Source organism: Protopterus annectens, chromosome 5.part1, assembly GCF_019279795.1.
Source record: "Protopterus annectens isolate FY-2018-M chromosome 5.part1, PAN1.0, whole genome shotgun sequence".
Lineage (NCBI taxonomy): Eukaryota > Metazoa > Chordata > Ceratodontiformes > Protopteridae > Protopterus > Protopterus annectens.
In genome coordinates this window covers 535,080,530-535,224,708 of record NC_056736.1, presented here as the reverse complement: position 1 = coordinate 535,224,708, position 144,179 = coordinate 535,080,530, and positions in this window count along the sequence as shown.

The window sequence follows — 144,179 nt, the reverse complement described above, 5'->3', positions numbered from 1 at the left end:
TGTGGGTTGTGGTTTCCACTGGCCCAGGGGCCTTGAAGGATACCACTTCAGTCTTAAGAAGTGTGAAGTTTGCTTTTGAGAAGTTCTTCACTGTGGTCTTTGTGCAGGGGGTGGGGGCGGGATGTGGATTTCCAGTGAGATTAATTTATGGTCTGATCTTACCAAAGAGGGCTATACTTCCGGTGTGGAGCATTTTGTCCCCATGTTTGTGATGATCAGGTCTAGTATATTGTCTCCTCTTGTGGGAATGGTGACTAGTTGTTCCATTGCATTTGAGTTTATGAATTCTAGGAACCTCTGGGCTAGGGTGTTGGGGCTTGAGTAATGTTCCCAGTCTATGTTTGGGTAGTTGAAGTCTCCCAAAATTATGGTATTTGGAGAGACATTCATACTCTCCAGTGTCTTCAGGAAGGCTGTGTGGGGTTCCTGAGTTTGAGAGGGTGGTCTGTAGCATGCTACAAACTGTAAGGCAGTTTTGCCTATGGTTAGTTGCACCTGGATAGTCTCCGATGCTTCGTGCATTGCCACTAACCTGGAGGTGTGGGTATCTTTGATGAAAATGGATACTCCCCTCTTTGTGGTTCGTCCAAGTTTTGGGGCCGGAAAGCATGATATGAGGTAAAACCTGATAGTGCTGGGGTGCTCTCAGGAGCCTTGAACCAGGTTTCAGTCACTGCACAGACATCAATGTTCTCCATACTGAGGAGGGCTTCGAAGGCGTGCATCTTGAGGTTTAGACTTCTGGCATTGAGCAGCATTAACCTTAGTTTTTTTCCACTTGTGTTTTCTAGGGAGGTAGGTTTGTCATTTGAGCCTTGCCTAAAAAAGGCACTATGGGGGTGGCAAGAGCCTTGGCCAACAGTACTTGCAGACTCAGGCCAACTACATATTTCTGTAAGGTTCTAGACCTATGGACAGTGTGAGTATTGTTGTTATATGCATGGAATACCGATAGTTTTACAGGGTTTGTGTGTACATGCTAGTTTTGCATGGAATGCAGTCTGTCTGCATAGCTCTAAACTGTGGGCATACCTACATGATGGCCAGAGGACTGGCTGTCATAGTTTGTCTGTTAAAAAGTGAACCAAGGAACAAGAAGAGCGCTCCAATCAACAAACCACTTTATTCAGGATACTTCTTGAAGTGCGAAACATACACATACACTTTTCGCTGCTACCATCAAGCTAACTTCCTCAGAAGTCAAATTAACACAGAACACACTGGTATTTAAATAGTAACTCTGTACCCTATTGAGTCAATCAATCAATTAATTCAGCTTAATTAGAAGTAAATTTAAACATAAGTTAATAAAACCTAAATTAAAAAATCCATTTTGTCATACTAAAAATTATTATTATTAATTAATTAACAGTTAATTGAAAAAGTTAGGGTTTAAATTGTTAGAATTTAAAAAGTTAGAGTTTTTCAATTAACTGTTAATTAATTAATAATAATAATTTTTAGTATGACAATTTAGTAATTTGCTTACAAGGTTATAATAGGATGAATTGTTGATATAACGACTACTTTAAGAAAAGCTGTTTTCCTTGTGTTGTTGGATTTTTTAATTTAGGTTTTATTAACTTATGTTTAAATTTACTTCTAATTAAGCTGAATTAATTGATTGATTGACTCAATAGGGCACAGAGTTACTATTTAAATACCAGTGTTTTCTGTGTTAATTTGTCTTCTGAGGAAGTTAGCTTGATGGTAGCAACGAAAAGTGTATCTGTATGTTTCGCACTTCAAAAAGTATCCTGAATAAAGTGGTTTGTTGATTGGAGCGCTCTTCTTGTTCCTTGGTTCACTTTTTGCTGGTTTGTGTGCTTTGGAATATTGTTTCGTAAGTTTTTTAATGGAACCAAGTTCAGCGAGCACTTCCACATCAACTACGGATCAGAATGAGGGCGACGGAAACCTTACAGCCCTGATCGAACTGCTTACGCAGAAAGTCGACCGACTTTCTCAACGCATGGATGACGCTAACTGGCTTTCACAACCTGGTACATCAACTGTAAGCCGGCTACATGAAGGTGGGACGGTACTGATACACCCGACAACTAATCCTGTTACTAATGGAACTAGAACACAAGGAGAATTAGTGAATGCCCATGCTGGGGCGGGTTTAGAGAACCAACGGTTCACAGAGCGTGAACCACTTGCTACTTGGGTGCACAAAACTTTTACGTGCACTAGTTTGCAACCAAACAACATTTTGCAAACAGCACCAGAGGTAAGCAATGATATTAATATGAAACTGAATATATTTGATAACAAACTGTTTAAAACACGTAAATTACAGTTGGAAATTGCCTACTTTCGTGAGTGCATCAAACTAAAAATCTTTCCAAAAGGTTTGAGGCACTGGCAATTCCCTATGGGACTAATTGAAGGTTCTCCTTTTCATAGCGCACTTGTAGTGCTATTTGATAGACATGGCTTGGAATTATTAGAGCTTTTTTGTACACATTACGAGGAAATGGTGGATATTTTATTAAATGAGTTAGAATCACTGGACAATTCAATCAAATCTGATATGAACTTTGATAGGTACCAATTTGAATATGACAGATGTTTTTTGAGTATTGATGACCATCTGTCGAAAATGAATGGTACCAAGATTAAGAAAATCAACAGAGATTTAAAGGACTATGGTGAGGGTAAAGCTTACCCCCACCCCCCTCGACTTTCTAATACAACTCCGAATGAACAGGACAATGTGCTTAATGCTGAGACTCATTCTGGTTTGGGAGTGAGTCCTAACATGCAGCAACCTCAGACTGACTTGGCACCCCAACATGAGTCAACACCTAACGCAGATAACAGTGTTAGGAGAAATGAGAGGTTAGCTCAGCAAGGGAACACCAAATGAGCTAACAATTTGAGAGACCCTGTTAACTTGGACAGACCTAACCGATTTGGTAATAACCAAACAAGAATGGGAAATCAAAATTTTCGGAGTCCAGCCTCGAGTTCGAATTTTCAGAACAAGAGGAATTCGAGGAACAGGAGGAAGAAGTGGTAGTAAGGGGTGTCATTCCAATGACATCCACACTTGACCACCCGAAATGTACTGTCGTAACAAATTTAAAAGCTGATTTTAGGATTTTCAATTACACTAGTCTTTCCATATGTAATGAAATGGTGGACTTACTGAGTAGAGGTTATACTTTTGTACCAACCACTACCTTTAATATTGCCCATACTTTAATAGATTTGAAACGATTCACAAGGAAGTTGAATTTATTATTTTTGATGGGAGGGAATTTCAGTGAAAGATCTGATTTTTTTGTGTTGAGTGTGTATAACCTCCCCCTTCATCCTTCACTAACACTATTCGAAAGAATTATGGAAGTAGATCTATGGAACTTGAAGGAAATTAAAAATAGGTATAAATTCAACATGACAAGGGAAGAAAGAGAGTTATTAAAACTATTAAAACAGGCACCCATTCGTGTTATGAAGCCTGATAAAGGCGGAGGGTTGGCTATAATGTTCAACAGTGACTACCAGAATAGAATGACAATGATTTTGGAAAGTAATACTTATTCTAAATCATCCTTGAATGAAATGAATTTAGCATCAAGTAGAATTAAGTCATTATATGAGGAACTGTTTATTGAAAGTAGGATTGATAATGATATGTACAACTATTTACAACAACCACGAGTCAAAACACCTGTATTTTTTGGGATCCCTAAGGTCCATAAAAACCTGGATGACCCACCTATGAGGCCATTGGTGGATGGTAGGGGTAGCATGACTTACACCTGTGCAAAGGTGATAGACAAAATTCTCCAAAAATATATTAAGTTAGAAAAGCAGATTTCAAAAGATTCATGGTCTTTTCTTAAATCCATTAATGAATTACAATTTTCAAGTACAGGATTGTTTGTCACAGTTGATGTCAAAGACCTTTACTCATGCATACCTCATAGTAAGGCAATAGAATGGGTCAGTGATATGTTGAGACTACTAGGGTCACCTACTGGTGAAATCCAACTCGTTGGAGAATTAATTGATACGGTCCTCTCCTATAATTTCATCTTGTTTAATAAGGAAATTTTCCACCAAAAGATCGGGGTTGCCATGGGGTCCCCGTGTGGTGCCAGTATTGCTAATCTGGTAATGGCACGTTGGGAGAGGACTACCATATTGGAAAATGAGAGTATTAAAGACAAAATTGTCTTTTATAAAAGATTCCTTGACGATATTTTTATGATTTATGAGGACCAACCGGATGGTATAGATAACCTTATGTCAATCTTGAATAGCAGTACTGACTTTCTAGAGTTTACATCTAAATTTAGTAAAGACAACATTAACTATTTAGATATTGATTTGAAAAAGGACTATGTCAATGAAAGATTTGTTTCTACTATCTATAGGGAGGAGACTTACTCTAATACGTTCCTTCATTTTTCAAGTAGCCACCCAGTGTATCAGAATAAAACGGACGTTAAAGTCCAATTAGTTAGGGCGGCAAGAATGATAACAAGGGATATTGATTTTATTGAAGAATGTCAACTTCTCGAAAAGTTTTTCCTCCAGAGAGGGTATCCGAGTGAATTTATTGACAATATAACTACTGAAGTTAAAAACAAGAGATGGGAGGGGACGTATACACCAATACTAGGGAGGCCACTATTGGAAAACAATGAGTTAGTACAAACAATAGTTTTAAAGTAAGTAAAGACACCATTTTTTGTAGTTTCATTACTTGTTTTAATTTGAATGCATTTGACATTAAGAACATCTTGAACAAAAATTGGCATTTATTAATGTCGGATAGTAATTGTAGGAGTATACTACCTGATAAACCAAAAATGGTTTATAAGACAGGCCAGAATTTCAAAGAAATTTTACAATTTAAAGACACTAACATTAGGACTAATGCAGGTATGTTCAAATGTAATATGTGCAATTATTGCAAGTTTATCGAAGAGGGCTGCACCTTCACAATAAAGAGCCATACTTACAAAATAAAAGATAAATTTAATTGTAGTAGCCGTCAGGTAGTTTATATGGCTAAGTGTGTGAAGTGTGCAGCCTTCTATATTGGAAAAACTGATAGAAAGTTACAGGAAAGGATTTATGAACATACTAATAGCATTAATAGAGAGAAGTTAGAAAATGCACTTGCTAGACACTGTTACTTGAATGAAGGCCACTCTTTTAAATTTAAAATTATCGATCAGGTTACTGAAGATCCTAGGAGCTCATATGAGCCACTAAAATTAGAAAGGAAAGAACTTATTTGGCAACTGGCGACAAATGCCAACCAGTTTCCTGGTATTAATGAAGTGTCATCTATTAAATGCATTTTAAGACTCAAGAATTTGGAAAGATAATGTTCAACTATTTTTTTGGATATCTTGAACATTTTAATGTCTTAATATAATTAAACATGTAATATTTTAATATTTTAATACATTAGATATTTCAAATACTATATACGCTTATAGTTAGATTAATTTTTGACCTTCACGTTATAGCATTTAGTGTATATGAATTAAAATAAGAATTAAAATAAGTATAATTCTAATTAAATAAATGATAATAACAAATAATAATTTTAATCATTTTTTATCGAATATATTTTTATTGATTATTTATTGATTATTTATTATTTATTATTTATTTATTAATTATAATTCTATATATTGGAGTTATATTGGTGAGTGATAGGAAATTCCACTTCTACCGTAATTTTGGTACATTTCAGACTTTCGATAATTTAGGTACATTTCAGACTTCTGTTTGTTTTTAACTAATGATTGCAAAGTTATATGTATGTGTTTAGGTGTTTCTAGCTAATTTTTTAAACTCTAACTTTTTAAATTCTAAAAATTTAAACCCTAACTTTTTCAATTAACTGTTAATTAATTAATAATAATAATTTTTAGTATGACAATTTAGTAATTTGCTTACAAGGTTATAATAGGATGAATTGTTGATATAACGACTACTTTAAGAAAAGCTGTTTTCCTTGGGTTGTTGGATTTTTTAATTTAGGTTTTATTAACTTATGTTTAAATTTACTTCTAATTAAGCTGAATTAATTGATTGATTGACTCAATAGGGTACAGAGTTACTATTTAAATACCAGTGTGTTCTGTGTTAATTTGTCTTCTGAGGAAGTTAGTTTGATGGTAGCAACGAAAAGTGTATGTGTATGTTTCGCAATTCAAGAAGTATCCTGAATAAAGTGGTTTGTTGATTGGAACGCTCTTCTTGTTCCTTGGTTCACTTTTTGCTGGTTTGTGTGCTTTGGAATATTGTTTCATAGTTTGTCTGTTCACCACACAGGTCTTTTCTCTGCTATATCAGTGGCATTCTCTCTGTTGAGTGCTATCAGTACATGGCTACATCCATTTCTGTTTCTGACTTCATATTCCTGAGTAAGGGTATGTTGCAACCAATCCTGTAACACCAGCAACTTTTACAGTGCATAACAGCCATATTGCAAATATGGCCCTGTGTTCCAGCCTCTGTCCTTCACCTATATACCAGGCTTTGTCCAATGTCATGCAGTAAGAGGTTGTTAAGTAGTGGCCTATCATTATTTAGTGCTGGCATTCCTGCTATCATTCCAGTGATGTTGTGGACTCCCACACAAATTGTGGGGTAGGGTCCATATATCTGAGGGCTACAGCTGGACAAAATGTGTGTGATCTTGTACAGTCCAGAGGTCAGTGTATGTAAAACACTGGTATATGCCCTTTTAAGTCAATCTATGAGGGAGGGGTATGCACCGTTTTTAACCTAGGCTGTTACAACATGTGAGGGATACAGTAATAAGACACATGAAAGTATATGGCTGTACATTTTCATACATTTCACCATGGGAACAGTGGTGGACTAGTGCTTACTGTCTTACAGACGGTTCTGTGTGTCACTGTGATAGTGATGTTTTAAGTTAAGCATTGTTATGTAACAGATACATCTTCATTGTGACAACTTAATTCTTTTCGCCTAGTGGTTGAGTACAGAGTGTAATTGGAGGCTGCTGAACAACATCTGTAATTAATAAGTGTTGATTGATTCTTATCTTCAAGGCAAGTGTCTTTTTTTGCTGTTGTACTACTTGAAGGCCTTAGCCTGGACAGCAACATATGTTATGTTTTCAGATTACTGCATCAAATGCTTTGTTTGAGAGTTGCATTACTCAGTTATTATGTATTTCATACACCTAACTGCTATATGAAATGGCATATAAAACTGAAATAGTACACAAATAAACATTTCTGTGTATGCAGACTTGTGTGTGGTGTCATATCCTTTGACTTGTCCGTGGGTATATGTTTCATGCAATAATTGTCTTTTGTATAAAAGAATCAAACACAGGCCATTTTAAAAGGTGGCAAATGTAGGAATACTGGCTGTTTGATATGCTGTGCACCTTCTAAATATATATATCTTCTTATACATATCTATAAGTAGTAATATATGTATATGTGTATGTATGTATGTATGCATGTATACATATATATATCTACGTATATGTATATGTCTATATATATATATATATATATATATATATGTGTGTGTGTGTGTGTGTGTATGTATCATTGGAATGTTTACTGCTTCCGCATTGTACATTCCCTATGGTCGACAGACTGTTCTGCATGATATGTTATTGATATCATCCTGACATCGTACAGCTGAGATGGATTACTGTTAACTTGTTGTGGCTATGTTGTGTAGGGTCCTAGGTATGAGACTTGCAAGTGTTGGTAATTGTGTTGCAAGGCAGATCTGTTCAGCTGTGGAGGAGGGGATGATATCAATAATTACAAGGAGGTGCTTATTTTGGGCCCCTTCACCCCCATTATCAATTACTTTGATCAGATGTTTTGCCGTGAGAGGTTCAGATTGTACATCCAATGTGCAAACGCAATACACATTTATATATATATATATATATATATATATATATATATATATATATATATATATATATATATATATACACCTATATATATAGACATATCCATCTATCTATATAGATACATATATATATATATATATATATATATATATATATATATATATATATATATATATATATATATATATATATATATATATATATACATCTACATATATAAATATGTTGAATGACTGTGCTGGATGATATGTTTGAGTGTGCAGGGTCCTGGGTTTGAGACTTGCAAGGGCTAATTGCTTTGTTACTGGGCAGAACAGAGGCTGTTGGAGACAGAGTAGTTAAAGCACTTTAAAGCAGAGGTGCACGGATTTGTGTGGAGCTAAGCGATGCTTATGTGAGTGTAGCTTAAACCAGCACTAATTTTAAATAAAGAAAAGAAAAAATGGAGATAGGAAAGTGGTGAAATTGGGGCAAGCAGGGGGATGAAGAAGACGAGAATCAGGTAGGGATGTGCAGGACGAGTGTAGGAAAGGACCATAGCTCTGCATTTCTTTGGCAACAAAAGCTGCTTTTAATGTGGGCAATTTAGAATTTGGAGCCTCACACCCAATAGGGAGGTGTGTGGGCATCATACAATACGGATGATTGGTAGGGTTAGATTGTGTGATGGGTACATGTCTCTAGACGAAGTGCAGAGCTATGTATGGGACGTATTTTTTTTGAGGGACAGATGTCCTTTTTTTAAGGTGAGAGTGGGATGTTAAGGAAGGATTATAGGTAAGTGTGGTGAGGGAGGTTTGGTAGGAGAGGTTGCATTTGCAGACAGACAAGACAGCAGACAGAGGCAGTGTATAACACAAGGGGTGGTAAACATGTTGGTGGGGAGGGTGGTTGGGAATCCAAGGGTCATGAGTCCCCCAGATGGTAGTAGTGGCACTAATGTCCCCACCCAATGGCAATCACCAGTAGTCCTTCACACCCCCACAGGTGGCTGTGCTGGGGGCTGGGCTGTAGGGGTCGCCTACCCCTCTAACTGTGCCAGCCTGCTCTCCACCTGGCACAGACGGTCATCCAGCTCCATCTGGAGGAAACTGCACACCATGCCACAGACCTCGTCCCAGGTGACAACATCCTCACCGCGCCCACTTGTGGGGGGGCGAGCCCCATCCCCTGCAGCGGTTCCACCAAAGGGTGGTGCAGGACCAGCAGATGAGGGAGATCTGTGTTGGGTCCCAGACGTGCTGGGACCCGATGCCTTAGCCAGGTGGGGTGGGAGAGGTGGATCCACTGGGATCTGCCTTCCCATATGTGCTATAGTGTGGAAATTAACAATGAATATTGGTTAGTCATGCACAACACATTACAACATTAGCCAAAATAGCATGCATGGATATTCCCATTTATACAACACAGTACAATTATAACAGTGCCATAGCAAACAGAATCCATGCATATATGGAATGGCATTCAGGGTTGCAACAGCATGTCAGTTAGTGGTATATCAGGGCAGGCAATAAAATGATTATTCAACAGGGAATATTAGTATGCACACAGTTTAAACAATGATAAACCAAATGGAACAACGGTCCCAACAGTAGAGGTTTGTTTAGGAACATACCCATGTTAGTTTCAGTGTGATGGTTGGATCAGTTGAGTGGTGGGGGAAGGGAACAGATTCAATTGACAACTGCTATCAAGTACATTTGTCAGTACACCACTACTCACTACTCTACATTCTGACCACACTTACACTCTACCTGGGACATGGGGCTGCTACAGCACACCAACAGCTGTAGATAACAGAGCAATTGTACCCTTATTTTAGTTATACACATCAGACCTGTTTCTATACCAATTTATTTACCTGTGGGCCCTGTGCAGATGAACTGTGTGCACATTACATTGCTGTTTGCACACATATTTCAGATTCACATATTAGTTACAGGATGTGGAGTGTGTGTTGTGCATTTCACGTACATCTACTGTGACATTCTCTGTGTGCAGGTTTCTTGGAGACTGGGGAAACTATCCATGACAACGTGACACTTGAGGGCTTGTCTTGGCCAGACTGCAGAGTGTGGATGTCTAGCTTGCATCTATTTGTAGGACTGGGGCTGATCAACACAGCAATTATAGGTTCATAGGTTGGTACTGGGCTATCTGCCTGAAGGCATATATTAGCACAGCCACGTTGTGCAGTATTCACCGCCCATTTAGTAGTTCCCTAGACCCTTGTACTAGCAGCTAGTACCCTTGGCCCCTATCTAGTAGTGCTGTTGGTGTGATCCCCAGTGTGAACTTTCTGTTACTCATCCACTCATCAAGGTTCCTCTTGAAGAGTGATAGTGAGGGGCTCTGTCTTATGTAGATTGGGACCCTGTTCCATAGTAAGGGAAGTCTCTGCGAAGGGAATCTATCCCTCCAGCATGTTCTATTCATTGTTGTGTTGAGGTTTATATCCATAGAGCGTGTAGCTCGAGTAGATTTGGTTTTGCTAAGATGGAGCATGTTCAACAATTCTGGGTTGGACATGACTCTGTACGTTAGACAGAGATTGCCTCTGAGAAAGCGGTATGCAACAGAGAACAGTCTTAGCTTTTTCAATTGTGCTGCATAGGGCAACTGTTTGAGGCCAGTAATCCTCTTGGTTAGGTACCTCTGTGGTCTCTCCAGCTGCTGGAGATGTCTAGCCAGGTACATTCCAATTGGGGCATTGTACTCAATAATGGGTCTGATGAGGGAAGACTAGAGGGGCACTATTACATCCTTAGATGTTGATGCGAACCCTTTCATGATCAGATGGGTTACATAGAAGGATTTTCTAACCACTTTGGCAACATGGTTATCAAAGGAAAGCTTATTATCTACTTGGGTCCCTAGATCCCGTATTTCTTCTTCTTCAGATTTCAGGGGATTACCTCCTATGTTGTAGTTTGTGGGTACTCTGTTTTTTCCAAAGGGGATTACTATGCATTTTTTGCATTTAGCTTGAGACCATGGTTTTGACATCATGCATCAGTCTCATTTAGGCCCTTCTGGAGGATCTCCATGTCAATTGGAGACTCTATTATAGCACCCAGTTTGCAGTCGTCCACAAACTTAGTCAGCCACAGCCCTTCCATGCTTGCCTGTACTTCTGAGAATTGTACACCTTTCATAGTTATAAACATCATATTAGTATTTCTATTCAGATTTCTTTACCTGTGTGCCCTGTATGGAAAATGTTATGTGTGGCAGTACATTACTTTTTCTATTCAGATTGCAGTTTACAACTGTAGAACCAGACTGAGATGTTAGCGGCGGTCCCTGGATTTGAACCATGGTGTTCGTGCAAGAATGAACTACAGGCCTAATCTTTATCAGACTGAATTACTGGGGGAGGTGTTGTGTGTTGCTTGTGACATTTCTATCTAGTACATATTTTTGTGCACAGTACTTTTATTATGGCATGTTGCATTATTTGTTTCCCATTTTTGGTACAAATTATGCATACACCACAGACATTGGTGTCACTGTTTGTGAAACATGTGCAGATTAGCTGGATTGTACCTTTGACTGTTTTACAACTACATACTGCTATTTAGATTCCTGAGTACACAGTGTAGGTTTTAAGTCTGCACCTGTTAGCCTTATACATTTTTAAGTACATTCACACCCACATAGAGCTGAAATTGGAAGGTTAACACAAGACACTGCTGGCAGACAAACAAGTAAAACACATTCTGATGGCAATATGTACTGTTGCTTTTTCAGTTATTTGACATGCCCAGTGCTAACTCAGTTCACCTCAGTTAATGCATTCTGCAGAACATACACATTTCTATTTTTCAAGTACAAGTGAGATGACACACACCAGTGTTTGGGATCACCTTTATTAGTTTTGACATACATATCTGTGTACAACTCAGAAATCCACAATTACTTTTCCTGCATGATCTGCACAGGGGAATGCTTTTCATTTCTGTTACAGTAACCCTGGCATGGCACTTTCTTGGCAGGTTCACTCAGACACACTCATGCATATTCTAATATTCCTCTCCTGCATATTGTACCTTGTTTGCTACTGACATCTGTATTACACAGCAGCTTGGAATACTCCATTGTAACACTGGCAGCCTGACAAAGGCATTTGTACCTGACTTTTACAGCACAATTATATATACAGGGGGTACTACCATTATTAGAATTTTGATTTCTTACTGCTAATAGTAGGGGGTATTCTGTACTCACCATACTGCCAATGCAGCTGGGCCAGCCACTGGGTATGAGCCTCAACATTCTGGGACCTCTCTGCAGTAGCTGTATGGAGAGACATCACACATTGATCACACCTGCACAGTCACAAGTTGAACTTTTTCCATAATTAGTTAGAGATACATAAGACTGCATACTTAGAGACAGGTGGGACTTCCTGCACTCAGGCTTCTTGGATCCACTGGTCCAAGAGTGTACCCCTCCTCCTCTTCAGGTCGCTATGTTGGTGACGTACCTGCTCACCAGTCCAGGGGCACTGGTGAGATCACGTGCAAGCTGATCCCAGGCCTCCACTTTGTACTGCAAGGCAGTGGCCCTGCAGCAGCCTGCCATCAGTTTTTTTACTAGGAGCCCAACCATGACCCTGGACTCCTGGATGCCCCAACATTGCACTCAGAAGCAAACACCTTCACCAACACCATACAGTTTGATCCTGCTGTGAGCAGTCTCAAATGGTTATGGCTGTATTCCCACCTGTGTGGTTTAAATAGGGCAGTTTTCCTGCACTTTTTCTTTATTGGCCAGTTTTAATATGCTGAACTATGCTTAGCTCCATGCAATCCCGCATAGCAATCCTTAAACCAGGTAAGCAAAGCTGAAAGCCTTACACTAGCAAAGCATTGCTTAAATCTATTTTTTTTTCATTAAATTTAAAAATTATTTTTTACATATTTCCACCCCTGCTGTGCTATACGTGACCCATATGATTGACATCTATCATTCCAATTCCTTATAAGTTTATTAAATAACTTGGCAGAGGGGGGATTCGAACTGAGCATGTTCTACATGCTATAACATGGCAGTACCACTACACTACAGCAGCTTGATGATGTTTTTATCACAGTAGCACTTGTCTATCATTTTCAGGATTTCAGCCAGGCTAAGCAAAGTGGCACACCACACAAATAAGCCACACACCGCATAAATTTCGGATAGATTTGATGGAAAAAAATACATTTTTTAAAAATGTTTTTGTTTTCATCTTGCCCTACTGCTTCCATGCATGTAGGGCAAGAGTGCATACATTTGGAGGTGTGCACTTGAAGGCTGCTGCCTTCTAGGTGTTTGTGTTTTGTTTTGTTTTTTTTCAGTGTCCACGAACACTGAAATGTTAGCTACTTACATTTCAGTGTCTGTGGACACTTGTTTACTATATAATATTAGATCCAGGCTCTAATATTATATAACTTAACACTCATCTGTGTCACAAAGTGCTGTATGGCACATTCTGAGTGAAGGGGGCGTGTTAAATGTCCAGGCGCTGCTGACACGCCCCCCTGCTCTCACTCCTGGTTCATGTCCATTTAGATTAAATAGCAGCTTGCCTTCATGCATATGCAAGGCGCACTGCTATTCTAAATGGACACGAACGACTCTGTGCGAGAATAGTCTTATTCTTGCATGGAGCTTCGTGAATCCTGGGGATTGTGTAGAATCCTTGCCGAGAACTGAAGATATTTCTATATCTGTGTGAGTTCATAAAATGTAGCTGGAAATGTGAAATGAAATAGAAGAAGCTTGCAAGAAATTTCATATGATTGAAATGTCAAAAGTTGTCCTCCAGTATAAATTACTGCATTTGGATGCCATTTGGCTGTGGGCAGTAAAAAATATACTGCAAGAAATTGTTAATATACAGTGCTGTTTAGATGACACCCTCATGACAGAAATTCACAGATTCGTAGATATTCCAAGGCCACTGAGTCCTATGATTATTCATGACATGCAATTACCCTCTCTCAGGCTGCAACACTTATCTCAAGGAGGGCCATATTAGTCAATTGTGAAGCAAATTTGTGAATACTTATCAAGTCATTTGGCTAATGTTTAAAAGAAGATAGTGAGGAGGTGTGGCACCCAGCAGGATAAAAGTGCTCTTATCAAACTAAACAAGCCAACTTCAAGGTTAATTTAGCCTCCCAGGCCAAGGACAACCACAAGGTACTCATTAACTATGTATATGGTCTCAAAGGCAATATATAGTTGTGTGCAGAGCTCATTGTTAATAGAGCCACCTACACTGAGCCAAAAGATATAGCAAACCTACTAGCAGATAAATGCAGCTCTAGCTTTATCATTCTCTCTCCTCAGCCTCCCCTCAGGAAGCACCATCAAATATAACTCCCTCTACTATCACTAGGGAACAGGTCCTCAATGCTCTCTCTAAGGCTAAGAACACTATATTGATGGGCCCTGACAATATCCCAGGCTGCCTTCTAAATCAGGCCATCTAGAATCACTATTTAACCATAGCCTCCAAACAGGCTTTGTGTCTTATGAATGGAGAACAGCAACCATCATCCCTATTCTAAAAGGCAGGCCATCTACAGACCTGGAAACTACAGACTCATAAGTCTCACTACTCTCATATGCAAAACTATTTGAAAGAATTATCATGGAAATGATCGATAATGACCTAGGAAACCTTAAGACACTGGACACAACTCATTTTATTTTTTGTCAAGGGCATGTCATGCCTACTCAACCTGCTGGACTTCTTTGGGAATGTCACCAAAGCAATGGATGAGAGAAAAATGGTTCACACTGCCTATCTTGACCAGGGCAAGGCATTTGATATAATACCCAACTCAGGCAATGCTGACAAACGCAAAATATTAGGTATAAACCCTTATGTCACTTGATGGATAGCCAGGTGGCTTACAGAAAGGGCTCAGGAAGTCAGAATTGGAGATTCAGCCTCTACAAAGAAGGCAGTCACCAGGACAGTCCCTGAGGGCTCTGTCCTCAGTCCATACACTTCTCTGAAGTCAAGGCCAACATTGAGGGCTGACAAAATTTGCAGGTGATTGCAAATTAGGTGCAATCATAGAATCTTCCATTAACACTTATCTTCTCCAGAAAGGTCTGACACATGCAAACAGTAGTCCAGCCTTGGACCATCAATTGTCTACAGTAGGGAAGAAATCATTCTATGCTGTGCAACTTATAAACAATTGTATGTCATCTAGGTCCAAGGAGGTAATTGTTCCACTGTATAAGGCATTCATCAGACCTATTGAATACAATGCCTCCTTCAATGTGTACCTAACCAGATACATCCAACAACTGGAACGTCCACAGAGGTTCCTCGTTAAAAGAATACAAGGTGAAAGCAACATGTCTTATGCAGACCACCTTCAAAGCCATATCCCTGTTTTCTGTATCCTACAAGCTGCTGAAGGAGTAATCTATGCCTGACATATATGGCACTTCTGGACCCCACCCCGATGGACCTCCTGCATATCAACCAAACAAACAGCACCATACTTATCATTTCCAAAGACTTAAACCTTGCCTGTAATATAAATAGCACCTTCTGGAGAGATAGATATGTATCCCAGAGACTACCCCTCCTCTGCAACAGGCTCCTCATCCATGTGTAGTAGAGTTCCTTCCTAACCAATTCAAGTGTAACTTGGACAATGGTGAACAGGATATTCATCCCTAGTTTGGCACCTATGTCTCTAATGAACACAAGCAGCCTGTAAATGGTACAGCTCCCAGGTTCCTGTTTGTAAATCTTCCATTTCCCAAGTCCCTGCTTGCCCCTACCAAGGCTACCAAAACTTCTCAGAGACTTGGGAGGCATGGCTATGCTTAAAAAGTTCCCAGTGTTGGTTAGTCTAGCACACACCTTTGAGGCTATGATCCTGTGTGAGTCACAGTGTTTAATATATAGTGGAAGTTTATTCCAGAGGTTTTGGAGGTTCTGGGTTATAAAGTTGTCCTCCACCATATTTTATTTATCTGTTAGTAAAAATGTAGGTCACTGATTCTAGTATTGGTTGAGATATTGGATTTGGGGAGAAACAGGGGGTCATGGACAATCTGATCTTTCAAGTTAACAGCAGGCTGCCAGAAAAAAAAAGTCAAAACTTTTAATAACTTAGCTCTTTCATCGCAAACAATTCAGAGACTTCTTCAGAACTGAAACAGTAACTTTTTCCTTATTGTCAATACATATAACCCTCAGTCAAAATCAGCCATTAATTACAAATGCAAAAAAAAAGCTATAAAAAGATTGATGGGGTTAAAAATGCAAAAATAAGTGTAAAAAGACCAATCGGGTTAAAAATACACAACATTTGTAAAAAGGGTTCATATATATATATTATATATATATATATATATATATATATATATATATATATATATATATAAAAAACAGTTAATGGTTGATTTTTACTGGAGTTTCAAATATATTATAACAAGTAGAAAATTACTGTTTCAACTATGAAGAAGTCATTGAATTGTTTGGGACAAAAGTGCTAAGTTGTTAAATGTTTTGACATTTTTCCAGTGGTCTGATGTTAATTTGAGTTCATAGTATCTAATGGCATGGTAAGCATTGACAAGATCTCCTTCAAAACATCTGTAAGACACTGAATAAAGGGATATAGTTTCCACCCTCTATTGGTAGCTCTGGAACTTTAGGCCTGTGATCTATTTTGGTTAGGAAGCCTCAGGATCATTCTAAATGTTTAATATATTTAGTGAGATACATTCCAAAAAGGGTCAGTGTAGTCAGTAATTGGCCTGATCAATGCTGAGTACAAGGGAGTCATTACCTCTTTAGAACTTGATGATATTCTTTTGGCAATTAGCTGGGCATAATTAAAAAAATTTCTTAACAACCACCGTCACATAATGATCAAAAGATGATTGAGAATGTTACTTATACAACTCAAGAAAAATCCTAGACAGACTAAGAGAACATGGCCTTTTAGCAAATGTACAGAATTATGAATTTTTTCAAAGAAGGGATTACATGTTCTGGGCATGTGATTAACTAAATCAGATTGCATACATTGGAAGATATGATGGCAGCTGTACTAGACCCAGACTGTATTTCAAATTAGCTTTTAGTTGGCACCAGTGAACAGGAGCGGCTCATGATACTGGCTGCAAGGCTGCAGCTACCCCAGCAAAAAAGAGAAAAAAATCTACTAACTCAGAAAGTCAACTGTTACTTTAAAATTAAAAATAATAGTTAACTTTCTATTGAGTTCTGATCCTTGGAACTTCAGGCACAAGTGAAGTTACGTTGACATCCCCAAAAAAATTCAGCTTCTTACAGTCACTGAGCTGTTTTGAAAACAGCCAGCATTAGGCTTCCCAATCATTAATCTTTTTTGATTGGCAGCATTTGTCAGTGACAGAAGCATCACTCAATGAGCAACTCACTGGGCTGCTGCATGATGCAGTGAGGAGCCCTTGCTATTGGCTTAGACTTTCTCAGGTGACTGAGGCAGCCTGAACCAAGATGAAGGAGGCAGTTAATATGGAAGAGAAAGCACAAGCATGGGAAAAGTGAATTTTATTTATTTTAAAGTATTTTTTGTAGCAATATGTGTGATACTGCCAAGATGTGGTGAGAAGAAGTTAAGTGCTTAAGGTTTTTTTGGGGGGGGATTGGTGCGTGCACACACTAGCAGTTGTGCTTATATTGAGAAACTACTGAAGGGATCCTTGGGGGAAATGTTTTATTCTGAAGTCAGTGAAGTGTTTTTGGACACATGGACAAACCACTGAAGGGATTGTTTGGGAAATAACTCATTTTGGTGTCATTTCTCTGCTTGTGCATACATGGACAAACTACTGAAGGGGTCAATGGAGAAATTGTGTCATGCTTGTGTATACATGGTTAAACTACTGAAGGGATCAATGCTGAAATGGTGTCATTTACTTCTTGTGTATACACTGTTAAACTATGGAAGGATCAATGTTAACATAATTGATGGTCAGATCTGTGTCTGTGGAGGGTGTAAAATAAATTACTTTGTTCAATTGTTGCTAATTTTATTTTATTACATTCTGATATCTAAGGTATATTCAGTCAATAAAGGTGTCTTTAATTGTTGGATACAGGGGCTGTCTGTGGATAAAAGTGACTGATGATGTCATTTGTTTAAAATAAACATTTATTTTCTGGATATGCAGAAGCAGTGTGCATATTTTTTTCAGTTTCTATAACAGTCAAACATTGTCATTGCACTCACTAAGTAACTGGCTGTGATGGTCTGGACAGAATGTGTGTGATGGCAACTGACCACTGGCAGAGTGTTGCACTGAGTAGTGTTGCCCTATAACAGCACTTGGTTCTCTTTTTGAGTTTTTGGCTGTTCATTCCTTCTATGTGAAGTCCTTTTCTCTGTGCATTTTATCTAAGTGCTTTATTTTTTACTCCCAGACACTCAGTAGTATAATATATGCCTGTGGCAATTTTTGTTTTACTTTTCATCCCACTCTAACACCAGAGTGGTACCCATAAGATAATTGCCTTTTTGGAGAGAGAGGAAGGCAAGCACTATTTGCAGAAAGATCAAATATATTTCTTTACTTATCATTTTTTGTTAAGGTCATCATTATTAAGTCAAACGTTAGTAAAAAACAAAAAGAATTCTAACCCACCTTAGTGCAGCTACAGCTCTACTGCTTCTGGTGTCATAGGAGACACCCATCTTAATTCAGTTACTTTCTCCAAACTTAAATTAAAGTGGAGTCTTAGATAGTTACAGAGTGTTAAAAGCATGGAAGGTGGGGTAGTAAGTTAAATGAAGTATGAAAAAGCAAGAAAGAAGTAATCTGGATGGTGTGGGGCCAGGATGAGGGATAAATAGAGGAGGCACTGGGAGAATACAGGGGAGACAAGTGGGTAACAGAGGCACCCATAGAGTGTTAATTGCAGCTAGACGTCTAAGGTCTATATAGTCATGAAGTGGCTACAATGAGTGGATTTGTACTGAAGCAGTATGTGGATGACAGTGAATGATCACATTTGCTTGATCACAGGTAATGGTTATTGCCCTAGTGTAATACAGCCCTGCCCCACTGTATTTGCCTCCACCCATTCAGTTGCTTCCTGTATCCCCTCTTTGCTTTGAAGTCACTGGCCACCACTGCTATTGCACTACTGGCACAAGTTTCTACATAACTTCTCAGAGGTATTACACTGATCCAATGCATTAGTACATAATGGGGCTGTCTTTTAATAGCTGCATAACTGAAAATGCACCTTCAAGTAGATTAAGAAAATTATCAGTAATGATCCATTTTTTTCCCTGTGTAATAAAATAGTGCCTGGTTACTTATCAAACTCTAATTATTGTAAAAAAAATTAAAATAAAAAAATAAAAAATAAGCCCCTCTAAGAGTGAAGTTGCCATCTTAAGACAGTGCTCTCACATGGTCTCTTGTCTCTGCTGGGCACTGTAACATGGGGTCATGCACCCCAGACATGTGCCCCACTCCCTGCCCCTAAGGTGTGTAATTTCTCTCTGCCGTCTGATAGCAGCAGCATAGATTGAACTCAGCTCACCCGGATTGTAGTAAGAGTTTTATCTTTATTAAATGGCAGTTGGACCAAGTTCATAGGTTCATAGGTATGTACTAGGTTATCGGCCCTAGGGCCTATATAAGCCTAGCCAAACAAGGATCCCTAGCTTTCGCCACCCAAGAAAATTATTTTCCTGTGCCTCTGATAAGCAGCACCACAGCAATGATCCCTGGGGTGAATTTCCTGTTTCCCATCTAGTTATCAAGATTTCTCTTAAACAGGGCTAATGAGGAGCTCTGCTTGACATGAATGGGTAGCCTGTTTCAGAGCATGGGAAGTCTCTGGGACAGGAATCTATCCCTCCAGCATGTTCTGTTTATTGTGGTGACAAGCTTTAGGTCCCTGGAGCATGTGGCTCTGAGAGATTGGGATTTCTTTAAGTGTAGCATGCGCATCAGATCTGGGTTAGACATGGCTTTGTATGTTAATCAGAGGTCACCTCTGAGTAGGCGATATGCGACGGAGTAGAGCTGGAGGTTTTTGAGGCGGTCTGCATATGGCATTTGTTTGAGGTCAGTAATCCTCCTAGAGAGGTATTTCTGTGGCCTTTCTAGTTGTTGCAGATGTCTTGCAAGGTACATGCCAAACAGGGCATTGTACTCTATAATGGATCTGATGAGGGATGAGTAGAGAGGAACGATGACCTCTCTTTTTCTGGAAGAGAACCCCTTTGTGATGAGGTGGGCACATACAAGGATTTCCTGACTACTGTGGCAACATGATTATCAAAGGAGAGACTACTCTCCACCTGTGTCCCAAGTTCTCTTATCACACTTTCAGTGTTTAGTAAGCTACTGCTTATGTGGTAGTTCATGGGTACAGTGTTTTTCCCAAAGGGGATGACAATGCACTTCTTGGCATTGAGCTTTAGGCCATGACTTTGACACCAAGCATCAGTGTCAGTGAGGCCTCTTTGTAAAATGTCCACATCCTTAGGTGAATCTATTATGGCTCCTAGTTTGTAGTCATCTTTGAATTTCATTAGCCAGAGACCAGCTGTATTAGCCTGGACTTCAGAGAAGTAGATACTGAACAGGAGAGGAGCCAGGACCAAACCCTGTGGTATTCCACTTGTCACTGGTCTGAAGTCGGATTTGAAGTCAGCTTCTTTCACTGTGTGGGTTCTGTCAGTGAGCCAGTTGGCCACTCATCTTGTGACATATGGATTTATGCCTAGTCCAGTGAGTTTATCTATAATACCAGAGTGGGGGATGGTGTTGAAAGCCTTGGCAAGGTCAAGATAGGCTGTGTGCAACACCTTACCCACATCTACAGCTCTGGTGACTGCTTGAAGAAGTCAATCAGGTTTAGGTGGCATGATCTACCTTTTACAAACCCAAATTGAATGGGGTTCAGAGTCTGGAGGTTACCTATGTCTTTGTTTATAAGTGCCAGGATGATGCGTTCCATGGCCTTGCAGATGAGGCTCATCAGGCTAATGGGGTGGTAGTTCCTGGGGTCAGTGGTAGCACCCTCTTTGTGGAGTGGGATAACCATTGCTGTGTGCCATTCCATAGGCACAAAGCCTGAAGTGAGGCTATGGATGAACATGGTACTTAGGGGGAGTCCCAGTTAGTTCTGTAGTTCATGCAGAATGCAGCCTGGGATGTTGTCCGGTCCCATGGATGCTATGTTCTTGGCTTTGGAGAGTGCGGTCTTTACCTGTGCATCCGTGATTACAGGGACTTTGCAATCTGCCAGTATGGAGATGGGCCCTTTGGGAGGTGAGGTGGGGTAAAGTTAGCACTGAACCTGTCTGCCAGAATGTTGGCAATATCAGTTGGTTCGGTAAATGTAGTGTCATTGTGCTGTAGTTCCGAGCAGATCTGAGTGTTGCCATTGAGATTTTGACATAGCTGTAGAAAGCTTTGTGGTTGTCTTTAGAATCCATGGCGATTTTATTTTCATAACTAGCTTTGGAGGATTTTATGAGGGATCACAGCTTCTTGCTGAGGCTGATCAGGGAGTTCCTGGGATTTTACTCTTTTTTGCAGCAGTTTCTTCCTTCTGTTGTAGAGTTAGTTTATGGCAGGGGACCACTAGATTAGCTTCCTTTTTTTGGAGGATAGAGTCTTGGTTCTGTTGGAGATGGCACACTCCATGCACTCGTGTATGTGCGTATACAGTGCTTTTGTATATGATTCAGCAGTCATGTCTCTTATTTTCCATCTGTGTGGGTGACGTGAAGTTGGTCACTTCTGACTTAAGAAGCATGAAGTTGGCTTTGGAGAAATTTGTTACGGTGGTTTCCTTAATGGGAGGTGGGGGCGGGATATGTATGTCTAGGGTGATTAGCTTGTGGTACAACCTGACCAGTGAGGAGTTGACCTCTGGTGTGGAGCATCTGTTACCCATATTGGTAATGACCAGGTCCAGGATGTTGCTGCCCTTGGTAGGGGTATGGACAAACTGATCCAGGGCATTGGAATTGATGAATTCCAGAAAACGTTGGGCAGATGTGTTAGTACATAAGTAGTTTTCCCAGTTGATGATGGGGTAGTTGAAATCTCCCAATATTAGGGTACTGGGCTGTACCTTAATATTATCCAGTATATCGAGAAACATGGAGTGGGCATCCTGAGGCATGGCAGGGGATCTATAACAAGCTATAACCTGAACTGCAGTCTTGCCCAGTGTTAATTGTACTTGGATAATTTTGGATGCATTATGTTGAGCAACTAGCCTGGAGGTGTGGATATCCTTTATGATTATGGACATGCCTCCTCCTTTAGATGTTTAAAGGTGGGCTCTAAACACTTTTGGTAGAGGATAGGGTACATGACATGTAGTACATTTAAAACACGATAGTCAGTCAGATGGCTTGACCTCAGTTTCAAGGCAATTATATTTTAAAGAACCATCTGATGGGATTGTGACCATATCATGATGGAGTGGTTTGCATACTTTTGAAACACATAGAACTTGGTTTTCTGCAACTAAGTGCTTCTGGTAAGATCACCCTTGGAAAATTATCTAAGCTGAAAGGCCAGACACAAATAGTCTTCAGAGTATGGTACCCATGATGGTTCTGTCAAAAAATAAGATACACTCACACAGAACAGAGATACCAGGGCCCACCCCTGGAGTCAGGCCTGGAGGTGATGTTTGTCCAGTGGGTGCCTGGTATCCAGGTGATTCATGCAGCCTGATTGACTCATCCTGAAAAAGTTATATGAGATTAATAGGACGTGCTGGAGGGATAGATTCATCACCCAAAGACTCCCTATGCTGTGGAACAAAATCCCGGTATATGTGAGGCAGAGCACCTCGCTGGCCTTGTTCAAGAGAAATCTTGACCAATGGATGGGAGATTGCAGATATACCCCAGGGATTACCTCAGTGTCACTGCTCGACAGAGGCACAGCAAAATAATGGGTATAATTCCCCATACTAAAGGGGTGGCATAAGCCACAAAACTATGGGCTAGGCTTGTAAATGCCCTCGGGCAGATAGCCTAGTATGAACCTATGAACCTATGAGACCACTATTTGGGCTAATTATTACCAATGCTAAGTGTAGAGGTCAGGTGAAATGCTAGCATATTGTCAGGAAGGAGCAGAGTGGATTATTATGGACTAGATTCAGACAATGGAAAATGGTACTTGGGTTGTGAAATGTCATCTTGCAGATGGAGAAGCTGTCAGAGTTTGTGGGGTCTATATTACATAATCAAAGACTAAAAACATCGACTCACCTTTAGTCCACATGGAAATCTTGACGCTGCAGTTCATCAAAAGGCCAAATCATCAATTTCTTTCCAAGGGTCCTTCCCGACTGTAGTGCGATCTTGGAGTTAGAATATTTAGTTAGGGGGTGTGGGGTGCATAGCCCCCCATGTTGATAGGTGTGGGGGTGAAGCCCCCCACTTAAAAGTGTTTATTTTTTTGTGGTGCTCATTGGCCTACTGATTTCTTTCCCTTGGTTATTTGGCTGTTCGATGAATTGGAGGTTTGAAATTTTCATGCCGATCAAAGGTGAGTTTATGTTTTTAGTCTTCGATTATGTAATATAGATGTAAATTTTTGTGGGAGGTTAAATAATACCAGACAAGTATAGCATGTCTTACCTCAATATGCAGCATTGGTTCGTGAACTGGACTTCAAAATCAGGGTTAGCCTCTCTACAGCTGTTCTCAAGGTAGGCCCTAGGAAGTGTGGAGATACTGATCAACCCAGCTGAATGCTGTACAGCTTAAGTTTGTACCAGTAATTAGAGGATTGTCTTAATATGACTGTGAACTACAGAAAGGAAAACTCTGTCAGTCATCTATGAATACACACTTAACAGATATTTGGTGAAAATAGAAACCATTTTCTGTTTAAATCTGTCTTATGAAGAGTAAATCAGTCTTAACATATGGTAGAATCTGATGGGTAATCCCTACTTATGGATTACATCTTGACAATACCTACTGGCCTCTGCATGCCTCAACAACATCATTTATGTGACTATTTTAACTCAGAACCTCCTGCACTCCTTCCTCATCATCACTCTTGATCATGGAGCTGTGTGATCACTGCATTCACTGCCCTTTTACACTGGTAATTTATTTAATAACTTATTCATCACCTTGTTGTCGACTGGAGGAGGGGGACCCAAAATGCTATAATACTGACAAAGGGTATGTTGACAAGGATACTGGGTTTGCTCCCATGTTATTTTACCAGTGGATGTCAGAAGGCTGGACTCTAATGAGAGAAGATGGCAGAGGAGTTATAGAGCCAATGGACACAGAAGAAGATATGGATTTGCAAGTTACTGTTTAAATTTGAAAGTGGTAGATATTCTTACATGTGATACTGGAGCTAGATAAAATGTATGGCTATTTCTAGCTGCTTCAGGCAAAAAGTTATGGAGTGCCTTCCTAGACCATGTTGTAAATGAGTGTGTGGAATGCTCGAATGCCCATGGAATTCCTTCCAGAATGGAAGGGTATTACTCAGGCTGAGCCTAAAATTGGTCAGTATTGATGAATGCACTGCCCCCCTAAACAAATATAAATAAACAATAAACAAATTAATGCTCTGAGCATAGGCTCTTTTAAACTGCTGTGGTGGATGTTGGTGAGTCAACAAGGTAAAGGCGACGTTGTGGTTGGCCCAAGGCAAAGCACTGCTTGCTCAGACAGTGCTGGTGAGTTTCATGAGACCTGAGATTCTCAGATGAGTATGTTTCAGGAAATTAAATAAAGCAGCTTGTTCACTGAAGTAGATGTTAAAAGCAAGAGTTTATTACTGACTGGGCAGTTGAGATCCTTACTGAAGTTTTGGTTATCAAATTGAAGGGGCCCTCTCTTGGGTTGCTATATGCTCTGGGAACAAGTAATGCGAGTGTTTCATATTTTTAATCAGCGGGTACATATGAACAGCCTGAAATGAAGTATGCAAAAAACAGAGTCCTAGACTAATTTCAACTTATATGACCACTATCTGAGTAAAGAAGAATAATACAGATTAATGCACATTTTCATCTTTTATTTCCAATAACAGATATTTGTTAAGGTATGCTGACAAGCCTAAACATTTTTAGTTATGGAAAAACGGGCATTATAAGCAACATTGTTAAATAGCTTTAGTTCAGACTGTACACAACTGAGTCATAATATGGAAAACTGCATCAAAAATTGTATAAGGGATAAATAGAGCAAAGCAGTATGCCTGCACAGAGGTAATCCTGAGGGGGCTAAACATGTGAAGCATCTGAAAGCTAATTATGGATGTAATAAGTGAGGGATACTGTTGGCATGTTGAGATAAAAGCTATGTAACAAAGCAGAGAAGTAATGACAGCATGTGTAACAGCATTATATCAGCATAGCAGAGGATCAGTGGTCCTACATTGCTCATGGACAGCATGCATTACTTTATGACAAAGCTATCTCAGTGGTCCTACAGTGCACATGGGCAGTGTACAATACATTATGACAAAGCTATCTCAGTGGTCCTACAGTGCACACGAGCCGTGTATAATACATTATGACAAAGCTATCTCAGTGGTCCTACAGTGCACACGGGCAGTGTACAATACATTATGACAAAGCTATCTCAGTGGTCCTACAGTGCACACGAGCAGTGTATAATACATTATGACAAAGCTATCTCAGTGGTCCTACAGTGCACACGGGCAGTGTACAATACATTATGACAAAGCTATCTCAGTGGTCCTACAGTGCACACGGGCAGTGTACAATGCATTATGACAAAGCTATCTCAGTGGTCCTACAGTGCACACAGGCAGCATGCATTACATTATGACAAAGCTCTCAGTGGTCCTACAGTGTACTTGGGCAGTATGCATTACATTATGACAAAGCTCTCAGTGGTCCTACAGTGCACATAGGCAGCATGCATTACATTATGACAAAGCTCTCAGTGGTCCTAGAGTGTACATGGGCAGTATGCATTACATTATGACAAAGCTCTCAGTGGTCCTAGAGTGTACATGGGCAGTATGCATTACATTATGACAAAGCTCTCAGTGGTCCTACAGTGCACATAGGCAGCATGCATTACATTATGACAAAGCTCTCAGTGGTCCTAGAGTGTACATGGGCAGTATGCATTACATTATGACAAAGCTCTCAGTGGTCCTAGAGTGTACATGGGCAGTATGCATTACATTATGACAAAGCTCTCAGTGGTCCTAGAGTGTACATGGGCAGTATGCATTACATTATGACAAAGCTCTCAGTGGTCCTACAGTGTACTTGGGCAGTATGCATTACATTATGACAAAGCTCTCAGTGGTCCTACAGTGCACATAGGCAGCATGCATTACATTATGACAAAGCTATCTCACTCTGCAATGCACATGGACAGTGTGCATTACATTATGACAAGGCTACCTCTCTCGTCCCAAAGCAGTATGCGTGACTTTGGCAGAAAGTGACAGCTGGCAGCACTGAGATACAAAGAAAGAGAGAGAGAGAGAGGGGTAGGGGCAAGATAGCAAACACAGTTGCCAGTGGCAATACCTTTGAGGTTGTGCATACTGCTGCACAGTGGCCACTTTGTTCATCATATGAAGGAGATGAAAAATAGAGGAAGTGAAAAAGTAGGACAGAGGAGTAAGCAGATGAAAAAAAAACAGTGGTGACCAATATGAAACAGATGGTGGGAAAAGGAGGGATAGCATTTTTGTAAAAATAAAGCCCAATTTGAATTATTATTTTTTCCTCCCCTATGTCCCTACAGCTGTCCATTAGTTGCCACCAGCTTGTCTCCTTGTACACTGGGTCTAACAGATCTGCCTTAACCTCCGTTGGGCTTAACCCAACCCACAACCTCAACTTGGTCTGTAACATCAATAGGACTTGTTGGCGAGACAGATTTGTGTCCCAGAGACTCCCTTTTTTGTCGAATAGACTCATTCTCCACATAAAGCAGAGTGTCTCATTAGCCCTTTTTAAGTGCAACCTGGATAACTAGATAGGGAACAGAAAATACACCCCTGGGATTCCACCTATGACCCTGCTGAACAGTGGCATAGGTTGCTGATTTGTTGGAACATGGGCTGAATTCTTGGCTAGGCTTGTAAGGGCCTCAGAGCCAATAGCCTAGTAACTTCCCATGATCCTATGATCCTATGATCCAGGGCTAATGGGGAAATTGAAGAAGCTGATACAGCATCATACAGCTGTAAGGCTTTGATTATTAAAAGAGAAGAGTAGATGGGGAAGGTATTGAGACATGGCTTTGGATGAGATAGAGAGAGACGAGCTGGTAGGAGGTATAGTCAGACAAATATGGAACATATACACAGACAGACAGGGATGGTGTACATACAAAAGGTGAGGTGGATATGGCTAGATACAAACAGACAGACTGCAGACAACTGTTGATGGGGAAGGTGGGAAAACAAACAAGGAATAGGAGTGACACAGAAGGAAGGGGCAATGTACGAAAGGGATAGGGAAGGCTGCTGCCATGGGTAACTGCCAGGATGGCCTAGATGGTAACATACCTAGGCATCACACACCTGGGTAGCTATTTGCTCCTCTGGAGAACAAATGTCTGGGGCCCACCAGTCAAATGGTTTCCCAAGTTGTTCTGGAAGGTGCTGTGTGGTCCTGATGTGGGAGTTCACATGCCTGCACCTGAATTTTGTTATTTGCTAGTAATTACAGGCGTGGGGGTAGCCACATTCTTTGATTTCCTGTCCTTGCATATTTAAACTGGTGCATGTGAAATAATTCCTGCTTTAAAACTTCAGCTTGGCCAGCTAAAAACCTGGTTATATTCAACTGGACGTATAAGAGAATTTAAGTACCTTTTTCTGCACTTTTTTTTTAAAAAATACAGTATTTAAATTGATTTAAACTGTGTATGAAGGAGTGTTGAAGGAATTTTTATCTGAAGTTATTCTGCTCTTCAGTAACTTGAACTAAAGCTAGTGTTGGCTGAATTTTGTTATTTGCTAGTAATTACAGGCGTGGGGGTAGCCACATTCTTTGATTTCCTGTCCTTGCATATTTAAACTGGTGCATGTGAAATAATTCCTGCTTTAAAACTTCAGCTTGGCCAGCTAAAAACTTGGTTATATTCAACTGGACGTATAAGAGAATTTAAGTACCTTTTTCTGCACTTTTTTTAAAAAATACAGTATTTAAATTGATTTAAACTGTGTATGAAGGAGTGTTGAAGGAATTTTTATCTGAAGTTATTCTGCTCTTCAGTAACTTGAACTAAAGCTAGTGTTGGCTGGATTTTGTTATTTGCTAGTAATTACAGGCATGGGGGTAGCCACATTCTTTGATTTCCTGTCCTTGCATATTTAAACTGGTGCATGTGAAATAATTCCTGCTTTAAAACTTCAGCTTGGCCAGCTAAAAACTTGGTTATATTCAACTGGATGTATAAGAGAATTTAAGTACCTTTTTCTGCACTTTTTTTTTAAAAATACAGTATTTAAATTGATTTAAACTGTGTATGAAGGAGTGTTGAAGGAATTTTTATCTGAAGTTATTCTGCTCTTCAGTAACTTGAACTAAAGCTAGTGTTGGCTGAATTTTGTTATTTGCTAGTAATTACAGGCGTGGGGTAGCCACATTCTTTGATTTCCTGTCCTTGCATATTTAAACTAGTGCATGTGAAATAATTCCTGCTTTAAAACTTCAGCTTGGCCAGCTAAAAACTTGGTTATATTCAACTGGACGTATAAGAGAATTTAAGTACCTTTTTCTGCACTTTTTTTTTAAAAAAATACAGTATTTAAATTGATTTAAACTGTGTATGAAGGAGTGTTGAAGGAATTTTTATCTGAAGTTATTCTGCTCTTCAGTAACTTGAACTAAAGCTAGTGTTGGCTGAATTTTGTTATTTGCTAGTAATTACAGGCGTGGGGGTAGCCACATTCTTTGATTTCCTGTCCTTGCATATTTAAACTGGTGCATGTGAAATAATTCCTGCTTTAAAACTTCAGCTTGGCCAGCTAAAAACTTGGTTATATTCAACTGGACGTATAAGAGAATTTAAGTACCTTTTTCTGCACTTTTATTTTAAAAAATACAGTATTTAAATTGATTTAAACTGTGTATGAAGGAGTGTTGAAGGAATTTTTATCTGAAGTTATTCTGCTCTTCAGTAACTTGAACTAAAGCTAGTGTTGGCTGAATTTTGTTATTTGCTAGTAATTACAGGCGTGGGGTAGCCACATTCTTTGATTTCCTGTCCTTGCATATTTAAACTGGTGCATGTGAAATAATTCCTGCTTTAAAACTTCAGCTTGGCCAGCTAAAAACTTGGTTATATTCAACTGGACGTATAAGAGAATTTAAGTACCTTTTTCTGCACTTTTTTTTAAAAATACAGTATTTAAATTGATTTAAACTGTGTATGAAGGAGTGTTGAAGGAATTTTTATCTGAAGTTATTCTGCTCTTCAGTAACTTGAACTAAAGCTAGTGTTGGCTGAATTTTGTTATTTGCTAGTAATTACAGGCGTGGGGGTAGCCACATTCTTTGATTTCCTGTCCTTGCATATTTAAACTGGTGCATGTGAAATAATTCCTGCTTTAAAACTTCAGCTTGGCCAGCTAAAAACTTGGTTATATTCAACTGGACGTATAAGAGAATTTAAGTACCTTTTTCTGCACTTTTTTTAAAAATACAGTATTTAAATTGATTTAAACTGTGTATGAAGGAGTGTTGAAGGAATTTTTATCTGAAGTTATTCTGCTCTTCAGTTATTCCCACCCACCGGTTTTGTTTTGGTGTTAATCTTAGTGGCATTGAAACTGCCCGCCCCTCAGCCTGCCTCTGGGCCCATCTCATTTGCTCACTCAACTGAGTGCAGTGAGATCATATTCTGATTTCAGGCACTCCTACTGTGTACAAAGAGAGCATCTGGGAAATAGAAAAAAAAAAAAATTAAGCTTATTTCCTGCCTTTCTTGTTAAGTGGTACAGACTATTTGTAGGCTTCTGAGCCCCCAAGCCCTTCTGTGTTTGAGGGAAGCCTTCTAGCTTGTTTATTTCTTATAACTAGCCAGTTTTCTAGTTTCAGCACTCAAATCTGTTTCTTTGATCTCAGCACTTGTTCAGAAAAAAAAAAAAAAAAATGTCATCTGCTTTTACTGTACTTGTGTTTCTACCTACTTCTTTTACTTTTGCATCATCTTAAAATACTCAATTGTATTTATTACTGCTTGGTGTAACTCATTCTAAGCCTTTTGGTTTAAACACTTGGGCTTCGGACCAGTTAGTTGTTTTGCACTGAGAGGGTTTGTGGTCTGCACTGTTGTGGCAGAACAGGTAGCTTACATCCTTCTAGGTTGAGAACTGCTGATTGAGGGCTCAGTGTCTGTTATTCTAAAAGTGTATTAATTCTGGTTTAAGCACTTGGGCTTTCAAGCCAGTTATTTTACATTAAGAGGGTTCGTGGTCTGCACTCTTGTGGGAGGAGAGGCTGGACTCTGCCCTTCTGAGCTGGGAATTTCTGGTTAAAGGCTTATAGTGCATGCATATCTGAACTGTTCCTTACTGAAGTTGGTGCGCCTTGTTTGCTGTGGCATAGACTGGATTCGGGCCTGCTGGATCTAGCTTTGTTTGTGTAACTTGAGCACTAATCCAGACATTCTCTAAAGTATTCAATGGTATTTATTACTGCTTGGTTGTAACTTGATTAAAGTGTAGCTATCATTCAAGTCTTTTGGATTAAGCACTTGGGCTTCAGAACAGTTGTTTTACATTAGGAAGGTTTGTGGCAAGCACTGTGGTGGCAGGACAGGTAGCTTTCATCCTTCTAAGTTGGGAACTGCTGATTGAGAGCCCAGTGTCCAAGTGTATTAGTTCTGGTTTAGGCACTTGGGCTTCAGGCCAGTTATTTTACATTAAGAAGGTTCGTGGTCTGCACTCTTGTGGGAGAAGAGGCTGGACTCTGCCCTTCTGAGCTGGGAATTTTCTGGTTAAAGGTTTATAGTGCCTGAATATTTGAACTGTATCTTACTGAAATTGGTTCACCTTGTTTGCTCTAGCATAGACTAGATCCAGGCCTACTGAATCTAGCTTTGTTTATATGCTTGTTGTTTGTTTGCTTGTTATTTCCCTGGAAGCTAATTCCACCTAATACGCAACTTCTCAGCACTTCTGTGGATCACTAGTGATATCTGCATTGCTTACTGTACTTATTTCCTTGTTTCACTTGAAAGAAAGTTACTGTTTGTCGTTTTGCATTTAGTTACTTGTAACACATTGCACTCAAGTTACCTGGCACTTGCTCACTAAAGCAATTATATAAGTCAGCACTAAAAATTAAAAGCACTACACCCTCACTCCCCACTGGCCCTTGTTTTCAATTAAGGATTTCCCAATATTATTCTAGCATGTCCAAAGGTCAGTTGTCAATCTCCTCTCGGTCCAGCTGGTGAATCTGGGAATCTTGAGGCAATGTTATAACTGCCTCATGTACACAGACAACCCTCTCCTCCTCCCACATAACACAAATACTTGAGAGATGCAGCTATTTAGCCAAACTGGAGGCTGAGCTCTCTCAACTCAGGACTGGCAAGACCAGACAGGAGGAGAAGGCAACTACACACACCACAAAACCAGCCTCACATAATGCTACCACTCCACTGAATCAAACACATAAACACACAAAGACATACTCGGAGGCTCTGAGTAAAAATTTACCTAAACAGCAGAGGCCTCCAAAGCAGACACCTAAACAACTGCTACCTCAAGACACCCCACAAGCAACACATAAACCACAAAAGCAGTGTGCAAAGCAGTCACAGCCCTTAAGGCCAAATACAACACCAAACATACTTGTCATAGGTGACTCCATAGTCAGACACACTGACGTCCCACTCACCAGGCTGAACAAGGAGAGGGTCACAGTAAGCTGCCTATCGGGCGCTAGAATCCGCCACATAACACAAGCACTCTGGTCACTCCATGGCAAGTACAAATATGACACAGTCATTGTCCATGCTGGTGTGAACGACCTGAGACGTACCTCCCTGGACTACATGAAAAGAGACATAGAGGAGCTCTCTGATTATGTAGCCCAGGCAGGTATGACCCTAACCCTGAGCAGTATCCTTCCTTCACCAAGAATGATGCCGCAATATAGAGACAAGATGATCAGCTTTAACAATTGGCTTAATGTCTGGTGTCATTCAAAGGGGATCCAGTGTCTGTCTGCCTGGGATGACATGCTTGACAAGCCACGCTGCTTCGCAAGGGACGGCTTGCACCTGTCACCCCTGGGATTCCGGATATTGGCTAAGGCTCTTGCCACCCCCATAGTGCCTTTTTTAGGCAAGGCTCAAATTCTAAACCTACCACTTTAGAAAACAAAAATGGGAAGAAACTGAGGGTAATGCTGCTCAATGCCAGAAGTCTAAATCTCAAAATGCACGCACTCGAGGCCCTTCTCAGTATGGAGAACATCGATGTCTGTGCTGTAACTGAAACCTGGTTCAAGGCTCCTGAGAGCACCCCGGCACTATTAGGTTTTACCTCATATCATGCGTTCCAGCCCCAAAACCCGGACCACACCACAAAAGGAGGGGGTGTATCCATATTCATAAAGGATACTCACACCTCCACGTTGCTGGCAACGCATTAAGCTTCGGAAACCATCCAGGTGCAACTAACCATAGGCAAAACTGCTCTACAAATTGTAGCATGCTGCAGGCCACCCTCTCAAACTCAGGAACCCCACACAGCCTTCCTGAAGACACTGGAGGGTATAAATGTATCTCCAAACACCATCATATTGGGTGACTTCAACTACCCGAATATAGACTGGGAACATTACTCAAGCCCTAACTTTCTAGCCCAACGGTTCCTGGAGTTCATAAATTCAAATGCCATGGTACAGCTAGTCACTGTTCCCACGAGAGGAGAAAATATACTAGATCTCATTGTCACAAACATGGGGACAAAATGCTCCACACCGGAAGTATATCCCTCATTGGTGAGATCTGATCATAAACTAATCTCACTGGAAATCCACATCCCGCCCCCACCCCAAGCAAAAAAGACCATAGTGAAGAACTTCTCTAAAGCAAACTTCACACTACTCAAGACTGGTGTGGTATCCTTCAAGGCCCCTGAGCCAGAGGAAACCACAACCCAAGCTGCGGAAGCCCTTACAAATGCCTTCTATGAACACCTCCAGGACTGCATGGATCAGGCAATCCCAAATAAAACCAAGACTCTTTCCACAAAGGGCAAACGTCCAGTCTGGTGGACCCCAGCCATTAACAAACTTTACAATAAGAGGAGAAAGCTATTACATGATAGAACAAAATCCATAAAAGGGAAGTCACCCCTGATCATTATTAGTAAAAAATACGAGCACTCATAAAATCAACTAAGGCCAATTTTGAGAGAAAAATTGCCATGGATTCAAAGGACAATCATAAGGCCTTTTTCAGCTATGTTAGGAACCTGGGTGGAAACTCCCAGATATGCTCAGAATTAGTCCAAAATGATACAAAAATCACTGAACCCACAGACATTGCCAACATACTGGCAGACAGGTTCAGTGCAAACTTCACCCCTCTCCCCTAAAGGAGAGATAACTATCCCAGCCGAGTGTAGCCTCCCGGACATCTCAAATGCGCAGGTGAAAGCTGCTCTCTCTAAAGCTAAAAACACAGCATCAATGGGACCGGATGGTGTCCCCGGCTGTGTGCTACACGAGCTAAATGAGGAATTAAACCCGCACATAAGGCAGCTGTTTAATCTCAGCCTTATCACAGGATACGTGCCCAAGGAGTGGCGTACGGCAACTGTGGTCCCACTCCACAAAGGCGGTGCCTCTACGGACCCTGGTAATTACCGCCCCATAAGCTTAACAAGTCTAGTCTGCAAAGCTATGGAGAGGATCATAATGGAGCTCATAAACAAAGATATAGGGACTTGCAGACATTGGACCCGACCCAGTTTGGCTTTGTCAAGGGAAGATCATGCCTTTTGAACTTGGTTGACTTCTTCAAACAGTCACCAAGGCCATTGATGAGGGAAAGGCAGTCCATACAGCCTACCTTGACCTTGCAAAGGCTTTCGACACAATACCCCACTCGGGTATTGTAGAAAAACTTACCAGCTTAAATGTAAACCCATATGTCACAAGATGGGTTGCAAACTGGCTTAAGGACAGAACCCACAGGGTTAGAGTTGCTGGCGCTGTGTCAGACTCCAAGCCGGTCACAAGTGGTGTCCCACAGGGCTCGGTCCTTGGTCCCCTATTGTTTGGCATCTACTTCTCAGAAGTACAGGCCAACATGGGAGGACTTTGGCTGACAAAGTTTGCAGACGACTGCAAACTGGGCCATAGTGGAAAGTGCATCGGACACGGATATCCTTCAGAAGGGACTCACGGAAACAGATAGCTGGTGCCAGAGCCATGGCCTGAAGTTAAACGCCAAAATGTATAGTCATACCCTTCGGGAAAAACAAGGTAACCCCAAGCTACCATATAGGTGGCAATCCACTAAGCACAGAAGAGGTTATCAGGGACCTGGGGACCCAGGTTGACAGTGGCCTTTCTTTGACACTCACATTGCTAAAGTGGTTAGAAAGACCTTCTACATTGCCCACCTGATCATGAAGGGATTCACATCCAGATCTAGTGAGGTCATTGTTCCCCTGTACTCTTCACTTATCAGACCAATGATCGAGTACAATGCCCCATTCGGGATGTATCTCACCCGACATCTGCAGCAATTGGAGAGACCCCAAAAGTTCCTCACCAAAAGGATAAAGGGACTCCAAAATCTGTCATATGCTGCCAGATTGAAGAAACTCCAGCTCTATTCAGTCGCATACCGTCTGCTCAGAGGTGACATGTGCCTGACATACAAGGCCATGTCCAACCCGGAATTAATGGACATGCTCCACCTCAAAAAATCCAAATCCACCAAAACCACTAGAGCAAGCGACTTAAACCTTAGCACGGATATAAATAGGACGTGCTGGAGGGATAGATTTATCACTCAGAGACTCCCTATGCTGTGGAATAAAATCCCGGTCCATGTGAGGCAGAGCACCTCGCTGACTCTGTTCAAGAGAAATCTAGACCTGTGGATGGGAGATCGTAGGTTTACCCCAGGAATCATCTCTGTGTCACTGCTGGACAGAGGCACAACAAACTAAAGGGCACAGTATTTTTTCATATAAGGGGTGGCGTAAGCCACAATAATTTGGGCTAGGCTTATAAATGCCTTAGGGCAGATAGCCTAGTATAAACCTATGAACCTATGAACCTATTGCACTTGCGTAAAGTGCTGAGTTCTGTAGTTTGTGTACTTAAATAGATAGTCAAGAGAGTGTGTGTGTGTGTGTGTGTGTGTGTGTGTGTGTGTGTGTGTGTGTGTGTGTGTGTGTGTGTGTGTGTGTGTGTGTGTGTGTGTGTGTGTGTGTCTAGCCAGAAGAGCAGAAGTGTGTTTCCTTCAGTTACATTTCCAATATCATGGACTAACAGTATTTTGATACTTACACATGCCTACACATCCTTTTCATACAAGCCTCCCAACATCTTCTCTCCAATATGCCCTGCTCATATGGCATGCACAATAGGTTGACCTGCAGTCTTGTAAAAAGTCAGACTTGTTTTGTGGCATTTGAGTAAAGTACTAAGTTCTGTAGTCTGTGTTCTTAAATAGGGGCACTGTTATTGCCATATTCTTTTCACCAGGCACTGCTGATGTCATCAGCTATATCTGATTTGTAGATGTGGACTATTCCCACTAGGGCAGGGTCAGAAACTGTCTTAGAGGCCAGGCAGAAGTCACCTCATCTTATACAATATGAATTACAGTGATGTGGATTTCAGTCTATCTACATACACTAGAGCATGGTTTGTAGGCACTGTGTTTTCTTGGTGAGTAACCCCTGTGGTCTGTCCAGCTGCTGCATGTGTCTGGCGAAGTACATGCAGAAGAGAATATTATATTTTTTCAATTTCTCTGAGTCAATTTGGTTTCTAATACCACAATGGGAATGGACCCCATTCCTAAGTCAAAGTATGATTAACATTCATGAAATTAGTATTGTTTCAATCCTTGATGTTAGCCAAAAGTGATCTTCACAGCACCTGCAATGTGCCCAGTAATGGTTCCTTTTGTAATATGTATGGAGGTACACGTATTGGAAACATATCTAAATACAATTGTAGATTTTTTTATAAGACCCATTGCTCCTGCTGCTATTGGAACTGTCTGGGTATCTTTCCTCTACACTGCTCTTTCTGCCTACAAATCCTGATATTTTATAACTTTGTGTCTTTGTATGCAAGACACTGAAGTCAATGGGTATAGCGATTTCAATGATCAATGCTACTTTTGTCTTCTTTCCTTGGAGCACTATATCTGTTTTTCTCACATCTGTCTTTTGAACTGTTGGTAATGGGTGATTCCATGTGGTGTAGACGTCAGCATTTTCTATGATACTTTGTGGCTCATGTTTTCAGTGTTTTTCAGCTACTTCAATTTTATAATGTTTGCACGATTCCCAGTGCAACAGTCTTGCCACATTATTATGCCTTTCAGTGCACAGTCCTTCTGCCATTAGTATGTCACAACCAGAAACAAGGTGTACAACTGTTTCCAATTCTGTCTTACAAAACCTACATTTGTCTGTTTCTCCTGTATGTTCACTTAACTTTGTAAACCAATGTGTATGCAGTCTACTATCTTGGGTCCCCAATATTAACCTTTCATCTGTTGGTTTAAATTCACCTCTCCTTAACCATTACTGCATTCAATCCTTATCCAACATGAGGTTGTTACAGGAGTTTTCTATACTTGCAAGTATATGCATGCATTTTCTACTTCCCATCTGATTCTTCACCTTATATTCTTTCTTTTGTTTTTTTTTTTTTTGGTTTTTTTTGGCATATTCAGTTGCTGCCTGATTTTTATCAACTTCTGGCTTGATTTCCATTCCCAATCGATACTGATAGGCTTCTGTAGACTAAGCAGGGAAGTCATTTTACATTTATTTTCCTCATGTTTCAAAACTTACTCTATATTTGGTTCTTGTGATGTCAGCAAATATGTATGCAGTCCTACATTTGCAGATCTATATATTCAATCAGTTTCAAGGAGGCCCATACCTCCTTCAGAATGGGGAATATATAATCTTGGTATGCACTGATTTTTATAAATCAGTTGATGAGCATGAAGAATCCTTCTTGTTTTCCTGTCTAATCTATCCAGCACCTTTTGGGGTCAGTTAATTACACCAAAACTGTAAGTTTGGACAGGAAGAGCAAACTGGTTTATAGCATGAAATTTGTTCCTAGTTGTCAGCGCTGCTTTCAGGGTCAATTTAAGCCTTCTAAGATATTCTTTACTAAGCTTTATTAACATTTGTTCGTATTTTATTGTTGATCCTTCATCAATTCCCAAATATCTATACACTCATTCTTGATCAAGTTCTTTTATATCACATTCTTGCCTCAAATGGATGTTTTCTTGGTGCTACATCTTTCCTGCTTTAAAGATTGTTTTTGCACATTTAGCTCTGTATTAGTGTTCTGATGAGATTTGAGTTCAGTGCTGTCATATAATTTTTACTTATTTAACATTTGTTTACCAGGAAAGTCCAACTGGGACAGAGCTCATTTTCAGCAGAAGCCCAGGGAGAAATGCTCCAGATACATCTTTGGAATGTGGGAAGAAACCAACATGAACACAGGGAGGACATGCAGACTCTGCACAGAAAGCACCCCAGCTGAGAATCAAACTGAAGAATCTCTTGCTGTGAGGCGACAACTCTAACTGCTGCACCACTGTGCCACCCAATAATCCTGAGATCAGAATACAATGGTGTGACTTATGATGTACACAACATAGGCTTTCAATACATGTGTGGACACTTGGTGGCCAAAGTTCAGATTGCTATGTATGCATGTTCCCAGTGCTTGTATCACTGAGTTTCAGCATAGCGGGACTGTTGTCAATGCTGCAATTAGCAGGGAATTCCACTTTACAATAGGACAAAATAAAGACACATTTTTGCATTTATTTGTAGACCATGTGGCTTTGTTACCAATCATTTGTCTGTGTTATCCCCTCCTGTAGTATGTTATCATCATAGGTGGACTCAATGATTGCATCCAGTATGCAAAAGCAGCAAGTCAAAGGCCATATACTTTAGTCTGAACTGTTGAGGACTAGATTCCAAACAGTAAAAGGCCAAGCACAGATCCCTGGGGTATGCCAGTGGTGACAGCTCTACTGGTACAGGTTGATTCACCAACTTTCACAATATGTGCTCTGTCAGTGAGCCAGTTAGTTGCCCATTTCGTGAGGTAAGGTTTAATCCCCAGCTGGGAGAGTTTCTCAATGATACCTACATGAGGGATTGTGTTCAAATACTAGGCCAGCTAAGAATGCCCAGTATGCACTGTCTTACCTTCATCCAAACCTATCACAGAGAATCAATGGGCTGTGACAACATCACAGATCCCCTATCACATGACTCAGCATATACACTTTCCTGACAGAAGGGTGTACATCAACATGTATCTGTCTGAGTTGGGGAGGCAGCACCCAATGCATGCATGTATAAACACATCCTGACTCTCCTCATCTGTGAGGTAGACCAGTATGTCATTATCGACCTTTTCTAAATGGACAATAGTGATGTCCTGGCTGTGTGCAACAGACCTGTGTGAGTTGTTAATGTTACATCATGTCTGTTACATCTATTAGATGGCCTCAAAGAGGTCATTGAGGGCATGCATGACAACAAAACTATCATCCTTTTGAACTTGACAAGCCCACATTATTTGACACAAATCCACATTGAGGTATTCATTCAAAACTACTGTTAGATGTGGCCATATACACCTATATCACCAAGTGGGTTGACCATTGTATAACATACGTGGCATTTAAATATGTTGAAATGTGTGATGTGGCCTATATCTCAGGTCCAGTGATCAGGTCCGTACATCAGGGCTGTCTGCTAGCCCCTTTTCTGTCCATTATTTAAATGACAGACACCACATATGACATGCACATCCTGTGTCCAAACAGCTGTCTAAAGGAATACAGATTGTGAGCAATCATTGACTCCAACTGTGATATTAGTATAGTACAGGCAGTATTATCACACGCCAAGGATTGCTGCCACAGCCATAACAACACCTGCAATGACACGAAAACATGGGAGGATTTCTTACATCAGGAAAAAAAAACACAACCCAAGAATAATGTAGACAGCACACCCTATAATGAGACCAAGAGGTATGGGACCTGTGTCCTGGGATAGATGTAAGTGGAACATCCACCAGCATGTGGTCACAGTGCTGTCTACTCCCTTGTGTGTAACACAACTACTTAGTATGTGAAGGATATCCATATCAGAGGCCATAATATCGCTATAGTTCACAGCCTTCATCACCCCAATAACTAAGTAGAATGCATACTTCTTTATGTAACTCCCTACACATCTTCCAGTGATATGTAACTGAAGTGTATCACCTTTGTCACAGTGAGCTGTCGCACATCTTATTGGCCATACCTCGGTATTCTTTTTGTGGCATAAACATTACTGTCTGGTGGTGCGGAACCTCTATCAAGTTGTTACACCAGATACATGTGCTATCTGTTCCGATGATATATATATATATATATATATATATATATATACATGCCATGCACACCAGTCAACTAGCCTATATTGGTCATAATGTCACATACAGGTATAGCAGTGTCCCTCCTAACACATCCAGCAGGTGTTACGGTACTAGGACAGTGTGCGTGATTACCCTCATGGAGTGTGGACATGTCATAATAGTTGTACAAGTGTGTTTGTGCAGAATCATCTCTAATCACACTAAATCACATATGTTATGTCAGAGATATGGGATTGCTGGTGGTATTATTCTATTTTCCATGATTGTGTTTGCTTCTTTTAATGTTGTCCATGAACCTTTACCTGTATTCCACTTGCTGTAGACCTCTGCTGAGATTACACTCATACTCAGGCAAATCAGTTTGCACAGCTTCACAACATGCACCCTACCCCAATTGTATATAACATCCCTGATAGATGTCCTGTGCATTGTTCATGCAAGAATGCTTATTTCACACAGACATTTTCCCCATTGTTATGTCACCTTGTGTGACAGTCACATAATACACATTTTCACTGTGCAGTCCCTACTGTACCATATTGATATGTAATTGGTGTTGCTGCTATAACTGTCTTCCACTGACATGCCTCATCTGCTGTACATTAGGTTGTTTCACCTGACCTCTTTCCCTGTGTTTATTCCTACAGTTCATCTGGGTGTCCATATTCAATATACACACTTCCCCTGAGTGTTTATTTTACATGACAGTCCATGTACCCTTATAGATCATTTACAAAACTTCAGTACATAATGCCAGGAATGGGATTTCACAATACCCTGCAGTGTATACACTGTCCTGTACTGTATTTGGACTATATCATACCTCTCAACTGTCCAGATTTTCACAGAAATGTCCAGATTTTAGCTTCATATATCTTTTGTTGTGTTCCTTATCACATTTGTGGTTTTCTGCCATATCACTGTTTATATCAGAACTGATGTGATTCAATAATTACATACATTTGAGTTTCAGACTTCAAATCATTCAGAAAATGTATCTTAACACAACCCCTTGTTATTCTAGCACATTTCTAAAGACATGACAAATCTGTCCCTATTTCTGGCTCATTGTCCCCATTATGTTGGGCTTTGTCCAGATGTCTTGCGCTAAGAGACTGAGAGCTAAGACAACTATTACCTGTTAAGCCCTGGATCCATGCAAAACTGTGGACCTTCTTGAACAGGATTGCTATGCATGTTGGCTTACATGGCTTCCTGGCTGGCCACACTGTCACCTACATTGCCACCTAATTATAGCACACTACCTATATCTACTTATCTGTGCATCTCTCCCATCCTATCAGCTCTCTTCTAATCAATGAATTGGCAGATAACATCTCTTTGTATTTTTACAGCAGTCACAAACAGTTATACTTGTTTTCCCGCCTATCTAAGCTAGTATAGTCCAGTTTTCAGGTTACTGCTAAATTCAGGGCTGTGTTATAAGTTTATGTGTTTGCCCATACCTTACTTGGATAGAAGGAAGTTTCTCTGTTCACTGTGAGAGGGGGAGCTTTGAGCAGCCTATCTGTCCCTTGAGGAGTGGTTTCAGCCCAGAAATTAGTAGTTTATTGGCCATTTTGGGCTAATTTCTATCTCTTTCATTTTCCTGCTATAAAGCCCACATTTGTGAGGTTTTTGCGCTAGTATACAACTCAGCAGGTTCCTGCCTGGTGCCCCGCAGAGTTCTATAGCAGCAAAGAGACAAAAGAGAGACTTTGGAGTGATTAAGTATCATTTTTCTGCATTTTCTTGCTGCCTTTAGCTAATTCCGCCTAAAACGCAGATTTTCTAGAGTTTCTGTGATTTAAAAACTTTGTTTCAGCTACATATTGTACTTATTTTACTGCCTGCACTTTAACAACGTTGTTTTTGTAAAAAGAAAACCACAAGTGATGATGGAGCACTATATCACACAAAATGAACTTTAATCCACTGGTTCAGCACTTTCAGCCCAAGAATTAGGCCTTCATCAGAACAAAGTGTTAAAAAACTGTCTCATTTTTATACCATCATCAATACACATCACACCAATCAAATCTCATTTTACTTAAACTTAATGTAAATACTGTTCAAAATGTGTTTAAATAAAAATGCATTTAAATAAAGCATACATTTCTAACAAACATATAAACTATTTACATTTGTTATAATAAGCTTTTCTTTTCAACACAGCTTTATAGTTAACACCATTGTTAAGCCCTGGTGCACTGCATGTATCTAATACAACCTGCCATTTAAACTCTCTAAAATCTAGTTCCCCATCTCTGTCTCCATTAAAGTCCAATGGAACATGATCTATAACTGTAAAAAGAAACTTAACACTGTTATTGCTACTCACACAAAGTGTGCTTGTAAAGACCATTATCTAAATTGCTCTTTTTGATGGCATAATCGTGTTCATACATTCTGTTTTTAAGTTGCATATTAGTTTTCCCAATATAGAATGAAGAGCAAGTGGAGCATTTTGCCATGTATACCACAAATGTAGATTTACAATTAAAAATGCCTGGAACATGCCACATCTTGCTCTGAGTTGCAACATTAAAATCTGCTCCCTCTGAAATATATTTACAAAAATTGCAACTTTTACATTTAAAAGTACCTATGTTGCCTTGAGGCTTTTTTCTTTGTCTACTTTCTAACATTTCTTTTAAATTCCTTCCTCTTGTGTTAATAAACATGGGGGCTTCTCCTACTACCATCTGAAGATCACTATTTGAAACTAATATTCTCCAGTTGTTGGACACTATGTTTTTAATTTCTTTACTGTTTAAGGTAAAGATTAACAACATGGACATTACCCAATCCTTCTTGTTTTGTTTCCACTAAACCCCTCCCTTTCACTTGTACTAATAATGCCTTGGACTATTTTAGAAGGGTACCCTTTGTTTTTAAATCTGGAATGCTATTCCTGCACTAACAAATCTAACTGTACTTCATCACTTGTAAGTCTCTTAAGCCTTACTAACTGCCCCTTTATAATGTTATATTTCACATAAGTGGGATGATTACTAGAGTAACTCAAAAGACCATTGCTTGCCACATTCTTATAACTGATGCAGCACCCCAAAAAATATTTACCTTCATCTTTGATAACTTCTAAATCTAAGAAACATATCTTACAATTGTCCCAGCTACCAGTAAACTGCAAAAAAGAGGTGCTATTGTTCATGTCTTCAGTGAACTGTAAGAGCTCAGTTTGTGTGCCTCTCCAAATAAAAAACAAATCGTCAATAAAGCGATAATAACTCACAATTTTCTGTCTGTTGGTAAACTTGGACATAACGTTGTTTTCCCAGTAAGACAGAACTAAGTTGGCATAATTGGGAGCCATCCTGGCACCCATCGCCATCCCCTTCATTTGCAAAAAATGTTCGTTGTCAAACATGAAGTAATTGTATGAAAGAATATTATCCATACATTCCAACAGGAACCTGCACTCTTCTAATTCATATTCTCCACTGTTGATTAACAAACTCCCAACCCACTGTAACCCCACGTCATGAGGAATGCAGGTGTATAAAGATGCCACATCAACTGTCACCAGCAAATCACCAGCTTCAACCTTAATTTTATTGATTTTACTTAAAAAAATCAAAAGAATCCCTAATAAAGAAGTCTGCCTTCTGCACTATCTCAAGCAAAGTTCTATCTATAAACTTGGAACATGGCTCAAACTTCGATGCTGGTGAACAAACTATGGGCCTAAAAAGGGGACAGTGCCCATCCTTATGTATCTTTGGAATCCCAAAGAGGTGCCCTATCCTGGGTTTGTCTACCACAAAAAACTTGTACATGTTCCTAGAAATTAAACCTTCTGATAAGGCTTCAACAGTCTATTCTTTTATATGCTTTCAGGACATCACCTTTGAAAACCTTTTTATATGCAGTTTCATCTGCTAATAATAATTGCATTCCCTTCACATAATCATCAGAATTTACTATGACCATTGAACCCCTTTGTCTGCACGCATGACCCTGATGGAAATATCATCCTTAATGGAGTTGAAAATCATTTGTTGTTCTACTGTCATACTATAAAATTTTCTCTTGCTTCTTTTGTTTAACAAATCCCTAATTTCTATTTCACACAATTCCTTAAATGCTTTTAATACATGGTGCAAGGGTGGGTTAAAAGTATTAGGTGTAACAAAATCACCCTTTTTATTTTATTTTACCAAAGTTACACAAAGTGTGAGAAAAGTCTGCCGTTTTCTTTGAAAGTCATTTTTGTGCTTAAATTACCTGTTTAACTGTTGTAGGCTACACACTCAAGTGTGATAGCCATTTCTGTGCATTTAAAGTGTTTTTTTATTGTATCTGTTTTATTTTCTGCAAAAAAAAAAAATACTTGTTTTCCCTCCTTTCTAAGCTAGTATAGTCCAGTTTTCAGGTTAGTGCTGAATTCAAGGCTATGTTACAAGTTTCTGTGTTTGCCCATACCTTACTTGGATAGAAGGAAGTTTCTCTGTTCACTGTGAGAGGGGGAGCTTTGAGCAGCCTATCTGTCCCTGGAGGAGTGGTTTCAGCCCAGAAATTAGTAGTTTATTGGCCATTTTGGGCTAATTTCTATCTCTTTCATTTCCCTGCTATAAAACCCACATTTGTGAGGTTTTTGCACAAGTATACAGCTCAGCAAGCTCCTGCCTGGTGCCCTGCAGAGTTCTACAGCAGCAGAGAGACAAAAGAGAGACTTTGGAGTGATTAAGTATCATTTTTCTGCATTTTCTTGCTGCCGTTTGCTAATTCCGCCTAAAACACTGATTTTCTAGAGTTTCTGTGATTTAAAAAGCTTGTTTCAGATACATATTGTACTTATTTTACTGTCTGCACTTAACAAAGTATTTTTTGTGTTTAAATTACTAGTTTAACTGTTGTAGGCTACACACTCAAGTGTGCCCATACCTTACTTGGATAGAAGGAAATTTCTCTGTTCACTGTGAGAGGGGGAGCTTTGAGCAGCCTATCTGTCCCTGCAGGAGTGGTTTCAGCCCAGAAATTAGTAGTTTATTGGCCATTTTGTCTAATTTCTTTCTCTTTCATTTCCCTGCTATAAAACCTGCATTTGCACGGTTTTGTCCACCAGGCAGCACCAGTTAGCTAGGGTATAACTATTCCCAGCTCCACACAGCACCAGTTAGTTAGGGTATAACTATTCCTGGCTCCACAATGTCTACTCTTCAATTTTTCCCTTGGAACTAGACAAACTTTCAACTTAAACACTCAAACCATTCACTTCTCATCCCGGCACTTGCTCAAAACTCATAGCAAGCACTAATAAACCTTAGCAATAGACCCCCCTATACTGTAGAGAAGGGCAAGGCTCTCTATTCGACCTTATCAGCCAATCAGTAAAACAGTTCACTGTACCTTTCCAGGCATGTCCAAAGGGCAGTTGCAGGTGTACTCTCCGGTCCAACTGGTGAATCTGGGCATTTTGAGGCAATGTTACAATTGCCTCATGTACACAGACAATGCTCTCCTCCTTTCACCAAACACTAATACATGCAAGAGATGCAATTATACAGCCAAACTGAAGGCTAAGCTCTCTCAACCCAAGACTGGACCAGGCAGTCAAGAGGAGAAGGGAATTACTTGCATCACACCACCAGTCTCACATAGACCTATGAAACCAGCACCGGCAAAAAACACACATAAATACACAAAAACATACTCGGAGGCTCTAAATACAAATCTGCAAAAGCAACAGAGACCTCCAAAGCAGACATTCAAGCAACCTCCATCCCCCAACATAAACCAGGAAACACATACTTCATAAAACCAGTGTGTCATGCAATCACAGCCCTTAAGGCAAAATAACATACCCAACACACTAGTAATAGGTGACTCTATAGTCAGGCACACTGACATCCCACTCACTAGGCTGAACAAGGAGAAGGTTACTGTTAGCTGCCTGTCATGTGCCAGGATCTGCCACATAACACAAGCACTCAGGTCACTCCAGAACAAGCACAAATATGACTCTGTCAATGTCCATGTTGGTGTGAATGACCTGAGCCGTACCTCCCTGGACTACATGAAGAGACATGGAGGAGCTCTCTGATCATGTAGCCCAGGCCAGTATGACCCTGACCCTGAGTAGCATCCTGCCCTTAGCAAGAATTATACCACAGTATAGAGAAATAATTATCAATTTCAACAATTGGCTGAGCTTTTGGTGTCATGCAAAGGGGATCCAGTGTCTGTCAGCCTGGGATGACATGCTCGACAAGCCACGGCTTGCACCTGTCACCCTTAGGCTTTCAAATACTGGCCAAGGCTCTTGCCACCCCCATAGTGCCTTTTTTAGGCAAGGCTCAAAAGACAAACCCACTGCCATAAATAGCACAAGTAACAAAAAACTGAGAGTAATGCTACTCAATGCCAGAAGTCTAAACCTCAAAATGCACACACTCGAGGCACTCCTCAGTATGGAGAAAAGCGATATATGTGCAGTAACAGAAATCTGGTTTAAGGCTCCAGAGAGCACCCCAGCACTACCAGGCTACAACTCATTCCATACATTTTGGCCACAAAACCCAGACCGAAATACAAAAGGCGGGGGAGTATCCATATTCATCAAGGATATACACACCTCCAGGTTAGTGGCATAGCACGATGCTTCAGAGATCATCCACGTGCAACTAACAACAGGCAAAACTGTTATTCAAATTATAGCTTGCTACAGATTACCCACCATGTCCCAGGACCCCCACTCCGCATTCCTGGAAACACTGGGAAACATAAAGGTCCTACCAAACACCCTGATACTGGGTGATTTCAATTACCCAAACATTAACTGGGAGAACTACTCAAGTACTAACTCCCTTGCCCAGCATTTCCTAGAATTTGTAAACTCAAATGCCCTGGATCAACTGGTCATCACCCCCACCAGAGGTGACAACATATTGGACCTGGTCATCACCAACATGGGTGACTGGTGTTCCACACCAGAGGTCAACCCCTCGCTGGTTAGATCTGACCATAAACTAATCACTCTGGATATCCACATTCCGCCACCAACCCCGGTCAAAGAAACCACCGTGAAGAACTTTTCAAAAGCAAACTTCACATTACTTAAGACTGAGGTGGGAAGTTTCAAAGCCCCCATGCTAAAGGATAATGCTGTCCAAGCTTCAAAATCCTTTACTAATACACTCTATGGGCACCTACAAGAATGCATGGATCGTGCTATCCCAAACAAAACCAAGACTCACTCCTCCAAGAAAAGGAAATCAGTCTGGTGGACCCCTGATATAAATAAGTTATACAACAGAAGGATGAAACTAGTAAGAAAAGAGTAAAATCCCAAGAAGGGAAGACATCCCTGATCAGTATCAGCAAGAAACTACGTTTCCTCATAAAATCATCAAAGGCTAGCTTCGAAAGAAAAATTGCCATGGACTCCAAAGATAACCACAAGGCATTCTTTAGCTATGTCAAGAATCTAAGTGGCAATTCTCAGATCTGCTCAGAGTTAGTGCAGAATGGCAAACAATTCACTGAACCGACCGATATAGCCAACATCCTGGCAGACAGGTTCAGTGCAAACTTCACCCCCCCTCTCACCCCCAAAAGGGCCCATAACTATACCAGAATAATGTAGTTCCCCTGAAATCACAGACACTCAGGTTAAAACAGCCCTCTCCAAACCAAAAACACAGCATCAATGGGACCAGACGGTGTCCCAGGCTGTGTCCTACATGAGCTCAAAGATGAACTAACCCCTCACCTAAACACACTGTTTAAACTCAGCCTCTCCACAGGCTACATGCCCACACAGTGGCTCACAGCAACAGTTATTCTGCTCCACAAAGGTGGAGCCACAACGGACCACAGGAAGTGTCGCCCTATAAGCCTGACTAGCTTGGTCTGCAAAGCTATGGAGTGCATCATCATGGATCTCATTAACAGAGACATTGTTAACCTCCAAACACTGCACCCTACCCAGTTCAGCTTTTTAAGGGCAGATCATGCCTCCTAAACGTGGTGGACTTCTTTGAGACAGTTACCAAGGCTATAGACGAGGGAAAGGTGGTCCACACAGCCTACCTAGACCTCGCAAAGGCCTTCGACACCATTCCCCACTCAGGTATTATAGACAAGCTTACCAGCTTGAACATAAACCCCTACATCACCATATGGGTTGCCAACTGGCTCATGGACAGAACCCACATGGTAAGAATTACGGGAGCTAGGTCTGACGCTAAACCAGTTACAACTGGCATTCCCCAGGGCTCAGTCCTAGGACCCCTCCTGTTCGGCATATACTTTTCAGAAGTACAGGTAAGCACAAGAGGACTATGGCTGTCCAAGTTCGCAGACAACTGCAAACTAGGGTCTATATTTGACCCTATGGCTGACACAGGCATCCTCCAAAAAGGTCTCACTAAGACAGATACCTGGTGTCAAAACCATGGCCTCATGCTAAATGCCAAAAAGTGCATAGTCATCCCCTTTGGAAAAAACAAAGTACCCACAAACTACCACATAGGTGGTAGCCCCCTAAATACGGAAGACGTAATAAGGGATCTGAGGACCCAAGTAGATAGTAACCTCTCCTTTGATAAGCACATTGCCAAAGTGGTTAGAAAATCCTTCTATGTGGCCCACCTAATCACAAAAGGGTTTGCATCCAGATCGAAAGAGGTCATTGGGTCCCTCTACGCATCACTCATCAGACCCATCATAGAGTACAATGCCCCATTTGGGATGTACCTTACAAGACACCTGCAACAACTGGAAAGACCACAGAAGTATCTCACCAAGAAGATCACTGGCCTCAAGCAGATGCCCTATGCAGCTCGACTGAAGAAACTCCAGCTGTACTTGGTTGCATACCGCCTACTCAGAGGTGATCTCTGCCTGACATACAAGGCCATGTCCAACTCGGAATTGATGGACATGCTCCACCTAAAGAAAACCATATCCCCTCAAGCCACATGCTCCAGGGATCTAAATCTCACCACAACAATAAATAGGACATGCTGGAGGGATAGATTCCTGTCCCAGAGATTTCCCATGCTCTGGAACAAGATTCTAATCTACATTAGGCAGAGCTCCTCAATAACCCTCTTCAAGAGAAACCTTGACGAGTGGATGGGAAACAGAAAGGTTACCCCAGGGATCACTTCAATGGCTCTGCTGGACAGAGGCACAGGTAACTAATCTAAGGGGATGGCGAAAGCCAATACATTCCATCTAGGCTTATAAATGCCTTCGGGCAGATAGCCTAGTACCTACCTATGAACCTATGAATGTAATACTATCATGTATATGAACTTTGGCAATTGTGTTTATTATGCTGCTAATACTGAACATTTATCTGTTATTCTCAATACCAAGTGCAACTTATATGTATTCATATTGTAAAGTTACACCATTTTTATTGCAATTTGTATTACCGTATCAATGTTTTCAAAGTGCTTTTATTGTGCAAGTCTAGGCAGACAAGAGCTCACTTTGAAAACATTGATACATTTACTGTCTGCATTTCTTGATACGCTTGTTTTTGCTGGTATTGCTGAATATCTTCTTTGCTGTCAAAAATCACGGCCCCTAGGCACACCAAAAGTGAAAACCATTGTTAGGACATATGGCTAGAATAGGTAACCGCTGGTTTTATTTTCTCAGTTCTGTTTTTGCCTTCCTTATCCCAAGGGCAGGGAGGTTATCAGTGCATCACGGAACAACTCATTCAAGGGAACTCAGTATCGTAGTTAATATATTACTGCATCTTATGTATTACAGGTAGAAATAATTGCCCCTACCATCTCAAGTTATGTTCTAATTGTAAATATGAAATGAAGTTAAAAATAAACAGTTTGCAGTAAACAGGTCTCATTAAATTATATAGGTGTAACTGTTTTATGAGGTAGCATATATTAGGACAATAAAAACAAAGCATTGTACTTGTAGGCACTGTTCTTCACACACCCAGATGTTGAACACATAGCATAGACATAGGCTATGCAGGCATTTGCTCCTACTGAAATGGGCCTGTCTGCCTATCAGTAGTGCATGTACTAATCAATGGCCTAACAAGTGTTGTTTCAAGCAGCACCTGAACACACTGCCTAAGTTAGTATATACTTTTCTTGGAGGGGGAATAGATGCTTGTGTAAGAGTGGGGAGGAAACATGTGTGGGTGTTTGTCAGGTATAGGGAGTAACTGTGGGTTACAGTTTTCTGTATGTGCAGAGGGGGACTGATATTTTGAAGGTGTTGGTGATTGGTGGATATGTTACCATTGACATCATTTTGCCCATGATTCTGACCGAAGGATATCAGTGATGGTCATATTTTCCCCATACATACCCATATTTGTGTTGATGTAACCTTGTTATGTGGGCTGCTGGGTACCACTTCCCTGTATGGTGCTTTTAGAGGGGTCGACACAGAGGCCACAGCTTTTGCCACACAACAGTAACACACCAGCACTTCATGATACATACCCACACATGTGACCTGTGACACAGCACATATACCTTCATACTTTTCCATAGGCTATGGAAAAATGCAGTTACGCAGGAATTTCTGAAGTGTCACAGCAGTATATTTACTTTTTGTTTATTATATATCTGTGTACTGCTCTGAAAGGTCATATGTCACATAACCAATAGCATTTTTCTTTCTCTGTCTCTCTCCCTCTCTCTCTCTCTCTCTCTCTCTCTCCTTCCCTCTGTCTTTCTTGCTCTTTCCCTGTCTTTTTCACTATTTTTATTCTTATTTTTCCTGTTTTATTTTATGTTTGTTGTTCTATTATTTTCCATTTATGCTTCCATTTTACACAGAATCTCCCACAACTGTGACAACAGCATGGCCTAGGTCCCCCACTGGATCCAGCCTTCTCCTACAGAACTCCACCTGGCTCAGGGCCCACCTTCACTTCAGGTGCATAGGGGGAGGCCTCTAGTGGTCTATTGTTTCCTCTGATGGCACCACTAGGTTTGTCCAACTTGTCACATGGTGAGTTGATGGAGGTAGTTGGGAAATTGGTGGACTGGTGTCTGGAGAAAGTCCTTGTTCAACCTGAAGAGCTGTAGAGCTGTGCGTCTCTGCCTTCACCATCTCAGACAGGGCTCAGAAGGGAGAGTGGTCAGGGTGCTGAATGACCTCCCTCTGGGTCTAGCCCAGGAAATGAGGACAAAGGAGAGAAATACCCACCCCACCTCCCATCCTGATGTTTCACTTCCTTATGTGTCACCTCCCTACCCTGTCTGTTGCCCAGTTCTCCCCATCACCAATGTATTCCCTTTGTCTGCATGTGTTAATTACACTGTCAGCCCTCAAAGGTCTGTCACCATCTCCCTTGCCAGTCTTTATCTGTGTTTTATGTATGGTTGTGTGCCCCACATAGATTTTATGAAAATATTAAGTGTAGTGTAGCATTTATGATGTCATAAACCCATACTGTGCAAATGTGAACATCAGACAACATTTGTGACATTTATAGGACAAACTATTTACCAGGCAAGACAGCAGAGTGCAGTTCATCCAAGTGGGGAAGCAGAGAGAGAGACACACACACACAAGGATCAGCACAGTGTCATAGAAAATTGCAAGCTGCATAATCCTAAATGATACTGAATAATGACTCAAAACGTGAAAAAAAAAAAGATTAACAAGAAAAGCAAAGGCTATGTGAAAAAGTGGAATAGTGGAGATCAGAAGACAGATAGTGTGCCAAAAAATACATTTTAGACAGCATATAAATCCCATGACTTACCCTTACATCTTTCCCCATTGTTTTTTATATATTAAAAAAAAAAAAAGGTACCTGTCCCTGCAAAACGTATACTCTTCTACAATCTCCCCACTCCCATTGTTACCTTCCCTGTTTCTTCATGCATTCTCCAGTGATTGTACCCCTGTTCCTATATTCTTGTACACCGATTTCTTCCTCCTTTAAAAGTCAAAAGTAGATACAAACATTGTTTTAGGCCTTTAGCCTGGCTTGCATGCTTTCTCATAGTATTGCTGTATAGCACATGTGCATGCACTTAGACATGTACCTGCTGCTTGCTCACTAGTTCTCTTTGCGTCAGTTCTGGCTGCAGTTAAAGAGAATCACTCTTTCTCGCTCTCTCTCTCTCAGTTTCTCTCCACTGAGTATGCCATTTATACGGATGGGTTTTCTAATTGATGGTGTAGGCTTAGGCAGCAAAATGTTACCTACTTAATTGATTCTTGGCTTTGGGTCACATCATGCTGCAAGGCATACTTACAGTAACTTCAACTCGATTATTATAGGCATGCTTTTGAATCCCAGAGCTAGTTTTCTTGTTTACATTTTATATCATTATCAATATTTAGCAACAAGAAAGTCTATGTGATTTTGTAAATGTTTTATGTTACATGTTGTTATCTGTTGTTTGTTCCTTTCTATCCAGTCAGAATTGTTACAAGGAGTATTTGCTAAATAACAATTATTTATAAATGAAATGACAAATAGATTTAATGGGGATGACTTTACAGGGTCAGATTAACACATACAGCATCCATTAATGCAATGGATTTTCTGCAGTTTATGTATCGTTATCAGACCTGGGTAACAGAATTTCTTTGACAAGATGGAGTAACCTGACTAGAAATGATTTTTTCACACCTGCAATCGTAAGCAACATCTGAGGACCGGCGAACAATTACTTGAATATCGAATACACGCCTTAAAAAGTGTTAATACTCTCTCAGGTCTCTTAGAGAAGTAATTAAAGCATAAAGATTAATTTTCTGAAAAATACATGCAAGCACAACTCATACTGTTCAGCTTCAGAACATTTACTGCAGCCTTGTCTTTATATATGGTAATGTAATTCTCAACTAAATGGTAGTAGCTTTTGTCTTTTTTTAATTGCATGACTTCATAGGTTTTCAAATGAGGTGACATCTGTTGTCATCAGATCATAATGATATTATGTTTCTTTCAGTCTTTGCTAATACAAATACTTAGAAGTCTGCAACATTACAGTATTGTGTTCTTGCTTTATAAAACCAGGCTACATAATTTTACTAGGTGTTTATTTTAAATATTACAATAAAGAGTCAATCTAAAGACAAATTGTGTATTACTGAAATGGAATTTTCTGTGAGCAAATGAAAAGTCGATAGTCTTATGGAGCTAGAAAATTGAATCAAAAGTTGAAGTACCAGGCCATTGTTTCCATGAAGACTCAATCTCACTGATAACAGCCATGGGATCAGACGGTGTAATACGTGATTACAGCATGCAATTGAAATCGGTGTGAAGAAGCAAAGCAAAGTGTTGAGTTAGGAGGTGTGTATTTTAAAACATACATGGTTCATAAAAGAGAGAAATTTTATTTTATACATCAAAAAGCAATTTGTACAACTTTGTACTTACAGAGACAGAAGACAGAGGCATAAGAAATTCACCTGCTTTTGCTGAGGCACTTTAACCATAACCATATATAATATATTAATTTGCAGACCACATGGACCTGAGAGCTAATGGATCATATATTAACCCTCAGAACACAAAGAGATGAAAAACAGATTCTGGAAGCAGTACTACTTTCAGATAAACAAAAATACAGCTTAGACAACCTTTACTTAATATGAACATTTTCAAATGAAAACAACAAACTGGTATTTTTCAGTGTATTTGTTTATTTTTTCTAACTATTAATTTTATTTTTATTTAAACATTTCTTTTTAAAAAGCATGGTAGTAAGTAAGCCTTTGTATCAGCAGGCTATATGGTAACTGACCAAAAAGTTGCCTGAGTCGAAGTATTTTGGTTGAATCAAGATGAAACTCTAGAATAATTTCACACACATATCTATCTATTTATCTATCTATCTATCTATCTATCTATCTATCTATCTATCTATATTTATGAGGGACAAAGCTTCCTTGACTCCACTTTAAATATAGCCAGGTCCACTGTCTCTTGCCTTGGGGTTAAGAGCATCAGCTGTTGCAGTGTCCCTTCAGAGCTGGGTAAAATTTAACCAGTCTGACAAAAAAAAATTCACATGTGCTGTTTTAAGTTGATTAACCTGTCTTGTTATCAGCTCATATAATTTGATATGCTAGTAAATATTTATGCCTTACTGAAGATATATTGACAGAACACACAACTGAATGAAAAATGTACCAGTTTAGACAGAAATTTCATACTGTTTAATGTTTCTCTCAGAAAGGTGCGCACCTGTTGGGTAGACATACACATATCACATCTCTACATTTGCACTGTTGCCTGTATATACAAGAGTAACAGTTAGGCCAGGATTCACATATAGAAAGTACACTGATAACAAGTAGAAATTCTGTTCCATGGAGAATACAATAGCGAGTCTTAACATTTGATTTACAGTTCAAGAAAGAAAATCATATTCTGGCTCCATGGTGCAAAGTGATAAAGCTCTTACTGTGGCCCATACAACCTGAGTTCAAACAGCTGCGTGGTCACTGCAGGGTTTGGATGGGGGAAGATGGGAGTCTGCAGTTTATGCTGGCTTGCCTACACTGGAGGGAGGAAGGCTGTCATGGCTTGCTCTAATAGCAGCTTTAAGGGCCAGGCAAGCTTTACATTGCAGGCAGTATACAGATGTGATATACTGGGGAGGGGGGATCAGACCCCTAACAACATCTCAGGCAACTCAAGTTCAAATAGCATCTCAGACACTTAAGGAGTTGGGGGGCAGCGATTTCCAGCTCACTCATCCTGGGGGATAGATACAGCTCTGGCTCACCCATGGATGACACCTAGCTGAAGCAGTACATGTGCACCCCATGAAGTTTGAGCCTAGTGAGCCATCACTGCCATGTGCAAGTCACACAGTAAGTTAAGGAGAATTCAGTCCACCAAGGACAGTGGGCAGCTATAGCAGCGCTTAAAGGAGCTGCTTACCTAAAGGATGTTCTCCATCAGGCAGAAGGTAGGCCACCCCTCAGGATCCACATGCAGGTCCATTCTGTACCACTGAGTGGAGAAGCTCAGTGGGAATTCCCAGGCAGGAACCAATGGGAGGAAGGGCTAGCACCTCACCTGGGGACTGCTGACTCTCATGGCTGATTAGGTGCAGGTAGGGTAGTCACCAGGCTTGGTTCTGCAGGGAAGATGGGATTAAAAAAAAAGAAAGAAAATCAGATTTCCTGATGTTAAAAATGACTCACTGAAGTTAGATGCTTTCGACCTTAGGTAGTGTTACCACTGCTATGGTAACAATATTTGCATTTAATAAGTACCCCTGACATTAACAGAGCAGCATAACTACTAACTGTCCCTGATTTTGTAGAATGTCCCTGATTTTATCTCACATTTTTGGTCTGGTCATCATAAAATGTGTAATTTTCTAGCAAATTCTTGAAGTTCGTAGTCACTAAATAGTGACAGACATTTGCGTTTCAGATTTCATATAATTTGGAAAATGCATGCTGATTTAAAACCTGTTATTCTAGCAACAGTGAAGTATGAAAAAAACAATATTTAAAATCTTTACTTGATTTTGTCCCTTTCTTCTTCCCACTATTTTCAGCTTTGTCCTAGATTCTTGGACCAGCAGGCTGAGAGTTATGCAGGCCACATACATTTTATAAGGCAATCTACAAAGGTTCCATAGTTGTGCAATATCGTTCTACAGCTGCCAGGAATAAATTCCAAAGAGAAAGATGCTGCTACTTCTGTCCTTATTTCTAGCTATGAGGCATTCAGCAGAATGAATATGACAAATGAAATATTCCACACCTTAAATAGTTATGTCACTTCCTACCAGATGTGATCTTCTATTTACCCAGTGATAATGGGAACAAACTGCACCAGAAAATGCTAACCATTCTGTGAGGTGTGTAGTTGTACTTTCTAGCTTTTATGTAATCTTGCAAATGGACTTAAGTTGCTTAGCTTATCTCTGTTATCGGTGCTTTTGCCATTGGAAGTATATTTTCAATTTAAGTAGCTTGCTTACAGTCTGTTGTACTTTTAACTTTGTTCTTCAGTACATTTTATGTGCTTTAGCACCAGTAGCTGAAAAAGGCCTCTGGATCAGCCATCCACTCATTTAACAAACACCGATAAATAAAATAAATAAGAGATATGTGGTCAAGGATGGAAAGCAATTCTGAAACGGGCTCATTTTTATAGTTAAACCAACATTAGGTAGTGGCTGTATCTGAGAAATTACCCACTTGTTTGAAGACCAGAAAATATCTGATTTTAAATCTGACTATTGGTTCCACACATCCAGAATCAGTGTTTGTCTCTGAAATAGAGGATCAAATGCTGTGTCCAGCATTTGATCCTCTATTTGAGTATGCAGCAGAACAAGACAGAAGGATCTCCTCATCAAGGTTTTCTGAAGGCAGTTATTCTAGGAAGTTGATACACTATTTTTGCAATTCTTTGGACTGGCACTGAGACAGATGTCTTTTGTTTCCTCCTCCTCCTTGCCATAACAGCCTTCTGTCAGTAGAATGTGGCAGCAAGTGCAATCCATGTCAGAGTGGCTCACGGGAAATAGCAACCAAACTGTAACCTCATCACATCTTTTAAGAATAAAGATCTGGCAACATTGGTAATTCTATTATTTGATAACTCCTTATTGTTGTGATACAGTAGTACCCAAAAATGGGAAGAAGACCCTAAACAGAGTCTATAGGGATTCTGAAATGTTCTCAGACAAAGCCATGGCTCTTAGGAAACATTCTGGCATTATTTCTGTGGCTTCAGTATACAGGAGCCTTCGATACCTTAGAACATACCAACCCCATCAGTAGGTAGGTTTTAGGAAAGTTTTAAGTGTAGTGTGGCACTGATGTCGTAAAGCTATACTGTGCAAATGTGAACATCAGACAACATGTGTGACATGCATCTGACAAACTGTTTGCCAAGCAGAGAGAAAGACAAGGATCAGTACAATTTCATAGAAAATTACTAGCAGTGTAGTTCCGAAGGATAATGAATAGTAACTCAAAAAGTGGAAAAAAAGATTAACAAGAAAAGGAGCAGACACACAAAGAATGGATTGGAGAATGCCAGAAGATGGGCAGAGTACTAAAGATAAGACACTTCAGACAGCATGTCAAATTACAAATGGCAGCATAATGTCTGCATGCATGCATGCATGGCAAATTACAAATGGCAGCATAATGTCTGCATGCATGCATGTCAAATTACAAATGGCAGCATAATGTCTGCATGCATGCATGTCAAATTACAAATGGCAGCATAATGTCTGCATGCATGCATGTCAAATTACAAATGGCAGCATAATGTCTGCATGCATGCATCTCAAATTACAAATGGCGACATAATGTCTGCATGCATGCATGTCAAATTACAAATGGCAGCATAATGTCTGCATGCATGCATGTCAAATTACAAATGGCAGCATAATGTCTGCATGCATGCATGTCAAATTACAAATGGCAGCATAATGTCTGTATGCATGCATGTCAAATTACAAATGGCAGCATAATGTCTGCATGCATGTATGGCAAAAGTAGACAGATGATACTGGTTATAGGAACTATAACAATTTATGTGAGAGGGAGCCCTCAGCAATATGCAACATAGTGCATGAGATGATTCATAAAACACATCAAGGCATAGGCATATGTCACATGTCATGGCTGAAAAGGTTCTTCAGAAAAGTCTACCTGACCAGTAATCAAATGAATAAATAAAATGGAACAAACTGTAGAAAGCAGCTGTGGGATGCTTTGCCAGCAGAACAACATGTGCTTATGTATATCAGAGCACAAAAGATAACAACAATGTGTTAGTGGCTTAATAAATAATACAATATTATATAAATATATATATGTTATTTATAATATAAAATAAAAATAATAAATAATAAATGTACAATAGGACAGTAGAGTATGTCCTACAGGTAGCCAGGAAATAAAAATCAGTGCCAGACACATACACGCAACCTACCAGCATAAGTCAGAGCACACAGGGAATGCACAGAACCTGTCAGGAGTAACTAATGTCAGCACATCCAAAATAGGCAGAGAAACATATGTTGCATCCCATAATACAGTGGAAAGAAACAACACAGTCTTCATATTTGCATGGGATAATACATCACAACATAAGTTGTGTGGTGACTTGGCAGAGAAGTCACAATCTTATTGTTCATCTCTGGGAGCCCATTAGGCAGGAAACTGTATCAGAGAGATAGTAAGATGTAAGTCACAGCATATACATAGCAGGAATAACAGGATACCATGATGTGGTGAGGCTATAGTAAATGGTTAATAATGCATCATGGGAAAGTGAAGAGAATATAGGAACTGGAGGAATAGGTGGCAAGATTGAAGCAAGCATGTTGAACAAACACAGCTTACAGAAGGAGGGAAATGTACACGCATACATAAATACGATGAATGACCAGAATCTGAGGATGGCTTCAATTCCTGAAGGTGAGGAAGGAGTGGACTCTGCGGATGTTGTTAAAACATATCACTCTGAGTTTAGTTTATAAAAAAAAGTAATCAGGATCTCAGTGAGCTTATAGGCTACCAATAACTTAGCTGAGTGAAATAGTAAATCAAGAATAATCTTGTGGTATGAAAAGGAAGGAGTTTTATGACAATTGTGGCTGTTGCAAAATAGATTTACTGTAGAGGAATAACCACTTTGTAAAAATCATGATTTTTCTGTATCTACAATGCAGCACCAATTACAATTAGGTAATTAAGTGCAGAAGAAGGTAAAATTAAGTAAAAACTGACTTTAGCAGACGTTCTGAAAATATTTCCCCCCAGGAGGATAACCCAAATTGTTATTCGCATAAAACAACCAGATGGCTAGTGCCTACTTGAGTTTTACACATGGTCAGTCTTAAATGTATTTAAACTATGCATGAAAAAAAAACATTTTTTGTGTGCTGTGGCCCAGATGGTTTGCTTGCCTTCCTCGCTCCTAAAAATCTTTTTTATTGTCTTCTCTGATGATCTCTAAAAGATGCTTCACTGATGGCACATTCTTCAGACCCTTATCATAAATGCATATATCCACAGCTACTGAAAATGTAGAGATGTCTTTCTAACCACGAATGAGCTATGCATTCTCAGGCATGTGCTTTCCTCAACCAGCACTGTCTTCTCACTATTACCCAGTTTGGTTTTAGGCCTAAACATAGAAAAAACACAGTTTTTGTTCCACTGGCCAACATGATCTACTCAATAATGAATTCATGTGATTGTATTGTGATTTATTCCCTGTCTTCAGCAAGGATTTTGACAGCAAGCCCTATTAAATTGTAACTCTTCAGCTCCACATTATAAGTCTACAGTTTCTTCTACCTCAGTGTATTGAACATAATTTTTCAGACAGGCAGTTCCATTTTAGGCCTAATCATGTCTCTAGGCCAAGAGTTAACAGCAGCAGACTGCTTCAAAGATCAGTTCTGTCACCCCTGTTTTTCCAAGCTTTCATTAATGGCATGTGGCAGGCATGCAGAAATCTGCAAATTATGCAATAAACAAATGCTATATCAACAGCCACACATAGGTTAATAGGAAATTACTAGGCCAACAACCACAGGGGGATTTTTAAGACTAGGCATTCTTCCTAAGGGTGAGAATTAAGCCCCGTACTTTGCGTCTGCAAGGTAAATACCTTTACCATTATAACAACTCCAAACCCCCAACATCCAAAATTGCTTAGGTAGAACCTGAATTATAGTCAGGCCTACCATCTTTAGACATCTGAGCCAATCAACACTCTCTCAAATTCATTACATTAAAAGTTTAATGGCATCTTATTTGGTACTAAGAATTATTTTATTAGTTTTACAAACTTGCTAGCTAACTTCTCAGTATAAAGAAATTACTCCTCTAGTTGCCTGTATTAAGTACCTGGATGCATTTTTAAACATATTTCTCACTTTCTAATAGAATAGAATCATAATCATAGAATATACAAGGCAAATGGGCATTAAGGCCATTTACACCTTGCCAGTACCTACTGTTAGACTTTTGCTCCTTATTCACTGAGCAATAGGTCAGTCATACCTGGGGTAGATTTATGAATGCCTATCCAATTCTATAATTCCTTCTTAAGGAAAAGAATGTATCACATTCTTGATCTGGGGAGAAAGTTTGTTTCAGAGAAGGGTAGTTATTGTATGACAAATCTGTCTCTCCACCATGATTTGTTTATTTGTTGAAGCAGGTTCAGATCTCTGGTTACAGTATTTACAGCATTGTTTGATTTGTAGGGAAATAAAAGGCCTTGGATTGTCGGATCCTGAATGGACCAGAAGGCAAGGCACAGATTATCCTCAAAGAGTCTGTAGGACACTGAATACAGGGGTAGTTCACATCATTTAGTTCCAAGATCTTTTGTTAGGAGCCTTTGTGATTTTTCCATTTGTTCAATATGTTTTGTAAGATACACCCCGAAGCTGGCATTGCATTCTATGATGGGACAGATTGATGCAGAATATGGAAAGGTCAAAACTTCTTTGGACCTAGGGAAAATACCTTTTGTGATCACCTGCACCAGACAAAAGGATTTCCTGACTACTTTTGCAACATGATGATCAAAGGAGAGGAATTTATTTACCCCTGTTCAACATCTTCATTTCATAGTGGGGTGCTTTCTATAATAGAAGCTGGGCAGAATTTTAGTTTTCCAAATGCAATTTTTTTAGCATTTAGTTTTACCCCTGGATTTACTATTCTTCTGTGTAGGACTAGCTTAGTCCTGCATGGAAGTGGACGTTCAGGAGCAGGATGGCAGCACGCCATGCATATTAATGGAGGTGCGCTGCCTGAGCTCCTAATCTTACATGGAGTGTGTAAGAGTGCAGGGGGCGTGCTTGGGAGCAGAGCTCTCAAAATATACGCGTCCCCGCAATGAAGACCAGCAGAAAGCCCAAAGGAATGAGCAAGATGCTCATAGGTGTCCTCATACCTCCAGCAACATCCCCCCCATGTGTACAACAGCAATAGTAATCACAAACAATATAAATATACCATTCTTTTTTTTTTGAAACTGATTAAATCTAACCATAGTTGCATGGGTTTGCCCATCGCTTAGCTACGGTTAATGCAGCTTCAATGGCTGAAGAGGATAAAAAGGAAGATATATGCAAATGAAGCAGTATAGCAATAGTGTAATGGGCAGAGCATTCGCCTTAAGAGCAGGCATTTACTGTTCAAGTCCCACTGCAGCACATTCCATTTTCCATGTCAAATCACATTATGACCAATATTTTAGTTGCATAACCTACTAAATAACATATATTTGTGAACTGGAGTACTGCATTAAATGTAGATGTGAGGTGTCAGTATCATAATGTTGCAAAGTCCATAGATGATCACATGTGCCCCATACAGTATATGTACACGGGAATCATGGATACAAATGGAAGGTAAAATGTGTAATGAATGATAACTCCATACAGCTTCCAAATCCCCCACCTTCCCAAGGACCATTACACATTACTGTCTAAAGCTGTGCAGTGGTAAACGAGAATAAGCACTAGTAAGCAAGTATAAGCACTGTTAAGCAATAGTAAGTGGGAGTAAGCATATGTAAGCACTTGTAAGCAGGTTTCCCCACATATGTAAGCACTAGTAAGTGGGTTTAAGCCCATTTGTGCGGGGGTAAGCAATGCACACACAAGTTAAGCAATATGGAAGCTAATTCCCTGTAGGCATATTTAACCGGAGGTTAGCATAGCTTACCCTCAATCAAACCTGTGCAAACCCACCTATAAGTGCTTAAAAGTGCCTTAATCACTCTGTATCCAACATCTGCTGTTCTACCCAGCAACAAAATGAACAGCCTTGCAAGTCTTGAACACAGGACCCTATACACTATAGTCACAGTAGTTAACCACCAAGCCATCACAGCAGTACATATGGTTGAGGTATCACCAAACAAACCCTCACTATAGTGAAATCAAACTGAACATGTTAAAGGAATCAGTATACAGTCATGTGTTCTATAACCTACTACATAACATAAATATGTAAACTGGAGTACTGAAGTAAGTCCAGATATGAGGTGTAAATGTAATAGAGGGTTGAAGTCCCCTACTAAACACATTGACCCCATACAGTGTACGTACACATGAATCATGGATACCAGACATATATATAAGATGTAATGAATAATGAATCAATGCCAAAAAGCAAATATAATGCAAAGTCAATTTTAAGCAAGCTAAGCATTGCACAGGCCAGCTTAGGAGGTGCAAGCAATGTGTAGGCCAGTTAACTCAATATGCCCAGTGGTATACCCCTTTAAACAATGACAACCTTAGGTAAGCAGGTTTGCCCATAGCTTAGCCATTTCAAAACTGGCCAATCATGGCAAAGTGCGGGAATACGGCCCTACTTAAACCCAACAGGCGAGAATACATCTCATAAGTTGCAGCTTCCCCTTGCAGGCACCATGGCAGAAAGGGGAGAGGGAGTGCACTTCCGGGTGCAATGCTGGGCCATCCAGGAGTCCAGAGTCATGGCAGGACTCCTTGTCAAAGACCATGAGCAGAGACGGCTGCAGGGCCAGTACCAGGGTTTCCAATATAAGGCAGAAGCCTGGGACCATCTCGTCCGTGACCTCACCAGTGACACTGGCATACCCCGAACTGGTGAGTAGGTCAGGCATCACTATGCTGACCTGAAGTGGCGAAATGGGGATCTCTTGGATCAGTGGATCCAAGAGTTTAGGACGACAGGGGAGGCCCCAGCTGTGTGTAAGTATCACTCCTCTACCTGTTTAATAATTGTCAGCTCATGTATATTATGAATAGATATGACTAAATATTCCCCTTATGTCCTTCTCAGCAGCAAGTGAGCATGCCACGAACCAGGAGGCCCATGGATGTCACCTGGAGAGGTTGCGATGCGAGGCAAGTCAGTAATACTCTTGCATGTACTGTCATATGAAATAAATCTAAAAGTATTAGTACATTAATTGCCAGTATAAACCCTGTATTGTTTATGGCAAGTACTGCATACACTGGAGAATATGGCAGGAAGAGTCTCATATAGTTTATATGTAAATAAAAGCATAATAGGCTGACAGTAAAGGTCTAACTGCTGGACTGCATGTGTATACTCTAGTATCATATGGTAATGTAGATTTGCAATCACGTAATAGTACTGTTGTATTAAGCACTCTGTTACCCACACTGTGCAACATAAATATAATGTGTAGGAATGTCTGCATATGACTGGTGTAATCCACAGAGGTCACTTAGCACAACTAAGAGACACATAGACAGAAAACAGTGAAAAGACAGACAACACAATCTGAAAAGCACATGCAACTGAAATGTGAACTGTTGTATTTTTAGCACACACAGCCATGGTTTGAATTCTGGGAGTGGTAGTAGTCTGCATACAGAATCATACCCCACAACTGTACAGATATGTACAGAATGTCCAGTAAATTGGCCCATATCTCTGCCTGTCACCCTGTCCCCCTGGGAAATCAGTGGGATGATACCAGACATATAGGCAGCAAACAGGAAATGCAACTGATTGTCACGCATCTATGAGAACAAAGCTGGCACACAAGCAACTCCCCAAAATCTTATGAGAGTAATAAGCCACATATTTCCCATTTACACCCCCATGTTGTCCACAGGTCTGTCAGATACAAACACTGTGCCCAGAAATAAAAGAATGATACCCTGTACTGGTACTGCTTACTTTGGTATTGTATGACATTGTGACTGATACAGTTGCTGTGAATAATAAGGTATTACTCATCACTGTCAACCACACTGTGCTACATAATATAACTGTCTAGGAAATCCTGTATAAGAGTGTTATAATACAAGGTCAGAATGTAAAACCACAGGAGAATTATAAGACAGAAAGCAGATAGGAGATATACAGCAATATCTATAAAGCACACACAAGTGTGATGGACAGTGTTTTAGTTTTAGCAGACACAGCCATGGTCTGAATCCTGGGAGTGGAAGTAGACTGCATACAGAATCATACCCCACAACTGTACAGATAAGTCCAGAATGTCCAGTATATGGGCCCATATCTGCTGCCTGTCACCCTGTCCCCCTGGGAAATCAGTGGGATGATCCCAGATGTTTAGGCAGCAAACAAGAAATACAACTGACTGTCACACATCTATGAGAACAAACCTGTCACACTAGCAGCACCCCAACATCTTATGAGAGTAATAAGCCATGTATGTCCCATTTACACCCCCATGTTGTCAAGCTGTAACCAGGGTGTGTACAGTAACAGAGTGAGATGTATGTGCATAATACTAATGTGAAATTGGTACTTTGTGTGGCAACATTCAGGTAGTGCTAACAAACATTGCTCCCACAGGTATGTCGAATATGAACACTGTGCCGAGAAATTAAAGCTTGATACCCTGTACTGGTACTGTTTACTCTGGTATTGTATGGAATTGTGAGTGTTGCAGTTGCTCTAAATAATAAGGTATCACTGATCACTGTCACCCACACTGTGCTACATAATATAACTGTGTAGGAAATCCAGTATGAGTGTTGTAAGCCACTAAAGGTTGAAGAGGGCAATAGTCATCCAGACATGGCCAGAGTCTGTGCAAAAAGAGATGGACAGGTATGTGGATAACATCAACCTGGAATCTGTTCGTTAGTGTTAACAAACAATTCCTCCACAGGTATACCAGGTAAGATGTGTATACTGCAGGTAAAACCAGTTCATGTATAAAGATGATGACAGCCATATCACTGTCCAAACTAAGGCAATAGTGTAGTGTAGTAAGACCTTTAAGGTACAGATAACAGCACTGACTAGGAAAGTAATGTGAACTACAGGAATATACTAGCTGTTAATTGACATCTCTACCCCCCAACCATATCTCCAACAATAAACTAAATACCCACCTCAACTGGTATGTGATAACTCCACTGTTATGTTTGGACAGATGTCCTATTGGTTGATAATTATTTAAATCTCTTTTTATGCATGTGCTATGTTGAAATACTCCAACATTGGTGGCATGGTGCCATCAATGGACCTGCATGCTGTTGTTATTACCACTGTGGTCCCATATATGCATGTGTTCCATTTGCTATGCAACTGTTTCGTATCTGGTGTCTAGGTTAATGGGAATATCTATGCATGCTGTTATACCTAACCCTGGAATGTGTTGACTATTACTAACCCACATATGTTGATACATCATAAACACCATAGCACGTATGGGAATGTGGGTCCCAGCAGACTCACCTGTCCCACCTCAGCTGGCCATTGCACCGGGCACCAGCACGTCTAGTGCCCAACTCGGGACCTCCTCGTCCGTTGGTCCTGCACCACCTTCGAGTGGAACCACCTCAGGGGGATGGAGCTCACCCCTGCTGGGAGCGGGCACAGACAGGAAGCTGTCACCTGTCGCCAGGTCCAGGTCATGGTGCGTAGAGAGCTTGATCAGCAGTGTAGAGATCTTCTACTCCAGCTCAAGGGCCGCATGTCGTGACTAGAGTGTCGGCCTGGATCTCTGACTCAGCCTCCAGCATAGCCACCTTCGGAGCTGTGAAGTTGCAGTGGTGACTGCCCATGGGTGGGGATCTCAGTCCCACTGTTTCCACCAGGGGGCTCATGGGCTTCCAATTTCCCAACCCCCCTCCCCATCAAGGTGTTTACCCCTACATGTGTCATATACTGCCCCTGTATGCATCTTGTTTGTATTGTCTGTTAACCTACCCAACCAACCTAACCAAATATACCTACTATCCCTCCCCAACATCCCACTCTCACCTGAAAAACAAAAAAGAGGGCAATCTGTTCTCAAAAAAAATCTTGCCTCATACATAGCTGTCTATCTTGCACACATGTCCACTGGACACATGTAATCTGGTTTAATTGGCATCACAACATATTATTGTTGTCCTTACTCAGGGGTTTGAGTGTCCAAATCTAACTCCAAAGTCAGTGTATATGCACAGCTGTTGTTGTAGAAGAAATGGACAGCTATGGGTCTTCCCTACACCCTACTGCACATCCTTAGCTATTTCCCCACTGTCTTTCCATCTTTGTGCCCCTTTTTTACCACTGTCCTATCAACCCTTTTTTCTTTTCTTTTAAAGAAATTAGCATGGGGGTAAGCAGGAGTAAGTACTTTTAAGCAGCAGTAAACAGGTTTAAGCCTGTTTGGCGGGGGTAAGCAATGCCTACACAGGTTAAGCAATTGAGAGGCTAAATCAGTATAAGAAACTGTAACCGGATGTTAGCAGTGCTTACCTCAGCGCAAACCCATGCAAACCTGCTTACAACTGCTTAAAAGTGCCTTAATCACTTTGTATCCAATAGCCCTTGTTCTGCCCAGCAACAAAATAAACAGCCTTTGCTATGCTTGAATTCAGGACCCTGCACAACATAGTCAAAGTGATTTTCCACTAAGCCATTTCAGATACACATAACCCTGATGTTTTCACAAACATATCATCCAGCCCAGTCATTCAACAGTACAGGAAATGTATTTCAACATGTAGATGTATGTGTGTGTATATATATTAATATCTAAATAGATATAGCCTATCTACATATGTAGATATAGATACATATATAGAAATTATATATATATATATATATATATATATATATATACACACACACACACACACACACACACACACACACACACACACACACACACACACACACACACACACACACACACACACACACACATCTATAGATATATGCTGGTACCAGCAGGCGCATGTTTCAGGCTGTCATGACAGTGCAGACACGTATGGAACGTTACAGCAGAGAGCTGCTCTCATATCTTCCATGAACAGTCTGGTGCCACCCATGCTTATACTGAGCTCATGGATAGGTGGTCTGGTGAGATGATGGCCCTCATCGACCGTGGTATGTCCGTGCTTGAACATGTGGTGGGGGTGCAGCGATGACCGTTTGGACATAGGCCAGCAACACCAATAGCTGGCAGTCAATGTGAATGAGCTAGGACCAAGGGGCTCCTGTAGTGGCAGTACCAGCCCTGGCAGTGTGGGGGGTGCTGCTCACACCACACCACAGCAGGCCATGAGCACTTGGTCCTGGCCAGTCCCAGGAGGGACCTGGTACCAGTGGACATTTGTCATCATCAGGTGAGAGTAGCACATTGAGGCCTGTACCTGGACATGCCCATGGAACCCCTGGCAGGCAAAGTCCACATGTCTGTGGCCAGAGGCAGTGAACTGCACACCCTGCCGGTTATGGTCTGCAGCTGTCCATAAACACCTGTGTAAAGCAGCCACATGGCAGAACTGTGTGCATGCATACCCACACACTATACAAACACACCTAGGGCAACCCCATACCTACACACACCACATCACCATGCCCAGTTCACCTCAGTACACCCCTCACCCACACACATGGTGTCAAATGTATGGCCCACCCTCAGCCTCTGGCACACCAACTACACACCATGTGCATATGATGATACCTGTGCCACATCTCTGTCATTCATACCATCAATGCAGGGACAGGATAATATGGTTCTGATGCACATGGTGACTGTACTACAGTGTATCACAGTACTGCAGTGTAACATGTTTTAAGGAGTAAAGTGTAATGCATATATGTCAGGTAGTGTAGTCATCCAGCAATGATGCATTATAGCTGTTAGTAACACTGGTTCATTGTGGTCTCTAAAATGTTATCCATTTGTGTTGTAGGTGTACATGTGTCAGCACGAGGATGGTCTGCAATCATATTCCACAATGGGGTATGGCACTGTGGTGACACCATGGCTGTGACATATCTGGGGTACAGTTGAACACATGTCACAGGTTAGTATAACAGTTATTACCTGTGCCACATGGACAGGTGACCCATTGAGGTGTGTATAATCTGCAACCTGATGTAGACCCATCCACATACACGCACACTGTTACTTGGCAACACTGGGACTAGACCCCCTACCTAGGTATATCGTGATACTGAAGTGTGTGGCTTCCATTGCACACACCACACAGCGTTTAGGGTGAGGTGTGTCCCAGGTTACATGTTACATGCAGAACATCCACAGACATGTACAGTATGCTAATGGAGGATGTAATGGGTGTATATGGACAATACATAGTGTGCCATACCTTCATATACACATTAACAGACACATGACAGGCAACACACATCCAAGAGACCAGGAGCTATCACTGCTAAATAACTTGACCGTGTGTCCAATTTGTTACAGGTAGGCTGCACACAGCATATGCACAACTGGCCTGAAATGTGGTATCAGTTACCTGTATGGTTGATGGTGACAGTGGTAACCATAACATGGTACATGGGACATACATCAGGTGTACTTTGGTGTAATGACAGTGTACACAGCACCCACATCTCCCAGTGGATATTGTACTCCCTGAAACCCATGATGGCATGCTGATATACCTACCATCACACATTGGCCACGACTGCAATACAACCCATTGTAGATCCCAACAGTGGTACTACAGGGATATGCATCTAATGTACATGCCACACACATAGCAGGGTACTGCATTGTCATGCCTCATCGATGGGCAGCAACAACACTATGTGTACTGCCGTGCGGCAATGGGTATTGTAATAGGAGTATATGGCCTTGGAATGCTGTACCCTACAGATAAACAGACATGCACACATACACACACTTGCCAGAACACAATGGGTATCCCATGCCTATAAACCTATTTGTACAACACTGTTGTGATGGTACTGCAAGGTTCATGTAGCCGGTATGGAGAGGAGCTTAACAGGGTACATGTAATGTCCCATACAGCAGCAGCCACAACTGACTATGGAAATGTGTGTTGTGGTGGTTGTGAAGGCCCTCATGGAATTCCCATGTACAGGTTTGCTAACACACAGACACTGCTATACTCAGTTATGCACATGTACACATGTGTCAGTACTGGGGTGCATCTCTGCCGGTGGTCATAGCTGTGTACCTAGCTATTGTTCAAGGAGAGATGGGTTGTGTAGGGATTGTGTGTACAGTGTATCCTGCCACCTGCCATGTGGCAGCAGGCAAGCCATTGACAGACACTACTGTGTGACCCTCAGGGTGGAAGTGACATGCATCAGCCATTCCACTAGGTGCCTCCTGCACATGGCCACTGAGGTGATCAAGTTGACATGCATGCAACATGCATTACAACACATGGTTAGTGTCTGTGATGGAGACCTGTACCCAAGCATGTTCAGTTGACTGTGGTAGTGTAGTGGTGGTACCTGTGGCATGTGGTGCATACAGGGTGTTATCTCCAATATGTGCCAGTTCTTACACAGCTGGGCAGACATGTCAGTGTCAATCAAGCTTAGGATGCCTGCCATCTGCACATCTGTACAGGGACTGACAGTCATCCGCTTGGTAAGTAGCTATGCTGTAGGATGTCTGTGTTGACAGATAGATGTTTGACAACAATATGTATGCCATAACTACATGTCAGGAGCCCTCACTAACAGACGGTAGACTACAGTTGCATTCCACATGTCGGATCATTACCCAATAGGGGTTATATACTGTGACACAGTTCACACACCAGGGATACAACAGGGAGGCCTCATAGTCCAGCTATGCCTGCAGGTGTAAATACAATAAAGAATAAAGAACAGGAACCCAATGAATAAAATGTATTCCTCTCTGATGTCTCAGCATACACTGCCTTCTTGGAGTACACAGCAGCAGGTGTGCCTGTTGTCAGTACTACATTTAGCACTCTACTCTTGCATGGGTAGGCACTGTCAACAGGAGTACTGCCATCATACACTACATGCCAGTGTGACAGCACGTACCCTGGGCTACTACCCCTGTATGTAACAAAGTCATATGGATAACAGTGCTGTATAGGCCTCATATATGTCTGTGTCCCAGACATGACACTCACACCCCTTGCTACTGTAATGACAGCACATTGGTGCATGTATTGTACATGGCATTACATACACTTATTACAGATGTCATTACCCTGCTATGTTATCAGACTTGGTGGTGTGAACTGGTTACCAGGGCTAAGCCATGCTTAGCAGTTATCAACAGCGCAAACGCACTTAAAGGTGCTCAGAACTGCCTTAACCACTCTGTATCCAACAGCCCTTATTCTGCCCAGCAACAAAATGAACAGCCCTTACAGGTATTGAACCCAGGACCATGTGACAGGATCCGGTCCATGCCAGTTCCCGGGGGGGATGAACCCCATCCCTTGAGGTGGTTCCACCTGAAGGTGGTACAGGACCAGTGGATGAAGAGGTCCCGGAATGGGTCCCAGACATGCTGGGGCCCGGTGCCACAGCCAGATGAGGTGGGAGAGGTGGGTCTGCTGTGACTGGCTTTCCTAAATGTGCTATGGTGTTGCAGTTTTAAAACATAAGTGGATTAGTAATAGTCGACACAATCCAGGATTAGTTATAACAGCATGCATAGATATTCCCATTAACCCAAAATACCAGATTTGGAACAGTTGCATAGCAAACAAAACAGGTTCTATTTATAATGTTGGCATGTTGAAATGTCCACTCTGAATTGTTCAACATGAAAATGTCGAACTCCAAGTTTACCGAATGGCCAAATCACCAATTTCTTTCCAACAGAAATAAATCAGTTGGCCAAACACCAATGCCACACAAAAACAAACATATTTAAGTGGGGGGCGTCATCCTCACACACCCCCAACATGGGGGGCTGTGCCCCCCACACCTCCTTAACTAAATATTTTAACTCCGAGACCACACTACAGTCAAGGAAAGGGCAGGTGTAAGAGAACAGCCAACCGATTTCTTTCCGTTGAAAAGAAATTGGTGATTTGGCCATTCGGCAAACTTGGAGTTCGACATTTTCATGTCGAACAATTCAGAGTTGACATTTTAACATGTTGACATTATAATATAGACCCACAGAACACATGCATATATGGAAGTACAGTGGCCATTACAATGGCATGCAGGTTATATTGATAGTAACGGGCCACCAATGATAGTATTTCAACATGAAACATTAATAGAAACACATTTCAATATTTATTGAACAATAGGACATATGTCCCAACAGTAGGTTTGGTGTAAACATACCCACTGATTTGTGTATTTAGATTATTGTTGCAGATATGGTGGTGGGGGGGGGATGTCAATTAACAGCTTATATATCCTTGTAGTACTCACAACTTTAATAATCATTGCTCTAATCATTAAGGTACAGGTATTATTACAATACCCTATGACCTTGGTTTGGGCAGTGGTATGTTAATACACAGTGTATACTTCAACTGTCTTATAGCTAAATTCTACATCTCTTACCTGGTAGACCTGTGGAGGGAATGTTTGTTAACACTACCTGACTGTTTCTACACATATTCCCAGACTCTGAGTTAATATTATGCACATACCTCTCAATCTCTTAATGCACACACTCTGGACGAAGCTTGACAACATGGAGGTACAAATAGGGACATCTTTTGAATATTGCTCTCATAAACTTGGAGTGTTGCTAGAGTGACAGGATTTGTTTTAATATACATTTTCTGAAGGTTTTGAGGTCTGAAAATCAAATGTATGTCATTATTTAGTGACTACTGTTCTGAGATCATCCCATTGATTTGCCAGGGGGACAGAGGAACAGGCAGAAAATATGAGCCAATTATCTGGACAGTCTGAAAAAAATCTGTACAATTGAGAGGTATAATTATGCATACAGCTTACTACCACTCCCAGGATTTAAACCATGACTGTGTCCGCTAAAAACACAACAATTTAAGTTTCATCAGAGTGTGCTATTTGGATATTGCTGTCTATTCCTTCGGTGTTTTCTGTCTAAGTCTCTCTTGGCTGTACAGTCTGACCTTGTAATTACAACAGTCTTATACAGACATTCCTAGACATATTTTTATGTAGCACAGTGTGAGAAACAATGGTTGACACAACAGTACTATTCTGATATCAGATGTTACTGAATGTTACATATCAGGCCATACAATACCAGAGTAAACACTACCAGTCCAGGATTTAAATCTTTATTGGCAGGCACAATTTTCTTATCTGACAGACCCGTGGAGGGATTGTTTGTTAACACTACCTGACTGTTTCTACACATATTCTCAGATTCCAAGTTAATGTTATGCACATACCCCTCAATCTCTTAATACATACACTCTGGACAAAGCTTGACAACATGGGGGTAGAAATAGGGACATATTTTGAATATTGCTCTCATAAACTTGGAGAGCTGCTAGAGTGACAGGATTTGTTTTAATATACATTTTCTGAAGATTCTGAGGTCTGAAAAAATCAAATGTTATGTCATTATTTAGTGACTACAATTCTGAGATCATCCCACTAATTTGCCAGGGGGACAGAGGAACAGGCAGAAAATATGAGACAATTATCTGAACATTCTGAAAAAAATCTGTTCACTTGAGAGGTATGATTGATTATGCATACAGCTTACTACCACTCCCAGGATTCAAACCATGGCTATGTCTGCTAAAAATACAGCAATTTTAAGTTTCAGCAGAGTGTGCTATTTGGATATTGCTGTCTATCATTCAGTGTTTTCTGTCTAAGTCTCTCTTAGTTGTACAATCTGATCTTGTACTTACAACACTCTTATACAAACATTCCTAGGCATTTTTTTATGTAGCACATTGTGGGTAACAGTGGTTAACACAACATTACTATTCAGAGAATGCAACAATAAATGCCATACAATACCAGAGTAAACACATCCATTCCAGGATTTAGAGCTTTATTGCCAGGCAGTTACACTTTTATTTAAATATTACCTATATGGGACTATTACTGACTATTGTCTGGTTTATTCAGTTTAACCCATACACAGTTTTATACTGCCAGGTGACTTCTACTACTTTATATTTATTTGGTATGACTACTACAAGTAGGATTGTTACTCACCAGCCTCGCAACGCATCCTTTGCAGCCTACTAGCATGGGCTTCCTGATTCACAGCCTGCTCAGCTGCAGCTGTAAGGGAAATAGAGAAATATTTAGGCATACCTATCCATCATATACACTGGCTGGACATTAGTAAACAATTATTGGTATGAGTACTTACACACTGCAGAGACATCACCCCTCTGCCTTGCTTCTTGGACCCACACATCCAAGAGCTCGCTCTTTCTCTGCTTCAAGTCAGCATAGTGGTGTTGGACCTGCTCACCAGTCCGAGGGATACCAGTGGCACTGGTGAAATCACGGGTGAGATTATCCCAGGCTCCTGCTTTATATTAGGAGCTTTGGTACTAGCCCTGCAGCAGTCTCTCATCATGATTTTGTACCACAAGTCCTACCATGACCTTGGACTTCTGTATGCCCTAGCACTGCGCATGGAAGCACATGCCCTCACCAACTCCTGCCATACTGCCTACAGTGAGAAGCTGCAACTAGTTATGAGCTGTATTCCCACCTGTGATGTTTAAATACGGCCGGTTTCCCACCCTTTACTGTGATTGGATGGTTTTGAATATGCTGAGCTAAGCTAAGCTATGGGCAAACCTGCTTACTAAGGTTGGCAGTGCTTAAAGGGACAGGTTCAGCACTGCTTACTGATGGGCAAATCCACTTAGCTAGGCTACTCATTACTTAGCAGTCATAGTTACATAATGCTTACACCTGATAAGCAGAGCTGTGCAATGCTTAGCATTGCTTATTTTTCATTTTACAGACTATCTGCTGTATGGCATTGATTCATCATTCATTACATATTATAAATTTGTTTACTGTCCCTGACATCCCCCATGTGCTTTCATTACATTTATTCATGTGTGACTATACTGTATGGGGCACTTGTGTTTATATGGGGGTTTCACAACTTTATTAAACTGACACCTCTCATCTGGACCTAATGCAGTACACTGGTTACAAATATATATTATTTAGTAGCTAATTATAAAAATAAATGTTTATGTACTGCTTTCACATGTAAAATGTAAATGGGTTATAGTGGGGATCAAACTGGGAATGGCTGCTTGCAAAGTGTACACTCTAACTACTACACTATTGAAAGACGGCTTATGCTGGATGTCTCTTGCTATTTAACTTCTTGTGCTGTTTAAGCTGGACTAAGTGTAACTAAGCAAGGGGCACACCCGCGCAGCTACGCTTAAACTTTATCGCATTTATAAAAAAAATATTTGTTGTGTTATTTTATTTGTACCCTTCAGAATATCCCTGCTAATGCTGAATCTGTTATTTTATCAACTTTCTGTTTTGTGTTGTCCACATTCCTTACTCTGATAGGTTGAGAGGTGTATGCTATGTGCTTATGCTACATCTGTAATTCTGACAACATTTGTCTTGGTAGGGACGATTGTCCCTTATGGCTTTGTCCCACATTTGTTATCCTGACGGGTTGGGTGTGTTATGAATGTTCTCGCTCATTTTAAATTGCTGAAAGGCAATTCTGAAATACAGGGGGCATGTATAGTGTGAGAGCTCTGCTCTCACACACACCCCCTGCGCGTGTACATGGAACTGTGTCCATTTTAGAGCATATGCATGGCGCGTTGCCGTGCTGAACAGGAACGGTCCCTGCCATACAGGAATAACTTATTCCTGCACGGTTGCTTGCTGAATCCCAGGGCTTGTCTCAGTGGATAAAGGTAAATTCATTGAAGCAAACCTCTTAAAATACATCTCTTCATAATTGTCAGATTAGGGAAATAATCAAATTTGCTATGCTTGACAAACACAAAGAGGTGATTGTATTATAAAGGGGGTGTGCAGGAAAGGTCTGCCTGCTGAAGGGTACAAAGCTTCTAACAAAAATAATTTGTTAGTATTAATTTTTGCTTCAGCCATGCTTAGCATCATGACATTTGAACATAAACCTAGTCTATTCTGTGTTTTCTTCTGTTTTAAGTGTTTTTTTCTAGTTTTTGTGGTAGTGTGTTATATAGTCTTTCCAGATATGGTTCTACGTCAGTTTGCCTCATTTTAATGGATTTATTTTATTTACATTTGTTAACCAGGGTATAGCAATTATAGCAAACCCACAGGTGGCATAATCGTTAAGGTATTTGCCTCCCATGCACAAGGTACAAGGTTCGATCCTGACCTTTGGTCAATATCTATTTGGAGTTTGCATGTTCTCTCTGTGATTTTGTGGGGTTCCTCCCACCTCCAAAAAACATACTGACTGTTTCTATCTCAAATTCACCAAGGAATAGAGCTGTGGACAGTAGCACAAACACTACATGGTGCCCTATAGGGGGAAGAGGTGTATAAACCAACCACTTTGGACATCTACTCTGATGCACAGTATTATCATAATAGGAGAACACAAGTGCTGTGGCAGGGCTAGCCACTTGGAAAATATGGTTCTAGATGATTTGGTCATGTTGACTAATGTTACCAACTGGGCATGGGTATTTGCTGGTAATAAGTGGGTTGAGGACCCAGCCTACTCCAAACTATGCCTCAGATCCATACTAATGCTCAAAGAGGTGCATGTGCCCCTATTAGCCAGTGTGTGCCTGCCATAAAGCCCAGCAGCTCTGGGGTAATAAGCTACTGTCCAGCCCGTGTCCAATTGCCCAGCTTGGGTTACTTCATATAGCTCTGTTGAGCAAAAGCTGGATGTAAAACCATCAACCTGCTAAAGATGAACTAAGAATTGCTACACTCAATGTAGGTTCACTAATATGATGGTAAAGAGGAGGCTGGACATCCAATGTATCCATGAGACAAGATGGAAGGGCATTGCAGCAAAGCCACTTGTTTTGGGATCCAGAGTCTACTACTCAGGAGAATGACAGGCTAGAAATGGTATTGGAATTGTGGTGAGGGAGAGGCTTCAAAAATAGTGAGGGATGTCATCAGAATTAGACTAATAGCAGGGCAGTATTCATAATCTCATCCTATGTCCCACAGCAGGGTTGTGACAATGAGGAAAAGAGTGCATTCAGACAACAGTTGCAGGAACTGTTAGATAAAGGAGGACAACCTGAATTGGTGTTAATAATGGGTAACTTGAATGCACATATCTGGACAGATGGAACAGGATATGAGGACTGCCTGGGTCCACATGGGTGGGGCAACAGGAATAAAGAAGGAGAAGCCATTCTATATTTCTATCTGGCAAATGACATAGTAGCCAACACATGGTTAAGAAAGAGAGACAGTTACAAGATCACATATAAGAGTGGCCAGCATGCAACTCAGGTAGATTTCATCCAAGAAAAGAAAGGCCACATAGTTAGAATCAGTGATTGCAAAGTCATCCCCAGTGAAATAATTGACCCACAGCATAAACCACTAGTTGGCACAATCAGCTGCAAGCAGTGGTCAGAGAAGGTTCTAAGGTCAACAAAGACCAGGCTGAAGACCTGGAAGTTCACTGGAGGGAAAGCACAACAGTTCAAGGAATTACTCAGGGCTCTAGTACCTCAAGAAGAAGAGGAAAGAGGTGGAGTTGAAGAAGAATGTCAGCACTCAAAAATGCATGTGTGAGGACTACAGAATAGATATGTGGCCAAGCAAGGTATGGAAATTAGCTGCATAAGGACAGCTGGTGGTGGAATGCAGAAGTCCTGGAATCATCAAAAAAAGGAGTGCAGAAACAAGTGTGAGATAGAAAGGACGGACCAGGCTAGGAAGGAATACTGATCAGCTACCAAAGAAGCTAAGAAAGGAGTTGTAATAGCGAAGGAAAAGGCATCAGAGGCATTCTACCAGCTTTTGTAAAGTAAGACAGTAGATGGTACAAAGAAACTATATCAGGTTGCAAGGCAAAGACAGAAAGATAAAGAAAATAGTCAGACACCCTTCATAAGGGATGTCAGCAAATCCTGCTCACCAGTCCACAGAACATCAAAGGTAGATGAAAGGAGTACTTCCAGCAGCTTCTGAGTGAAGAAAACTCCACAAAAGCTGTACTGCCTCAGACACGGTCTACAAGGAGAGAAGAGAAGGAGCATCCCATAGAAGAAGTAAGAATAAGAATACTAGTGCCAGTGTTCAAGAACAAACTCATGTCACATTGCATGAAAGTTCTGGAGATGGTGACTGACAAACAAATAAGCAGAGTAGTAGAAAATAAAATGGGAGATGAGTAGTTTGGATTCAGTTCAGGATGCAGCATAACTGAACTGATGTTTGCAGTGAGACAGGTGAGAAGTAGTTAGAAATGAGGAAAGATTTCAACTGGGCATTCCAAAACTTGGAGAAAGCATATGACAAAGTCCCAAGAAGTCGGACTTGGGCAGTCTTGTCGTTCAAAGTCCCAAAAACATTGGAAGGATTAGTGCAAGCTATGGACAAGGACCCAATGACTTAAGTATGTGCAGTGTTCAGTTTTATAGAGGGGTTTTCCCAGTGGGAGTGGGTGTGCACCAGGGGTAAGCTCTGAGCCCACTGTTGTTCACACTAGTGATGGACTACACTAGCAAAAAGGTCAGAGGGGACAGATCAACAAAGTTGCTCTATGCAGATGATGTGGTATTACAGGCAGACTCTGAGGAAGAACTTCAGTAAAGGATAGGAGAATGGAATGCAAAACTGATGGTACATGGGATAAAATCGAGTACAGAAGAAGCTGAGAATTGAGATAAAAGGGAAATAGTGGAACAGGTTAACATTTTCTGGGAAAGGTGGTTGACGAAAAAGGAAGTCTGCATGAGGAGGTTAAAGCTAGAATCAGAGGGGCTGCAGCCAAATGGCACAGAATGCCAGGTGTTGTGTATGACAGAAAAATGCCAAAGAAGCTGAAAAGTAAGGTGTACAAAACTGTATGGTACAGAAACCTGGGCAGTAAAGGCAGAGCAGGTGAGGAAGCTAGAGATGATGGAGATGAAGTACTTGAGATGGGTGGTAGGATGCACACTGTGGGATAGATGAAGAACTGAGGACATAACAGCAGAAGCCAAAGTAGCTCCAATTGCAGAAAACATCAAAGAGAGGAGATTATGGTATTTTGGACACGTAGAAAAGCAGAAGACAATCTAGTGAAGATGATTTGGGACAGACAGGAAGAAGGCAACAGGAAATGTGGGCATCCAACAAAGAAGTGGATGGATTGTGTGAAAGAAAACCTACTACAGTCAGACATGAGTGTCAAAGAAGGCAGGAGTGTGTCACTGAATAGAGAGAGATGGCAACAGCTGACACAACACCCCAACCCCATGTAGAAAATGGGAAAAAGGGAGTTAATGCTGATAAACCAGGATAGAACAGTTGTGTCTGTGGGCCATTTACAAGTTCAGCCCAGGGGCTATAATATACAGATTAATATCACACTAAACAGTATTCCAAAAGAGCGGAGAAGCAAAAAATACATGATATAAATCAAATATAAAAGTTGTATAATAATGTGTGATATGTTAAGAAACTAACAGAGACATGGTATACACATAATATAAATCATATAAAACACAAGCAGTAATCATATGTACAGAGATGAGTAGCTTGTTCTGAAAAGTAAATAGGTTACTACAAATGATACCAAAAGAGAAAGATGGAGTGTGGGTGAGATTAAGCACAGCAAGGTGGAGTAAGGTTTTTTAGATGTGTCCATATTTTTTCTGCCTACTTGTTGTATTGAATTGTAGGTTGTAGTAACACTCTTCATTTAGCTCTAGCAGCATTGTCTTCTGTACTGTCTTACTTTAATATGATGTGCAATTGTAAAGTATCCCTTTTTCCTAAGCAGCATCTTTTATTCAGTTGCATTTATTGACTAAGTTTACTGATTTAGATAATATTTGATTGAACTTTGTTTTTCATTCATGAGTGGTTTATTTATTTATTTGTTTATTATTTTTTATTATAGGAAGATGTCTGTCCGTTCTCACTTGTGATTAGCTAGCTATCATTTGTGCTTTCATTTCATAGGATCATAGGACCATAGGAGATCACTAGGCTAATGACTCTAGGGCCCTTACATGCCTAGCCAAGTTTTACCCTTATTTCCATGATCAGCACTTGTCACCCCTATCCAAGATAGACATAGGTGGTACCCCTGGGGTGAATTTATGGTTACCCATCCAATCCTCCAGATTGCATTTGAAGAGGGCCAATTAGGTGCTTTGCCTGACATAAAGCAGGTGGCAGTTCCAAAGGTGTGATAACCTCTGGGAGACAAATCTGCCCCCTCAAGCAGGTTCTATTAATATCACATACCTGGTTAAGGCCATTAGAGTGAGTAACCCTGTGTACCATTTGACTTACAGATATGCAGCATTTCCAATAAAGCAGGGTCAGAGATTGCCTTATATGCAAGGCAAAGATCACTTCTGAGTAGTCTGTATGAAACAGAATAAAGTGACAGTGATTTAAGATAATCCTCATGGGACAGATGCTGAAGACCTTGAATTTTCCTTGTGAGGAACCTTTGTGGTCTCTCCAATTGCTGCAGGTATTTGGAAAGGTACATACCAAAAGGGGCATTCTACTCAATTATTGGCCTGATGAGGGAAGAGTACAGGGAGGTTATAACTATTTTTCTGGAGGCAATGCCCTTACTAATGAGATAAGCAATATAGAATGCCCTTCTTACCACTGTGGAGACATTGTGATCAAAGGTAAGTAGTTTACCTAGCAGAATGGATTTTCCATTGCTTTGTCCATCTAGTGACTATCTTTCAATACACACTTTCTCTAGATTTCACTCAGCATTACTATCATAACAATAGGAAAGCAGCCAGTGACCCCTTTATAACAAGTTAGTATTTGCACATGCAGCTTTGTACAAGCAGCTTTAATGTGCATATGATCCCATCATGTCAGTACACTACTCGTAATAGAGTCTACTTAAACTTTTCAGAATAGCAGTGCAGTATATAAGCACCCACTGAAGTTATTTTGCTGTCCAGAATGGGGACCACTCAAAGCCAACAGTAGCCTGGAACTGGTCTGCATTAAATACCGCTGTCACATAAGATGAAGACTGGTCTGCATTAAATACCGCTGTCACAGAAGATGAAGAATGGGAGGGATGAAGGAATCTGTTAACAGAAGAGCAGCTATGAGAATGTAAAAATTCTGGTCAGTATAGCCATTCATACTGATTTAAATTATGCAGGCAGACCTTGCAATATCAGAAATACAAACTGGGAAAAGACTAATGGTATCAGCAAATGTTAGGCACGTGTTCACTTTTTCAGTGTTATCATAAGCCACAGTGGTGTGTGTGCACATTGTTTAACACAATATGAATCATTCAGTCAGTAGAGCGCTACCATGTCACAACTCCCATTTCTTTTATTTCTGTGAAACATTAATGTTTAATAAAGTATTTTTTCCTAGGTACTTTCCCCCTACTGCTTTCTGACTATTACTTTATTAGATTCAAGCCCATTCATTCCCTAGCAGTGGGGAATTCTCAGATCCATTAGAGTGAGAGTCCTAGAGAAAGGCATCATGCAGGCAGACACTGTGGAGTTCTTGCCCTCACGGGTGTTTCAACAGTGAGAAAGATTTTTTCATACAATTCCCTAACTCTACTCCTGGCAGAAGGATGGGCTATCTGCAGCACCACTGGAAATCACAGTGCTTTCCCCAGAGTCAGTACAGTCTCCAGTTCAGTCACTACTGATGTTTACCAGCAGGCGGCAGCTTGCTGAATCATAAGCCATTCCCCAAGAGCACCCACTGCAGTTCTATTCCTCCTCCAAGGGACTGTGGCTGTACATGTCCTGCTCCTTCTCACAGCCCCCGAAGATGGGCATATACATCTTACTCTGCCAGGGTCATCAATCTCTCAAACCACTAATTGAACTCAGGTGACCTGGGCCATAGTCAGAGCTTTATCCTTCAACATCATTGATGCTGGCTAATGTGTAAAAACTTCTATCCCAGTTATATTTATGCTTAAGTTGCTGACTATAAAACGGATGTGCAAGTATCCCTCGGTATACATATATTTTACTTTCTCTGTTTCTTTTTTATTCCTTAGTTTTGAGTTACAATGTGTCTGCTTCTTCATTTCCTCTCCTATCATTCAGTCGCTGGCATTGCAACGGGTATGGAGCAACTGCCCTGTTTATTCAAGTTGGTAAAAGAAAAATGTTCAAAGTGCCCAGTTTTCCTTAGTGTTCTTCCACTACTTTTTCTCTTTTTTCCTGTCTTATTTACAAGACGTTTATTGTTTCAGAAAGATAAAGGAAAGTACATACCTGGATAATTTTGAATATTCAAAAGAGAGGGGGGGGGGAGAAAGGTAAATGGTTCTACTGTTTGTGCTACCATTTTCTTCTGCCTGTATGATCTTTTGGACTTCTAACTGCCAGTCTCCTTCAGGCCTGTTTGTAAAGCTTATCCCCCTTCCCTGTGCTTAGCGTTTGCTTTTGTTATCTCTTTCATAATAACAACCTCCTGTTTTCTGATCCTCAGGCAGAATTTTAAAATAAAAACATTTTTTTTGCATTCAAATAGCTAATGGTTACTTTTCCTTAATATTATTAATCTTCTTATCAGTACTATGAGGCCATCTGACCCAGCAGCATGAATTTTCCATTTCTTTGTCCATCTGGTGACTATCTTTCAACACGCAATTTCTCTGCATGCCACTCAGCATAACTGTCATAACAACAAGAAAGTCGCCAGTGACCCATTTATAACAAGTTAATATTTGTAAATTCAGCTTTCTACAAACAGCTTGAATATGCACATGATCCCATCACATGTCAGTAGACTACTATTAATACAGCCAGTCATCGTCTAGATTCTCAGTTTCCAAAAGTATGCCCTATTGGAATAAAGACAAAATCATTAGCTGTGCAGCTTTCAGTACATGTGATGATTTAAACCACTATCTCACTGTCATTCTGTCATAGTTTCATCACTCTGTCTCTCTCTCTCTCTCTCTCTACTCATCTATCTAAGTGTAATACTCCTTATATCAGACAGGGGAGCCCCAACCATTCTAACTTTCCTAATTACTGTTGATCTTAAATGTAGCAATACTTTCATAGCAACTTTACTACTAACATATCATACTATATTACATTCTCAACCACCTTTACCCCTTTCTAATATTTCCATAGTTAAAAGCTGCCTCTTCTTTTCATTATTTTATTTTCTAGAAATCGTAGATAATATTACAGTATGTCTTGCAAATTTATGTATCTCTTTGCTATATATACGCCTGTGTATATTTCTAATGCCTCTTCAACACTGTATATATATATATATATATATATATATATATACACACACACACAAGCTATGTACGTGCTGTGTTTCTAAATTATGATTATGTAAGCTATTGTAGTCTCTTCTCTCATGTATGTACACTTACCTAGATTTTGTATTCCTTCTGATATCACATAACTGTATTTTATGTTTATCTCAAAACTGTTGTTAAATGTGGAGCTTTTCTCCCAGGGCCTCTCGTGAAAAAGGATTATATCCCAGTCAGGAACTTTCCAGGTAAACAAATAAATCAACTCAGTTTTAGTCATAGATCAGTATTGAAGTACACCCAAAAATAAAGCTGTGTTTCAGTATTTTAGTACTACTGTTTTTGTCAGATATAAGATAAAGGCGATAAAAAGAATAAAAATAAATTCATGTGGTACCTATGACTGTCATGCTGTGACTACTTTGTTGACACTGATATTTCCCCAAACATTGCCACCTCCATTCATCAGAAGAAATAATGTTAGGGCTAGAAATATAATTTACAGGTGTTGAATGCAGAGTTTTTTAACCCCTTGAAAGCACTTCTTTATCTTTATGTGTGAGTGTTTGATGCTGTGTATGTTTGGTGTTATGGCATTCAAACCTCTGGGCATGAACTTGTGAGATTCAAATCTATGAGCTTCATTTATGGATAACAATGTCTTCTTTCAGCTTGCATTGCAAATTATCCAGACACATCAATTTCTCTATTGTGCATTTTGTCATAGAGCTACATTATCAACAAACTGTAAACAGTAAGATTTCCAGTTATTTTGTGTGTATGTGTGTGTGTGTGTGTGTGTGTGTGTGTGTGTGTGTGTGTGTGTGTGTGTGTGTGTGTGTGTGTGTGTGTGGCATGACTGCAGTCAAAGGTAGAGCTAGCTAATTAAAGTAAACAAGAAACTAAGAGGACTAATTAAGTCCAACAAGGCCACCTATGAGGTCAGGATAGCCTCTCAGGCTAAGAAAAAACATAAGGCCTTCTTCAGCTATGTTCGAAATCTAAAAGTAACACACAGCAGTGTGCTGAACTTGTGCTAAATGGCACCACCTTCACTGAGCAGGGTGGCATTGCGAATCTGCTGGCTGACAAATTCAGCTTTAACTTCACCCCCCACTTCCCCCATGCCACCCCCTGTGAAATCCCTTCTAGTATAGCCCCCTCAACTATCAGAAGGGAGCCAGTCTTGGCAGTGCTCATGAAGGACAAATGCCTTAGTGGCCCCTGATAATACCCCATAGTATGTCCTAAATAGTTTAAAACATGACCTATCAATACAACTTGAGGCACTTTTCATCTACTGCCTAGTCCCCCCCTAAAATAAGAAAATTATTTCAAATGTGAAATCCACACATGGACCACAATTAATGACCTCTGACAGTATTCCGCATTAGAGTATATTATGTTTTACACATCACTAGGTGAGTATATCCTTCTGCTATCTGTATCACAGTATACATTGTATCACAGATGTATATTGTTTCTACACATACAGATAGCTATACAGCACAATAACATATCTGGCATATACCCTAGCAGGCTATAAATACATCAGAGAGAACAGAGATGATTTGTTAAGTAATAGGGCAGCTTCTGCTTCAGAAATTGTGTTATGCAGCTACATGAGCTTAACTTTACCAGGCCTTCATGTGTGCTGTTGATGGATGCACACTGTTTGCAGTTAAACAATGAACATCTTCCATGCATTTCTCACACACAGACACACACACACACACACACACACACACACACACACACACACACACACAAAGGAGATTTGTAAACACATCCTCTTACTAGAGAATGTTGCTTTCCTGTCAGGTACCCTCCAGCATGTGTATCAAATACTATTGTCTGCATAAGCCAGGCCTCTCCCCCCATGCAAAAACACAACCCTCTTTAACAACCACAGACATTACAGTATGCATAATATATCAAGTGATGTAGAGGTTAAGAAACCTTGCATATCCTCAGACAACTGTCATAGCTGTAAATGCTGAGCACTGATGTGCTCAGATTACCCCCTAGATTTAATAAAATCCATGTAGGCATAGTGTACAGTTACATGGAGGTACCATGGCCAGGTAAGTAGTTCCCCCTCGGTAGCCCGCCATGCTTATTAATGATGGTGCATTACTGAGGGAGAGCCATGGAACACGGTCATTGAATCAGTGTTGGGAGTGTGCTGCTAACTGTTTCCATAGATGAGTAACACAACCCCTGCACTGTCAAAGTGCAATATTGCAATGTATGCATATGTAGTAACGTATATGTAATATTTTTTTATGTTTGTGTTTTTATGTTTGGCATCATGTGGCACATAGCAATTGACATGTGCCAGGCATCTAAAAATAGAAACCGGATGCATTTAATTATGAATCCAAAGGTCAAGTTTAAGCAGGTTTGTGCTGTGTGACACGGTGCTTAGCAGTGCTTAAACATAGCTGAGAGTATATGAAAATGTATAGCACCATTCTACATATCCATATAGCCAAGTGGATAGAGTTATGGCCTCCTGTGTAGTAGGCGAGCGGGGGATGAATATATGGAAGGGAAATTAAGCAATTATTTTCACAAGATAAATTATGCCAATTATTTTTAAATCATGATCTGCACTACACAGCTAAGCACTGCTAATCCATGCTAAGCCATGATAAGCACCACTTAAACAATCTCTGTTTAAGCACCACTTGGCAGTGCTTGGCACCACTTAGCTGCGATTATGCACTGCTAAGCATTGCTAAGCATTGCCAGTTTAAACACTGCTCAGCTGAGCTAAGCCAGTTTGTGTGGTGCTCAGTGAGGCACCTCATTTTTAAATATTGCCCAATGGCAAGTAAGGGTGGGAAATAGGGGTATATTAAGCCCAATAGGTGGGAATATACCATAATACATTGCAGTTCTGTCTGTAATGGATACAATGGCAGGTGTTGGAGAGGGTTTGCACTTTCAGGTGCAGCAGTGGGACATTCAGGAGTCCAGGGTCATGGTCAGACTCCTAGTCAAAAACCATGAAGACTGGCTCATGCAGGGAGGTTACAGAGGCTCATAGTACAAAGCAGTAGCCTGGGACTGGCTGGCAAGGGACCTCACTAGTGCAACTGGTATCCCCCGCACAGGTGAGCAGTGTCATCACCACCATGATGATCTATAAAGAAGGGTGGGGGGGCTCTCTTGGATGCTTGGGTCCAAGAATTCTGGGTGAGCAATGTTCCATATGTGTGTAAGTATGCTGACCTGTGTTTCACCAATATTTAATCTTGAATGTCTGCTAAACTGGTATGCATGGTGGTGTGCTTCTCTCTCAACAGCTGCAGAGGTGAGAGCTCACAACGTCGAGGTGCACGCAGGTCGCCTGGCCAGGTTTTACCTTGAGTGCAGTGAGTACAGTTGTAGTATGCTATCTATAGTCAAATAACACAGAAAAAGATTAGAGCATGAACCAGTAATGTACAAAACATTTGTAATGCAAATAAATGTGGAATTACAGCTGCATAATGCCAACTGATATACAAGTAAAAGTGGAAACTATTGCAGTAACTTCATGACGGTATCTGTAATAAACTGTTATGCAATACTTGTGGAATTAAAGCTGCTATTTCAACCCTGAAACAATATATTTTGTATGCCTGCATTTTACTTACTAATGAATAGGTTACCTAGTATCTCTGTCATGATTGCATTATATGCATGAGTGTTCAACTGTCACTGCAGTGTACTATAGCACTGTAGTAGTATTACCAGGTCATATTTTGTTTGCAGGTGAGCTCTAGTTAAATATCAGTCAGTCAGATTGCAACAGTGACTCAATAGCTTAGTTTGTTAAATTGAATCTACACAAAAAGTACCTCAGGACTGGAAACACATGAGGTGCTATTGTAAAAACAAGTTTATTGCACAAATCCACAAATTAAAAGCTCTGCATTCAGAACACATAAACGCAATTTTAAAACACCACTGTTTTCATCTGTCCCATTAAGACTTCATCAGATCTGATGAAGCCTTTATGGGAGAGACGAAAACACTGGGGTTTTAAAATTGTGTTTATGTGAGAGACGAAAACACTGGTGTTTTAAACTTGCGTTTATGTGTTCTGTATGCAGAGGTTTTAATTTGTGGATATGTGTAATAAACTTGTTTTTACAATAGCACCTCATGTGTTTCCAGTCCTGAGGTACTTTTTGTGTGGATTTGAGTTACCATTGGTGCCTTTCTTCACTTTTATTGAGTTTCTTAGTTTGTTAAATACTGTGTACAAAGTACATTTTTACACACACAGACCAGGTTTTGAATCCAGTGCTATGTACTAATAAATATTACTAATTCAGATATGTTATGATGACAGATATTCTCTCCACAGGGACGATTAGCACATGGGTGAGGTTGTCTTCTTCTTTAGGCTTTTCCTGGTTAGGGGTCGCAACAGCGGATCACCTGTCCACTCATGATTGGTAGTGGAGTTTTTACGGTGTCAAGTTTCCAGCCCGGTGCCCAAACTTCTACAGAAGATATACACACACACACACGCACACACACACACACACACACACACACACACACACACACACACACACACACACACACAAACACACCCACACGCCTAGGGCCAATTTAGAGTGTCCAATCCACCTACAACATGTCTTTGGAATGTGGGAGGAAACCGGTGCACCCGGAGGAAACCCATGCAACCACAGGGAGGACATGCAGACTCTGCACAGAAGGCACCCCAGCCAAGGATCTTGCTGTATGTGTAAATAATTGTTTATTCAGATTTCACAGACTGTTAAAATCATTACCGCAAATGTTCTAGCAATGCATAAAATAAAGGAAATATGTGCAGGAATAATAATATATATAACATATATAACATATATAACATATAAAAGAATTAAGATGTGTACTCTTGGTATGGTTGTATGCCTGGTGTGTGATGGAACATTTGCTGCAGTCAATTACTACATGTGATGCACATGTCCCCTGCAGGCACTGCTATTGGGTTCTATCCCCATGCCTGACAGACATATTATGGTAGCAGTCACATATTGATTACAGATATCATTCTCTCCACAGGGGAACTGCAGGTAAATGGGTTAGCTAGCTGATATTATTGTATAAATATATGTTTTTTTTTCAGATGTCACAGACTGTTGAAATCATTACCACCAATTTGCTATTAATGCATAAAATAAGGGAAATGCATGAAGTAATAATAACTTATATTAAAATAAAACAAATAAATACAAAATTAGTTCTCTTGGTATGTATGGCTGTATGCCTGCTGTGATTTGGAAAGGTTGCTGCAGTGAGTTACTCCATGTGATGCACATGTTCCCTGCAGGCACTACTATTGGGTTCTATCCCAATGCCTGCCAGAAATATTACGTTAGCAGTCACTTATTGATTACAGATCTCATTCTTTCCACAGGAACTATAGGTACATGGGTGAGCTAGCTCATATTATTGTGTAAATAAGTGTTTTTTCAGATGTCACAGACTGTTGAAATCATTACTACCAATGTCCTATTAATGCATAAAATAAAGGAAATACCTGAAATAATAGCAGCATATAATAAAATAAAATAAATAAATAAATAAAATGTATACTCTTGGTATGGTTGTATGTCTGTTGTGCCTTGGAAAGTTTGCTGCTGTCAATTAATGCATGTGATGTACATATCCCCTGCAGTCATTGCTATTGTTTTTTATCCCCATGCCTGCCAAGCAAGGCATGACAGCTGTTTACTCTCTTTACTGTACACATCCATGTCTCTCAAGTGTCATGCTGTCATGGAACGCAATAACTGTTCTGTAATCCCTCTGTCACAGATGTATCATCGACATGGTTATATGTCAATAGCAGATTAATAGTACATCAACCCACAGTACACCATGGTAGCTATATAGGTCCACCTGTTGTGCAAGTGTTCTTTGTAGTTGTGTACCTACAGATATTACTGCTTGGCCCATAGTGTCCCATGTGAATAGCTTGACAGGTATGTATGTGCTACAGCAACTATAGGGCACATTTACACATAAAGAAATGTAAGACCTGTAGAGTAGATAGCATTACTATAGTCAATGATATAGCTCATGATGATATTAATGAACTGTATTTCTCTCTGTCCCCACCCCTTATCTTCATACATTTATTATTGATATATATTGTTTATGGTTTACTATTAACATATGTTGTTCCATAAACATTATGCTGGGGCATGTGTTTTATTAATGTTATGTTTTACTATGGTTGCATATTAACAAATGTTGTTGAATTACCTATTCTGTTAGCCTTATGCCATTACTGTTACTTGGCTTGCTGTTATTATACTGACTGTTCTGTAATATATTGTTTTGTTTCACATAACATGCATTGAACTGTCATGGGGTTATTTGCAATGTTCTGCCATGCTGTTATTACTGACAATGGTTTTGTTCATAACTCATCTATATGTATTGGTTTACCTGCATAACCACAGCACATCAGGGTAGGCCAGTTCCTGGTGATCCACCTACTCTACCTCACCTGGCCATGGCACTGGGTCCCAGCACATCTGGGACTCAAGGCGGTGCTGCCCACTCCACTGTCCCTACACCACCTTCAGGTGGAACCGCCTCAGGGGATGGGGTCTGTCCTCCCCGAGAGCAGGGCGGAGAGGGTGGTTGTCACCCAATATCAGCTACTGGCCATGGTGCAGAGAATTGTTCATAAGAGCTATGAACAGCACCTGCACCAGATTAACAGCAGTCTTGACAACCTGGTGGGGCCTCATGGTCCCGGCACCAACCTCCAGCAGAGCCAACTTTGGGGCAGTGAAGGAGCAGTGCTAACTGTTGATGGGTTTGGATTTCAGTCATGCTGTTGCTGTCTGGAGGCACATGCACCTCAGATTCCACAACACCCTCCCAGTCCAAGGTGTTTACCCCCCATAAGTGTCACACACCACCCCTGTTAGCTGTCTTGTATGTCTTGTCTATCTGCAAATGCAACCTCTCCTACCCAACTTACCTTTCCACACATACCTACATCTGTCCTCCAACATTCTACTCTCTCCTTAAAAAAAAAAAATGGGCACCTGTCCCACAAAAAAAAAATATCACCCCATACATAGCTCTCCACTTTGGACACATGTCCAGAGGACACTATTAATTCTCATATTAATTAATGAACACATTTATGTCATCCTCACCCCTCTCTCTAGGGTATGAGGCTCCAAATTCCAAATTCTGTAATACCTGCACAGCTGTTGCTGTACAAGAGATGGAGAGCTATGGTCCTTTCCTACACCCTTCCTGCACAACCCTACCTGCCTTTCAGTATGTTTTTCCCCCACTTGCTCCCATTTCACCATTGTCCTATCACCCAGTTATTCTTTTCTTTAATAATTTTTAGCATGGGTTAAAGGAGAGCTAAGAGGCATGTCACACAAACCTGCTTAACAGTGCTTAAAGGTGCCTTAATGGTCTTGTGTGTTTCTCACAGTGTTAGGCAGATCAGCAAAATAACCACCTCTGACATGTCTCAAACCCGGGCCCCTGCCAATGACAGCATTGTTCATTAGCCCAATTAGGCCACTCAGCTCTGAATTAAAACAGGTGTTTCCAGCAAAATGTACTGATTGCCACCGACAGACTGCAAATACATATAATGGGAAAAATGGGTTTGTACCTGGGATTGGGATGCAAACACTACACCAGTACACAGCCAAATAAATAATAATGCATGTACATCAGGCCTGGGATAACAGGCATACCTGTCAACTATACAGATTGCTGCAGACTGTCAAGAGTTTTGCCGGCTATTTTTGGCCTGGGTTTCATAACACTGTGTATTTCTGGCAAAGTACTGGCAAATCATCAAAGATTGAGGTGAGGAAATCACGGCAGACATTTGAGTGTCAAACCTCACGCCTTTCAGAAAACACATGCTAATGCAAATCCTGTTATTCTGTTAACATTCTCCATTTGTAGGAGCAATATGTAAAGATTGTCCCTAGATTTAGGCCTTTGTCCCACTTACGTATGACGTTGTCCAGAGCTCTTGCTCTAACAGGTTGTTAGGAATGATAGCAGGACACATCCCCTTTCATCAGAAACATTTTTAAACACATCTGTTAATGCAGTAATGGCAGAGAACATATGTGCCCAAATGGAATCCTGCTGCACAACAACTACACTTGAAAGCCATGCTCATAATGATGGATGCAGACATATCACAGACTGTATGCATGCACATATATCTTGCAAATATAACTAATGCAGTATTGACTCAGTAGCTCAGTCTGTTAAATGCCCTGCATTCAGTACATTTTGCCACCCACAGTCCTGTGTTCGAATCCAGTGTCTTGCACTTCACTTACATTCTTGTGACTACAGCAAATAATGACAGAGTCATGTAATTTTAACCCACACAGGTTGCTGCTACTGAATTAACTGCTACCCATGTTTACAAGTCGAAGGCCTGTAGGTAGGGACACACTGCACATATTTGTGTAGCCTATCTGTCACCTACTACTCTGTCATTGGCACTGTTATATAACAGATGTACGTAAAGCACATCCCTCTAGTGAATTGTAAAGGGTACCCACACCCTGGCTCTGCTGTAACGACAGAGCTGACAATGCTGCCTCAGTTACACATACAGCTTGCTGTCCTCCAAAGTGTTCACACTCCCCCTATGTGTCCTAGGCAGCAGCAGCTGCAGCCTGCAACATATGCAGCTGTATGTTAAGCTACCTGCTACAAACCTACCATACCTCACACCCCCACAACAAGGGATCCAGACAAAGCCATACATAAAGGGGGGGGGCAAAGGTCCAACGACAGGGACATGTTTCACAGTTTGCCCCTACAAAGATAGTGAGCTGATAGAATAGCAGCTACTGCATCAGCATGAATATTCTGATGGGTATGATGTCTGATAGGCACATGTCTCTCCCTTCCCCCTTACTGACCTCAACCCACAATGTTTAACACTGAACTGCCAGATAATCACAATGCCATGGGACAATGGCCAAACATAGCACGTAAAACTATTGACATACCTCATAAATCTCAACAGTGGACAGTATTTATACCTACCCTCTGCAATGCTGTAGTCTCCACACCTCACTAATGTCAATATTAAAGACTAGGAAAGGGACCAAGGCCTACATGAAGGCTGTATATATTGCACTGTGGAGCCATGTCATTGAATAATGAAAGTGCAACCCAGCTGATTTGGATGCAATTAGCAAGTCTGAGCCACAGATTGGTGTACAGGCAAGTACCTGTTAATGAGCATTACCTACAAAATGCAATCAACTGCCTATGGGAAATAGGTCTGCATGTTGCCTTACCAAGATAGGCTATGATTTAACAAGACATTCCTTGAGTATTTCTTCATTTTTTCACAAAAGGATTACATCACTCTACCAGGTATGTAATGCATGGCCCATATAATGGGACACAGATGGGAGGAAGGAGGTATGGTGAGTAGGGATTACAACAGTAGGCCTGAAGTACATATATTGGAATGACATTTTAGTGATACTCTGCTGTCCAGCAGCTACAGGCAGGCCTCCTAACTCCACATGCTTTGAATCAAATCACAGCTGTGGCCCTCTTACTCCTTCTTACAATGGTCTGCCCCCATATGAAAGCTAGTGGATTATAAGTTAGACATATTGATGGTAAATAAGGTTGGACATAGCTGTAATATCACACGATGTATCATTATTCAGCTCCTGTCAGTCTGTGAATGTCACACAGGAATAGTTCAGACATTGTAAAGGTGTCTCTGACTGTCCCTGATATACTCTGGCTAAGTCACTGTTTTGTTGACAATCATACCTCATCACTTGAGAGCTATGGCCAACATTGCATGCAACCCCCTAGAGCAGGTATTGAGCTCATAGCCATTATTAGTGAAGGGACACAGGCCCAGCCTCAGTGACAGAGTGTAAATATTGGCCATACAAAGTAATGCTATGATTACACTAACAGATATTACTGTAGAATAAGTGTAGTCTGAGGGGTCTGGCATATGACAGCCAGATTCTCTATATTCTGACTCCATCCATCAATTACTGGCCAACCATTTGCCTGACATCCACATGTGTGTGCCAAAAGGACCACATATGTCAGGCACATGTACACATTATACAAACATCTGTGTATTGGACAGGTATGATGCCTACAGTGAAGATATATTACACCAGGTTTGTATTGCTGTCTGTCATTGTGGCACACTGGTGTTACTGGACTGTCCCCATATAGTTGTAATAACACGCACCTATTTGTCTGAGAGTGGCTGTATGACACAATAGTGGGACTTTGCCCATAGTGGACACACCACAGTAGATGGCAATGATGGGTGTGGAGACATTCATTAGACTCTGTCACGGCACACAGGGACATAGCCGGTATTGCTACTATGTTGGTGATAGACACACACGTAGTGTGTTGATAGACTGTGAGGTATAATGTGGGAGGTAGCATTGGATAGTGCAGGCTATTTTGGTTGTGTAGGGTCTGTTGATAGTGGATGCCCACATATCTGTTCCTGTGATGTGTACCCCTCTTGTTGTCTTTCAGGAAGGATGTATCAAAGGAGCCAGCCACCATTTTCAGCAGCTGAAAATAATGTTATACTGGATGGCCTTAGACTACTTCATAACATTCTACTGTCTAGGGGTTGCCAGCATCATTAACAACATGCAGCACTGTGGGCTGACCTCATCATGGCAGTCAACCAGATAGACCAACAGGACAGGACCTACAAGCAGGTCCAACATCGGGCCAGAGATATGGTCAATGCTGCACAGCAAGGGGCTGCCACTGTGGTCAGGGACCATGTTGCCACCAGTGGAGGACCTGCAGCAGAACAACTACTGTCGGCCACAGAGGAATTCCTGGCAAGCCTTGGAATAACCACCAGCTCACAAGCATCCATTATCCCATGCATCATGGAGGTGGGTGCCACAGCATCCACATCACAGGAGCAGCCAGGTAAGCTTCCTGTGTTCATCACTGTAATACTGTATCAGTCACTGTGGCAGCCTCTGCACATCAGCACATGAGTGTCAGGTCTATCTGCATTGTGGGGGGGGGGGTTGGTTTTAATGCATAGTTGTGTACACATACACAAAATGTCAGCAATGTAGGCAGTATCATATTAGCTATTGTACATGTGGATATATGCATATATCAGCCTGTAATGATGCCACATTTGGTATTGCTGACAATACCTCTCCCTCACATTTCCATAGGTCCATCAGGTGTGGCCTGAGTCTAAGGTCCTGTACCTGGTAAGTGTGATACTCTTGTTTTACGGATGATATACACCCTAAGAATGTAAAGGGCTGCCAGTTTAACCTAGGCACAGCTGTTATGCTTAGCCAGAATACACTAGGTTGCATGTTCAGTTGTGGATCAGTTAACTGGAGTGCACTGAATGGGCAATCACAGTTGTGTATTTGCAGGTACGTTAACACATTTGAACTTATTTTGTGAAGGACTAAGCATCCTGCTATACATGAGGCAATCACTCACAGATGCCTGTTCACCCACAATATGGAGATGGTACATACCTGAGGCAGTGATACTATAACTGGCATAGTATGGTCATGAAGGGTGCATTGTGTTTTAGTGGTAGGTCTATCAGGTACACTGAAATATTGCTTATCTCACAGGTGTATTGTAATGGCAACATTAACTGGATGTGGCTGCAGTGCATGTTATGAAGGGCCTGCCTTATATGTGTATGTTGTTGCGTGTTTGTCTGTTGTGCATGGGATCAGAAATAAGATGTGTGACGTGTAATGCAGTTCTGGCTCATAACATGTATGTGTCTGTGTGTATTACCATACATAATAGTGCAGGTAGAAATGTACCTATCTTGTCTTCATCCTCACAGGTGAATTTGGGGGGTTGGAGTCTATTCCCCTGACAACCTGATGTCAGTGTCACATCACACTCTGATGATTATGTTGGCCATAGTGAGGCACAGATGGAGTTGTTAGGGGCTGAATCTGTCCCATGGGTTGACATCCCACTTCCTTCCCCATGGTTCCCACACACAGTCAGTATGCCCAAACATACCATGCCTCCTGAGGCCACAGATATAGAACAGTCAGAGTGTGTTGACATTGAACATAACAGTATGGCAGCTATGGCATCAGTGAGTGTAGACACTGGTCATAGCCAGAGAACTGGCAAGGTCCCACATAGGCAGATTGATATGAGTGCTCGGAGGAGGACTGCTGCCCATCCACCACCTGTCACAGGTGTCAAATCATGGGTCAACTGCCACATGTTTCAGTCCATCATGGAGGCACAGGTACATTCTGAACACAACACCAGATGGATGCTCAGGATTATGGATGTAGCACAGTTTGACATCCATGACTGCTCCACCGCATTGGTGACATTATGGATCATTTCACTGATGTAGTGGACAGATGGTGGGGTGTCAATGTTTCACCGTAAGTTGTCTGTGCCGGAACATCTGGCTGGATTAGGGCATCGGACATGTGGACATAGGTCAGCAACACCATCTGCTGAGAGTCAACATCACCGTGCACACTCACACTCTTGTAGTGGCAGTACCTCCAGCACCACAAAAGGGAGTGTGTGTCCACAGCATAACATAGCAGGCCATGGTCACATAGTCCTGGGCAGTACTGTGGGGGACATGGGCCCAGCAGACAGCAGTCACCATCAGCTACTAGCACCGCATCTGACTCTGGGCATGGTGGTGACAATGCCACTTCTGACAGAGGCAGTTCTCATGTTCATGGCCAGAGATGATGAACTCTCCACTCTGCCATGTATGGTCCACAGCTGTCCAACATACACTTGTATAGGGCTAGCACTGGACTTGACTGTGTACATGCACACACTCAAACATCACTGTCACCTGCAGGTCACCAACAGACACACATGGCACCTTTCCATGGCCCACCTAACCAGCACCCCTTACTGACTCACACACATGCTGTCAACTGTTTGGCACAGTGTAGGCCTCTGGCTCCCCCACACCACACCCTGTGCATGTGATGATACCTGTGCCACATCCCTGCCATCCATGCCATCGATGCAGGGATATGCAAATATGTGTTTGATGCACAGGGTGACTATATTAACTTACATGTAGGTTTTATAGTGCGGTAGTGTTGGGGCATGTAAGCTGTGATGTGCATAACAGGTGCTGTATGCTGGCATGTCTCATGCATACACATCAAAGTTTGTGTATGTTTGTTGCATGATGTTAGACTGCCAATAGTGTTGCAGACTGACATGTGTCTCACATAACTGTGTATGTTTCTGTTCCAGGAGTCTGAGTGGCTGAGCTATGGAGTCTTTGTGGCAATACAGTGGCACAGGATGGCATAGCAGCACAGCAGATATATGACATCAGCAAGGTACAAGCATGATTGCCTGGGTGCATATGTGTAGAGCAGTGTGTCAGGGGCAGTGGGGGCAGTCAGGGTAATCATGCATGCATACCCTGTGACAAGGCCTGCTACCCTGTATGTGTCACCTGGGTGTTCTGTACATAAAAATGTAGGTGGTGGCAGATAGCATTTATACCCAGGTAAATGAAGACTATTTAGGGCCAGCAGCTAGTCACAGGGCAGTAAAATGCATGACTATTGCACACTCATATGGCCATATGTGTACTGTTGCATGTGAATATATTTACACACACACAGAGTTTCCTGTTGTGAGATTACAACCCTTAGTTATCTAGCAGTATACACGATAGCACTCTATACCTATCACATGCACCACAGAGCTTATGTATTAATAGATTGTCAGCCAGTGATGTTAAGGTGGATAACATCAGCAGGCCTTGTAAAGGAGGCCAATGGGGAGGGTGACAGGTAGTCACAGGGCCTTAAAATGTATAATCATCACACAAAGATAGCTATGTGTACTCTGCTGCAAGGGGATATATACACACGCACACACACACAGACACACACACACACACACACACACACACACACACACACACTTGTATGTTGCAAGATTAGAACTCCTACCTATTAATAGTATACACTATAGCACTATGTAGTTATCACATGTGCCATGAACTTTATCTGCTATTAGATTGTTAGCCAGTACTGCTAAGGTGGGTGACATTGGCAGGCCTTGTAAAGGAGGCCAATGGGGAGGTTGACAGGTATTCACAGGGCCTTAAAATGCACAGAGATAGGCAATACAGACATATTTACACTGCTGCAAGGGGATATATGTATACACACATCACACACACACACGCAGTTGCCTGTTGTGAGATTAGAAGTCATACTTATCTAGTAGTGTACACTATGGCACTATGTACTTATCACATGTGCCAAAAGAGCTTATCTGTTATTAGATTGTCAGGCAGTGCTGTTCACGTGGATGACATCAGTAGATGTTGACAGGGAGGCCAATGTTCAGGAGGACATTAGTCACACGGCCATAAAATGATTAACCATTGCACAGACAAAGGCCAGATGGATATGTCAGTATTGTTGTAAGGGAAACATCTACAAGTACAAACACACACAAGGTAGCTAATGTGAGATTAGAGCCCCTACCTACCTACTATTGCACACTATAGCTCACAGTATTTATTGCATGCACCACCGGTTATATCTGCTGTACAAGTGGCTGCAGCCACAGTACTTGTGAACCATGCAAAGTGCCCTTGTATTACACAGCATGTGTGGCCTGCAGAATGGACCTGCTTTATGCTGTTGGTATGCCTAGTGTCCTAACAGTGAGGTATCTGTTAATACCCCTGCTATGTGTGTACAGGTACCAGTTTCACCATGTCTGGCCAGATGAAGTTTGCTAGGTGGACAATTGGATGGTGACACTATGGCCTGTCCAAGTCTTGCATTGAAGACATTGTACATTACAACACCTGCTCACCATTGTCTGTCTAAAGGATGACATTCCACAGGCACAGGGTTCTGTGGTTGGGCAGATTCTGTCATGATGCAGCCTTGGTCTGTTACCATCAGACAACTATTATGTGTGTAGGTGCAGATAACCCTAGCATTTTCCATGTAAGTGTGGACATTCGTACATCCCCACACACATATACACGTGTGTATATTATATATATATATATATATATATATATATATATATATATATATCAGGGATGAAACTGTAGCTGTGAATATCTGTTATGTGACTGTTTTATAAACATATATGTAGAGAGTCTAAATCATTCTACACATTTATGTCTCTCTCTCTCTCTGTATATATATATATATATATATATATATATATATATATATATATATGCCACATACTGATAGATAGGGTAATCATGTGTGAGGGGGATAGGGAGATACAGATACATATGCATAGCTGTCTGTCTGCACAGACATATTTTCACATATCAGTTCCTTAGGCAGATGAGGCATTAGACATGGGTTCAAGTTAGCTAAGTGCAGGAGCATGCCCAATGTGATTATCAGTACTTACAAGGTGGCAACAGGCTAGACCTACCTGTACTCTAGTCCAGGATTTTGTGTGCTGCAGCCAATTGGCTGCTACACCTGCTTCAACAGTCCAGCACCTCCATGATATTTTGTCCAAGGCATTCCTCGGCTGTGTGCTGACCATAATGTATGTCTCATACCTATCAACTGTGCAGATTGTAATAGAATGTACAGAGTTTTGCATGATATGCATGTTACATTGTACATAGGACTGTGATTTTCTGGTACATTACTGGCAAAGTATTATAGAGTGACATTAGGAAATCCTGACAGACATTTCAGTTACTCACTCCGTACATGTCAGGGAACCCATGCTAATGCATGGTCTGTTATTCTCTGAACTTTCTACATTTCTCTGGCCAATAGTTACTCCTTCTTCTTATATTTGGGCCTTTGTCTCAGTACTGCTCATAGCCTTCTCCAGGTTTCCTGCTCTAAGTGGTTGTAGGTATGGTGTGACTGGGGTACATGATATAACACCACACCCAGAGTGACAGTCTACATACCTTCCATTCTACATGTTTTTTCAGGATGTCCCGCATTCCGCCCCATATGCCTGCTCTGTTCCTCATACAGTTGTGTTTTTCCAGTAATATACTACTAAATGGAGCCCGCTGAATTGTTGTAAGTACTGACACAGTTACGTGATGGCCTTTACATCCTGATGCTATTCTGACCTGTTGCAACCTGCTGTTATACTAGCCACCTACTAGGTAACCCAGAGCATTTATAATGTCTGTACATTTGGCACTCTATCCCCCATTGTCTCTGGCTTTGTCCAACTTTCTTGCCATAACAGATTGTGGCATATTGACAGTCTGTGAGACTCCTACCATACGAGTACCTCACATGCAAAAGTTGTAGGTGCAGCCAGCTTCAAACCATCACCATCAACCATGCTAATGTACTTAGCCCAGTGAGCCACACCAGCCACCGGAAAGTGGGGTTTAAGTCCTCACACTATCAACAGCAGACAGACATGCACTGTGAACCCTGCTGTGACCCCTGCATTTTGTGGAAAATAGAACATATGGCCAGGTTCTTTGTGACAGCCCTGAGATTCTGTGGTCTGCTGATATATCCTTGCAAACATACTGTTACTGCAATTGTATGGGAACAGTAATGTGTTGGGGGTAGGGGACTCTGGCATTGACAGTCGTGCATCTGACCTATGACCCCGCTGTTTGGAATTTCCCTTGCGTACTCCTGTAGGGTTTTCTGCCATGTGGCCTAATGCATAGTATGAGGCACTCAGTATTGGACAGAGTACCTGTTGCCCCATGTAGCTGTTACTTCTCTGCAAGCAGCCCAGCAGCCCACTCTATTCCCTTGCATACATGCAGCAAGTCCATACCTATGCTACCATAGTCTAGTACCCCATACAATTGAGTAAAGGAGCGTAACTTACCTTGTGAACCCAGTGGTTGACAGATCTGTATATCAGGGCTGACTCTGTCTGATACACACAGTGCACAGCCAATACTTGGTAAGGTAGAGGTTGTGTGGTGTGGCTGGCATCCTTTTTATTATGTATGCGAGTTGGAGGAAGGTGTCAGTCCCTAGGACCCTAGGTTGTCAGTGCATGTGCTATGCATTGCCTCTTTGCTAAGACCAGGGCATACTGGGCATGCCTACATCTGCCTACAGGGACAGTCTCAGAGGGTTTCTCATCTGAGTCCCCCTGTGGATGTGGCTGTAGGGACCTAGGCACTAGTGGGGAGCTGTGTGCCCCTTCCCTGTGATGATCCTGCCGCAGCTTTTTCTGCAGGATCATATTGTGTAGCATGGCACATACTGTGAACATCTGTGCACATGTGGCTGGAGAGTACTGCAGGGCTCCAACAGATATAGCGAGACACTGGAACCGTGACTTGAGCAGCCCAAACACATGGTCTATGATGTTCTTTGTTTGTGCATGTGCCTCATTATGGCATTCTTCTGTGGGTGTATGTGCATTTCTGATGAGTGTCATCATCCACAGTTCCAGTGCATAGCCAGTATCCCCCATTAGATGGCCATATGTGATGTCCCCCCCTAGCAAATATCTGGTACAGCTGTGATGCATGCCAGATATGGGAGTCATGATAACTGCCAGGGCTGCTAGCACACACACATTCAGAATGATGCTCTGGGCATTGTACATGACCTGGCTGTTGATGGACTGATACCCCTTGTGGTTGACATAGACTCTACCTGATGTGTACATGAGTGCCGTCTATGGCACCCAGCACCTCAGGATAGTGTGCTACCTGGTAGAAGAGATGCATACAGCTGTCCCTCTCCTCAGGGTGTGGGGTAAATAAATGTGCTCACTGGCATGTGGTAGCATGGCATCCAGGAAATGTTGAAGTACCTTGGATGCTGATACCTGGGAGACCCCCATCATGTTCCCAGTTGGTCTTTGGAAAGTACCTGTAGCTAGTATCCTAAGGGCTACACATACCTTTGTTTCCACTGGGATGGGTTCCCCTCTGTTGGCTCTGGGTCTGAGTTGAGGACGGCAGAGCTTGATGAGTTCTTGTAGTATGTCTCTGTCCACCCTGTAGCACTCTACAATCTCCAGCTTATGTAGCTCCTGGAAGGTTACCCTGGTCCTGAACACTCTTCTCCTTCTCAATCTAGGCCTATTGTCAGCAGCATCATCAGCACTAACCTCAACATCTAGCGCATACAGATGTAGCAGAGCAGCAGCAGCAGCCCCTAACATTCTGTCAGTTAAAATTCCCAAGTCTGTACTCCAATGGTGCAGGGTATGGGGGGAAAAATCAGATTGTAGGGTGTATGCATACTTTATAGTGCTCTGCTGTAGATGCAGCCTATGTGATTGTCTAACTGTGTTGCATTTCACCTGCCAAATACATCACTGAGGGGATTTAGTGGCCCAGTTTAAGTGGGACAGGGGTCATCAGTAATTTATACAAGATTGGCTTTTCCAGGCAATTTTCAATCTTTTTTTTTTAAAAAGCCTGCCCTGCTAGACACTGTGTGGTGGTGTTCAAACCCACTCCGCAGACAATGCTCATCAGTCAGTAGACACACCCTTATGAACGGGCATGCTCAACACAGCTCAAACCAGCTAAAACATGCACCCTGAAGCTAAACAAAGCTTAGCAGCACTGGACACCCCCCCCATCTCCTTAGCTGAGAGGTGCACCATGCAAACAGGCACTGCTGAGCTCCAATCTGTTAAACAGATAGTGATATGCCCCCTTTTAATTTCAGCTAGCTTTCCTGTGGACGCCAACATGGTTCTAGGGCAACACAGATTTTATATGCGGACACGGTAACCCATTTTTGCTATTCAGTAACTCCAGCTCATTTGCATACAGATCAGTGCAAACAATCAGGATACTACACTATTCCAGGCCATGCCTTCTTAGCAACCTCAGAAATCTACCATTGTACATACTCCATGCAAGGCCCTATAATGCATTATTCTCACATATGTATTATTTTCTGTTTTTACACTTTTCAATATATATATATTTTTTTTCATAACGGCATGTTTGCGGACTGCTGCACGCCACGCAAACATAATATATGCATTAAAAAATATTTAAATTACATTATTTTGCCTTACGTTTTGGACACAGAGTGTGTAGTTTTGCACATACCTGTGCCTACTATGCTATTTTTGACATTCTAACTGGGCTTTTGCAGCCCCTGTTCACTTTTTCATGTCTTGTACATGGAAATTTTCTGTGTACACTTTGGACACCAACACAGGATCTACAGGACTACCTATTTCCTTCTGGATGGCACCAGCATCCTTATTTCCACGCAGTTCACCTACTTATGAGGTGATTTGCATGCCACAGACACTTCCATGTTGGCATGCTCATGCTCACCCCTCAGCTCTGTTTACTGGATCACACGGCTGCTTATTTCTGTGTAAGCTCCATGCCACTATGCCTACACAGAAAATTAATCCATGTAGGCTTTATTGAATTCATCCCCACATGTATGCATGAAGTGTACAAACTCATATAAAGAATGATAAATGTGTTGCAGGTCATTGTCCTACCCTATAGAAACATATATGCACCCTTTCATGGTACTCTAAATAAACTATTACATTCCCTCTTACTGTCAGCATACATGTACCTTTTAACTACAAAAAATGTATTAATAGTTTCAATAGTTTGAAAAAAAAATGTGCACTGGCAAAATGCCAGTCAAACACACAGACTCTAATATAAATGTATAAGCTTTAGTATCAACCCAGTTATCAAGATTTTTTTTTAAAGCAGATGTAATGTTTCAGACTATCTAATTAGTAGAGGTAGTTTATTCCATACACATACCATAAATGTGATAGAGACTTTTTTTTCTAGAAGCAGTTCTACATCTTCCAGTTTTAAATGACCAGTTGCACCCCCTAATAATTTGAATAGAATTTGAAAGCTCAATGTTTAGTAATAATTGGAGCTCCTCATTGCTTAATGCTCAATAAGCTAGGCACCAATTTATCTGCATATACCTATAATTTATGGAAAAAAGATATAAAACATCCAATCTATTTTTTTAACCCAGAAATTCTCTTTGTAAATTTCCTCTGCATTCCTCCCAAAACGTTCAGTAACAGGTTAAACATATGTAATAAATAATGTTTTAAATAATTCTGTATTCCTTGAAACAAAGTTCTTAAAAATAATGCTACAACTTTGAGCTTTTTGGTTTTAATTATTTGGACGTGTAATATAATTTTAAAATCATTACAAGTTCTAATGCCCAAATCCTTATATTCTGACAAATTTGATAAAACTGTGGTTCCTAATTTCAGCTTAACATCCAAACTAGGTTTGCCAAAGTAAAGGACAACACATTTATCAGATCTATATTACGATGTCGAAACATTATAATATCAAACACCAAATGAACGACATGTATTCATCGAAACGCATTTATGCAATTCGATGAATAATTTACAGGGCAAAGGTGTAGTTGACCAAGTATACAGTGTTGCCTTTTCTCCACTGTAGTGCAATCTTGGAGTTGGTATATTTAGTTAGGGGGGGTGTAGGGGGCAAAGCCCCCCACATAGTTATATTTGTAAGTGTGTGTGTGTGTGTGTGTGTGTGTGTGTGTGTGTGTGTGTGTGTGTGTGTGTGTGTGTGTGTGTGTGTATGTGTGTGTGTGTGTGTGTGTGTGTGTGTGTGTGTGTGTGTGTGTGTGTGTGTGTGTGTGTGTGTGTGTGTGTGTGTGTGTTTGAGCAAACAAATTCTTTCACAGGGAAAGAATTTGCTGTTTTGACGTTCGCGCTTTAGTGCGATCGGTCTTTACATGTCGATGAAGAGGCATTCGCTTAAACGCCTCTTTAGTGTTATAATATAGACCCCATTTACCTTTATTAATACTTACCCCATTATATATAACCAAAAATCTACTTTAATCAAGTGCAGATTAAATTTTTCTATATCTCTTGATGATGTTATAACTTGTTAAAATTTGATATCATCAGTGCGTTTTGCCATCCAAATAGAGAAACGTTTTAGTATCTGAGAAAAAATATATATTAAATAACACTGGCCACGGTACTAAGCCTTACAGGACCCCTTTAAGCACATCAGCCCAGTTAGATAGATAATTCTTAATTCTAACTCATTACTTCCTCCCATTCATCCAGTTTGAGACCCAACATATAATGCATGAATTTATAAGCTTTTCATGCATTACATCAATAATTACATTATGTGTAATACTGTTAAAGTGCTTAGAAAGATCTATATATATCACAACAACAGATAAATCATAAAAAGTTCTCAAAGCAGTAAATGTTGATCTGTTATACATAAAACCATGTTGAGACAGAGCCAACAGAAGATCCTTTAAATCAATAGTCAAGATGGATAGCAAACATCATCCAACACTCTTACCCACCAAGGGAGTTAAACCAATTGGCCTATATTTGGAGGTATTGCCCACTGAATCACCCTTGTGAATAGGTACAACATCTGCAAACTTCCATCTTAAAGGAACATAATAATGAAGTAGCATTGTATTAAAAAAGGATGCAATAACTGTAGAAATTTATATTAAGTAACCCAGAAGCATCCTGGTAAGTTGTCAGGGCCCAGAGAACTCTGATTTTCTTACAGTGTCCAAACAAAAAGTGGCCATTCATAAATATTACCCTCTAAGGTATCCCTAACACAACAATTCACCGTACTTGAAGACTCACTCACAAGTATATGTTTAACACCTCAAACAGTCCTACTCCTTCATATAATACTTTTTATTCATAATAACAGGGGCTATTCCATTTTATTTCACCTTTAAATTTGTAAACATAAGAATAACATTTCTTTGTTGAGACATTAGAGAAAATATGTTCTTCATTCTTACATTAAGCTTTCAGTAACAAGCTCTTCATTTTCCCACTAACTAAATTATAACCTATTTTCCTTCAATCATTTTGACTGCTGTGCTCCACCAAGTGGGGTGAGTAGGTCTCATATTCCCTGGTTATAGTTTATCTGCACTGATTTAAATTTTTGTAGTATGTGCACTTAAAAGTATCCAACATACTAACCTAATCATCAAGAGTTTTCATAGATACATGAAATGAGTTTATGAGCTCAGCTCTACTCAAATCAAATAATCTGGTTTTACCAAAAATAATCTTTGCCTGATGTTTTTAATGTGAATTTGTAATTACTGCAAACTCAAAGCCATTATGATCTGAACTACCTAAGGGACATAGCTGTTTTATGCTTGCTATTCTACCTAACATATTTGTAAATAGTAAACCAAGAATATTTTCTGCCCTTGTAGGGAACTCTATAAGTTGAGATAAGTTATGTAGTGCACAAAGACCCACAAATTCTTCTAAAGTAGACATAGATGTCCCATCTGTATTAGTTACATGCTTCCAGGAAAATTTTCAAGCATATATAGAAGTAAACTACTTGGTACTATCAACTCATATCTGATGCACTGACCTTCACAACATAAAAGATGCAGTGAAAACACTTTCAAAACATTAAACAAGTTCTGATAGTTGCTTATATGCACCTTTCTGTAGCACACTGAGGCTCATGAGGACCATGGCACCCGCAAGAGGTTATGTCAGGGAAATCCAAAGCTTCTAGCACGGTAATCATGCTAATGAGGTATTAGCTAATGAATATTCATAAATCACAGATTTTACTTACTGCAGCTACAAGCAAAGCCACACTAAGACTTGCTCATCTACAAGCACGCATATGAGTATTTGTGTCCATAATTCCACTGTGTTAGACCCTCCTCTATCAGTCAATGTGTCAGTTTTATGTTTCTATGTTTGTGTGCACCTGCTTTCAAACCTCACCCTTTTACCATCCTTTTTCATACCATTAAATCCTTCCCGTCTTTTTGTCTCAAAAAACAAAGCAAAATGTTCTTGCCCATTCACACTCCCATTCATGCCTTCCCTGTTCCCCTTGTTTAACATCTGTTATTAACATATATACCCCTGGGTGTCTGTGCCAAGTTTAATGTCTGTTATTAACATACATAGCCCCCGGTGTCCAAGCCAGGTTTAACATCTGTTATTAACATATGTACACCCCTCCCAGTGTCTGTGTCAAATTTAAGTAGAATGTTATCTGCATAGTAAGGAGAAATATTGTTAGCTATACCAAAGAAAACTGTGCTGCTTTAGCTAGTGTTGAGGGTAAGCCCATGACTAATATGCCAAACATGTTTGGTTAGTTGGTGCTGAGAGTAAGCCCATGATTAATACACCAAACATGTTTGGTTAGTTGGTGCTGAGGGTAAGCTCACAATTAATATGCCAAACTTGTTTGGTTAGTTCGTGCTGAGAGTAAGCCCATGATTAATACAACAAACATGTTTGGGTAGTTGGTGTTGCGGGTAAACCCATGATTACTAAACCAAACATGTTTGGATAGTTGGAGTTGAGGGTAAGCTCATGATTAATACACCAAATGTGTTTGGTTAGTTGGGGTTGTTAATACAACAAATGTGTTTGGTTATTTGGTGTTGAGGGTAAGCCCATGAATAATAAACCAAACATGTTTTATCAGTTATTGTTGAGGGTAAGCCCATGAATAACACACCGGATGTGCTTGGTTAATTGGTGTTGAGGGTAAGCCCATGATTAATACACCAAACATGTTTGACTAGTTGGTGTTGAGGGGAAGGCCATTTTTTATACACTAAACATGTTTGTTAGTTGGTGTTGAGGGTAAGCCCATGATTAATACACCAAATCTGTTTTGCTAGTTAGTGTTGAGGGTAAGCCCATGATTAATACACCAAACATGCTTAGTTAGTTGGTGTAGAGGGTAAGCTCATGATTAATGCAACAAATGAGTTTGTTATTTGGTGTTGAGGGTAACCCCATGATATATATGCCAATTTAGTTAGTTGGTGTTGAGGGTAAGCCCATGATTAATATGCAAAATGCGTTGGGTTAATTATTGTTGAGGGTAAGCCCATGATTAATACACCAAATCTCTTTGGTTAGTTAATGGTGAGGGTAAGACCATGATTAATACACCAAACATGTTTGGTCAGATGATGTTGAGGTTAAGCACATGACTAATACACCAAAATGCTTGATTAGTTATTGCTTTGAAGCCCATGATTAATACACCAGACATGTTTGGTTTGTTGGTGTTGAGGTTAAGCCCATGATTAATACACCAAACATGTTTGTTTAGTCAGTGTTGAGTGTAAGCTCCTGATTAATACACCAAACATATTTCTTTAGCTTGTGTTGAGGGTAAACCCATGATTAATACATCAAATGTGTTTGCTTAGTTTGTGTTGAGGGAAAGCCTATGATTAATACATCAAACGTGTTTGGTTAGGTGATGTTGAGGGAAAGCCCATGATTAATACATCAAATGTGTTTGGTTAGTTGGTGCTAAGGGTAAGCCCATGATTAATGAAGTTGGTGTTGAGAGTAAGTACATGATTAACACACCAGACATGTATGGTTAGTTGGTGTTGAGGGTTAGCCCATGATTAATACACCAAACTTGTTTGGTTAGTTGGTGTTGGGAGTAAGCCCAAGAATAATACATCAATGTGTTTGGACAGTTGGTGTTGAGGGTAAGCCCATGATTAATACACCAAAATGCTTGATTAGTTGGTGCTGAAGGTAAGCCCATGATTAATGCACCAATCATACATGGATAGTTGGTGTTGAAAATAAGCTCATTATTAATATAGCAAACTAGTTTGGTTAGTTGGTGTTGAGAGTAAGCCCATGATTAATACACTAAACATGTTTGGTTAGTTGGTGTTGAGGGTAAATCCGTGATTAATACACCAAATGTGTTTTTCCAGTTGGTGTTGAGGGTCAGCCAATGATTAATACACCAAACGTGTTTGGTTAGTTGATGTTGAGGGCAACCCCACGATATATACGCCAAATGTATTTGATTAGTTCGTTTTGAGGGTAAGCCCATGTTTAATACACCCAATGTGTTTCGTTAGATGGTGTTGAGGGTAAGCCCATTATTAATACACCAAAATGCGTGATTAGTTGGTGTTGAAGGTAAGCCCATTATTAATGCACCAAACTTGTTTGTTTAGTCGGTGTTGAGGTAAACTCCTGATTAATACAACAAATGAGTTTCTTTAGCTGGTTTTGAGGGTAAACCCATTATTAATACCATAATGTGTTTGGTTAGTTGGTGTTGAGGGAAAGCCCATGATTAATACATCCAACATGTTTGGTTAGCTGGTGTTGAGGTTAAGCCCAAGATTAATGCAACAAACGTGCTTGTTTAGGTGGTGTTGAGGGTAAGCCCATGATTAATACACCAAAAGTGTTTGAATAGTTGGTGTTGAGGGTAAGGCCATGATTAATATTCTAAACATGTTGCTTAGTTGGTGTTGAGGGTAAGCCCATGATTAATACACCAAATCTGTTTTGCTAGTTAGCTTTAGGGTAAGCCCATGATTAATACACCAAACATGCTTAGTTAGTTGGTGTTGAGCGTAAGCTCATGATTAATGCAACAAACAAGTTTGGTTAGTTGGTGCTGAGGGTAAGCTCATGATATATATGTCAAACCTGTTTAGTTAGTTAGTGTTTAAACTAAGCCTATGATTAATATGCCACATGTGTTTGGTTAATTGGTGTTGAGGGTAAGCCCATGATTAATACACCAAACATGTTTGGTTAGTTGGTGTTGAGGGTAAGCCCATGATTAATTTACCAAACATGTTTGGTTAGTTGGTGTTGAAGGTAACCCCATGTCTAATACAACAAATGAGTTTGGTTAGTTGGTGCTGAGTTTAAGCCCATGATTAATACACCAGATGTGTTTAGTTAGTTGTTGTTGCTGGTAGCCCCATGATTAATACATCAAATGTGTTTGGTTAATTGGTGCTGAGGGTAAGCCCATGATTAATACACCAGACATGTTTGGTTAGTTGAAATTGAGGTTAAGCCCATGATTAATACACTAAACATGCTTGGTTAGTTGGTGTTGAGGGTAAGGCCATGATTAATAGGTTATTTGGTGTTGATGATAAGCCCATGATTAATACACCAAACGTGTTTGATTAGTCGGTGTTGAGGGTAAGCTCCTAATTAATACACTAAATGTGTTTCTTTAGCTGGTGTTGAGGGTAAACCCATGATTAATACATCAAATCTGTGTGGTTAGTTGGTGTTGAAGGTAAGCCCATGATTAATACACCAAATGTGTTTGGTTAATTGATGTTGAGGGTAAGCCCATGACTAATACACCAAATGTGTTTGGTTAGTTGATGTTGAGGGTAAACCCATGATTAATAGGCCAAATGTGTGGTTACTTGGTGTTGTAGGTAAACTTATAATTAATACACCAAAAATATTTGATTAGTTGGTGTTGAGGGTAAGCCCATGATTAATACAGTTGGCATTGAGAGTAAGAATATGATTAACACACCAGGCATGTATGGGTAGTTGGTGTTGAGAGTAAGCCCATGATTAACACACCAAACGTGTTTGGTTAGTTGGCATTGAGGGTAAGACAATGATTAATACATCAAACATGTTTGGGTAGTTGGTGTTGAGGGTAAGCCCATGACTAATAAGCCAGATGTGTTTGATTAGCTCGTGTTGAGTTTCAGCCCATGATTATTTCACCAAACATGTTTGGTTAGTCAGTGTTGAGGGTAAGCTCCTGATTAATACACCAAATGTTTTTCGCTAGCTGGTGTTGCGGGTAAACCCATGATTAATACATCAAATGTCTTTGGTTAGTTGGTGTTGAGGGTAAGCCCATGCTTAGTACATCAAACATCTTTGGTTAGTTGGTGTTGAGGGTAAGCCCATGAGAAATATACCAAATGGGTTTTTCTAGTTAGTGTTGAGGGTAAGCCCATGATTAATACACCAAACATGCTTAGTTAGTTGGTGTTGCGGGTAAGCTCTTGATTAATACAACAAACATGGGTTAGTTGGTACTGAGGGTAAGCCCATGATATATATGCCAATCTTGTTTAGTTAGATGGTGTTGAGGGTAAGCCCATGATTAATACACCAGTCTTGTTTGGTTAGTCGATGTTGAGGGTAAGCTCCTGATTAGTACACCAAACGTTTTTCATTAGCTGGTATTGAGGGTAAATCCATGATTAATACATCAAATGTGTTTGGTTAGTTGGTGATGTGGGTAAGCCCATGATTAGTACATCAAACGTGTTTGGTTAGTTGGTGTTGAGGGTAAGCCCCTGATTAGTACATCAAATATGTTTGGTTAGTTAGTGTTGAGGGAAAGCCCATGATTAATGCACCAAACTTGTTTGGTTAGATGGTGTTGAAGGTAAGCCCACGATTAATACACCAAACATGCTTGGTTGGTTGGTGTTGAGGGTAAGCCGATTATTAATACACCAAACATGCTTGGTTAGTTGGTGTTAAGGGTAAAACCAGGATTAATACACCAAATGTGTTTTGCTAGTTAGTGTTGAGGGTAATCCCTTGATTAATACACCAAATGTGTTTGGTTAGTTAATGGTGAGGGTAAGACCATGATTAATACACCAAACATGTTTCGTCAGATGGTGTTGAGATTAAGCCCATGAAATATACGCCAATTGTATTTGATTAGCTCATGTTGGGGGTAAGCCCATGGTTAATACACCCAAATGTGCTTCGTTAGATGGTGTTGAAAGTAAGCCCATTATTTATACACCAAAATGCTTGATTAGTTGGTGTTGAAGGTAATTCTATTATTAATACACCAAACTTGTTTGGTTAGTCGGTGTTGAGGGTAAGCTCCGGATTAATACAATAAACGAGTTTCTTTAGCTGGTATTGAGGCTAAACCCATTATTAATACATCAAATGTGTTTGGTTAGTTGGTGTTGAGGTTAAGCCGATAATTAGTACATCAAACGTGTTTGGTTATTTGGTGTTGAGGGAAATCCCATGATTAATACATCAAACGTGTTTGGTTAGTTGGTGTTGAGGGAAACCCATTATTATTACACCAAACTTGTTTGGTTAGATGATGTTGACGGTAAGCCCACGATTAATGCACCAAACATGCTTGCTTAGTTGTTGATGAGGGTAAGCCTATAATTAATACACCAAACATGTTTGGTTAGTTGGTGTTAAAGGTAAAACCTGGATTAATAAACCAAACATGTTTATTTAGCTGTTGTTTGAGGTAAGCCCATGATAACTACACCAAACTTGTTTGGTTAGTTGGTGTTAAGGGTAAGCCCATGATTAATACAACAAAAGTGTTTGAATAGTTGGTGTTGAGTGTAAGGCCATGGTTAAAACACTAAACATGTTGCTTAGTTGGTGTTGAGGGTAAGCCCATGATTAATACACCAAATCTGTTTTGCAAGTTAGTGTCGAGGGTAAGCCCATGATTAATATACCAAACATGCTTAGTTAGTTGGTGTTGAAGGTAAGCTCATGATTAATACAACAAACAAGTTTGGTTAGTTAGTGTTGAAAATAAGTTCATGATTAACACCAAATGTGTTTGGTAAGGTGGTGTTGAGGGTACGCCCATGATTAATACACCAAACTTGTTTGGTTAGTCAGTGTTGAGGGTAACCTCTTGATTAATACACCAAATGTGTTCGTTAGCTGGTGTAGATGGTAATCCCATGATTAATAGATGAAATGTATTTGGTTAGTTGGTGTTGAGGGTAAGCCCGTGATTAATACTTCAAACGGGTTTGGGTTAGTTGGTGTTGAGGGAAAGCCCATGATTAATACACCAAACTTGTTTGGTTAGATGGTGTTGAGTGTAAGCCCATGATTAATACACTAAATGTGCTTAGTTAGTTGGTGTTGAGTGTAAGCCCATGATTAATACACCAAATATGCTTGGTTAGTTGGTGTTAATGGTAAAACCAGGATTAATACACCAAATGTGTTTGGATAGGTGTTGTTTTGGGTAAGCCCATGATTAACACACCAATCTTGGTTGGTTAGTTGGTATTAAAAATAAGTTCATGATTAATACACCAACCTTGTTTGGTTAGTTTGTGTTGAGGGTAAACCATGATTAGTACATCAAACATGTTTGGTTAGTTGCTGTTGAGGCTAAGGCCATGATTAATACACTAAACATGATTGGTTAGTTAGTGTTGAGGGTAAGCCCATGATTAATACACCAAATGTGTTTTGCTAGTTAGTGTTGAGGGTAAGCCCTTGATTAATACACAAAGCATGCTTAGTTAGTTGGTGTTGAGGGTAAGCTCATGATTAATAAAACAAACGAGTTTTGTTAGTTGGTGCTATGGGTAAGCCCTTGATATATATGCCAAAGCTGTTTAGTTAGATGATGTTAAGGGTAACCCCATGATTAATATGCCAAATGTGGTTGGTTAGTTGGTTTTGAGGGTAAGCCCATGATTAATATACCAAACGTGTTTGGTTAGTTGGTGTTGCGGGTAAGCCCATGATTAATACACCAAACGTGTTTGGTTAGTTGATGTTGAGGGTAAGCCCATGATTAATTTACCAAATGTGTTTGGTTATTTATGTTGAGAGTAATCTCATGATTAATACAACAAACAAATTTAGTTAGCTGGTGTTGAGGATAAGCCCATGATATGTACGCCAAACATGTTTAGTTAGTTGGTGTTGAAGGTAAGCCCATGATTAATACACCAAATGTGTTTGGTTAATTAGTATTGAGGGTAAGTCCATGATTAATACACCAAATGTGTTTGGTTAGTTGATGTTGAGTGTAAGCCCAAGATTAATTAACCAAACTTGTTTCATTAGTTGGTGCTGAGGGTAAGCCAATGATTAATATTCCAAATGTGTTTGGTTAGTTGGTGTTGAAGGTAAGCTTATAATTAATACACCAAACATGTTTGATTAGTTGGTGATGAGGGTAAGCCCATGATTAATACACCAGATATGTTTGGTTAATTAGTGTTAAGTTTAAGCCCATGATTAATACATCAAACATGCTTGCTTTGATGGTGTTGAGTGTATGCCCATGATTAATACACCAAAATGCTTGATTAGTTGGTGTTGAAGGTTAGCCCATGATTAATACACCAAACATGTTTGCTTAGTTGGTGTTGAGGGAAAGCCCATGAGTAATACAACAAAAGTGTTTGAATAGTTGGTGTTGAGGGTAAGGCCATGGTTAATACACTAAACATGTTGCTTAGTTGGTGTTAAGGGAAAGCCCATGATTAATACACCAAATCTGTTTTGCAAGTTAGTGTTGAGGGTAAGCCCATGATTAATACACCAGGCATGCTTAGTTAGTTGGTGTTGAGGGTAAGCTCATGATTAATAAAACAAACGAGTTTGGTTAGTTGGTGCTGAAGGTAAGCCCTTGATATATATGCCAAAGCTGTTTAGTTAGATGATGTTAAGGGTAACCCCATGATTAATATGCCAAATGTGTTTGGTTAATTGGTGTTCGGGGGTAAGTCCATGATTAATACACCTAACATGTTTGGTTAGTTGGTGTTGAGGGTAAGCCCATGATTAATACACCAGACATATTTGGTTAGTTGGTTTTGAGGGTAAGCCCATGATTAATATACCAAACGTGTTTGGTTAGTTGGTGTTGCGGGTAAGCCCATGATTAATACACCAGACGTGTTTGGTTAGTTGATGTTGAGGGTAAGCCCATGATTAATTTACCAAATGTGTTTGGTTATTTATGTTGAGGGTAATCTCATGATTAATACAACAAACAAGTTTCGTTAGCTGGTTTTGAGGGTAAGCCCATGACATGTACGCCAAACATGTTTAGTTAGTTGGTGTTGAAGGTAAGCCCATGATTAATACACCAAATGTGTTTTGTTAATTAGTATTGAGGGTAAGCCCATGATTAATACACCAAATGTGTTTGGTTAGTTGATGTTGAGTGTAAGCCCAAGATTAATAAACCAAACTTGTTTGGTTAGTTGGTGCTGAGGGTAAGCCAATGCTTAATATGTCAAATGTGTTTGGTTAGTTGGTGTTTAAGGTAAGCTTATAATTAATGCACCAAACATGTTTAATTAGTTGATGTTGAGGGTAAGCCCATGATTAATACACCAGACATGTCTAGTTAATTAGTGTTAAGTTTAAGCCCATGATTAATACACCAAAATGCTTGATTAGATGGTGTTGAAGGTTAGCCCATGATTGATACACCAAACATGTTTGGTTAGCTGGTGTTGAGGGAAAGTCCATGATTAATACAACAAAAGTGTTTGAATAGTTGGTGTTGAGGGTAAGGCCATGGTTAATACACTAAACATGTTGCTTAGTTGGTATTGAGGGTAAACCCATGATTAATACACCAAACATGCTTAGTTAGTTGGTGTTGAAGGTAAGCCCATGATTAATACACCAAACTTGGTTGGTTAGTTGGTATTGAAAATAAGTTCATGATTAATACACCAAACTTGTTTGGTTAGTTTGTGTTGAGGGTAAATCATGATTAGTACACCAAACATGTTTGGTTAGTTGGTGTTGAGGGTAAGGCCATGATTAATACACTAAGCATGTTTGTTAGTTGGTGTTGAGGGTAAGCCCATGATTAATACACCAAATGTGTTTTGCTAGTTAGTGTTGAGGGTAAGCCCATGATTAATACACCAAACTTGCTTAGTCTGTTGGTGTAGAGGGTAAGCTCATGATTAATATAACAAATGAGTTTGTTAGTTGGTGTTGAGGGTAAGCCCGTGATTAATATGCAAAATGTGTTGGGTTAATTGGTGCTGAGGGTAATCCCTTGATTAATACCCCAAATGTGTTTGGTTAGTTAATGGTGAGGGTAAGACCATGATTAATACACCAAACATGTTTCGTCAGATGGTGTTGAGGTTAAGCCCATGAAATATACGCCAATTGTATTTGATTAGCTCATGTTAGGGGTAAGCCCATGGTTAATACACCCAAATGTGTTTCGTTAGATGGTGTTGAGGGTAAGCCCATTATTTATACACCAAAATGCTAGATTAGTTGGTGTTGAAGGTAATCCTATTATTAATACACCAAACTTGTTTGGTTAGTCGGTGTTGAGGGTAAGCTCCGGATTAATACAATAAATGAGTTTCTTTAGCTGGTATTGAGGCTAAACCCATTATTAATACATCAAATGTGTTTGGTTAGTTGGTGTTGAGGTTAAGCCGATAATTAGTACATCAAACGTGTTTGGTTATTTGGTGTTGAGGGAAATCCCATGATTAATACATCAAACATGTTTGGTTAGTTGGTGTTGAGGGAAACCCATTATTATTACACCAAACTTGTTTGGTTAGATGATGTTGAGGGTAAGCCCATGATTAATGCACCAAACATGCTTGCTTAGTTGTTGTTGAGGGTAAGCCTATGATTAATACACCAAACATGCTTGGTTAGTTGGTGTTAAGGGCAAAACCTGGATTAATAAACCAAACATGTTTATTTAGCTGTTGTTTGAGGTAAGCCCATGACAACTACACCAAACTTGTTTGGTTAGTTGGTGTTATGGGTAAGCCCATGATTAATACAACAAAAGTGTTTGAGTAGTTGGTGTTGAGGGTAAGGCCATTGTTAAAACACTAAACATGTTGCTTAGTTGGTGTTGAGGGTAAGCCCATGATTAATACACCAAATCTGTTTTGCAAGTTAGTGTTGAGGGTAAGCCCATGATTAATATACCAAACATGCTTAGTTAGTTGGTGTTGAAGGTAAGCTCATGATTAATACAACAAACAAGTTTGGTTAGTTGGTGTTGAAAATAAGTTAATGATTAACACCAAATGTGTTTGGTAAGGTGGTGTTGAGGGTAAGCCCATGATTAATACACCAAACTTGTTTGGTTAGTCAGTGTTGAGGGTAACCTCTTGATTAATTCACCAAATGTGTTCCGTTAGCTGGTGTTGATAGTAATCCCATGATTAATAGATGAAATGCATTTGGTTAGTTGGTGTTGAGGGTAAATCCATGATTAATACTTCAAACGGGTTTGGGTTAGTTGGTGTTGAGGGAAAGCCCATGATTAATGCACCAAACTTGTATGGTTAGATGGTGTTGAGGGTAAGCCCATGATTAATACAGCAAATGTGCTTAGTTAGTTGGTGCTGAGTGTAAGCCCATGATTAATACACCAAATATGCTTGGTTAGTTGGCATTAAGGGTAAAACCAGGATTAATACACCAAATGTGTTTGGATAGGTGTTGTTTTGGGTAAGCCCATGATTAATACACCAAACTTGGTTGGTTAGTTGGCACTGAAAATAAGTTCATGACTAATACACCAAACTTGTTTGGTTAGATTGTGTTGAGGGTAAACCATGATTAGTACACCAAACATGTTTGGTTAGTTGCTGTTGAGGGTAAGGCCATGATTAATACACTAAACATGATTGGTTAGTTAGTGTTGGGGGTAAGCCCACGATTAATACACCAAATGTGTTTTGCTAGTTAGTGTTGAGGGTAAGCCCATGAATAATACACCAGGCATGCTTAGTTAGTTGGTGTTGAGGGTAAGCTCATGATTAATAAAACAAACGAGTTTGGTTAGTTGGTGCTGAGGGTACGCCCTTGATATATATGCCAAAGCTGTTTAGTTAGATGCTGTTAAGGGTAACACCACGATTAATATGCCAAACGTGTTTGGTTAGTTGGTGTTGCGGGTAAGCCCATGATTAATACACCAAACGTGTTTGGTTAGTTGGTTTTGAGGGTAAGCCCATGATTAATATACCAAACGTGTTTGGTTAGTTGGTGTTGCGGGTAAGCCCATGATTAATACACCAAACGTGTTTGGTTAGTTGATGTTGAGGGTAAGCCCATGATTAATTTACCAAATGTGTTTGGCTATTTATGTTGAGGGTAATCTCCTGATTAATACAACAAACAAGTTTTGTTAGCTGGTGTTGAGGATAAGCCCATGATATGTACGCCAAACATGTTTAGTTTGTTGGTGTTGAAGGTAAGCCCATGATTAATACACCAAATGTGTTTGATTAATTAGTATTGAGGGTAAGTCCATGATTAATACACCAAATGTGTTTGGTTAGTTGATGTTGAGTGTAAGCCCAAGATTAATAAACCAAACGTGTTTGGTTAGTTGGTGCTGAGGGTAAGCCAATGATTAATATGCCAAATGTGTTTGGTTAGTTGGTGTTGAAGGTAAGCTTATAATTAATACACCAAACATGTTTGATTAGTTGGTGTTGAGGGTAAGCCCATGATTAATACACCAGACATGTTTGGTTAATTAGTGTTAAGTTTAAGCTCATGATTAATACACCAAACATGCTTGCTTTGATGGTGTTGAGTGTATGCCCATGATTAATACACCAAAATGCTTGATTAGTTGGTGTTGAAGGTTAGCCCATGATTAATACACCAAACATGTTTGCTTAGTTGGTGTTGAGGGAAAGCCCATGATTAATACAACAAAAGTGTTTGAATAGTTGGTGTTGAGGGTAAGGCCATGGTTAATACACTAAACATGTTGCTTAGTTGGTGTTGAGGGTAACCCCATGATTAATACACCAAATGTGTTTTGCAAGTTAGTGTTGAGGGTAAGCCCATGATTAATACACCAGGCATGCTTAGTTAGTTGGTGTTGAGGGTAAGCTCATGATTAATAAAACAAACGAGTTTGGTTAGTTGGTGCTAAGGGTAAGCCCTTGATATATATGCCAAAGCTGTTTAGTTAGATGATGTTAAGGGTAACCCCATGATTAATATGCCAATTGTGTTTGGTTAATTGGTGTTCGGGGGTAAGCCCATGATTAATACACCAAACGTGTTTGGTTAGTTGGTGTTGAGGGTAAGCCCATGATTAATACACCAGACATGTTTGGTTAGTTAGTTTTGAGGGTAAGCCTATGATTAATATACCAAACGTGTTTGGTTAGTTGGTGTTGTGGGTAAGCCCATGATCAATACACCAGATGTGTTTAGTTAGTTGATGTTGAGGGTAAGCCCATGATTAATTTACCAAATGTGTTTGGTTATTTATGTTGAGGGTAATCTCATGATTAATACAACAAACAAGTTTCATTAGCTGGTGTTGAGGGTAAGCCCATGATATGTACGCCAAATGTGTTTAGTTAGTTTGTGTTGAAGGTAAGCCCATGATTAATACACCAAATGTGTTTGGTTAATTAGTATTGAGGGTAAGCCCATGATTAATACACCAAATCTGTTTGGTTAGTTGATGTTGAGTGTAAGCCCAAGATTAATAAAACAAACTTGTTTGGTTAGTTGGTGCTGAGGGTAAGCCAATGATTAATATGCCAAATGTGTTTGGTTAGTTGGTGTTGAAGGTAAGCTTATAATTAATACACCAAACATGTTTGATTAGCTGGTGTTGAGGGTAAGCCCGTGATTAATACACCAGACATGTTTGGTTAATTAGTGTTAAGTTTAAGCCCATGATTAATACACCAAACATGCTTGTTTTGATGGTGTTGAGTGTATACCCATGATTAATACACCAAAATGCTTGATTAGTTGGTGTTGAAGGTTAGTCCATGATTAATACACCAAACATGTTTGCTTAGTTGGTGTTGAGGGAAAGCCCATGATTAATACAACAAAAGTGTTTGAATAGTTGGTGTTGAGGGTAAGGCTATGGTTAATACACCAGACATGTTTGGTTAATTAGTGTTAAGTTTAAGCCCATGATTAATACACCAAAATGCTTGATTAGCTAGTGTTGAAGGTTAGCCCATGATTAATACACCAAACATGTTTGGTTAGTTGGTGTTGAGGGAAAGCCCATGATTAATATACCAAATCTGTTTTGCAAGTTAGTGTTGAGGGTAAGCCCATGATTAATACAGCAGACATGCTTAGTTAGTTGGTGTTGAAGGTAAGCTCATGATTAATATAACAAACAATTTTGGTTAGTTGGTGTTGAAAATAAGTTTATGATTAACACCAAATGTGTTTGGTAAGGTGGTGTTGAGGGTAAGCCCATGATTAATACACCAAACTTGTTTGGTTAGTCAGTGTTGAGGGTAACCTCCTGATTAATACACCAAATGTGTTCCGTTAGCTGGTGTAGATGGTAAACCCATGATTAATAGATTAAATGCATTTGGTTGGTTGGTGTTGAGGGTAAGCCCGTGATTAATACTTCAAACGGGTTTGGGTTAGTTGTTGTTGAGGGAAAGCCCATGATTAATACACCAAACTTGTTTGGTTAGATGGTGTTGAGGGTAAGCCCATGATTAATACACCAAATGTGCTTAGTTAGTCGGTGTTGAGTGTAAGCCCATGATTAATACACCAAATATGCTTGGTTAGTTGGTGTTAAGGGTAAAACCAGGTTTAATACACCAAATGTGTTTGGATAGGTGTTGTTTTGGGTAAGCTCATGATTAATACACCAAACTTGGTTGGTTAGTTGGTATTGAAAATAAGTTCATGATTAATACACCAAACTTGTTTGGTTAGTTTGTGTTGAGGGTAAAGCATGATTAGTACACCAAATATGTTTGGTTAGTTGGTGTTGAGGGTAAGGCCATGATTAATACACTAAACATGATTGGTTAGTTAGTGTTGAGGGTAAGCCCATGATTAATACACCAAATGTGTTTTGCTAGATAGTGTTGAGGGTAAGCCCATGAATAATACACCAGGCATGCTTAGTTAGTTGGTGTTGAGGGTAAGCTCATTATTAATAAAACAAATGAGTTTTGTTAGTTGGTGCTGAGGGTAAGCCCTTGATATATATGCCAAAGCTGTTTAGTTAGATGATGTTAAGGGTAACCCCATGAGTAATATGTTAAATGTGTTTGGTTAATTCGTGTTGGGGGGAAAGCCCATGATTAATACACCAAACGGGTTTGGTTAGTTGGTGTTGAGGGTAAGCCCATGATTAATACACCAGACGTGTTTGGTTAGTTCATTTTGAGGGTAAGCCCATGATTAATATACCAAACGTGTTTGGTTAGTTGGTGTTGAGGGTAAGCCCATGATTAATACACCAGACTTGTTTAGTTAGTTGATGTTGAGGGTAAGCCCATGATTAATTTACCAAATGTGATTGGTTATTTATGTTGAGGGTAATCTCATGATTAATACAGCAAGCAAGTTTTGTTAGCTGGTGTTGAAGGTAAGCCCATGATATGTACGCCAAACATGTTTAGTTAGTTTGTGTTGAAGGTAAGCCCATGATTAATACACCAAATGTGTTTGGTTAATTAGTATTGACGGTAAGCCCATGATTAATACACCAAATGTGTTTGGTTAGTTGATGTTGAGTGTAAGCCCAAGATTAATAAACCAAACTTGTTTGGTTAGTTGGTGCTGAGGGTAAGCCAATGATTAATATGCCATATGTGTTTGGTTAGATGGTGTTGAAGGTAAGCTTATAATTAATACACCAAACATGTTTGATTAGTTGGTGTTGAGGGTAAGCCCATGATTAATACACCAGACATGTTTGGTTAATTAGTGTTAAGTTTAAGCCCATGATTAATACACCAAACATGCTTGCTTTGATGGTGTTGAGTGTATGCCCATGATTAATATACCAAAATGCTTGATTAGTTGGTGTTGAAGGTTAGCCCATGATTAATACACCAAACATGTTTGGTTAGTTGGTGTTGAGGGAAAGCCCATGATTAATACATCAAACGTGTTTGGTAAGATGGTGTTGAGGTTAAGCCCATGATTAATACACTAAAATACTTGATTAGTTGGTGTTAAAGATAAGCCCATGATTAATACACCAAACTTGTTTGCTTAGTCAGTGTTGAGGGTAAGCTCCTGATTAATACACCAAACACCTTTCATTAGTTGGTGTTGAGGGTAAGCCCATGATTAGTACATCAAACGTGTTTGGTTATTTGGTGTTGAGGGAAATCCCACAATTAATACATCAAACGGGTTTGGTTAGTAGTTGTTAAGGGTAAGCCCATGATTAGTATATCAAACATGTTTGGGTTAGTTGTTGTTAAGGGAAAGCCCATGATTAATACACAAAACCTGTTTGGTTTGATGGTGTTGAGGCTAAGCCCATGATTAATACAGCTGGTGTTAAGAGTAAGTACATGATTAACAAACCAGACTTGTATGGTTAGTTGGTGTTGAGGGTAAGCTCATAAGTAATACAACAAACGAGTTTTGTTAGTTGGTTTTGAGGGTACACCCCTGATGTATATGCCAAATCTGTTTAGTTAGTTAGTGTTGAGGGTACGCCCATTTCTGTACTGTTGTCTGCATGTATGATTTGGCAAAATTTTACACTGGATGCCCTTCCTGAAGCAACCCTCCCCATTTATCCAAGCTTGGGACTGGCACAAAGAAATGCACTGGCTTGTGCATCCCCAGTGGAGATGAGGTGCATGGCAAAGAGAGAGGTGGTGAAGGCTAAGGATAATGCGTATGAAGAGTTGTATAAAAGGTTGAACACTAAGGTGGGAGAAAAGGACCTGTACCGATTGGCTAGACAGAGGGACCGAGCCAGTAAAGATGTGCAGCAGGTAAGGATGATAAAGGATAATGAGGGAAATGTATTCACAAGTGAGGAGAGTGTGTTGTGCAGATGGAAAGAGTACTTTGAGGGATTGATGAATGAAGAGAATGAGAGGGAGAGAAGATTGGATGATGTGCGGATAGTAAATCATGAAGTGCAGTGGATTATCAAGGAGGAAGTAAGGATAGCTATGAAGAGGATGAAGAATGGAAAGGCTGTTGGTCCAGATGACATAGCTGTGGAAGCATGGAGGTGTTTAGGTGAAATGGCAGTGGAGTTTTTAACTAGATTGTTTAATGAAATCTTGAAAAGTAAGAGGATGCCTGAGGAATGGAGAAAAAGTGTTTTGTTACCAATTTTTTAAGAATAAGGGTGATGTGCAGAGCTGTAGTAACTACAGAGGGATTAAACTGATCAGTCACAACATGAAGTTATGGGAAAGAGAAGTGGAAGCTAGGTTAAGAATGGAGGTGATGATTAGTGATCAGCAGTATGGTTTCATGCCAGGAAAGAGCACTACAGATGTGATGTTTACTCTGAGAGTGTTGATGGAGAAGTACAGCGAAGGTCAGAAGGAGTTGCATTGTGTCTTTGTGGATTTAGAGAAAGCATATGACAGGGTGCCTAGAGAGGAGTTATGGTATTGTATGAGGAAGTAGGGAGTGTCAGAGAAGTATGGAAGAGTGGTACAGGATATGTATGAGTGTAGTGTGACAGCGGTGAGGTCTGCAGTGGGAGTGACGGATGCGTTTAAGGTGGAGGTGGGATTACTTCAAGGATCATCTCTGAGCCCTTTCTTATTTGCAATGGTGATGGACAGGTTGAGAGACGAGATCAGACAGGAGTCCCCGTGGACTATGATGTTGGCAGATGACATTGTGATCTGTAGTGAGAGTAGGGAACAGGTGGAGGAGACCCTGGAGAGGTGGAGATATGCTCTAGAGAGAAGAGGAATGAAGGTCAGCAGGACTAAGACAGAATATATGTGTGAATGAGAGGGAGGATAGAGGAATGGTGAAGATGCAGGGAGTAGAGGTGGCGAAGGTGGATGAGTTTAAGTACTTGGGATTAACAGTTCAGAGTAATAGTGAGTGTGGAAGAGAGGTGAAGAAGAGAGTACAGGCAGGATGGAGTGGGCGGAGAAGAGTGTCAGGAGTGATTTGTGACAGACGGGTACCAGTAAGAGTGAAAGGGAAGGGCTACAAGAGGGTAGTGAGACCAGCTATGTTATATGGGTTGGAGACAGTGGCATTGACAAAAAGGCAGGAGTCAGAGCTTGGCGTGGCAGAGGTGAAGATGTTAAGATTTGCACTGGGTGTGAGGAGGATGGACAGGATTAGGAATAAGTATATTAGAGGGTCAGCCCAGGTTGGAAGGTTTGGAGACAAAGCCAGAGAGGCAAAATTACATTGGTTTGGACATGTGCTGAGGAGGGATGCAGAGTATATTGGGAAAATAATGCTAAGGATGAAGCTGCCAGGTAACAGGAAAAGAGGGAGGCCTAAGATAAGGTTTATGGATGTGGTGAGAGAGGATATGCAGGTGGTTGGTGTGACAGAGAAAGATGCAGAGGACAGGAAGAAATGGAAACAGTTGATCTGCTGTGCCGACCCCTAACGGGAGCAGCTGAAAGAAGAAAAAGAAGAAGTTGAGGGTACGCTCATGATTAATATGCCAAATGTGTTTGGTTAGTTAGTTGGTGTTGAGGGTAAGCTCGTGATTAATACAACAAATGAGTTTGGTTAGTTGGTGTTGAGGGTAAGCTCATGATATGTACACCAAACGTGTTTAGTTAATTGGTGTTGAAGGTAAGCCTATGATTAATGCACCAAATGTGTTTGGTTAGTTGATGTTGACGGTAAGCCCATGACTAATACTCCAAACTTGTTTGGTTAGTTGGTGTTGAGGGTAAGCCCATGATTAATACACCAAATGTGTTTGGTTAGTTGGTGTTGAAGGTAAGCTTATGATTAATACCCCAAACATGTTTGATTAGTTGGTGTTGAGGGTAAGCCCATGATTAATACATCAAACGTATTTGGTTAGTTGGTGTTGAGGGTAAGCCAATGATTAATACACAAGACATGTTTGATTAGTTTATGTTGAGTTTAAGCCCATGATTAATACACCAAACGTGCTTGCTTTGATGGTGTTGAGGGTAAGCCCATGATTAATACACCAAAATGCTTGATTAGTTGGTGATGAAGGTAAGCCCATGATTAATGCACCAAACATGCATAATTAGTTGATGTTGAGGGTAAACCCATGAGTAATACATCAAACATGCTTGCTTAGTTGGTGTTGAGGGTAAAACCAGGATTAATACAACAAACGTGTTTGGTTAGTTGTTGTTTAGGGGTAAGCCCTTGATGAATACACTAAACTTCTTTGGTTAGTTGGCATTGAAAATAAGTTCATGATTAACACCAAACTTGTTTGGTTAGTTGGTGTTGAGGGTAAGGCATGATTAGCACACCAAACATGTTTGGTTACTTCGTGTTGAGGGTAAGCCCAATATTAATACACCAAATGTGTTTGACTAGTTGGTGTTGAGGGTAAGGCCATGATTAATACACTAAACATGTTTGGTTAGTTGGTGTTGAGGGTAAGCTAATGATTAATACACCAAATGTGTTTTGCTAGTTAGTGTTGTGGGTAAGACCATGATTAATACATCAAACATGCGTAGATAGTTGGTGTTGAGGGTATGCTCATGATTAATACAACAAACAAGTTTGTTAGTTGGTGTTGAGGGTAAGCCCATGATATATGCCAAACCTGTTTAGTTAGTTGGTGTTGAGGGTAAGCACATGATTAATATGCCAAATGTGTTTGGTTAATAGGTGTTGTGGGTAAGCCCATGATTAATATACCAAACATGTTTGTTTAGATGTTGTTGAGAGTAAGCCTATGATTAATACACAAAATGCTTGATTAGTTGATGTTGAGAGTAAGCCCATGATTAATACCAGTCATAGTGAACGTAACCACCAAATAGTAAATGTCCAGTGAATGTAGAAATATGTAGAAAACTGCCACTGCATGTTCTCTAGATAAATGATCATGCCACCAAATAATAAAATGTTCTATTTACTGAAATATAGATAGAAAACTACCACACCACAACCACAAATTGGAAGGAAAGTTCCAGAAGATCCGAGATGGGAGAGTTCCACAAAATTGCGGGACAGTTGACACAACTTATTGATTTGCTTACTCCAGTAAGCTAAGGACTTGCTGCCATCTTTTCCAAGAATTTTACAAACAATGGGAGTGGTAACCAGGAGCTACATTATAGCGACCAACTCCCCCTTGGACAAAGTAACATTGGTATGGTCCCTGGAGCAAATGTGGATGTTCCTGGAGGTAGCAATTTTAACTTTCAAGTTACCTCGAACCTTTTGCGTTCAACAGATGGAAACAACGGAATGTTACCATCTTCTTCATCTACTAAAGAGGCTAGCGTACCTGTGGAATTAAAAGATTGGCTCAACCAAAAATTATCGTTTCACTTTACTGAAGAAAGAAACGTGAGGACTATAACCAACGACACATACAGAGAATCCTTGGACAAATTACAGACAGTTTTATTAAGGTACAAGACCTTGAATTTAGATAATGTATATTTACATGAGTGTTTGAAAAAACGTATTGTACCTAAAGGACTAAGTATATTTAAGTATGCGAATAATGTAGTGGAAGGAAGTGAATTCCACAAAGAACTTTTGAACATTTTTAAGAATTGTGGCCTGGAGATAGCTCAAGCTATCTCCAGAAATAATGATAGGGAAATTAATAAAATGCAAGATTTGATTGAAGTATATAATGAAAGAGTTACAAATGACTTGATTTTTAGTATAGAAACAGAAAAGAAAAGGTATTATGATATCAGAACTCAAATTGATAAAAAATGTGAGGACATTTTAAAACGCAAATATAGGAAACTTGAACATGATATCAAAGAACATCAGGAAGGGCAACAGTACCCAGCACCCCCAGTTACTAGTTATACATTGTTTAGTAAAGGAACAGTATCTTGTTGTTGTTGTTGTTGTTGTTGTGTCTTTCGGCTTTTCCCGGTTAGGGGTCACCACAGCGGAACTCCGGTCTGCTAATGATTGGCAGTAGATTTTTACATGCCGAGTTGCCGGCCCTGATGCACAACCTTCAACGAAGGTACGCCCATTCATGCATGTCTCCACACAGAAGACGCTCTAGCTGAGAATCGAACAGGACAATGTCTTACTGTGAGGTGACAACGCTACCACAGCACCACCACCGCAGTTAGTAAAGGAACAGTATCTAATTCACACAATTATTCCCCCCATTATGAGGAGAACATGCATCATTTGGAACCACTGATGGTTTAGAGTCCAATGAAGGCAATTTTGAGCCCCTTTCCATGGAGATCTGAGAGAATCCGTAATATAAATAAGAATGGGAATAATAACCATTTTTTCAGGGGACATTATCAACAGAGAGGGGGGGGTTACAACAGGAATTGGCAACAGATGTAGATTCCAACGTTACTATAGTAAAAGGGGATAATTATGAAGTGGTGAGTCAAGCTGTGTTCCATATTTTCAATTATAGCAACATGGAAGTGACAAAAGAATTTTTTAGTGTATTCACCAAAGGTTTTAAATTTGCACCTAGTCAGACTAGCAACTTAGCACAAGTCATATTAGATGTGAAAATGTTTATTAGAAAATTAAATCTGGAGAATATGTTTGGAAATAATCCAAATAGGATACAGAACAACATACCCAGGAAATTTAGTACCTTTAGTCCCCCCCAATCACCCCCAACTGAGGAAATTAGAACTCAGTATTGAGAAACAAATCAGGGGCAAAATAAGGTACAACACCAACACATCCAATTTGGAAGTGGGTGAAAAGCAACTTCTAACAACTTTAAGAGAAGATCCAAATATCAGGATCATGGAACCAGACAAGGGAGGGGGGATCATATTAATGCACAAGATTATTTATGATGGCAAAATGTATTCTATTTTGCACAATCTTTCTAGATACACTAAAGTATCTATTAATGAAATAAATATCTCATACAAAAAGAGATCCATCAAAGATTTATTTGATCAGGGGGTGATAGGCTATGACACTTACCTGTATTTGGAAAACAAAACACCTAGGGTACCCTCTATTTTTGGGGTACCCAAGGTCCATAAAGATGTTTCAGATCCCCTTTTAAGACCTATTGTAGCGTTCGAGGGTTCCAAGATTTCCCCTTTGTCCAACTTTTTAGATTGGAAAATGAAAATATTGTGGGGCAAAGATAAATATTTACTAAAAGACTCTTGGGAGTTTCTTGGGAAACTTACTCCAGATTTAAGGGTACCAAATCTAAAATTTGTTACTATAGATATAACTGATTTATTTACCTCACGATGTGGGGGTTAGCTTGGGTTGAAGAGGCTCTTAGACATGGCCCAGGTGTTAGTGAAAATGATCTTTATGTAACTTTGGAACTGGCCGAACTTGTTTTGAACAACAACTTTTTGTACTTCCAAGGCAAATTTTTCAAACAGGAATCTGGTGTAGCTATGGGGGCCAATTGTACTCCCACCTATGCCGATATAGTTTTATCTGTATGGGAGAAAAAATTCATAAACAACAGTAAGTATGCCAAGTATTGGAATTTATACACCAGATTCTTGGATGACATATGCATTTTTTTGACTGGTAGAGACCAACAATTAGAAGAATTCATTGGGTACTTAAACCAAAGTACCACCTTTTTGAATTAACACATCACGTGACTATTAACCAGGTCAATTATTTAGATGTTTCCGTATATGTGACTGAAAATGGGTTCAATTCTACTATATATAGGAAACCCACTTTTTCAAGCACTTATATTAGGTTTACTAGCGCCCATCCTTTATATCAAAGGAAGGGCATAATAAAAGGACAGTATGTCTGAGCCTGTCATATGACATCCAATGAAGACGACTTTAATAGAGAATGTGTATTGCTTACAAGAATGTTTTTGGAAAGGGGATATCCAATTGAATTAATCATAGACATACAAAGGGAGGTTTGTTCCAATAGACAGGGTAAATACAAACCCATTTTAGGGATGGGATTAATACAATCTAATCCCCATAAAGTTAGTCATCATGAAGGTGAGGCCAGTTCAGGATATAATAGTACCTTTGTTACAAAGTTCAGTGTTAATGCTTATGCAATTAAAATATTGTAGAAAGTGAATGGGCTAAATTCAGTGAATTCACAGATTTATTTAATTTAAAGGGGAAATTAGTCAAAACTGTTTTCTGGAAAGGTTACAATATAAAAAAAAAAATTGGAAAATACTAAATATTCTTCAGTATTTTCCAGTAAATCAAAGGGTACATACAAGTGTGGTGCATGCCCCCAATGTAAATATATCATGCACAAACAAGAAATATTCATGACAGCTAGGAAAAGATGGTTAAAAGCATTTAAATATTCTAATTGTAATTCCCAGGGACTGGTATACATTGCTATGTGTGAGGGTTGTGAGGGGTTCTACGTAGGAAAAACTGAAAGAACTCTGAAACGTAGAATATATGAACATATGAAAGATATTCAGAAGCAAAGTTCCAGAAATGCCCTGTACAAACACACCCTCCAATGTCCCCAAGCCAAATGTTATTTTTATGTGGTGGAAATGGTTCCTAAAGAGCTTAGGAGAGGCCCCTGGGAAACAAAATTAGAATTTAAGGAGACATATTGGCAAATTATTTTGGAAGCCAACAAGCCTCCGGGCATGAATGACCATATATCTATTGCCCCCTTACTTAAACTTAGATCTGCAAAACTATAGTGTAAATAATTATGGAATACCAGTGTGAAAAAAAATTTTCATTTAATTTTCTCATACATACAATTTCTATACATTTCACGTATATTGGACTTTATTGCTGGGATTATGTAGCCCATCCTATTATATATTATATATTACTTTTACATACAATTTATATGTGTTTCTATAATATGTTTTATAGATTTTATTGTTTTAAGAATTTTTAGTATATAAATGATTTACATTATTCATTACTGCAAGTGTTTTTATATTTAAACTTAGTTTTATAAAATAAAGTTATGGAATTGGTCAACATTTATGTAGAACAACCAATATAAATGCAATTTCAACCAAGGGTTATTTAAAAGTTTAATTAATTAATTAGAGAAGTATTTTAACAAGATGTATAAAAAGGAAGTGATGAATGATGTTTTTTTTAATATCTGATGAAGTTTGAGTGCAACTCCTACGAAAACGTGTTGTGGCAGTTAGCAATGTTAATATATTCAGAAAACGTGTTGTGTCAGTTTTCCATCTATATTTCAATAAATTGGACATTTTATTATTTGGTGGCACGATCATTTATGTAGAGAACGTGTAGTGGCAGTTTTCTACATATTTCTACATTCACTGGACATTTACTATTTGGTGGTTACGTTCACTACAACTGGCATTTTTGCTTTTTTGTGACTTTTCACCAGGCATACTCCATTTTTCTTTGGTGGCTACATGATTAATACACCAAACATGTTTTTTTAGTTGGTGTTGAAGGTAAGCCCATGATTAATACACCAAACGTGCTTGGTTAGTTGATGTTGAGGGTAAGGCCATGATTAGTACACCAAACATGTTTGGGCAGTTGGTTTTGAGGGTAAGCCCATGATTAATACACCAAACATGTTTGGCCAGTTGGTGTTGAGGGTGAGCCCATGATTAAAACACCAAATGTGTTTTGTTAGTTGGTGTTGAGGGTAAGCCCATGATTAATACACCAAAATGCTTGATTATTTGGTGTTGAAGGTAAGCCCATGATTAATACACCAAACATGCATGGTTAGTTGGTGTTGAGGGTAAGCCCATGATTAATACACCCAATGTGTTTGGTTAGTTGCTGTTTGGGGTAAGCCCATGATTAATACACCAAACTTGATTGGTTAGTTAGTGTTGAAAATAAGCTCATGATTAATACACCAAACTTGCTTGGTTAGTTGATGTTGGGGGTAAGGCCATGATTAGTACACCAAATATGTTTGGTTAGTTCATGTTAAGGGTAAGCCCATTATTAATACACCAAACATATTTTGGCAGTTGGTTTTGAGGGTAAGCCCATGATTAATACACTAAACATGTTTTGCTAGCTGGTGTTGAGAGTAAGCCCATGATTAATACACTGAATGTGTTTGGTTAGTTAGTATTCATAGATTCATAGGTTGGTACTAGGCTATCGGCCCTAGGGCTTATACAAGCCTAGCCATAACAGTTCCCTGACTATTTCTTCCCACAATATTTACTTTCCTTGACCCCTGTCTAGCAGGGCGACTGACATGATCCCCGGGGTGAATTTCCTATCTCCCATCCAATTGTCAAGGTTCATTTTGAAGAGGGCCAAAGAGGTGCTCTGCTTGACATGTATGGCCAGTCTATTCCAAAGTCTGGGGAGTCTCTGGGTCAGGAACCTATCCCTCCAGCATGTTTTGTTCATTGTGATGACAAGGTTTAGATCCCTGGAGCATGTGGCTCTGAGGCATTGGGATTTATTTAAGTGTAGCATGTCCAACAGCTCTGGGTTTGACATGGCCTTGTATGTTAAGCAGAGATCGCCTCTGAGTAGACGATATGTGACAGTGTATAGCTGGAGTTTTTTTAGATGGTCAGCATAGGAGCATCTGCTTTAGGCCTGTGATTCTTTTAGTGAGATATTTCTGCAGCCTTTCCAGTTGTTGCAGATGTCTTGAGAGGTACATACCAAACAGGGCATTGTATTCTATAATGGGTCTAATGAGGGATGTGTACAGTGGGACAATATCCTCCTTTTTTCTGGATGAAAAGCCCTTAGTGTTGAGGTGTGCCACATAGAAGGATTTCCTGACTGTTGTGGTGATGTGGTTATCGAAGGTGAGACCATTGTCCACCTGTGTCCCTAAGTCTCTTATCACACTTTCAGTGTTTAGTGTACTGCCACCTATGTGGTAATTCACAGGTACATGTTTTTTTCCCAAAGGAGATAACTATACATTTCTTGGCATTGAGCTTGCGCCCATGGCTTTGGCACCAAGTGTCTCTTTCTGTAAGGCCCTTTTGTAGAATATCCACATCACTTGGGGAATCAGTAATGGCTCCCAGTTTGCAGTCATCTGCGAACTTTGTTAGCCAGAGTCCCTTAGTGTTGGCCTGTACTTCAGAGAAGTAGATGCCAAACAAGAGCAGTCCCAGGACTGAACCCTGAGTTACTTCACTTGTCTGGAGCTGGATTTTTAGTCGGCTACTTTTACAGTGTGGGTTCTGTCTCTGTGTTGAGGGTAAGCCCATGATTAATACAACAAACTTGTGATTGGTCCACCGCTCACTACAAAATAAGAATGAGAATGGGATTTGATAACCAAACCGAGTTTGCATATATCAGCAAACGTGATTAGCTGGATTCCCTTGATATCAGCTTTTATTTAACAAAATCATATACCATAGATGGGGGCTGGGGGGGTCAGAGACCTGTAAAACAACACTGGTGGCATTTTTCTGTCTAGTGCATATACCCCAGACCTTAACAGTATGGGTTCTCTCAGACAACCAATTACCAACCTATTAAACCATATATCTGTGAGTTAATGTTGAGTTGGGAGACTTTGTCAATAATCCCAGCAGGGAGGATAGTGTCAAAGGCCTTGGTAAGATCCAGATAATGACTGTAGACTGTATGTCACTTGTACGTGATCTTACTAACCTTTTCAAAGAACTTAATCAGGTTCTTTGCAGCAGTTGCATAACTTTATACATATATCAATATCAATACCAATAGCAAAAAGCCGCAAACAACATGAGTTTCAGAGCTGTGTTTTTAACTCTTCTAATAAACATTCTGTATATATTTGAGCACTTATATCTGACAATTACTTTTTTACAAAAGCTGTTATTATTTTCATTTCGTAATGTCTATAGTCAATTGTTAGGTCAAATAATTAACTAACTAGCTAGATAGCTAACAAACTAGCTTAAAAGTAGTTTTACATTTCTTCTTGTTATTCACAGTTTAGTTTCATACACAGTAGATGTACCAGAGGGACTCAGTAATATGAATTATTACTTCTGCACAAAATGTGTGGTAAAGTTAAACAGCTGCTCTTAAACTACGTAGAAATGAAGTCAGTTGTTTAGTACCATTGTCAGCTTTATGCTCAGTTTTCATTCTCCAGACTTGCAACACAGTACTTAGTAGGGCAGCCCGTGCTATTGGACCGCCGGACTGCAGCCCCCCCCCCCCCCCCAGCTGTAAAAGAAATAAAAAATCACACATGCGTCAGACTGCTGCTGAGACAGTCTGGAGCATGCGCAGACTGACTGTCTCAGCAGCAGTCCAGATTAGGAAACACTTAACAACAGACATCCCAGAAGTCTATGCAGTTGTAACTGCATAGACTGTCACAGGAAATGGAGCCAACTCAGACTGCAACATCAGCAGGCAGACTGGAGTCTCATCAGGGATGCGCACAAAGGGATCATGAGGTCACAGTCATGGATTTTTTTTTTTCAATAATAAATCTTTATTCTTTTCCAGTTGTTAATACAATACTACAACATATGTACATTATATACATGAATGCTTCCAACAGTTACATAAGATCATTATACATTAAGATAAAATTCTAACAGGGTATTAAAAAAAAAAAAGAAAAAAATCTAGTATCAATATAAGGCTTATCTATACTAAGCTCCATATTAAGTATGTACTTCCCGGGGAAAAGTGGATTAGAACATTAAGCTAACACAATGTTAAAGATTTGCTCCCATATTTTTGTATTATTTATATTTTTCTTATGATCTTTAATTAGTAATTTATGTGCTAAAATATGTTTTATCGCTACACTTTTAAAGTTTTCCCATGAAGTCTGAGATGGATTCAGCCAATTTGTAGCTATATAAAGCTTCATTAACAAGAAAATATTTATGAGTATGATCATTTAGGATCTGTACAAGTTATTCGGAGGAATATGAAGAATCATAAACTCCCAAGAAAGTGTGGACTGTTGATAACCCATTTTTTGTAATTGAATTTTTAAAGAATTCCAAAGTTTGAATATACATTTACAGCTCCAGAACATGTGTAAAAGGTCAGCCGTTTGATCGATACAATATGGACATTTAGGTGAATTCTTAGAGTTGAATTTATGCAGACTGAGACGAGTGTAATAAGCGTTATTAAATATCATCAGCTGAGTAAATAATAGCTTTTGAAGAGATACTGATTTTAAGGTTAAATTAATTGCTTTCAATATTTTATTATCATCAATCGGTAATAATTTATCCTTCCAATATTTGGTTATTATATTTCACGTCTTTTATCAAATTATATGAAGCCGTTATATATTTGAAGTCCTGCATAAGAGTTTGCCATAAGTTTAAACAAATGGTTAAATCTTCTTCTTTAATTTTGAAATTACTAAAATAACTTATTGAAAGATCCTTTAATTGTCTCATTATAATTAAATAAGAGTCAGGAAGGTTCATCTCTCTTAACATGTCGTGTATTGAGATACCAAGGAAAGGATATAAATCAAGTATGGTTAGATCAATTATAAGTGGGAATTTTTTAAGATCTATCAACTGATTACCGATTTTCAAATTCGGGTTCTTGTGAAATGGTTGGAAGGTCATCATATACTGTAAGAGATTTAGTGATTTAAACAGGTTTTGTATTGATATTATATAAAATCTAATATGTTCCATCAAAGCGTACATTTTAAAGGTATCTTTATTTAAAAAAGGTAATGCCTTAAAATTAATACCCAATCTAACAGCATGTTTGTAATTCAGAATCAACCACTTGGGTGACCATTTAGTACTGGACATGTCAAAGTTAACCACTCTTAGAATTCTATTAGCATTTATTATTAAATAATATGCTTCAAAATTCGGTAAGTCTAAACCACCCTTATTTTTTGGAGTCATCAGTTTATCATAAGATATTCTAGTTTTTCTAGGTTCCCATACAAATCTACCTAATTCCGTATGAAGTTGTTTAAAGAATTTCCTAGAAATTGAGACTTGAGTAGCTCGAAAAATATATAATATTCTGGGGAGTACATTCATTTTAATAATTGAAGCCTTTGCCATTATTGGTAATTTCAGATTATTCCATATTTTCAAATCAGACAATATATGATCCCAAATTAGCTTAACATTGTTCACATAAAAGTCTCTATTATCTGTTGAGAAAACAATACCCAAATATTTTATTTTTTCTTCGGATTTTAACTGGCCTACCAATGGTAAAAGCGAAAAGGGTGTAGGCGTCTTTAAAGGAAATAAATTGTTTTAATTAGATATTTCTGCAAAATCTTCCACTGCTTTTACTATTTTCTTGGTATCTGAAACAGGCATCGTACAGTAAATATTAAGATCATCAGCAAAAGCAGCCATGGATATTTTCGTACCATATATTATTGGAGCATTATGATAAATATTTTGCTTAATATGTAGAAATAGTGGTTCTAAGTATAAATTGAATAATATAGGATATAGCGGACATCCTTGTTGGGTACCATTCTTAATTTGTATTCTTTTTGAGACATTTTTATTAATATATAAAGTTGTATAGGGATTATTATATAACTTTTTTAATGTTAAAATAAAGTCTTGGGGTATATTGAAATATGATAAAGTATCAAACAAAAATTTTAAATTAACTCTATCGAAAGCTTTTTGAGCATCAATTACGAGTGCATAAACATTAAGATTTCTATGAGTGGCATAAGAAATTAGTGTATGAAGTGATAACGTATTATCAATAGTTTGTCTACCATTTATATAACCAGCTTGTTCATCAGATATTATTAGGTTTATTACCTTCTTCAATCTATTAGCTAAAATAGATGTCATAATTTTCATGTCTATATTTAAAAGTGAAATGGGTCTATAGTTATCCGGATTTTGAAGATCTGCATTCTCTTTAGGTATAAGAATTGTTTTTGAAGCATTAAAGTGCGGATCATTAATTTTATTATTAATTATATAGTTAAATACATGTGGAAGTATTTTACCCAATATATCACAAAAAGTTTTGTAAAATTCAGTAGTCAAACCATCCGGTCCTGGAGCTTTATGTGGCTTCAAATTATTAATTGTATCAGTTATCTCCTCAGAGGAAATTGGTTTGATTAAACTCTCATGAGACTCATCACCAATTTTCGGAAAAATAATCTTCTGCAGAAAATCATTATTACTCTTATTTATAAGTAATTCCTGATGCTCGCCATAGATTTGAGAGAATATTAATTCAAAGGTATTCATAATGTCTTCAGTATTGGTATATCTTTTATTATTAAACTGTATTTCAGAAATTTGAGAAGGTATTTTCGATTGATTAATGATACGAGCTAGTGCTTTTGATGGGGTCTGAATATGATTAGAGTATTTTACCAGTATTTTCTGTTCATAAAATGACAATTTACTATTTTGTAGTAAAAAAAGATCTTTTTGACATTTTAATAACTCCGTTTCAGTTTGTTTACTATAGTTCCCAATTAAATCCTGATCTAGTAACTTAATTTTAGTTTCAAATTCTTGTATGTCTCTAGTTTGTATTTTCTTATAATAAGTAGCCTTTTGAAGAAAGATTCCTCTTATTTGTGCTTTGGTCGTTGCCCATTCTATATCAGATGGATGTCGGTGTTTAGAGAAATTAACTAGTAGATGATTAAAGGTCTCTTGAACTTCTTTAGTTATATCTTCTTTATTTAATAAATACGGATTTAGAGACCAATTATAACCTCTATGATGCACACTATTTCTAGTGTCCTTGTTAAAATTTTATGTGATTCTAGAATGATCCGATAAGTGTCGAGCTTGTATAGATACACAGGGATCTAAAGTAATTAGTACGTCTGAAATTAGGAAAAAATCAATCCTAGACCACATTTTATGACAACTTGAATAAAATGTAAAGTTATTTGAATTTATTTGATTGTTTGAGTATTTAAATGGGTCATATAATTTAAAATCTGTTTTTAGTTCCTTTAATGCTCTCACTGCTTGATTATTAAAGGACCTGTGTGAACTTGATTTATCTAATTTGGGATCTTGATATGTATTCCAATCACCTCCTATTATTATATAACAATTATTATATTGATTCAGGATAAAATAAAGTGATGCTATAAAAAGTTGTTGATTGGTACATGGGGCATATATATTAAGAAGTACCACAGGTTTATCATAAAGCGTAGATGAAAGAATCACATAACACCATCTTCCCTCTTTGTCTATTTTAAAATCTAGAATTTTCTCTTTATACTGATTTTTAATAATAATAGCCACTCCTGCACTATTAGTTGTCCCTTCCGAAGCTACCACCTCTCTAATCCATTTCTTATCCTTAAGGACAGCCCATTGGTCATTGGTCAAGTGGGTTTCTTGTAATAAAATAAAATATGCCTTTGACTGGAGAAATAAATGAAGAAATAATTTCCTTTTTTTCAAGTTCTGGAGCCCTTTAGTATTCCATCAGTCTATTATCCACATACTAAGATTTTTAATTCATTTAAGGATATTTTAAAATTGAGAAACAGTAGTAAATTCAAGTATAATAGCAGAATATATATTGTCTGGAAGCAATCTTGACATCCCATCCCTAACCAGTGCCTGTCCACTATTCCCCTGGACCAGGACATACATAGGTTTTTTACTCTGTTAAAATTATTATGGGTAAATAACCTTACTAAACATCTATTCTTTTTGTTACAAAATATAACATCAAAAACATGCAAAAAAACCTATAACAGCTACATCTAACTCTACAAAGCCTAACCAAAACATTCCCTAATAAACACTGATAAATATCCACAGCTCTTGAGCACACTATTTAGTTAAACCTATCAAGTAAATGGTCTTCATTACACTTATAGTTACTATCATATCTCACTAATAGTTTTTATATATTATTAGTTATACTAATTAGTTGTATCTCATTAAGTTATCTAACAACCATATTTAAATCTAAAATAAACAAATATGTGACACTACCCCTATTAAGCAATAACATTATTAAATTAAAGATAATTCACCATATGTATTGTTAATTAGAAGAGAGAAAAAGAATTACAGAGAAAGCAAATGTTTAACATTTAAGTATAATATTAAATCTGACTTTATTTATATAGTCTAAATTATCTAGAATTGTAATGTCAGCAAATAAGGTGAATAAAAATAGGACTCTAACTTCACTTTACTGGGTAATATAGTTAAATTTATGAAATGATGACTGAGTAACACAGTCCTCAAAACAGTCAGAGCCACATGCCAGTATATAAACAAGACAACCTTCACATTCCTAGAGAGCCCACAATATGATGTCTCATGGTCTCTTTATCTACTAATTATCCCAACACTAAATCCCCTTATTATGTAAACATTTGCAGTATTAAAACACATCAGTAAACAGGAAAAACAAATTTATTAACACATCAACATTCAGCATAACATACCTAAGGAAAAAGAATAACTATGGTAAAGCTATAATACTTCTAAGCAATCAGTTAAATAACACATTTTAAGTGAGTACATTATTAATTCAATTGTAATCATACCTGAATGAATTCACAGTTCCCTTTAAACCAGTAAAACATGTTACATACTTTAAATGTCCATGAATGCTCGTTTTACAGTCCAAATAGCTTACACTTCCTCAACAGAGATCTTCCTACTTCCTGAGCTTGTAATCCTGTCTTCGAGTTTGCGACGGGGAAACCATTAAGCGGACGGACTTCCGGATGTGCTACCTCGAAAGCAGACCCTCAGCAGCACCCAAAGGACTTCCTGTTGCTTCGCGAAGGGGCTTAGTTCGTAGGAGCCATAAAAGTTCAGAAACTCTTCGTGGACGAGCTGGAGCTGTAAAAAGAAACTAAGTAAACATTTACCAAGGGGCCTGGTGAAGAAAAGAGAACAAACAAAGGATTTTAAAGCCTCGAGACGTAGTAAGAATGGAATCCCAGCATCCACGTTGCTGCAAACGGACTGGATGGCCAGATCAAGCTTCCGAAGCTGGAAGGGACTTAAAAATCTTCAAAAAGGTAACTTTTGCTTCTTTTTTTGTAGATATAGACTATTTGGAGTCATTGACTGTAAAAATTAATGTGTTAGGGTATTTCATTTGAAATTTGATATTCTTTTCAATGAGGAACTTACAGCATGGAGATAATGCTTGTCTAGCTTGCCTTATTTGCAATGGTAAGTCCTGGGCCATAGAAACTCTATTATTCTGCCACATAATATAACCTCCATTTTTTTTAACAGTTAAAATTATTTTGTTTATGTCCTGGTAGTTGAGTATTTTGACGTATACTGGTCTAGGTATGTTTGAGGCTTGTGCTTCTCTGAGAGCTCTATGAGCTCTTTCTATAACTATTTGTTTAGCTATGTCAGAGTCATTGAACAATATTTCAAGTATTTGTATAATGGTAGAAATTAAATCATTGTATTGGATAAATTCTGGAATTCCTCTGATAATTATATTGTTCCTTCTGGATCGTGCCTCCAAATCCAGAATTTTATTTTGCATAGACTGAATATCCAGGTCATGAATGTCTGTTTTTTTTGCAAGCAATGTTATTCGTCCTCATTTTCAGATATTCTGGCTTCTGATTTATCCATCCTTTCGAGAATTTGACTGCATGTGGCACCAAAAGAATGTACTTGGTTTGATAGTTCTTTCAAAGCTTCTTGGATGGGTAACAAAGCAGTTTTAATATCTTTCATATTAGCCAGTTGATCCGGTTTATTTTCCATTCCAGCTTTTGCAAGTTCCTGCTGTTTTGTAATCTTCTGCCTTTTTGTTGTTAAATCTTTTTCTGGTGACTGAAGTTCTGATAATTTGGTTTTTGTTGTTGTTGTTTCCATACTTTTGTCTTCTTTTGACATTGTGAAGCAAAGCAGATCTTTAGTATAACTGAATGGTAAATATCCAAGGTTACTACTCAGACAGTTCCTTTGTTTAATACTCTGTTCAGAGTCAGTCAGTCAATCAGATCCAATCCTGTTAATTTGTTTAATTTCCTCCGGTTCCTTCACCTCAGGTAAGGGGTGTGTGTATGTAAATGCCCCAGTTGCTACATACTGGTGGCATAGAACAAACTCATGGTGGTGTGGAATACGACCTGAATTCCCTACCCACCACCATTTGTAAAAAAAACTGCAGATTTTTGCCTCATATTTAATCTGATCTGTTCCTCATAATATCTGTGGTTTCTAAATGCTGCAATGCTTGATATTTGATGGTGCAATGGTAGCATTGTTGTTTCACAGCTGCAGGTTTTCAGGTTTGATTCTTGGCTGGGGTGCTTTCTGTGTGGGGTCTGCATCTTCTCTGTGTGTTTGCAGATTTTTGCCTCATATTTGATCTGATCTGTTCCTCATAATATCTGTGGTTTCTAAATAGTGCAATGCTTGATATTTGATGGAGCAGTGGTAGCATTGTTGTCTCACAGCTGCAGGTTCTCAGGTTTGATTCTTGGCTGGGGTGCCTTCTGTGCGGGGTTGGCATCTTCTCTGTATTTTTGCCTCATATTTGATCTGATCTGTTCCTCATAATATCTGTGGTTTCTAAAGACTTCAGTACTTGATATTTGATGGTGTAGTGGTAGCATTGTTGTCTCACAGCTGTAGATTCTCAGGTTTGATTCTTGGCTGGGGTGCCTTCTGTGTGGGGTCTGCATCTTCTCCCTGTGTTTGTGAGGGTTTGCTTTTGTGTCCTTCCATGTTGCAAAGACATGCCTGCATTATTTCTTCCTGGGCCTCTGCTGAAAATTGTTTCTTTGTTCCAAGTCAGACTGTCCTGATTAACAAATGTTAAATAAAATTGACAGGCATTTGAATTTCAGACTTCAGGTTTCTGAATGTTTAGCTCCTTACATATTTGATGGTGCAGTGGTAGCATTGTTGCCTCACAGCTATAGGTTGTCTGGTTTGATTCTTAGCTGTGGTGCCTTCTGTGTGGAGTCTGCATCTCATCCCTGTGTTTGTGTGGATTTGCTCTAGTGTCCTGCCATTTTACAAAGACATGTGTCTGCAGTATTTCTCCCTGGGCCTCTGCTGAAAATAGTTTTTGTTCCATCAGAAGTAAAATTGACAGGCATTTGAATTTCAGACTTCATATTCTTCAGAAAATACATAGTAACACAACCTTTTATTCTAGCAATTTTCTAAGTTTATAAGATGAATATTTGAAATTTGTCCTTATTTTTGGGACTGTATTACCCCATTATTGGCTTTGTCCAGGTTTTTTGTGCTAAAGTTGACAGCTATTTCAAAACTGAATTCACTGAATATGTTTGAGGGCTGTATTCCCTGATTACTGGGTTTGTCTAGGTGTTTTGTGCTAACAGGTTGACAGCTATGGTGAGAACTGAATTCATTAAATGATAGCCATTTAAGTTTCAGTCTTCCTCTCTTTCACAAAGCAGCTGATTTGGCGTAGTGGTATGTTGCTCTGACTGTTTTGCACAGGGACCTTGGCAGTAAAATGTATGGTGGCAACACAGCATTTTTCTTTCACAAAGCAGATGATTTGGCATGGTGGTATGTTGCTCTGACTCTTTTGCACAGGGACCTTGGCAGTAAAATGTATGGTGGTAACACAGCATTTTATTCTAGCAACTTTCCAAGATTATACAAGCAATGTTTAATGTGTCCCTGGTTTTTGGGCTTTTGACCCCCCCAATAAATTTGGCTTTTTCCAGATGTCTTGTGCTGCAAAGTTGAAATGCAGTTGAATATTGAGTAGATTTTACAAGGAGCTGAGAGCTGCAAGGGAAGAGAAGTTTAGTGCTGCTTATGGTAAGTCAGCTTGCATTGTTAATAGCACAACAGGTTGTGTACTTGCTTTTGATGCAGAAGGTTGTTGGTTCTACTCCCACAAGGGGTGGATGCTGCTATACTGAAAAAGTTAAGATACTAACTATGAGCCTGTTATCAGTTTGCCATCCATTTCCTACTGCAATATTACTAGCTTATCATACTTCTTCAGAGATTGTGCATATTTACTGATAATGGTAGACTGTAGAATTGTGCATATTTACTGATAATGGTGGACTGTAGAAGTTTGAGTAGACTTTTATGATGGAATTGTTCTGAACTGGGCAGTTTTGTCATTATGGGTGCATGCATTTTGTTTCATTGTTTACTGGAAAGATATTCTGAATTGGGCAGTTTTGTCATTATTGGTGGATGCGTTTTGTTTCATAGTTTACTGGAAAAATGTTCAAAACGATAGGAAGGTGTATCAAAGAGCATATGTATGTTTCATATGCAAGGGGTCTATGATTTGAAAACAGCCCAGAAATTATCTTTATCTGCCACTGCTAAAATGTATTTTCTTTGAATGTGGGTTTCAATGCTGTTTCAATGAATGTGAGTTTCAAGGGCAGAGAAGTATTAATGCTAAGTTTGTTTAGCAGATGTCTTAGTGTTTGTGCTGTAAAATGCAAAATAAATCTTTCAAATGAAGTCCAAATCATCATAGAAGTAAATCAGTATGCACATTAGTGTTTATGGTAAATGGAGTGAAATAGCCAAGTAATGGATCATTGAAATGGCTGCAGGGGGAGGCTCCATTCTACCATGATTTTGTGAGGGGGAAGGTCGGAAAACTTAAAGACAGCCCCAGCTGAACTATACCTCCCAGCTGTCCAGATTTTCAAAGAACGAATAGATTTTTCCTTCTTATTTTTGGTTTATTCCTCATAAAATTTGTGGTTTTCTGGCAACTCATTTAGGAATTAAGTCACTAAATAATGACACACTGAGTTTCAGACATCATAACCTTCAGAAAAATGCATGCTAAAGTAAGACCTGTTGTTCTATCAACTGTCTCAGTTTATGCAAGAGCAATTTTTAGTACTGTTTATATGTTCCCCCAATATATTTGGCCTTGTCTAGATTTATTGCATCAACAGGTTGAGAGATACATGCAAATAAATTGCTTTATAGAATTAGGCATAGCCAAACCTCTCAACTGTCCCTGATTTTGGCTCAAAATGTTGCTCTTCCCCCTAATAATCCCTCCGCAAAATAGCAATTTTGGAAGAAAACATGGAGGGTTTACAATTAAGAAATGACTGTAATAATCAGAGTTATAGATTACTTTTATTTCAGAAATGTATGTAGATTATTTTATTTTGTCAGCTGCTCAAGTTAGCAGTACTAATATTAAAGTGTCCCTTCTTTGACTGGTTCCCAGCTGTATTGTGTGGCTATTTTATATTTTTACATCACATTTTGGTCCATTTTTCATAAAATTGTGGGGTTTTTTGGCAAATTAGTGACAAATCATTAAAGACTGAAGTTAGAAAATAATGACAGACATTTGAGTTTCAGATTTCATACCATTCAGAAAATTCATACTAATGCAAGACCTATTCTATTATCTTTCTAAGTTTATAAGAGCAATATTTAAAAATTGTCCTTATTCTTGGGCCTTTGTCCCACTTCTTTGTATGGCTTTGTCCAGATTTCTTGCTCTGAGGTTGAGAGGTATGACAAATGTGTCAGGGCCATCACAGTCGGCCAGAGACATTTCAAATTGCGACATACTTGTTGTACCCCACTCCCCCATGTAGTGACTCTGGATGTGTCGAAGCAAGGCAAGGGGTAGTTATGCAGTGTAAATGTGCAGAGTATCCCCCCCATCCAAGGTAGACACAAGTACTAGAGTGGCTTTTCATCTGTCCTTGATTTTTGCAGAATAGTCGGGTGTCTGTCATATTTTTTGTACTGTTGATTTATGCTTATTACTCAAAGTGCCTGTTGCTCTGTGTTTAAGTAGCAATACTTTAATGACCATCACGTAAGCTTGGCTGAGATCGTAAGATGCAAGTAAGCTTTAATAAGCATACTGTTAAAGAATTGCCAACATTGAAAGCCTTTCTGTTGTTGCCATGTAGAGAATACTTAACTAGATAATGTACAAGCCTTGGGTATTGAAATGCATATGACAGTATTTGTAATAAAGGACAGGATTACATTATTTTAAAAAGCTCATTACACTTGGAAACTTCCAGTCATCTCTGCAGGCTTTACCCGTAAACTAAACAGAATGCCAATCGTGTGGTCCATAACCTGTACAGTAATACTTTTAAGCAAAGTATCTTGAGTTTATTTCTTATTTGCTTTTCATTTTTTACTTTGATCATGTTTTCCCCATGAAACATGTAGATAGTTGTCAGGCAGCAGGTCTTTTTTTGGATAAGAAACATTTTTACAAGTGGGGGCATCAGAGATTTCTACTTTCAGCATGTTACTTGGTACTTTAATAAAGCTGAATATAAATTATAATTAGAACTGCAGTGCAAGAAGTGGTTTGAGTTGAGTGCTGCTTGTTTTTCTTATACTTGATTTTTGACTGGCATTCCATTAATATATTTAAAAAGTAATTTATTTTTTCATGCCTCACAACCTTTTTGTTTCCATCTAGATATTAAGCTGTCATGCAGCCAATGCATTGAAATATTTTTATTCTTCTACACTTCATTTTGTCTTGATTGGACTCTCATAATGACGGTTTGGCACCCAGGGCAGTGTATTTAGTTAGTTTTTCTGGTTTTGAGCATAGCCCCTCCCCTTTCTAGTTGACCACACCCCATCCCATTGACCCCACCCATTCAGATGTCTCCTGCAGCCCCCCTTTGATTTGAAGTCACCAGCTGCCACTGGTACTTACCCTCAGCTTACACTGCTGCATTGTAGAAAAATATGGCCAAGATATTTTATTTTTTAAATTTAAATAGTTATCAGAACACATCAAGGAACAGCCATGGTTTAAAACCCATTTTTTCCATTTCATTTTCCTGAAATCTTTCCCCTGAAATAAAAATGGTCAAAATACTTAAATGAAAGGCAAAAATAATCGAGGCTAGAATTCACAGACAGCTTGTGCAGAATGCAAATGTTTGTAAGTGGATTTGTACAGTATGCAAGGTGTTCCCTAGTCTCTGATCCCTTGCAGCTCAGTAAAGTAACCTTACATTACTCAGAAGCAAGGATTACTTCATACCTCAGTAGTTTGGGGACACAGTGTATTTAAATTGGGCCACTGTACATTCCAGGGCATTGCTCTGCAAGGATTGTTATGTATTATGACAATTCACAGACATCTGTTCTAGACAAGATTCATACAGAGCAGTAGACAAAATGCATAAGCAACATTTTAGCTGCATGTACTTTTCACTTCAGTGGGAAAATCTGAACAGGATGAAGCAACTTCATACTCTTCACATAGCTGATTCCTGTAAGCAGTGCACTGTAGTGTGTGTGTGTGTGTGTGTGTGTGTGTGTGTGTGTGTGTGTGTGTGTGTGTGTGTGTGTGTGTGTGTGTGTGTTCATGTACATGCATGTGTGCATGAGTGCATGTATGATTACTCTATTACTGCCTGTGTACATTTGGATTTGGTAGTATGCCTGTGGTGTGCTGTCATGTGGAGATCTCTGCTACTAACTTAGACAAGACAGTAGGGTGCTCTTCTGAGCAGTTGTCCAAACTGTTCATTTGAGCAGTTTATGGTTATGAAAATTCTTTATTAATGCTATCCATGGCCATTCATTTTTTCCATGGCCTTAAAATTTGTGCATAGCTCTGAATTACATTGTAAGGAAAAGCCCAATTTGCCCTAGCCATAGAGGGTGAGTTGGACCCTGCCTCTCAACTGTACAGATTTCTGCAGAATGTCCACATTTTTGCCTCATATTTTTGCTCCATTTTTCATTAAATTGTAGCTTTCTGGAGAATTAGTGGCAAATTATTAAAGACTAAAGTTAAAAATGACAAGACATTTGAGTTTCAGACTTCACACCCTTCAGAAAATTCATGCTAATGCAAACATGTTATTCTATCAAATTTCTAAGTTTGTAAGAACAGTATTTAAAAATTGTCCCTATTTTTGAGCCTTTGTCTGACTTTTATTTATGGCTTTGTCCAGATGTCTTGCTCTAAGAGTTCGAGAGATATGACTTGGACTTCTGTGCATCATGACTTCCAGGGTAAAATATATCTGACAGAAATGCACTTTACTGAAAGTACTGCAGAGATTAAACCAAAAAATCTCATGTATAAATGTACATATCAGATGATGTGCAGTGGTCAGTGTTGTTGCCTTTTAGCATTTGGTTCTCAAACTGAGTTCTAAGCTGGCATTACCTTCAGTGTGGTTCCCATATCTTCTCTTCCTTGTTTCCATGTGGGTATTTATCTGCTGCTTGAGTTTCCTCTTTCATCCCAAAGAAATGTCATTGCTGAACTGGTTCTCCTCCAAGCTGCCTGCAGGGTGTGCGTGCGTGTGTGTGTGTGTGTGTGTGTGTGTGTGTGTGTGTGTGTGTGTGTGTGTGTGTGTGTGTGTGTGTGTGTGTGTGTGTGCTCCCATGCTCACATGCATGCCCTGTGAGGGATTAGCACCCCATCCAGGATTATGTATTTTATCTTTATTTGTTAATTGGATAAGTAGACTTGTTCAATATTTCATTTCAACTATGAACCATACCATAAGCAGCACAAGAAAAGAGAATGAAAGACAAATAAAATGATAATAATGTAACACTAAGATACCCAGTATGCCATAGAGTGCAGTAAAAACAGTCACAACAGACCAGTATGTAAGACATTTCTCTGATTATGCACAAGTTCTTTGCTTTATGCTCAATGAGTGTTGGAAAAGGTTTACTATTGAAACCTGGAAACTGCATGGGTCGACCGGTCACATGGTTGACCCAAAATCCTGAATCCTGAACAGCGAAGTTCCAGCCAGGTCAAAACTCAATACATTGACACCCGTAGGTTTATGTATTTGACATACAAAAAAAAAAAAATTCATCTGCTTTTACTGTACTTGTGTTTTTACCTACTTCTTTTTACTTTTGCATCATCTTAAAATACTCAATTGTATTTATTACTGCTTGGTGTAACTCATTCTAAGCCTTTTGGTTTAAACACTTGGGCTTCGGACCAGTTAGTTGTTTTGCACTGAGAGGTTTGTGGTCTGCACTGTTGTGGCAGAACAGGTAGCTTACATCCTTCTAGGTTGAGAACTGCTGATTGAGGGCTCAGTGTCTGTTATTCTAAAAGTGTATTAATTCTGGTTTAAGCACTTGGGCTTTCAAGCCAGTTATTTTACATTAAGAG